The sequence below is a fragment of the Sciurus vulgaris genome (genome assembly GCF_902686455.1).
Source record: "Sciurus vulgaris genome assembly, chromosome: 1".
In the NCBI taxonomy this organism is placed as follows: domain Eukaryota; kingdom Metazoa; phylum Chordata; class Mammalia; order Rodentia; family Sciuridae; genus Sciurus; species Sciurus vulgaris.
This window is the reverse complement of record NC_136461.1, coordinates 61,617,783-61,761,961: the sequence shown is the minus strand read 5'-3', so window position 1 is coordinate 61,761,961 and position 144,179 is coordinate 61,617,783. Positions and strand designations below refer to the sequence as shown.

At 34.1% G+C, this 144,179-nt stretch overlaps 2 long non-coding RNA genes across 4 annotated transcripts; both read left to right on the top strand.

The window, feature by feature from the left end:
- Positions 1 to 57,606: 57,606 nt before the first annotated feature.
- On the top strand, positions 57,607 to 107,716 carry LOC306655136. Of its 2 annotated transcripts, XR_013762209.1 has the most exons (5): positions 57,607 to 57,735; positions 93,534 to 93,656; positions 96,423 to 96,568; positions 104,154 to 104,216; positions 106,174 to 107,716. It is a non-coding gene; the product is annotated as an uncharacterized lncRNA (long non-coding RNA). The 2 variants fall into 2 exon arrangements; XR_013762208.1 differs by lacking the exon at positions 96,423 to 96,568.
- A 182-nt stretch (positions 107,717 to 107,898) lies between these two features.
- LOC306655130 lies at positions 107,899 to 131,466 on the top strand. Of its 2 annotated transcripts, XR_013762206.1 has the most exons (5): positions 107,899 to 108,617; positions 111,955 to 112,022; positions 117,884 to 118,003; positions 124,415 to 124,526; positions 131,009 to 131,466. It is a non-coding gene; the product is annotated as an uncharacterized lncRNA (long non-coding RNA). The 2 variants fall into 2 exon arrangements; XR_013762205.1 differs by lacking the exon at positions 124,415 to 124,526.
- Positions 131,467 to 144,179: the final 12,713 nt, after the last annotated feature.

Here is a 144,179-nt window from a genome sequence, read left to right as displayed (position 1 = left end):
TTCATTACCATTTGTCAACTCTGTCTTTACTTATGAACCTTAAGACTTATGCAGCCCCAGTAGAAACCCTTGGCCACCATAGTTGACCTATCATGCTTGTTGCAGTTATAATGGCTCTGAATGTGGTATTTAGTCTATAATTTCATATGAGAAAATAAAACTAGATAATGTAAACCACAGAACAAAAACTTGATGAATGAGTATATTTATACATTGGTGAGTTTAATATATTTTAAAATTTGAATACTTTCACAAAGAACATGCCACTTTCCCATTCATAACAGTGCCCACTGTTGTGAATTCTATATTTATATTTTCTGTCTAGCACCTGGAATTATTTGAATTTGCTACCTATGCATTAGACAAATAGAAAACAAAGTTCATATGTGATGTTTGTAATTTTCATCAATTAAAATAAGAAATGCACACCTTTTGGGGTATCTCCACTCTAGTATAACAAAGCGTTTATTTAGGGAGCATGTCTGCATTTACAGAAGGTCTGACAGATGTCAAAGAAAGTGACATGTTGATTTTCTGTTTGTCCCTTTTCTTCTTGATTTCAATTTTGTTTTTATACATAGTTATTTATTTGGACTACAGAAAGAAGTTCTATCAATGTAAACTAAATTTAAATTACTGTCCCAAATGTTATTTCCTTGTCTTCACTACTTCATTTACCAGTAAGTTCTAAGACAGATTGGATGTGGTAAATTTCTTTGTAAGCAGTCGTGTTTACTGTAATTATCCATTAACTTTCAGCTTCTATCACTGGGATTGTAAGTATTGGGTATTTTCAATTATATATTTATTTGTGAACTTACTAGAGTTAGAGAGACATTGAGGTCAGCTTCAATCTCAGCTATTTTAGTAATGGTAAATTATCTGGAATTGAAAAATTAAATACTAACCATAAATAATATAATTTTATCTAAAGCAGACTTCTTTGATTATCTATATATAGCAGTATTGTAACATTATCTAAAAATCTACGCTTGCATTTTGTCAACATTTATTCTGAATAAATTCTTTCCTTAAATATGAACTTGTTGAGCACCAGCACAGGTTCCATTCTTTTGCTGTCACATTGAGATGAAGCCTACTGTGATGAATTATTAAGACAATGAAAATTAAGTAAGAGTGAAGGCTGTAATTTGAGAAAGAAATAAATCTGTAACTTGCAGAAAGAAGTAGTTTGGAAGATTTATTCTCTCTTCTAAAGTCGCCTGTCACAATATGGTAACACTAGACATCAGGGTTTGAAAGATGGTTTCCAAATCTCCTTCTTGTCAACATTTCTAAGTGGCCAACTTTTCAAGTGTCACTGAGGGGTGGCTTTGTGTGCATCTTTTATCTTTTCCATGATTCGAAGGACCTACTCATGGTAATTATGTGCTGAGAAGGTAGGAATAGGCTACTTTGCCAACTATCTGCTTATATGGTTTGGTAAGAAAATTGACATAATAGACACACACTGTTGTGAGTTGTTAATGGAATATAGAACAATGATGAATGATGAAGTTCCAGTTTCTGTATAATGGGGTATTGGGTCCACCAATTCTTACCTATCTTATCCTATCAAAATAAATTAATTTAAAGAACAAAGAAGTTTGAATGTTTTTACCATAAAGAAATGATAAACTTTGAGGAGAAAGATATATTTAACATACTTTTTAAATTATATAATGTCTACAAGTAAAAAAATGTTACCCCATAAACATGTATAATTTTTATGTTTTTCTGTATCAGTTAAAAAATTAATTTACAGTTTATAATTATGTCTCAGGTTGGGATTAAGAGGGTAATAAATTTTAAAATGAAATGAAATAAAATAAATATGTATGTTTTAATAAATATTTGTTTGTTTGTTTTTCTGATTATTAGTTCATACTCATAGAATTTCTACCATATGTTTTTCCTCCATGGAAAATGCAAAGCAGTGTGAGACTCAGTTTCTGTATAAATGGAGGATGAAGACTCTAAGGATTTTAGGCAACTACTAAATGATCAATAAGTCTCATCATTATGTGTAAACAAGTTTTGTTATGACTCCATTCTACTGATGAGCAAATATCGGCCTTGAGAATGTAGATAATATGACAAAGGTCAGGCAACTAGTAAAAGATGGTGTCATGCTTTGAACCCATGCCCATATAACTGCTTGTTTTTCTAATGTTATGAGTCATTTTGCCACCCATGCTAATAAATATCTCTTTTGAGAATTTATAAGCATCAGAATGACTGAATTCAAAAGCTAAATCTGCACACAGACAAGTTCCCAAGACTTTCTGTACCCACTTTCCTTGTACTATAGGCTATAGACAGGTACACAGAAGGCATTTCCAGGGTAATGGAGGCATGCAAAGGGTATGGTTAAAGATGGAAACTATTTGGTAAATTTGGCAAGGAGCAAATATCAGTGAAATATGAAGACAGATATGTGTTAGGAAAGAACAGAGCATGGTTGTTCAGTTTGGCACCATAGCTCTACTAGTGATTCATGGTTATAGGTTTAAAATAAAAGAGCTCAGCACAGAGGGAGTGTTTCTGTAGCCACTTTGACCTATGCAGGCAGGGGTAGAACAAGAGAAGATTTGGGTAGGGTTTTACCTGGCTTATAACATGGAATGAACTGAAGGTGTTTTTAAGGGAGAAATAGAATGAAGACTCATAGAATCCAAGCTGAGAGAGGAGGAAAGTGAGAGTAGATGAGGCTTTCAGGGAAGAAGGGTAGTATGAGATTAAGTTTCTGTATAAATGAATGAAAAGGACAGTGAACAAGTGACAATGTTGGTTAATTCCAGTTTTCAAGGAAGTCCAAGAAATGTTGAAGAAGAACACCAGCAGAATGATCTAGAAAAAGAGCAATGAGTTGTGCATTTTTCAAAGTTCTAGAGACACAAAGTAAACAGAATAGTGAGGTACAGATTCCTGATATTCTTGATGTTGGAAGGAGATCCTTATCTGCCACTGAAGCCAATAACCACTGGCTTATACATGGTTAAAAAAAGTACTATGTCTTTACGTCTGGACTTCAGGAAAGAAAAACAAATTTGTTTTCAGAGCTTTTGTGTCTCTTATAGGCAATTTCTAAGAAAAGGAAAACTAATCAGAAAACATTAAGCACTCATGTTCATGAAAAATACCTTGGAGTTCATTTACCACTGAGAAAAATGGTAAAGTTGGAGAAGAATATAATTTAATGAATATTTTCATTTTTTCTATCTATTTAATGCACAACATTTAGAATTAAATTAATATTCAGCTAATATTTTCTAAGGCGATATCCCTGACCTAAATGATTTTACAATCTAGCAGGGGAATAAAAATGTGTTCCAAAATTATCATAACAAAATGCATAAAATGATAGGTATCAAAAGGCAAGTATAAACACAATGCTGGGGAGCATCAAGAAAGATATGAAATACTATTTAGTTATGTTTAGAACAATGAGTAACATGTATAAAGGCCAGAAAGAGGAGGATTTGGAAAAAATTCCAGGCTGAGGAAAGGTAAGGACATAGACCAACATTCAGACTCACAAACTCAATAACTGCAAGTAGTTGTTGCAGTTATTGTTGGAAGAGCAGTGAGACTGTAAAGCAGGGCCCCCATTGTAGATTATTGTTGGTATATATTGCCGGGACAGTAGAGAATAGCTAACAAAATAAATAAATAAATAAATAAATACACAAATAAATAAATAAATAAATACAAGCTTTTTTGAACCATTGAAAGAATGTGATAGGGCTTTTTTTTCCAATGAATGGATATTCTGGATATTTTGAGACCAGTAGAACCCCTGATGTAAACAAAAGTGTAACTCAGTAACAATATTCCTGTGTTTTGGGTATAAACTTCTCAATTCATCTATTTTTTTTATGTAAACAAATGGGGTACAATTTGTTTCTCTGGTTGTACTTGAAGTAGAGGCATACCATTTGTGTAATCATACATGTACATAGGTAATGGTGTTTGATTCATTCTGTTATGTTTTTTCTTCCCCCCCACCCCTTCCACCCCTCTTTTCCATCTGTACAGTCCCTCCTTCCTCCATTGTTGCCTCCCTCCCACCCCCATTATGTATCATCATCCATAGAGATAATTTGACCTTTGCTCTTTTGGGATTGGCTTATCTCACTTAGCATGATATTTTCCAATTTCATCCATTTCCCTGCAAATGCCATAATTTTATTATTCTTTTTGGCTGAGTAATATTCCATGGTATATATATACCACAGTTTCTTTATCCATTCATTAATTGAAGGGCATCTATGTTGGTTTCACAATCTGGCTATTGTGAATTGAGCAGGTGTGAACATTGATGTGACTGTATCTCTGTAGTATGCCGATTTTAAGTCTTTTGGGTATAGACTAAGGAGTGGGATAGCTGGGTCAAATGGCGGTTCCATTCCAAGTTTTCTAAGGAATCTCCACACTTCTTCCAGGGTGCCTGCACTAATTTGCCGCCCCATCGGCAATGTATGAGTGGGCCTTTTTCCCCACATCCTCGCCAACTCCTATTGTTTCTTGTATTCTTGATTATCGCCATTCTAATTGGGGTGAGATGGAATCTTAGGGTAGTTTGGATTCACATTTCTCTTATTAATAGAGATGTTGAACATGTTTTCATATATCTGTTGATTGCTTGTAGATTTTCTTCGGTAAAGTGTCTGTACATTTCCTTAGCCCATTTGTTGATTGGATTATTTGTATTCTTGGTGTAAAGTTTTTTGAGTTCTTTATAGATTCTGGAGATTACTGCTCTATCTGAAGTATGATTGGCAAAGATTTTCTTCCACTCTGTAGGCTCTCTCTTCATGTTTCTGATAGTTTCCTTTGCTGAGAGAAAGCTTTTTAGTTTGAGTCTATCCCAGTTATTGATTTCTGCTTTTATTTCTTGTGCTATGAGAGTCATGTTAAGGAATTCTGATCCTAAGCCAACATGTTGAAGATTTGGATCAATTTTTTCTTCTATAAGATGCACCATCTTGGGTCTGATTTCAAGGTCTTTGATCCACTTCGAGTTGAGTTTTGTGCAGGGTGAGAGATAGGGGTTTAGTTTCATTCTGTTGCATATGGATTTCCAGTTTTTCCAGCACCATTTGTTGAACAGGCTGTCTTTTCTCCATTGCATGTTTTTGGCACTTTGTCTAGTGTGGGAAAATTGTATATATTAGGGTTTGTATCTGAGTCCTCTATTCTGTACCATTGATCTACCTGTCTATTTTGGTACCAATACCATGCCATTTTTGTTACTATTGCTTTGTAGTATACTGAAAGTTCTGGTATTGGAATACCCCCTGCTTCACTCTTACTGCTAAGGATTTTTTTTAGCTATGCTGGGTTTCTTATCCTTTCAAATGAATTTCATGATTGCTTGCTCTATTTCTATGAGTTACATCATTGGGATTTTAACTGGAATTGCATTGAATCTGTATAACACTTTTGGTTATATGGCCATTTTGACAATATTAATTGTGAATATCCAAGAACATGGGAGATCTTTCCATCTTCTAAGATTTTCTTTAATTTCTTTGTTTAGTGTTCTGTAGTTCTCAGTGTAGATGTCTTTCACCTCTTTTGTTAGACTGATTCCCAAGTATTTTATTTTTTTCGAGGATATAGTGAATGGGATAGTTTTCACAACTTCTCTTTCTGAGGATTCATCACTTATGTATAAAAATGCATTAGATTTATGAATATTGATCTTATATCCTGTTACTTTACTGAATTCACTTATGAGTTCTAAAAGTTTTCTGGTAGAATTTCCTGGTTCCTGTAAATATATAATTATGTCATCAGCAAATAGGAATAGTTTGAGTTCTTCTTTTCCAATTCGTATCCCTTTAATTTCTTTGGTCTCTCTAATTGCTCTGGCTTGAGTTTCAAGAACAATGTTGAATAGAAGTGGTGAAAGAGGGCATCCCTGTCTGGTTCCAGTTTTAGGGGGAATGCTTTCAGTTTTTCACCAATTAGAATGATATTAGCCATGGGCTTAGCATAGATAGGAATTGAAGAGGTGCTGTACTTTATCAAATTCTTTTTCTGCATCTATCAAAATAATCATGTGATTCTTGACTTTAAGTCTCTTGATATGGTGAATTACATTTACTGATTTCCAGATTTTGAACCAACATTGTATCCCTGGGATAAAATCCACTTGATCATGGTGCACTATCTTTGTAATATATTTTCATAAGTGATTTGCTAAAATTTTGTTGAGAATTTTTGCATCAATGTTCATTAAGGATATTGGTCTGAAATTTTCTTCCCTTGATGAGTCTCTGTCTGGTTTAGGTATCAGGGTGATATTGGCTCTTCCTTAAAGGTTTTGTAGAACTCAGCTGAGAACCCATCAGGTCCCAGACTTTTCTTTGTTGGTAGGCTTTTGATGACTTCTTCTATTTCATTACTTGAAATTGATTTATTTAAATTGTGTATGTCCTCCTGATTCAGTTTAGGTAATTCATATGTCTCTAGAAACCTGTTGATGTCTTCAAGATTTTCTATTTGTTGGAGTATAGATTTTCAAAATAGCTTCTAATTATGTTTTGTATTTCATGTGTGTCTAATGTGATATTTCCTTGTTCATTCCAAATTTTAGTAATTTGAGTTTTCTCTCTACTTCCCTTTGTTAGTGAGGCTAAGGGTTTATCAATTTTGTTTATTTTTTCAAAGAACCAACTTTTTATTTTGTCTATTTTTTTAATTGTTTCTTTTGTTTCAATTTCCTTGATTTCAACTCTGATTTTAACTATTTCCTGTCTTCTACTACTTTTGGTTTTGCTCTGTTCTTCTTTTTCTAGGGCTTTGAGCTGTAGTGTTAGGTCATTTATTTCTTGATTTTCTTTTCTTTTATTGAATGCACTGCATGAAATAAATTTTCTTCTAAGTACTGCTTTCAATGTGTCCCAGAGATTTTGATATGGTATATCTTTGTTCTCATTTGCATCTAAGAATTTTTTTATTTCCTCCCTGATGTCTTCTGTTCTCCATGTATCATTCAATAGCGTATTATTTAATCTCCAGTGTTGGAGTAGATTCTGTTTTTTATTCTGTCATTAATTTTTAATTTCAATCCATTATGATCTGACAGAATACAAAGTAGTATCTCTATCTTATTATATTTGGTAAGAGTAGCTTTGTGGCGTAATATATGGTCTGGTTTAGAGAAGGATCCATGTGCTTCTGAAAAGAAAGTGTATTTGCTCTTTTTTGGATGGTATACTCTATATATGTACATTAAGTCTAAATTATTGATTGTGTTATTGAGTTCTATGGTTTCTTTGTTCAGTATTTGTTTGGAAGATCTATCCAGTGGTGAGAGAGGTATGTTAAAGTCACCTAGTATTATTGTGTTGTGGTCTATTTGGTTCCTGGAATTGAGAAGGATTTGTTTGATATACATGCGTGAACCATTGTTTGTGGTATAGATATTTATGATTGTTATGTCTTGCTGATTTATGCTTCCCTTAAGCAGTATGAAATGTCCTTCTTTATCCCTTCTGATTAACTTTGGCTTGAAGTCCACATTATCTGATATGAAAATGGATACTGTGGTTTTTTGCTGAGTCCACGTGCATGACATTTTTTTTCGCATCCTTTCACCTTTAGTCTGTGGGTATCTCTTTCTATGAGATGAGTCTCTTGCAGGAAGCAAATGGTTGGACCTTTCTTTTTAATCCAATCTGCCAGTCTATGCCTTTTGATTGATGAGTTCAGGCCATTAACATTCAGGGATATTATTGAGATATGATTTGTATTCCTGGTCATTTGGCTCATTTTTGTTGTTTGACATGACTTGGTTTCTCCTTTGTTTGGCTATTCCTTTAGGCTAGTTCCTCCCTTTGCTGATTTACATCATTATTTTTCATCTCTTCCTCATGGAATATTTTGCTGAGATTGTTCTATAGTGCCAGCTTTCTTTTTGTAAATTCTTTTAGCTTTTGTTTATCATGGAAGGATTTTATTTCATTGTCAAATCTGAAGGTAAGTTTTGCCCTTCTAGCTTTTAGGGTCTTGGTTGAGAAATCTGTTGATATCGATATTGGTTTCTCCCTGAATATAATTTGATTTTTTTCTCTTGCAGCCTTTAAAATTCTGTCTTTATTTTGTATGTTAGGTATTTTCATTATAATGTGCCTTGGTGTGGGTCTGTTGTAATTTTGTATATTTGGAGTCCTATATGCCTCTTGTACTGGTTTTCCATTTTATTCTTCAGATTTGGGAAATTTCCTGATATTATTTCATTGAATATATCGTTCATTCCTTTGGTTTGTTTCTCTGTGATTTCCTCAATCCCAATAAATCTTAAATTTGGCCTTTTCATGATATCCCATAATTCTTGTAGATTCTGTTCATGATTTCCTACTATCTTCTCTGTTTGGTCAACTTTGTTTTCAAGATTAAATATTTGTCTTCAGTGTATAAGGTTCTGTCTTCCAGATGTTCTATTCTATTGGTTATGCTTTTTAAGGATTTTTTAATTTGGCTTATTGTTTCCTTCATTTCAAGGATTTCTGTTTTTTTTTTTTTTCCAGTATCTCTAACTCTTTATTGAAATGATTTTTGCTTCCCATATTTTCTCTTTTAATTGTTGATTGGTGCAATCATTCAAGCCTGCATTTGTTCTTTCATCTCATAGTTTGCTTCCCTGATTATTTTTATTATGTACATTCTGAACTCTCTTTCTGACATTTCTTCTGCCATGCTGTTATTGGATTTTATAGATGTAGCATATATGTTTGTTTGGGACATTTTCTTCCCTTGTTTTCTCATATTGGTCAGGTATCAGTGAAACTCTGAGATATTGCAGATATCCTCTAGTGACTTATAGTGTCCCTGTAGATTTCCAATATCTCACCTCCTAGGCTTCAGTAGCCTGAAGTTTTGGAGGAACTTGATAATGTAGTGCTCCACAAGAAAGCTGCCCCTCTAGGGGTGGTGGCCTTTGGGTGGGGTATATTCCCTCCTAGTGGGCAGAGGTGCCTCCACTTGTTGACCAAGGTCAGCCAAAGGGGAACTACACTGCAGGTTGGGGCATGGCTTGTCTAGGCCTTGGTCTCTGGTTCTACTACCTGGGTGGGAAAGCCTTGCCCAGAGGAGAAGATTCACCTGGTGGGGAAGTCATGCTGGGCAGCTCTCCTCTAAGAAGTTCCCTTTGGTCCGGACCTACTGCCTGGGCTGGGGAGACTCACCCTGCAAGTGAAACTCTCTCTGGTCAGCCCTCCTCTGCAACATTCCCAGCTGTTGGGGTTCACAGCTGCAGCAGGGGAGTCTTGCTGGGTTACTCTTCTCCGCGAAGTTTCCTGCATTCCGGGACTACTGCCGCGGCCCGGGTCCTGGTGGCTCTGAGTCGGTCCCGAGTCTCTCAATAACTCCTCTTTTTGAATCCTGAGTTCTAGAGCAACATGAAATGCAGTCACCCTCTAGTCCTCTATCTTGAAAAACTCGCATCTATTTTTTATTGATAATTTTGGAAAGTGATCTGAGACATATTCAAAAGAAATTCAAGCTCTCTACTAAAAATAAGTATCACTCTCAAAAGCATTATCAATTGTTTTCCAATATTTGCTGAATTTATTATGATGAATTTTCTATGATGAATCAAAATGGACTTTGAATCTTCTTGGTAAACATGTACTGTGTAAATTAACTTATTTTTACATGCATTTTTATTAATTTCAGATCATTTATTTTTAGTATTGATTATAAGTGGTTAATATTTTTCTAAGCTTTGAAAGAAAAATTATATTCTCAGTTTTATTCTAAAGATCCTCATATAGATAGTGATATCTATTGTGCTTATAAAATCTATTCTTAACAAGTTTTGTTCTATGGGTTTTAGAGTTTTAATTACAAAGTACATAGAAATGTGTAGCTTTGTCATTTATGATTATGAAACAGAGCCAGAAATGAGAACTTCAAGTTGATTCACTAACATGAATGTACCATTGATGCCATTGACATATTTTGAATTCCTCACTCACTAATCTTATTATCTTTCAGAAAAGATACAAAATAACACTTGGTTGATAGTTTTTCATTGCAAATATGCAAAATTTTGACCCTCAGTAAATCTCACAAAGAAGAACAACTAAGAATATTTTCATTGCTTTTTTTAGGGACTGAGGACCTAAAGATTTGGAATGTTAATATTTGCACTGGGAGTTAATTCATGAGCAGTTGGCAAAACCCAGCAATGTTTTTTCTTTCTGATATAAAATTAAGCATATGGATATTGTATTCTTTCTGGCTGTGTAGCTTTCAGAATTACTAAGGGTGCGCAAAGGAAACAATGGATAGAGCTCATAACTTCTCCACCCTCAGAGACTACTTCCCTTGGTAGAAGTGTTCAGAATGTATTTAGAGCGGAAAACGAGTGAGATAAAAGTGGAAGGTTCTGTCCTACAATAATGTGATGTGGTGTGTTATTGCACATTATCAATCCTAACCAGTAAGAACAAATATATACATTAGCTGAAATTGCAGTATATTAAACTCTTATTTCCAATTCTCCTACGTAGCTATTAAAAAAGGATTTTTACCACCCTAAGTCAGAACTTCGATATTTGCAACACCCTGCCCTCTGTACTGTGCAATTTCAGCTGGTGAAGAGTTGTGATTTTATTAGTCCCACATAGAGAAATTTTCTCCAGGGAAAAGCCTTTTTTTTATGACATTCATTACTGTAGAGTAATCCTCTTTTGACTCACACTGATAATGAGTGCTCACTCCAGTGGTTAAAACCCAGCCATACTTGAACTAAAGCAAATGGAAACAGATATGAAAAACTGAAAAAAAAAAAAAAAAGATACAAACAGTAAAATCAAAGTATTTGTACAGCTTCACTCTCCTTTGATTAAAGTTCCCCAGAAACCTACTTATATGAGAGAGAGCTAAATTACTATAATTAGTGCTGAGATCTGCTAAGCGATTTTACCTGACTAAACTAAGAACATTAAGCCTTTAAGTAATTGCAATTTTATTCTTACTCGTGGAAAAAGATATTTACTGCGTACATGATTTCCTTTTTATTTCCTTTGTGACCAGTTGTTTTTTGAGTTATAGATAGATGCTATTGAATCTCTGCAGCTTACTTAGAGTTGCTCTGTTTAGTGGCACAAATCTAATCTTGACTCCAACTGCCTCCTACCCATGTAATCAGTGAAATCCTTGTCCTAAGTGTTAGAATACCACAGACAATCCATCCCAGTGGTCACCACCAGGTCGAAAGGACAGTATTTTCTTTAAAGTAAAGCTGTGAAGAATGTTCTGGATCTCATGGTACAAAGTAACAGGTCAAGTATAAACTATTTAATTAGGTGCTACTTACTGAATGCCTATTGTGTACCATGCATTTTGCTTATTATTTCTAATTCCAGGGTTGTCTGGTCCACCATAGGTGCCCAAAATCAGAGTGGAGAACAGTTATTAGGATATTTTTCCAAACATTCACACCTCTCTTTTTTTTTAATTTTAAAGACAATTCATTGTTTTTGTTTTATTTGAATGTTCTTAAAGATCTGGCTGCTTTTACAAGACATTTAAAAAAGATATCTTTATCTCAATATTTTGAATGATTTATTTTCAAAGAATATGTTATTCAAGTTAATTTTTATATGGACGTTTGTGCAAAATACTGAGGAAAAATAGTTTTTCAGCACAAAATCATTCAAGAATGCCCATATAAAAGCCAAAGAGGAACAGAATATTTTGAATGTTCTGACCATGCAAGTTTCAGCTGTTTTCTCTTTGTCTTAGACAGACATAATGGAAAAAGGCCAGGATTCCCTTCATTTCCCTTCCCTTTCTTTTGTCCTCCCACAATCCCATCCTGTCCCTCTCTTCCTCTGTTGCAATGATGCCACAAAGAATTTCATACAATGTATTAATGTTGGATTGATGCCCATTGCTCCCTATCTTTCAGTATCGATTTCTTTCCTTCATATATATCACAACCCCTCTGACAAAATGTCATATTTACTGCATGTTAAGTTGTTGTATGACTTGTTTCATTTTGTTTTGAGAAATAGTTGTTCTGATCTGAAGCCAGAAGATACACTATTTGCATCATTATGATATATAATATTACACTTTTATGATATGTTATCTATTTGGCACATGTACAGTCTTACAGCTTTTGACTTTTGTAAAAATATTGTATGATTTAACTCTAGATCATTTCATAGATTTGGGGGAGGAGACTTGTCTTATTCTGTTTGTGCTACTATGTCACAGACTTGGAAATTTATAATTAATGGAAATTCTTGGTTCACAGTTCTTGACACAGTGCTGTGTCAAGGTGACAGCAACAGGTGAGGGCCTTTTTTCTGTGTCATCATATGGTGGAAGGTAGCAGGGCAGGAGTGCAAGAAACAAAACACTAGGGATCAAGTTTCCAACATAGCAGAACCTCAAACCATAGCAAAAATTTTACCTGAATTTGCTCCCAAATGCTGAAGATACACATGCATTAACCTATTCTTTTCTCATTTTGAAGAGAACATGATTCATTTTCTGGATTATAGTAGGCCGACTTGGTGATCTTACTCAGTAGACAAGTTCAGAAAAGCCCACTTTACAATATTTTGGTGTGTATTCCCTCTTTGTTTGTATTACTATAACATTTTTGTCTTGGTTATAGAGTAGGTAATTTAGGTGAGGTCAAGGGTTAGTATTTTTGTTTACTTTTAATATTTCACTGTTATAATCACAAAATGCTGTTTAAATGGTATTTTATATTTTAAAAGAGTTTTGCATATATTTTCTCATTTGACCCCAATAGTTTTCTAGCAGTGAAAACACAGACTATTATTTGTGATTTGCAAAGCAAATAATTACTCTCGAGACAGGTGTAGCAACTTGTAATAGCCACTATTTTGTGAATGCTTAATATATTTCAGATACTACTAAATATTCTTAAGCATGAAATAGTTTGTTATGCACACACATGCACTCACACATACACTCCTGTTTTTCCCATTTTATAGATGAGGAAACTGAGGCTTAGTGAACTTAGATGATATGCTTGGAGTCAAAGAAAAAATGAGTGGCAGAACCTGGCTATAAGTCCATCCATCTGCCCTTAAAGATCAAGTTCTTGTCCAACACTGTAGTTCCTGGTATTGTCAAGAGGGATAAGTGGTTCAGAACTAAGAGGACTCTACTAGGAGTAGATTGTTGGTCTGTGGGAATGGGAATAACCATGGTGTTGTTCAGTGTACTGGAAAAAATCTTGAGTTTTAACTATAAGAGGGAAAACAGCATGTTTTGTAGGGAACTAAAATTAGCCTTACACTTAAAATGTAACTTAATATGATCAACCTATCTTTCTAACAATATTATTTAAGACATAATGTCTTCTCAGAAGGTGTCACAAACTGTGTGATTCACATATAGTTAACAGAATAGTGCTGTTGAATTCAAAGAGCAAAAATGGGGGCTGTGCTGTTGCTCTGCTTTGAGTTTCTGACTCTTACCAAGAATGTCCTCTAGTTTCTCCTGTGGTTTGCCAGCGGACATTACCAATGGACTTCCTTCATTGGCACTTGTTCTGTGGTCCTGTGAATTTCTTCTAAGTATTAGAAGGACCTTTTTCCTTTAGTGGAACAATTGGACTTGGAAACAGAAAACGTAAGGGTTCGTGCCCTGGTTCTGCTGATACTAGTTGAGTAATGCGAGAGCTCTTTCATCTTCCTTGAGGTCATGGCGCTGCTGCGATCACAATTGAACAAATCACAGGTAGCCAAAACAGGCAGAAAAAGTCAGGACACAGCAAGATGTTGTAAGCGTTCTTGCTTACCTGGTTCATCTGCGTTGAGCAGCAGCCTTTTCACTGTAATCGCCAGTGGTACATGCCCAGACCAGAATATAAAACAAAATGCCCAAAGAAAATCTTATACAATCTGACTTTATGAAGTTAATCAGAATTGTTTGAAAATGAATTTCTAATTTATTCTCACTAAGTAGCTGATGGAATTATTTTCCCCTTTCATTTTCTTCCTGAGAGAATAATTCTGCTCCAGTTTAGACCAGACTTTTAAATTACCCATGTTTTGCTTATTTTTTCTGCCTGCCTCATTCTATATTGAAGTAAGTTATGAACATTTAATGCTTTGTACCTATCCCTCTTCCTACTGATAAGAGTGAGGTGATTTTGCTTTGAACAACCTATTTTATTGGAAAGGATCCAAAGCACCTATTAATCAAGGGTCCTACCTTAATGAAGAAAAAGGGACCATGATCCAACTGAAGGCACTTTACTTTCTCTTACCCTGGAATTTGTTTCCTAAGCTGAGAATCCAAAATAAACATTGGGGAAGCCAATGTCTACTCATCAGATCTTTATTCCAGATTTCTGTGGCTGCTTTTCCTAAATGACTTGAGCTGGTATTTATAAAGTGTCTCCTTTAAGCAAATAAACACTCCTTTATGTTCTACTTCATATATATCCAGTAAATGCCTTTAAGTAGCCATGGTTTCAGTGCCTGTTAAAGATTTTAACTGATATTAAAACACAGTTTAATTTTTTACCCATATTTTGCCTGCAATTGTGTAGACCCTAAAAGTAGCTACCAAAGTGCCATTTCCATGATTATGTTTGTCCTTTTCTGAGTTTTATATCTTTTCTTTGGTTTCTACTACTATTTTGGAAAGAAGAGTGTATCGAATTATTATTGGCCTCGTGTTTAAAATGAATTCTTACACTGGATGGAAATCATAGATATCATTTATTTTCTGTTAAATCATCTTGCCTTATACCTTAGCCAGTTGATTATCTTTTTGTTTCTGTCCTGTAGACATGTAGCCTGCAAAGTACTTACCACAGTACTAGTCGAACTGTCTTCAATGATCATTAACTTTCAGTCACTTTGAGAATTCTAATGAATTATTAAGTACTTAAGTCCAATCTAAAGGAAAACGAAGAGCTCACTAAAGAGGTGACAACTTGACAGTGTGGCCTTAAACTGATAAAGCTTTGAGCACCATTTGAAGTCATTTTATCTGTGTTGCTTTTGGACAAATAATATTTAGAAGGTGAGATGGGCGTGGCCCCGCACCGACTTCAAACATATCCAAAATGAAGCAATCTACTCAGAAAAAGTAAGGTATCAATTTGCTGAGAAATAAATTTAATGTGAAAAATAGCAGTACAAGGCAGATCTTTTAGAAAATTATGTCAGAGTTTATCATCACAACAGGGATCAAAAGAGAGGGATCAATTTTAAATGCTGGAGTGAAAGTGGAGCAGGCTTGGAAATGACCACAACAGGACACTTTGTTTTAGCTAAGGTTACTTCCTCAGAAAGTACTTTCAGAAGTCTTAGACACACACTTGGACATGAATAACATGAACTTAAGTACTCACATATAGGCAATGACTTCCAAAAGTATGCCTGAATGGTTATCATTTAAATAGTCTAATGGTGATAAGTTCAACTTCAGGGATAGCCATACCTTCTTCACTAACTCCAACATGCACCTTAGGATTAGCATTTTGTGTAATAAAGTTAATGACATTATTTGCCAAGGACAAACTACTTTTATTAGTTTCTTGGCAATCTACAGATCAGGAAGATTAAAACAGAAAATCAGGCTTTAGGAATAAACATTTCTTTAGTAGTGAAGGATTTTTGTTCTTACATGAGATGCTTGAACATTCTTTGTGTTTTCACATTTTAAATCATTTCTGTATTCTCTTGAAAGGTGAATATTAGAAAATATTTTCTTGGTTGAATATTTCTGATTCCTTTAGAATCTCTTGTGTTCATTGAAATATAACTCACTATCATGAAGGTAAAAACAGGGCTATAATAAGAATTTTTCACATGGCATATTATAATGTACATATGCATATGTACACATAAGGTCCTTATTATACAAGAAATCTAGCATAAAATATAGACAATAGTGAGTTTTTTAAAAAATAAGGACAAAATTTCATAGTAAAGGCTTCAAAGGAAAGGTTTTATTTTTTATCTTCAAAAATAAACTAATTATAAAAGTAATTTTATCTTACATTTCAAAAACCCGTTACAATTTATACTAATTCTTGAGTAGAATGCATTAAGCATTATATACAAATAGGTATGTGTATATGTATATATATGTAGTAAGTACTATGATACATGTATATGTATATATACAAAAGTATCATATGTGTATATATCATATGTGATATATGTAGTATGATATATGTACGTACATATACTAGTATGATAGCACCACCACATGGTATTCTAAATTCACCTTAGACTTTTGTAACAACATCATGAAAAGGGTCAATTTTATAAATTATACTATAATTTCATCAGTTTTTCCCAGAGGTATTTCATATGCTTTAACATTCAGAGCATTATCATCTGGAATGCTTTGTTGATTTTCTTATTTTCAATTGTTAAAGGTTTAAATCAGGCTGATGTTCATACTTTGATGTTTTTTCCTATGATTTTAATAGTTGTTTCAAGACCATTTACACCAACTCCATGATTTTTTTTCTTTTGGCAATATTTAAAATTTGCATTTTTGTCATATGTTTATATATTTTCTGGGTTTTACAAGGAAAGATATGACAATATTTGCATGAAGAACAGAGTTTGCATTAGTATTAAAAGGGAAGAATGTGTGAATGCTTTTTTTTCCTAAGGGAACTAGAAACTGCAAAGACCCAACATTGTTCAGTGCTCCACTTAACACACTGAATGCCACTCAGGACTTAATTTTGAATTACTTTGAATTGTTGATTGATATTTGAAAATTGGTCAAAGGAAATAAGAGATTTGAAACTGAAACTTTCAGTCATTCTTTGTCATCCCTGATAAATCTCAATATTAATAAAAATACAAATATCCAGAACATTCTTATCAGACCACAGAACTGAAAATTGAAATAGTTAAATCCTTCCTAATTTCTGCTCCCAACTCCCAGTAGTATATCTTATTTAATGTATTTTTTTCTCCTTTTGGGTGCCTCAGCTGCCACGGAAGACCTCTGACTATGGAACTTTATGATCTGACTTTTACCCTGGGGACTTCTATGGCAAGGATTGATTTTTAACCACTGTCTTGAGTAGGATGAAAGAACAAAATAAGTGAGCAAGCTTTCAAAATGTGTGACATGGCTCACAAACAATAGCTTTCCATTATATTGATTGTTGGCAAATCCTATGTCTAGTCATCACCATTAAATAGTTTCCTTGACTGCTAGAGGAAGGGAATGATTTATCTCATACTTTGAATGTCAGTGGTCAGTTACACAGTAAATTGTGTTCTACGTTTAGTTCAATAACTATTGGAATTTTGGCTTAATTAGAGCATTGTATTTAAAGTGCAAGGTTGTGATAATTTGCCTATATAAATTCCAACAGAGAAGACTAGAGAATACAATGAGTGTGATATATCATTGTTATAGCCATCACTATTCTCTTTCCTAGAAAGAACATTATCTTTAATCTCTCTTTTCTTTATTTCACCCACTTAACACCCTCTTCTTCCTTTTCCTTTCTTCTTTCTGAATTACTATCTCTTTTCCCTTATCTTCCTCTCCTTCACATTTGAATTCTCATTCTTCACTTGTAATAATCGTCAATACTCTCCCAGAGTAAAGCCATGTAGAGCTGAGCACTTGTAGTGAGGTCTAACATTGTCAAGTTCTCTGCTAAATGAGTTTACATTTTCTCCTTCCAATAAATCACTGTTCTCCAGGTGACCTGGGACCATTCCAGTCCTCACCCTTTTCTTGCTTGTATTTTTCAAGAAAAACTGTGGAATATGCTGGAAATGCAACATCCTGACATACAGAGGGACTTGCTGGAATAGCCCTGGCTTTGTTCTAGGCACCCCCACTAGAGAAAAGATGTGGCTCAGTGCTTCAGCCCAATTCATGTGACACCTGGGGTCTAAAACCCAGGGTTTCTGTGTTGTTCAGTTGTGGTTCATGCAGGGCATGAGCCAGTGCAGCTCCATCCACTCTGAGCAGCTTTCTTGAGCTTTGGGAGATCAACTCACAATCAACCCTTGACTTCTGCTATCCCTTGCTACTTATCTGTAAGTACCAGACCTGCTATATGTAATTTGTTTTATGTGTGGGTGTTGTTACCAGACTCAGAAAAGTTTGTAACCAGTACATAGTGTATCCACTTTACTCAATCATAGAATGTGAGTTTGATGATTAGCCCCACTTCATAAATGATAAAATGAAGCACAGAGAACTAGGTCATACAGCTAGAAAGTGATAGAATCAGATTTCCAATTTTGGCAATGTGGCTGCAAAGTCTATGATACTAATGGTTATGTTGAATTTTTTCACCAACTAAGGAATACTACAGTTGCTCTTTCCATAGATCTTGCAATTTAGTGATCATAAGGGTCAGATGTGAGCACAACCTTGGAAAATTTTATTTCCTGTGAACTTTAGATCATTAGAAAAGATTGTCAGTTGGCTTCCTTGGCTTACTTTGTTCATCGAGAATAGCAGCAAAGCAGTTTATCTTCACTTATTTTTTTAATACTATCTATATAAACTCTTTGTGGAAATCTTCAAACCAGTCATTTCATTTATGCAGACAAAAATGCAGCTGAGAAATCTAAATCTGTATCTAAATGTACTGAAAATTATTATTTTTTCCCTAAGTAAGCCTTCCATTATTCCTCTGGAATTTCTCTTTTCCATGTAATGGCTCTTTTGTTGGTGAGATTTTCCTGCGTTATTCACTGACAGCTGTGAAACTGCTTTGCCAAGTTAAAAATGAAATCTGTATTTTGCAAGATACTTATTTGTTAAACATGAGATGATTTATTTAGTTGCCTGTTTATAATAAGTTCCCAAGAAAATATAATGTTAGGAATATATTTTTAACTGAAATAACTATTAAGAGTTTATTATATTCTTCCCTGTTTAGGATTCTATTCTGCCATTTCTATAATATCCTCTGCAATTAAACATTGACAAAATGGACTTCCTACTTTTCTGTTCTCCTCATCTCCTTTATCAATGTCTTCACATGATTTTCCACTCTGCAGGAAATATACTCAAATGAAAATTATCTATTGAAGACCAATTAAAAGCTCATCATAGTGGCTGTACCCTCAGTCTGGCATTTGCCATGCTTTCCATCCCTGTTCTACCCTTCCTCACCCATTTCTTTTTCTATCATTTTTCAGAATAAGTCTTCATACTTCCTGTTCCATCATTATCTTCTCAGTGCAAACTTAACATGAAGAAAGCAAAAGGAAATTTATTAAGTGATTATTTAACACAGAACAATATGTTTATATGTATATTAATTAATAAATACAAAACCAAATTATTGGCCTTACTGTTTTGGGAAAGGGTATTATCCCTTAGAAACACTTTTTCCTTTTTGCTCATTGAAGTTACTTTCATAATAGAAGCTTCTTATTCTTTTCCCATCTCCTTCTTCCTATCTCTCCCTTCAGATTATAGTTTGAACAATCTTTGTGCAGTACAATACATGTGAATTGATCATAGTTAATAGTTACCACCAATATATTAGTACATTTTGTTCATTTTCTGTATTTAAAAAAATTCAAAGACAACATTGAATCAATGTAATGATAATGTTCTTGAGAGAGCAGCATATATTTGACATAGATAAAGACAGGTTAGAAAGTTTCTAAGAAGATTTAGTCCAATATCTTCCTCTGAGATAGATCCAGAAGGGTGCACAATCCTCAGTATTCAATAGAATCTCAGAAATAATTACTACCTTCTTATCTCACTCTTTGTTGAGATTTAGAATGGTACTAACAAGATGTATTTTGTTGCAGCCTGAGAAATTTAGAGGAAAACCATTCTAAGCTAAAAGCTAGGGAAAATATGTTGTTAAACTAAAATCTCTGAGTAATCTGTTTTCCCTGCCTTTAATTTACAGGCATAGGCAACCAGACAGCAGGAGCAGATGATTTCTTGGGTGCCAGAGGACAGGTTGGAGAAAGGAATAGGGTCAGTGGGTCAAAAATGGTGATATAATGTGGTTTACCAATCTGCCTCAAGCCCTGATCTTAGGTAGTTATGGAGTCTGAGGTGATCAATGACAAAGAACTGCCTTACATGTGAGCAGTAAGATTTATTGAGTTGGTCAATATTGTGGAAGAGACTAAATATCTAGACCATCACTATAACCACAATGCCTGGTCTTTAGGGTCTTCAATACATCTAGACACATCATCGTGTCTTTTCTAGGCTATGTGTGTAGACCCACACACATAGTATGTGTGAATTTACTGACTATATCTGTAAATGTTTTTATTCTGGCCAGTCTTATTGGATTAGTTGGAGTACTGATTATACAAAAGTTTCTTTTACATTCTTCTTGATAGCTGGCTGAAATACTGCCCTTCTTGTCAAAATGAAATTGTAAAATCATTTGGACTTGGGAAGAGATAGAGTTGTTTATGTATGAGAGGAGACTCAGGCAGGCTTCCAGCTTGAAATGATTTCTTCTGGATCTTCTGACCTATCCATCCTACAAAACCACTTGACCCTTTCAGTTAGTCATTCCAGCAATGCAAGAGGAATAAATCTGACCTTTGTTCATCTGACCCTGTGACCTAAGGTTTGGGGCAGGAAATAAGTCCATACAAATGTAAATCACAGCATGCTTCAGATTATTGGCATGGGTGATCCTTCCTTCAACCTTCTTAAAATCCCCTTTTCTATCTTTGACCCTCTGCAACCAAATATATGGAGGTGACACACTTACTCCAGCAATTCTAACATCTACCCTTTCCCAACAACTAGCCCTTGGTACTAAAGCTGATGTGAGTCATTGAAATCAGTTAGACACAGTTTAGAAGCTAGAGGGAAACAACCTTGGTTCTAACTCTTACATTGTAATTTACTGTCTAAGTAAAGTACTTCTTTGCACTTTGACTTAATGTAAAGAAAAATATGCTGTTTTTTCTTCTGTTAAGTGGGGAGAATAGAATTTATGGTTAAATCATAATTTGATGTTTCCTAGGTCTCCTGTATTCCTGGATGTCTTGATGTTGCTGAGTATTTGCCAGCAAGAAGGTAATGAAAGTAGGAATAGTCTCTGTCTCTTTCTTGATCTTCAAGGAGTAAAGACCTTGGAGGATAGCATTCAAGAATGCAGGGAGTGAACAATCAAATATGGAAGATTCTATAGATAGCCTGGCCTATAAAGATCTAAATTATCTGGAATAGTGATGGGAGTTTGACATTAATGTCTTTGTGTTTTTCATCCTTATTGTATATGAAGAACTAAAGAGAAGCTGAAAATATGTGCTAAGTTAGTGGATATTGGGGGGAACTAAGTTTTCTGTGGCGATAATTGGAGAATGACATTTTGATGGCTTACACTTGCCAACTCACAGGGTTAAAGACGTTTGTACATACACAGACTACTTGAGGCTCCCTACAAACTGATCAGGAGCGCCCCCCAAAAGTGGAAAAAAGAAAATGAAAATCCACTTAACAGAGATTCAGTAGCTAGTGAGAAACAATGAATAGAACACCTCAGGGAGGTGGCCTATATTGACTCTGACCCTGCTGTGGGAGAAATATGAATACTTGAACCAAATAAAAATTTGATACTTATGAAGGTACTCAGGAGATGGGAGCAGAACTCACTATATATTCAGGTACTCCATTATTTAACCCATTCTAGGCAGTGGATTATAAATGAGTGATCTTTATCAGTTCTAGGCTCAGGCAATGAGAAGGTAATAAGCCATTTCCATCTTCTTTTCCCTCACAGTGACTTTAAATGATGCCACTTATTCCTGACAATTAAGCTACAATGTATAGGAAGATCACCTGACCTATACTGACTTGTAACACATGCAAGAATAAAAGAGAAATCAAAATTTGAAAATTTCTAATGTGATAAGTCATCAAGATTCTTGAGTTTGTCTATTATCATAATGTAATGTACCTAGAGCTAGTAGGCAGATGTTGAAAGTTTAGTATCAGTGTTACTAGGGAGTCTATTCTTTTACTTCAAGTCACTTGAATACCAGGTAACAACCTACATAAATGGTCAAGCAACTTTAGAATATATTACAAATTTCCTACTCTAGAAGGCAGGTTTCAGGGCACTGCTTCTCAAACCTTAAAGTACATATGAATTATCTAGGGATTTTATTAAAACTCAGATTCTGCTTCAATAAATCTTGGTAAGCTTAGAGATTATTCATTTCTAGCAATCTCCCAGCAATGCTAATGTTACTGGTCAATGGGTAACACTTGGAAAAACGTTTTTAGAAGATATATAGAAAGATGTTCTTGGGTGGTCCCTCAAAAGCTTGACAAGCAGTAAAGATTTTGAACAGAACTATTATGAGACATCAGGTGGCAAAGCTTGGGCTGATACCACTGAAATTAATCTATCTGTGGATGATTGCTCTCGTTGTGGAGGCAATCAATCACTTCCTCTTCTCTTTCTCTCTCATTAAAAAAAAAAAAAACTGCTTTGGTGGTGTAAAGAATTCAGGAGAAACATATATTGTCTGGTGTCTGAGTGAACTTGGAGCACAGCATGCCTCTCAACTGGCCCCATCTGCATCCTGTTTGTAATCCACTAATAGCACAGGTCCTGAGAAGTTCTCCAGGGCAGCACACACTGAGTCATATATTTGACCTCAAGTATTACTTGCTTCTAGAAATCCTTGGATTCTATTCCAATATACTCAGCTGTTCAGCCACTGACAAAGAAATGCTGTTAAGTCTGCATGAATGTCCCCCAAGTATGGGAAATCAGATACTCTATTAATTGTCAGCATATCCCAGTCCAAAGAATCACCACTGCTGCACCAATGCCATTGTATGTGCTACTTGATCCTTTAATTTACTCTTCTGCTTGGGAAGTCATTTTATTTCTAAAACTTATCCTTATTTGATGGTAATTAGTCTTTTATTTTTTAATAGATGAAACAACTTATACTACCCTTATGCAAAATTTGTAGGTTAATTCAAACTTACAAAAAATTAACACTTTTTAGACTAGAATGAATCAAGACTTAGTATTGTGTGCGATTAGGAGAGGGTTTGAATCATTTAGATCTGTAGTCTGAACTTGGAGGATAAAGATCACTTTTAAGTTCTTTGCTTTATAGGAACTGCACAGAAATTAATCTTCCAAAAACACTGTAACAAAGAAACATTAAAACTCTTTTCCTTTTCAAAAATTCTTTTCCCTTGTCATCCCATGTCTTCTCGAGGGTTTTAAAACATTTTGACATATTCTTGCAAACCCAGACTCATTACGGTCTACTGGTATTCACCAAGTTACCAGTGACTTTTGAGGGTTCACACTCATTTTTATGTATTAGATCTCTCTCAGGTCATGGCTATTTTTTAAAAAATTAGTTAGCTCCAATTATAGGGTTCTTAATCTGTCTGAGTTGTCATTATCTGATGCATGAAAATTTTAATAATCCTGGAAATTGTCCCATATATATGCCAGGTTTGAATTTTCAGTCATCATATCTGAGTTCAGAAATGTCACATTGGTTTATTTTTTTCCCCAAATCAAATTAAATCTGACTGTGAAATTACACTTATCAGTATGGTAAGAATTTCAAACTTGAACTTGGAGTGGTCTCTCCTTCCTAGGTTTATATAGAAATTCAAAAGACTAACAAGGTGACAAAAAATTATTAATTTTTAGCTCCTCATAAATGAGATGCTTATTTTTTAAGACCATGCAATACATTTTACAGAGAAAGCTTCAAAATGTCCATGCCAATCTTGGGCATGGATATTCTCGATTAAGTTTGAAGGCTTGGTACAGTCAACTAACAGAAATTTCTCCCTGGCTAAGTGATCCTGGTTCTCAAGGAATGAAGGTGGTATGCTTTATTAGAAATTCTAACCCTCAAAAAACATATTTCCTTTCTGGTTTGAAGAAATCTTTAAGATGAAGAGGATCCTCTGTAGCCTCAGCATCCTCTGCCCTTATCTGTTCAAGGTCTTCCCTGCGTCCTCTGCCCTTATCTGTTCAAGGTCTTCCCTGCGTCCTCTGCCCTTATCTGTTCAAGGTCTTCCCTGCATCCTCTGCCCTTATCTGTTCAAGGTCTTCCCTTTATCTTCTCTCTCCCTAATGTGAGAGAGAGGTCAAAAGAGTTAACAGGTGCTGGGATATGGCACAGAAAGGAGGGATTTGCTTTTTTTAGGTGTCTGGTCTTATATGTGATCTCAGGTGCAAAGGCAGCATATAGGGGGTGAGAATGGTGGTAGAAGGGTGGTGTGACATTGTGTGCGTTAAGTGCTTCAGTGAAGTTTCTCAGTGGAATTGAAAGCAAAAGCTATTGCTGAGATTTGGATGAAAGAAGACACATTCTGATGTGGTGATAGAAAAGAAGGTTATAAACACTCACCTAGAAGAAGCTAAAGTACCTGAACAATCAGTACAGAAGGTTTTCCTGGCATCACTAAGGTGTGTGCTATGGATTCAAAGTGAGTCCAGTTATTGTAATTGTAACTTTTTACCATCAACATTCAGTTTCAAAGAAGAGGTACTGAGAATGTGGAGAGAGATACAGGGCTCAGAGCATGATGAAGAGAGAAGCAAGGGACTCAAAAATGTGATTACAGTAATTATAATGCTAGGAGTCTCCAGAGAAATAGAACCAATAGTGTGTGTGTATGCGTGTGTGTGTGTGTGTGTGTGCGTGTGTGTGTGTAGAGAGGGGTCGAGAGAGAGAGAGAGAGAGAGAGAGAGAGAGAGACAAGAAAGAGATGAATGAAGGAACTAAGAAAGGAAAGAAGAGAGAAAGAGACTTGTAAAATGTTGGCTTATATGATTATCAGAGACTGGAAAATCCCAAGATCTGCAGGATGATTCATCAAGAAGGAGATCCAGGAAAGCTAATTTTTCATTTTGAGTCTGAAGACAGTGAAAAGACTGATGTCCCAATTTCGGAACAGGAAGGCTTTTGGACAGGAAGAATTCTTTCTATTCAGGCTTTGACTAAATTGGGTTGAGACCCACCCACATCAGGGAGGGCAGCTGGCTTTACCAGTGCATCATCCTCAAGGACAAGGGGGGAAAAAAAACACTATGTCCCTGAATGCCCCCTTTCTGTTCTCAAAAATCTAGCCAAGTTCAGGGAACAATGAGAGCAAGTCTGGGTCAAAATGTGCAGACACATCATTTGAGGGACATTGGATTCCTCTCATGCATGCTGGGAATTAGGGCAAGTTAGTGTTATCTGTAAAAGTTTCTTTCTCCAGTGTGCACTAGGACAGCTGCTCCTTGGGATGCTGATCATTCAAGGAACAAAGAAAGTAAGCAAGTTAACCATGTCGCTCCTTCTGTAGCCTAATTTATAAGACCTCTCTCCTTTCAGCTCAGAGCACAATGAAGAGAGAAGTGTTCATCTAGACAGATACCCCTGGATAAAACATCATGAGGAATAGGAGTTACCACTCACTGGCAAGACACTTGAAGGCACCGCGTAGAGCACACCAGTCCAGCCGATTGCCACTGGGCCTTCCCTGCAAGCATTTTCCAATGAACCTTGTGTTGTGTATCCCATCATACTCAGTTTACTAGTTTAAATGTTAATCTTATCCAAAAACACCCTCATAGAACTTGGGCACCCTGTGTAGGGCTCAATCAGATTGTCATGCAAAACTAGTCATCATACTGACCATGAAATGTAGAATACAGACTGTGAAAAAAGTTGTAGGAGTAATCAATTCAAAGGCAGAAGTAATAGCAAAAATGATGGTCAAACTGGGTGCATAACATTGATATATGGAAGATTGCAGTGGTTGATAATGATGGGACTCAGTAATGACAACTGGATTCAACTAAGGAAAACTATCAAAATAATTATTTATGTATCACTACATTGTTTAATATGATAGCCACTAGTCACATGTGATTATGTCAAGTTAAATTTGAAATAAGAAAGCAAAATGGATATTTTATGAAGTCAATCCACCAGATCCACCAGTTTCCTACTTCATTGATTTTTGCCCCATATTGATTGTGTTTTGGGGGATCATTTTTACCTAATGTGATACACATTTGAAATGCCAGTACTTAGAAAGCACATATCTCTTAGTATATAAAACAAACAAGAACTTTATTCCATTTTTTAACACCCTACATGTAGTTTTTAAAGATTGCATGTTGAGTTAATTTAGAATCATCTTATAATGAAAGAATCCATTTATTTTTTCTAAACAAAAAGGTTTTTCTTTGGTTACTTCTCAGAAAGAACTTTTCATACCAAAATAGTAGTAATAGGCTCTCAGAAATTTCCATGACCTGCAAGAGGCTGCCACAAGAATGGAGCTAAAAAAATAATAAGTGTACGATTGTTGTAAATAACCAACTTTTTCTTATCATAGACCATTCAGAAAAATATCAGCTACTTCTTATTTTCTAAGTAAAAAATCATATTCATTTTTATTTCTATATTCTCAGATTATACCAGAATGGCTCATATTATGACTTTGTCAGAATAATTTTTTTTTTTATTTTGTGGCTTTCTGAAAAATTAAAGCAAAATGTTAATCAACCCAACTTTGTCTTTTTATTCATTCTAATTTACTAAATTGTCTATAAATTCTAAGCTGTATTTTAACTATAAATGATCAGTTTGAAAATTATTGAAGATAAGTATCTCAAACCTCTTTTAATTCCATATTTAATGATGACAGAATAAATGCTTTGAAGATGGAAAGCACCTGCCCTAGAAACGGATGTGGAATGCTCAAAGAGGCTGGAGAATTGATTGTACTGTAACGTCAGAGAGAGGATGTTCAATATATAGGAAGATAATAGATGATTTTTAAAGAAATGATTAAATCACATTCTGCTCAGATAACTAGTATATATGTTATATCCTTACAAAATATACACCTAAAATATGGTTTCTTTTATCATCAAAGTTCATCTTTTTATTTATCTGGTTTTAGTTCTAGAAAAGATTGCTCTGTTCAAACATAAATATCATTTGCCTATAAGGTCATTTATTTATTTATATTCATCTTGGTCTCTCTAATAGGTAATGCAAGTTTAAATATTCACATACATGATGTAAAGTATAAATAAGTTTGGTACTGTTTAAAAATTGATTTCTATTTAATAGTGACCACATTATTTGCTATAGATCTACCATTTAACATTTCTTAGGTTTGCTTTCCCTCATTTTTGGGGTTCAATCTATCTGAGTTCCATTAACTTTATGAGTACAGACTTCACTTTCAAAGTCTCCCACATATGAATGACTCTGTCTCAGAGAACAAGGTATGGAAATATTACTGCTATGGTCAGTCATTCTAAATAAATTATATTTGACTTTCTATTTAGATTATGCAGTGTTGTTTTCTCAAATTAGCCTTGGAAAACAGTCTGAATGGATGGAAAAGTATTCTCCAATTTGGAAAACAAGTATACTGTCTAGTTCTAAGGACTCAGTGCTGGGTATATACTTGGTATACTTGGTTTTAATAAGGATGTATGCTAGCCCCAATGTCCCAATCTCTGTTTTGGTAACTATCCAAGGTGGCATGTGTGGCCATCCCCAAGTGTGGATTTGATAAAATTCAAAACCAGACTGACTAGAGGTCAGGGTTTATAATGGCCTTTCCATTTGAACCATCTCTGGTCAGAAGAGGAGCATTCACTTAACCTAAGGAAATGTTTAACTTGTTCAAGTCTAGGAGGACAGAAGAGGAAAAGGCAGGACACTTACTTAATTCTGTTCCCTCTAGAATACTTCCTCATGCATAAAGTTTTCCCTGTGTGGTTTAGTTAACTAGTTGTATTTTTGGTGCCATCCCACATTTCTTAGGCCAAGGCTCTGGCTCTTTTGATACTCTAGCAGGTATAAATTTCTTGGTCAAGGATTTCCCAGTCTTCCATGTGCCTTTTCTACAGCATAGAACTATTCTGCCAACTCATGAATCTCTTACAAAGTCAGGGCAGGTTAGAGACTCCTTTAATACTGGCGGGGGCAAATGAAGCTGTTCATGGACTTGGACAGTGATTTGGTTATTATAACTGACTTTCCACTTTATCCTTTTCAGGCAAGCCAAGCGCTGGTTCTGTCGACCCCTTTTCTCTGCAAGGTGGTTGGATTCCTGTCCTCAGCATGAGTACGACAGCTTGACCTCTGGAGTCTGCGTCCCTTGTGCTGACCATATGTTTTTCTATACAATTTCCCTGTCCTGACTTTTATAACCTCACACTCTGTGGTCCTACAGGGAAATCTGTTAATTTCTGTCCTTGGAAATAACTAATTTCCCATGTCACCGCTTGGCATATGTCAACATTTCCTCTTGATGAACTATCTGCTTTCACACTGAACTTTCCCAGCTGTTGGCTTGCTCTCTTCCCCAGGATCTGTCTCCTGGGGGCATTCTCATTCATCCTACTAAGGGAAAAAGTTTTCTAACCTTTTCTGATTCTGTACTAAAATAACGCTGTTTCTAGAAGAATGCAGTGGTTTGAAGATAGTGTCATGACATTACTTCCTAAGTCAAAACCCTGCAAAAGTGAATACAACACAATGACTTAGTCTCCAAGGTACTCTGCTAAATTCAGGACATTTGCCTTTCTCTCTTTGTTTTCCACTATAATGTTTATTTTCTCTAAACTTTTATATGCTATTGACTTTATGTAACATATTCTTTCTTTATGTCCTTTTCCTAGTCAACACATTCCCTGAAACAAGTGATCATTCAAAGCCAATTCAAATGACACTTCATTTCCAAAATTTTTCTTGATCCAGTATTTGAGGAGATATTTTCTTTCTTATAAATCCTAGTATCATTCTAAAATTCTCTTGCAGGAAACATAACTGTTGAATCATAATTCTGTATTTATGTATTTGAATCTCTTACTAGAAATTGATCTATACCTAATTCATTAATTTATCCTGAATTCACTGTACAAATTGGTATTTAATAAACATTTACTGACTGTATACATTTGCCCAGTTTACTTTTAAACTGAATTTACTATTCAGCGTGCTTTCAAAATTAACTTTATTGAGCCTATGTCAGGTTCAACCTAGTCTTTTGTCTTGATCCACTTCAAGTAAAAAAGGTGTTTGCATCAAATAATTTGTCATTTTAAATGAAGAACTTTTAATTCTGCTTTAAGTTGCTAATATTGCATGTAGAATTGTTGTATATTTTTTTCACCCTATTTCAGTTTATGTTACTGTATTTATCAAAACTAAGAACCCAAAGTTCTTTTATTATTGCAAATTAATCTTCAGGTTTATTTAGAATTCACCAACTTTTCTATTACTGCTCCCCACCTGAAGGTTGGGTGCAGAATGACTTTTGGATTTCTATTTAAGTAGAAGGCAACATAGCAAGCCCATTAGGGATATTATGACTTCGGAATTACTGAGTACTGGAAAATATGTAGAAGAGAGATTGGTTACCAGTACATTATAGTTACATTTCTTAGTTTCTTTGGTAAGGTTCCTTGTAGAATAAAGTGTTGAAACTTAAATAGTAAAGAAATTTGAACTTATTCACTTGAATATGAATTTTCTATGTTCTCTAATATGTATGAATCTGAGTTCCTGTCAGAGTACCATAGTTTCTTGTATTTTCATTTTAATTTAAACCAAAAATAACAATAATAGTGAATCTTTATTGTGCACTTACTAAGTCCTTAGCACTATGTAGGCACTTAGGACAAGTTTGAACTTCTGACATAATATCAGGTATGCAAGAAGCATGTCTTTAGCTCCCACAATTATGTTGCTCCTCAGTCTCCATTAAATTGACCTGGCATGGAATTCTAAGACTATAATTTACATTTCCTTATTCTTCAAAAATTGTGTAAAAATTCTGGAATCTTGCACATTGGGGAAAAGGAAGGCCTTTGGTCATCAGTCCTATGTCTTGCAGATTCCCTGTTGAGATAGCCATTGTTTCTGATCACATGACCCTTTCTTACTTAGAAACTTTCTGCCACTTTTCTGCAACAATTAAGACAGAATTTTTTTGGACAGTTGGTACCCCTATATGAAGGGTTTTCCCCACTGAAGTATACCACAGGGTATTGCAAACTCTTGAGGTTCATCTAGTATTCACAGATCTCACTCTCCACTTGCTGCCTAGGGAGAGCATGTTATTGTTAGTTGGGAGAAAGCTTTTCTCTGGTTAATCCTTTGTCAACTTTTCTTTTCTCCCCTTTCTACTCTCTAAGTTCCTAAAAATCTGAAGAACTGCAACCTTTCCCCACACCCTATATCACGTATCTTCCTGAAATAATGAATCAACCATCCTGTTGTTGCTGGCATGAATGGGGACAACATTCAACAAAATGGGTCATTTTTCTCATATTAAAAAACAAAACAACAACCAAAAACCCTGATGAAAAACCTAATAAAGTTATCTATTAAACAAATGATATAGTAAAAATAAATGGTCCTAGCAAGTTGATTCACTCCATCATTAATAAGTTGAATTAGGCTATATTTGATTAATAGTTGACATCACATGTAGCATATACACTTTAGCACAATTACAAAATAGATCTAGGGAAATATTAGCTTCCAAAGCAAGGGGTCAAAAAACTGCACTTGATTTTGGAGTTCTTTGTAGAACACATGCATTCACTTGAACAGAATATGGTAACAGATGCCTTTACTTACTTCTAGTGGGAATTGATAACTTTAATTCATAAATAGAAGGCTACTTGCCGGTAGACCTCATGATACTTTGTGTTCCCACTTGGATTCTTAAAGTGATCAGATTCTGCCATTTGTTTTATTACCTTGCACATCATGTACTATGCTGCCCAATAAGCTAGAAGAAAAGCTGATGTATGTGTGTGTGTGTGTATGTGTGTGTGTGTATATAAACTACATACATTTACGTACCTATTCCTATATGTGTACATATATATGTTTATGTATATATTTGCTACATATATTTATTGATAAATTAAATATATAATACAGATGAAGTTAAGGACTAAGAAATGTGACAGAAAGGTAAATCAGTTTGTAAGTTCAATTATTAATATTTATTAATATTTCACTTATTAATATTTGCAGGTGTCTTAATTATTTCCTCTGATGACATTTTATATCCTGTCTTCTGCTTCTATTTCAATTGTAAATATTTCTGAAATAATTGCAATTCTTTTACTTTTCTTCAAATGCATTATACTATATACTGATTATCTCCATTTTTGAGTTTAATCAAAATGATCAAAATAATCATTTAATCAGATACTGGGCATTTACATTTGTAAAGCAAAAAGCTGTGAGTTAAACAAAAGACAATGTTAGAAGATATATTTTGCCATGGACAATGACACATTGGTTTTATACTCCAGAGATTTTCATGTTTTCATAGTAGCCAGTATCTGCAAACAAATGATTGAATTAAAAATTATATAGATGTATAATAATATATGATAGAATATTATTTGACCATGAAAGGAAACCTGCCATTTGTGACAGTATGGATGAACCTGGAAAAATTATGCCAAGTGAAATAAAGCAGATACAGAAAGAGAAATACATTGTGATTTCACTTATATGGGAATCCAAATGTGTCAGACTCACAGAAAGAGGTCATAATGGTGTCTGCCAGGGTCTGGGGTGTTGGAAAAATGGGAGATATTTATCAAAGTATACAAATTTTCAATTGTGTAATGACTAAGTTCTAGGGATTGAATGTATAGTGTGGTGACCATAGTTAATAATATTATATTGTATACTTGAAATGTGCTAAGATGGAATATAGTGACTGCTCTTATCAATCACACAAAGATAACTATGTGAGTTAATGCATGTATATATGTATATATGTGTATGTATATATATATGTGTATATATATGTGTGTATATGTGTGTGTGTGTGTGTGTGTGTATATATATATATATACATATACACACTCTGCATACCTTAATATATGTTTTTGTCAATAGTGACCCAATAAAACTGAAAAAAATACATATACCACTTCTTATTCTGGGATCACAAAATAATTTTTTAAAGAAAAAAATTATGTAATCAAAAAATAAGCTTTCAAGTTTTGTATTTTCAAAGTTACTCTTATCTAATTCTTTTCAATGTATTTGTTATGAGGTAAATATTAGGTGTCCTACAGAAGTTCATCTGTAAGACAATGCAAAAGGATTTAGAGGTGAAAAGATTGGGTTATGAGAATCTTTACCTAAGCAGTGTGTTAATCTCTTTTTAGAGATTAATTAAGTGGTGACTGTAAGCAGGTTGTGACTGGAGGAGGTGGATCACTAGGGGTGGCCTTTGGGGATTATATTTTGTGAGCTGAGTTTAGTCGCTCTGTTTTCTGCAGCTGTGTCTTGAGCTACTTTCCTCCACCACTCTCTTACACCATGAAGTTCTGTCTTACCTAAAGCCCCAAATAAAGTCAGCTGTGTATGAACTAAGACCTCTGGAACCATGAGCACCAAAATAAACTATTCCTCCTCTGATTGTTCTTGTCAGGTCTTTTGATCACAGTAGCAAAAAAGCTGAATAAAACAGAAATTGGTACCAAGAGTGGGGACATAGCTGTGACAAAATTGATCATGTGGGTCAGGAACATTGGGAGCTTTTTGGAATTTGTGAGATTAATTTTGGAAAGTTTAATGATGCAAACTGGAAAAGCTTTAGTATTTTGTAAATATATCTTAATGAGCTTTTGCATCAGACCTGCATTGGTAACCGTTGGAGGTGTGGGCCTGGTGGAAATAAAAACTATGAAAGTAAAATTAAGATAATAAAGAGAAAAGCGGAGAATTATATGTAATATGTGATCTGATCCTAACAAAGAGAAAAGCCCTCAAATGCTTTATTTATAGCAGTATACTCCACAGTGGGTCAGTATGTCGCTTCTTTAGGAAAAACAGAATATTTGATATTTGGCAGGTTATACCCATCTCCCGGTGGCTATATTTGATCCTAGGGCTGTAAGCTAAGGCAGGGCACCAGCATGATCTGGGCGTTCTCAAACCAGAGAATTTACCAGAAGTTCCCAGAAAAGCAGCTTCCCTGCCTTGTGGTGGCTCAAACAAACCCATAATTTATACATGGCTTCCAACAATGAGCAATTCAGGTGAGAGGTCAGAAGACCAGAATGCTGTGGATAGTAAAGACAGGGCCCATAAGGTTTCAGAAGAGAAAGAGTGTTATATTGGAAATTGGACCAGAGGCCATTCGCATTACTTTCTGGCTAAGAAGTTGTCTGCATTCTGCCTGTGTTCTGAGACTTTCTGCGAGGTCAATTTAAAAGTGATGGACTTCTTAATCTGGCAGAAGAAATTGCTAGGCAACAAAGTATTCAGGCAGTGGCATAGATATTGCTGGAAGATTTGAGCCAAGTTTATTGTGATAATTGGGAGCAGAAAGTAAGCAGAAAAATTTGAAAATATTGCAGTTTGACCAGAACACTATGAGTAAAACTGGGGCTAAGCAATGTGCAATTGTTAAAAATGTTGTAGCCATTAAATAAACACTAAAGACTTTTCCCAGAAAACAAGAGGAAAGAAGACTTGAGGGCATATCAGGAGCTGGTAAGACCATACCCATCTCAGGCTTAAGGGTACAAAAAAAAACAAAAAAAAAAAAAAAAACCTTTCTTTGAGCAGAGACCAGGGGACACCCTGCTTGCATCAGAGTGTCTAGGAAGTTTTGCAACATGCTCAGCCACCCAGGAACTAAGAAGCTGCTGTAGTCATGTCCCTGGAGGCTAGGCTATCGCTCAAGATGGCCACAGACCTTGGCGTCTACCACATGGTACTGGTTTTGCAGGAATGCAGAATGCTAGAGTTAAGGGGTCATGGAGGCATACACTGAGATTTCAACGTAAGGCCTAGGAGACCAGGAAAAGTGCAGCAGTGACTGCGTGTTCCTGCAGGCAGCCCCAGAAAGGTCAAGGCGTGGAGATGTGAGAAGGAAGCCAAAACTGTAGTGGAGCTCCCCAAGTTTAGGAAATGCCAGCAACGTGGGATTTCTGTCAAGGAATACTGCAGGAATTGAGGACAGACAAGCTAACAGAGGGACCAAGTGTGCTGCAATCAGCAAAGTCACATAGGCAGCGCTACTGAAAGTCCTTGAAAGATAATATCATTATGCCATGTGCTCCAGATGCTGTACATGGAACTACATGACTTGTTTGCCCAGTTGAATTTTGGTTGGTTTGGTCCCATACCTTCTTTCTATTACCTATTTCTTCAAACAGAAGTGTTTACTCTGTGCCTTTATATAATTAATATATGTACCTTGCTTTTGATATTTATAGGGGTTCACATTGAGAGTTTGCCTTAAGACTCAGAGGAGACATTGAACTTGGACTTCTGATAATCCTGAAACTATTGAGATTTTGGGTACTCTTTAAATTGACTAAATATATTTTGGACTGTAATATACGAATGAGATCTTGGAAGCCCGAAGTGGGATGTTATGGTTTAGATATCAGCTGTCCTCCAAAAGCTCAGGTCTGAAGTAAAGAGAGTTTATAGGTGATTGGGTTATGAGAGTCTTAACCTAAGCAGTATGTTAATGCAGTGTCTTGAGCTGTTTTCCTCTACCACACTCCTCCACCATGATGTCCTGCCTCACCTCATGCCACAAAGAATGTAGTTGACTGCCTATAAATTAAGTCCTCTGAAACTGCAAACTCTCAAACAAACTTTTCCCACTCTAATTGTTCTTGCTGGGACTTTTGGTCACAGTGGTGAAAAAACTGACCAAAACAACATTTCTTTGAAAAAAAAAAGACTCTTGGCCTAATGTCAGCTATTCTACATATATGAAATTCATAATATAAATCATTTTCAAATCAACCAAGTTACATAGATTCATAACTTTTTGAAAAACAATTTCATTAATTTTGTGGATATTAACCTTGAGGGAATTTACACTAGATTATCTATAATCAGTTTTGAATATTTTCTTTGTTCATTATTTATTTTAGCTATTTCTTAGAAAAGATATGAAATTTCTGAAATAAAATGTTATAGTAAGAATGTCAATACAGAAATTTTAATTTTAAATTTATTTGTAGAATGAAGCACATTTGAGTTAGGCTTAGGGATTAGGCTGGGAATAAGGTTAGCTAAATATACTTCTAGTCTCAGAAAGTTCCAGGTAGATAGTTATTTCTTTGTTTCTGTGGGGTTTGGTTACCTAACTTACTTAACTTTCATATTTATATTAAAAAGAAATTGTATTTGAAGTTGAAATATTCTGAGATATGATCTTTTTCTAATCTCATCAATATATCCAATATGTAATGACAAATATGGCAACTTCATATGATTTAAATGAATAATTGAGCCCATAACATTGACAGAAAGTTAATGGTAATACATATGCACATAATGGAGATAGAAACTGGATGAGGTATCCTATATATTGTGAAGCATTATTGTGTATATTGATAAAATTACAGAAATATTCTATCTTAGAATATTTTAATTTCAATTAATAAGTGTTTCTTTTTAGGTATTAATGTGAAAGTTAGTTAGATTGGGTAGTCAAGCACCATAGAAACAAAAACAAACAAACAAACAAAAAAACTGTATATCTGGAATTTTCTGCAACTAGAAGTGGATTTACCTGTGGACATGCTGCTGTAGATTCTAAGCAACTCTAGCAATTGGGTGATCTGAAATATTCCACAGGGGACCATAGTGTAATAATTTCTATTGACCTTTCTTTGAGATTTATCTGCTTGCTCCATCACAGAGGAGATATGATTAGTTTCATTAATTGTACTATTAGAAATCATCCCATAGGCCTCTATAGAAGACATCATTTGACCTGTCTTCTCACCTCAACTCCTGTGGTCCAAAGATCATGTGGCTCAGACCAGTATGGTGACGTGCACTAAAAGAGCCTCTCTAGAAAGGTTTGTGGGCTTGGCAAAATCTGTGGTCTAACAATACAAAGTGAATAATGGAAGGACAAACTTTAAAAGCTTTGGTGATTGCCTTAAGATTTAGAGTTTATTAGCTCTTAATATTTCATATTTTGACTATTTGTTGTGTGCATTCGAATGTTAATTTTTCTGATATTCAGAATGTACATAAACAATCTTCTGTTTATTATGTGAACGGCCATACATCTTTTTCAAAAACAATAAATACTGTATTGTACAGTATTTGATATATACTCATAGCTATAGGAATTTGATATATCCATATAACTATAAGAATGAGTAGGATCATTTATGCATATATAAACATATAACATTATATGAGTTATAAAATAAAATAGATATGTTTGTAACTTTCTACTTAAGAAATAGGTCAAACTGATATTATTTAAGCTCCCTAGTCTTTCTTTAATGCATCTATCTCCATCACAGAATTATTCTGAATTTTTAGTTTGTCATATCCTTGCTTACTTACATATTTTAATCTCATTTGTAGATATAGCTAAGTGATATATATTTTGCATCAACTGTATATATTTTTATTTCAGCAACATTGAAATGATATATTTGTCATTATTGCCTTGAACTTCATCAAAATGATATCACAAGTATAGTCTTTTGTGACTTGCTTTTGATTAACTCAACAAGATCACCTGCCAAAATTTATTCATGTTGATGCATAAAACTATATAGTTCATTAATTTTTCATTTCTATGGATTATTTTATTGTATGCCACTATCCCAACTTAACTATCCAATTTCTTTTTGATGAATATGTGTGTTGATTCTAAGATTTTTCTGTTTTGAATAATGCTGTTGAAAACATTCTAGTGATTGCCTATTAATTCAAAATTCAAAAATTTCTCCAGATTATATATCTAGAAGTATAGTTACTGGTTCTAACTATGTCATAGTAATAAATTGTGCCACTGTTTTCAAAAGTTATCTAAACAAACTATATTCTTACCTATAATATTCTTCCTCCAGTCTTAATAATATTTGATTTTTTTTCAAAATTGTTTTTCAATCTAGAAGGTGTGAAAGTTATCTATCTCACTGTAGTCCTAACTTTTGTGTTTCTGTTTCTTGGAGGGTAGAGCCTCTTTTAAATTTTTTTGTTTATTAATATTTCCTTTTATACTAGATATCACTGAGGTCTTTTATTTACTTTTATTGTGTATGCTTTTTTCTTTTCCTTAGTCCTTTGTGTACCTTGGATACCAATACTTTTTCAAATTTTACATACTGCAAATATTTCTTCCCAATCTTTGGCTTATTTTTTTATAAACAAATATTAATAGTTGTCTTTAAAAAAATAAGTACTGTTCCTGTAGAACATATCATCTTTTCTAAAGTTTCAGTAGACATCTTTATTTGATATAAACTATTATGCTTTATCTTTTTATTTTTAATTATTGGCTACCTATATTTGGAGTAAATTGTTTATGAAAACACATGAGCAATATAATTAAATATTAGATTTAATATAAATAACAAAAACAGACAATCATCAAAGTGGATCTAGGGTTTTTTATTTTTTCTTTGGAATTATGGATAAATATTTTTGGTTATAGCAGTTTGGAAGAAATATGTTTTTGTTCATAGATCCATTAAAATAAATAGAAAATAAATGCTTATCATTAGCTTGTTTAGATAATTTGCCACATCTATCAAACCATTTCCAGATATTCTTAGAATAAAAACAGTACCTCTTTTCTGCAGAAGTAGATATGCCTGTAGTTGATATTCAGAGGGTAAAAACAGCAACAATAAGTTACTTTATCACCTTGTGTGATACAGCAAAAATAGTTACTCTGAGAAATACTCCACAAATGGACTAACGTCCTGTATATTTCACAAAAAGTATAAAAAATCATTGTTATTGAATAAAACAGGGCAAGAAATATTTTTTTAGAAGATACTCTAAACGATTATGGCAAAAGTAAATAAGCCTCTTTCTCTCTTTTTTGTTGTGTTCCCATTACATCAGAGGTCAGATATTGGTTGGTGGATGAATAAAACCTTAGATGTCAGAGATATGTGTATCTCTTTAAGAGAAATACTTTCAAGTGTTGTGGAAAAGACTAGAAATTGCTGCAAAAATCAGCTTATAAAACTGTCCCTGAATTGAAGGGCTGGGAAAAGTAAAGAGCACAGGACCATTGAAAGATGATGAATATGCTCTTTAAGAGCTGTGTTCATTACCTCCTCTGATGACAAATAGCACCCTCCTGGCTAGAACTGGAAGAGATGTCCTACAATGCCATTGCTTTTTTCAGCCTACAGCAAGATGGCAGATAGACATAATCTCCTCTGAGCAATTACATTGACCAGAAGTGACCATGGCAAACAAAAACTCAGGACTTCAGTGTAACAATAAAACCTAAGACTTACAAGAACATGTCAGTAAATGGCAGACCTACTTCCCAATAAGTTGAACAATCCCACACCAAAAGACTATACAAATGTTTGTGCACACAGTTGCTCTACTTCTATAATTCAGCACACCCAGGTATTCTGCAAGTATCTCACAAAATGTTCATAGAAATAAGTCAGGCTGAACCTAAGCCTCATCTACTGCTGTGAGGTAATTGAGGGCCAGGAATCCTTTCATTGGATGAGTGAAATTAGCAGCAAGTCAGCAGAGATGTGTAGTGGCACTGCACAAAGCTGTGTGTCAACGCAGTCCCTACTAATTTTTCAGAGTAATCTGTTCTAATTCTAGTTCCTTTGAGGTCAGCACATGCTCTTGTGAGTGCTGTCCTTTATGAACTTGGTTTGCTTTGTATTTTCCCAGATGCTGAGTCCTATGGTTTAAATATTAGGTCTCCCCCAAAAGCTCAAGTGTGAGACAATGCAATAAAATTTAGAGGGGAAGTGGTTGGGTAGTGAGAGCCTTAATCTTTTCAGTGCATTATCCCCGGATAGGGAATAACTGGGTGGTAACGCTGGGGTGTGGCTGGAGGAGGTGAGCCACTGGGGGGTATGCCTTTGAGGTATGCATTCTGTCCCAGGGGGAGTGGAGCTCTGTCTACTCACTGTGACCATGTCCTGAGCACTTTCCTCACCATATTCTTCCACCTTGATGTTCTACCTCTCTGAGACCTTGAGGAATGGAATCAGCCAACTACAGACTGAGATCTCTGAACCATGATCCCCAAAATAAACTTTTCCTCCTCTAATTGTTCTTTTCAGGTCTTTTGGTTACAGCAATGAAAAAGCTGACTAAAATACTAAATAAAGTCCTTATTGAAACTCAACTCATCATTTATAATCATGGAGATTTGTGACAAGTACTCTTCATACCCAGGCATACAGTAACTGGTGAATTCTCACACCTCAGACACTGATGCCTTCTAGAATCCATATGAACTTTTCCTACCCTTTTGAGAAAAAATATCTTTATTTTCTTACCTCAGCTTAAGAACTTTAAAAATCTGTTTCCCAATCCACTTTGCCATAATGTCTACTTTCTTTCTGAATAAATCATAATTATGGGAAACTAATAGAGCACTTTTAAGTTTCTAAATAATATTCTCACATGTTACATATATTAACTCATTTAATTCTACCCAAAGGAATTATGATATAATTTTCATTGGTAGCAAGTTTAAAATAATCAATGTTCGCACTTTCCTATTTCTTTATTTCCTTTTTTCCTATCTTTTCTGAATTCATTAATTTAAAAAGTATTTACTGTCATATTTTTATATGCCAGTCATGTGTGGGCAGCTACTTCATCAAGTGATTTATGATGGGATGGTATTTATTTACCTACATTAGTTATAAATGGCAAACAAATTGTGTGCATCTAAATCTGGGGAAAACACTGGACCAAACACAACTCAAACAGTTTTCAAAGTATAAGCTTTTCTACAGTCCTTAGTATAAGGGTACTGAATGGACCTATACTATTTTGAGTACTAATCCCACATTAATAACAGCCTCAGTATGTCAACATACTTGGTTAAACTAAGCCAAAAGGAAACTAAATCTAATTTATTTAAATATCTTTCTCTTTTAAGAACTTATTCCTAACTAAGTCTAGTGGTGCACTAAAATAATTCTATTCACTCAGAAGGCTGAGGTAGGAAGCTCTCAAGAACAAAACCAGTCTTGTCAACTCCCACAGATGCTGTCTCAAAATGAAAAAATAAAAAAAAGTATTGGGGATGTAGTTCAGTGGTACAGTGTCCCTGGGTTCAATTCCAAGAAATGCAAATGAAAATAAGTAAACAAAAACATTCCCATGGCATTCCCTGACTTTTTCAGCTCCTATTCTATTACTATTATCTTCACTGCATTTGGGGTTTTTTCATTTTTTTTTCCCTATCCAGCCTAATCAGAATTTTTGTCTGGTATGCCAGTTTAGGATTTTTTTCCCATTCCTATTGTTCTACTTAAAGTAAGTGTCAAATGGTTTTTGTGGTTTTAGTTAAAATCCCTACCTTTGGGGAAACTACTAGACCTGACAGTCATGCCCTCTATTATTCTCTTTTATTTATAAACTCATTCTGAAATCATTAACATTTCAACTTGATTATAATTTTTCAATTTTGAGTTCAATGGCCATGGATAAACTTTCAATCAGAAGTTTACAATGTAACTGAAAATTTATCATGTCAGCATAATGTATTCATGCAAAATATAAATTAAAATATCTTAAGAAAGCTTAGAGTCCATGTACAGACATCAAGGAAATGGGGAAAAAATAGGAAGACATGCAAAGATTTGGACATTTCTTATATAAAACAATAATTACCATGCTTTTTATCTTTCTAGATAAGAGCTAATAAAGAGTAAATATAAACAGTATTTGAGCAAAAGTAGTTTGCCTTTGCTTTTATCATCTTTAAATGCTCTTTTTATAAAATCGTGTGCATTGCTGCCATTTGGTGTTTTCATAAACTTTCCCCCAGTGCAAAATATTGTAGATTAAATCATAACATAGTAAATTGCAGTTAATCCACATGAGAATTCCTTGCTTCTCAGTGCGGTGTCTCTTAGACAAAATGTGCCCTCTGCCATGATGAGAATATGCCCAGCATTGCAGCTGTGCAGATCAGCATTGCAAAGCTCTCTTTGTGTATGAGACCTTTTGTAGTATGGCTCATGTGTTCCTTCCAGGTCTCACCAGCCTTTATGCATGATCTTATGCGAATTTAAATCTATGTGAACTGGTAATCTATGTATTTAATTCCTCTTTAAAAAAATGAACAAATCAAAAGAGCAAAATTGAGGAATTGAAGCTTACACACAAAAAGTAAAGTCAAAGTACATGACAAAATGAGCTGTGGTGTTTTTGCAGCAATTCACAGTAATTACAATACCTTAAACTCATAGAATGCTTTTTTTCTGGTGAACTCAGAGTGCCCTACATCTATTCCATCATTTCTGTACAAACATTTATTTGGTGATATTATCCTAGCAATAGGAAAGGTAATAAAAGGGTAAAAACTATGAAGAACTGGTTACAAAGTGAGATTATAAAACAAAGAAAATTTGACCTGTTTATGGCTCACAACATCTCAAAAAGTGTCTAGCATATAGTAAATGCTTAAGAGTACATAAGTTGTTAAATAAGCCACTTTGGAAAATAGCTATTAGAAAACTTAATGTAGTCCGATATTAAAGAACAGGCATTTTGATGCTAGTCAGAACTGGGTTTGAACCTTAATCTGACTGCTTACTGTGTCTTGTTTGTCTCATCTAAACTTTTTCATATATATTTTACCTCTTTGTAAAATGAGGCAGTTCTCTATTGGGATATTTATTAAGATTTTATTAAATAATATATAGAAAGACCCCTGGCTCATTTCCTAACACATCAGTTACTATTAAATATTATTATAAAATTACACCTCTGATTTAGAAAGTAAATAGTTTATTTTACTGAAAAATACTTAACTCAATTCTACTTCATTTTGAGGTAGTTTTCTCTCTTTTTCAACAAGGCTGGGTTGTTTGAATGGATGTAATAACTTTCATTTTCTCTTGGAGACTACTGAACCAATTGAGAATTAAAATGAAATATGATCCTGATGAAGGGCAACTTATTACTCTTACTACTGATATAGAGTGAACTGAGGTACACAGCCTACTGTGAGAAATCAGGGAATCACACCTGTCACAGATCTTTATTATGTGGTGGGAATATGTGTGTGTCTTGCACAGAATAAAAGGCTAGAAGAAATTATTGTATAATATCATTGCTTCATGAGAAGACTACTTCTAAAATCAGAAAATTATAAATCTGTTCTCATTTTTTAAAAACGAACCTTTATTTTCAATCAAAACATTAAATGCTTTGGGCTCCATCCAGTACTCAGCACTGTGCCAAAAGCAGTGGGGGTAAGCAAGGTCTGACATGCTTTCTGTCAGTGAAGAGGAGCAACTCTAGTCAAGAGAGAAGGATCAATATATTTAAAACTAAACCAACACAAACCACTGTCAAAAGCATGAGGAAAAATACAAATGATATTGTGTTCCTTGAACTCATAGGCAAGATGACTGTTGATTTTTCAAGTAGGGTTCTCAACATTAATTATTTTACTGAAAATTGCTTAGTTTCCAGTCTCTATTAATTGTTACTAGAAGAATGAAATGTAAAAATGGCATCCCATTTTTACATCTCAAGAACCTCAAAAGGAAGATGGAGGGGTATACAAAGGACAATAAATCAAAATGCAGATGATGATACAAGTAAGCTCCAGAGTAATTTATCTGATCAGATGAACTATACAGAGTGAATGCTCAGCTTAGCCCACTCTGAACTTCTTAGGAGTATATTGCTCTGCTCCTACTTTTAGGAGCCTCCACACACACACATAAACACACACACACACACACACACACACACACACACCTCACACACACGACTGGCATCTTTCTATATCAATATATAGTAAATTATTTTTAGTAGCTTAAGAATATTATAGTGTGAGTATTAGAAAATTTTAATTATGAAGTTGGGAGCTAAAACATTCTGTTGATATTCAAAATGTAATTTTCATACTTACTAGATATATATAATTTTTTGACATTTTTTACTTGTTATTTTCACCTTTTTAAAATGGATGCGTAAGAACTTCTGATATACTGAGTTTACTATGCCTGTCTTTTACATTTATTCCAAATACTTCCCCAGGCCTCATTTGTCTTTATAAAATATCGATGTGAGTATGTTGATCCTCTCCAGAAGAAGTTTTTAATAGATTCTCATTCCTGTGGCATGCACTTTCATTCTCAGCTCACAGCCATCTTGGTGGCTGTCGATCCCATGGCAGGTATTAAGCTTGAGCTTTGGTTTAGCCTAACCAGTCACACCCCATCATAAGATTTCTTTTTGATTTTGCCTTCTCTGTTGTTGTAGACCTATATTTATTATTCTCTTATTGTCAGAGTAAGAATTGTCATGAATAGTAGAGGAGATCATTTTCTTCTTTAGAGTTGGGATCCTATAATATATTTTGAGAAGTGTTCTAATACAGACATGATAAGATAATTGTGACTTTTGGCTGTGTTATTTTGGAATATCTTCCTCTATTTCTTTTCTTCTTATAGAATGGGATCAAGTCATTTGTACTACCCATGGTCTTTGAATATTTACAATTTGAAAAGGGACTTAAAAATAGGAAATTTATAATTCTTGTCTTTAAAAGTTCAATATCAAAGATGAAGTAAGTTGTCTCCATTTTGGTAAAACAGGGGAAGGCTCATGTAGGAGACAGTGTTTAGTTTATATTTAATATGATTTGAATATGATTTGAGTGGTGGTAACAGAAGAGAGGAGCTTCCAAAATAAAGCAGTGCCAATAACTGCACAAATGCTTCTGCTGCCATTGACAAAGAGATGCTATCTATCAATCATCCATCAATCATTCATCTATCCTGATTTTGTTTATTCCTTAAGTGGATTTGGATTGAGTTATCGATATGGCACATATTTGAATTCCTTACATGAATAATCATAGACTTCATGGCTTCAAGTGAATATGGCTATAGGGATGCACACTTTCTCCAGTGCAGAGAATAGTCTGCTGGTTCCTGTGTGGTCAATTAGGAGTGCCATAGCAGTGACTTCAGTTCCATTAACTCCATCAACTTACCACTTCAACTAGTTATGATAAGAATTTTGCATTACTTACAAAGTTCTTAAAGTGAAGATATTTTATAAACACTGGTTTTGTTATTTATTATATTTAGGAAGTATTTGCTACTTAAACCTTCAAATACTTTAAAATTACTTCTATTTGGGTATTGTTAGAAGAAAGAAGAATTGAATAATATTATCCCCTACAGACCCTAATACAGTTTTATAGGGAATTTGTTAACTCATTTCTCCAAACCTGTGAAATCTCCCTATTAGTTACTTTATTTCTCTAATATAGTTGCTTGGCAGAACAAAGACAAATTAATGCTACCAGGCCCTCCAAGGAATCAAGGAATTCATTTTGAAGTGTTTTTATGCACTACTAAATAAAAAAAAAAAAAAAAAAAAAAAAAAAAAGGAGCAGATGCCTCTATCAATGAAGTCCTGGTAATGTATTGTTCTGTCTCTGAGCATACAGTGGAAGTTCTTGTCAGTTATGAAAAGACTTGGACTTCAAGGAGATGGTGATAAGCTGCTTTGAAACTACAGAACCAAATAGTACAGCTGGAGAACAAGTATTTGACGCTTAAAAATATTGTGCCTCTAGGACTAATTACGCTTTTGCAAACTTAGTAAAACATTGCTGTTTATTTAAACTTCGGCTGTACAAGATCTCCCTCAAATGAATGGTAGCTATTCTGAAGCCTGCACATAAACATCTATTTTGTAGAGAAACTAGCAATTAAGGACTTGTAATGAATTCTAGTCTTTTTCAATCTCTTTAAAAGAACACCATGGAATCAGAGAAAATAAGATATGAGGATTCTTTAAAAATGTGCCCTATCTTATTCTGATGACTTAAAATAACGAGAAAATAACTTATTTCCTATGCATCACACATTTATGTATTCGTTTCCTGTTGCAAATCCAATATAAGTTACCATTCAAGATTCTCCAAAAGGATTCCATATATAATTACATGTTTTTAAATCTCTATAAGACTATTCTGGGTAGGTGCAATTCTAGAGATCTTTCTCTGTTGATACTCTGTGTGATAGAGATTTGTTTTACAGGTTCATTGGTTTTAAGTTTACTTAAATTCCTTAAAATATTCACAGCATATCAAAAGATTATATGAAGATATTCTATAAATAATGGATAATTTTTATACACACATATATTTTCAAAATATAAACTTCTATCCATTTAATGTTCTTTGCAAGTATAACAGATGTCAAACATCTCTTGAGATTATAGGTATTCTATGCTATACCCCATGAGTGACTGGGGCAAAGTCCAAGAATATATGACAACTTCAATTATAAGGTTCATATTTTATAAGTAACAAAAATCACAGTCAGATACAATTGAAAAGATAAATATTATAGATGGATATGTGATAACTGCATTAAAAGCTTTACCTAGAGAGGGCCAAATATTTCAGAGATGAGGTGCTTTATGATGATACTGAAACCACTTCTATAAAATCCTTACGTCCTATGTGAAGTGAATGCACTGGGAAGGTCACACGGCCCTTTTGGTCTCCAGTGGTGTTGTCCTGGTGGATTGCACATGGTGGAGGGTCTTTTATCTACTGCAACTGTTGATACATTTTTGATATTCTGAGTCATAAAGAATTCATAGGGCAAAGAAAAGCAAACAATTACAAAACCAGAGAGGGCTAAAACCTTAGTATTGCTGCTTGCTCAATTCTACTGCTTTGAATTTCATGAGCGTTTAAGGGTAAAATGGGATGCCATGAAAGTTTCAAGGCAATTATTTGACTTCACCTGCATCAACCTGTGGCACACTGCTTCTCTAAAAACAAATCAACAAATGAATGAAAATAACAATAAAGGAAAATATTATTCTCTTTCTTGGAAAGTCACACTAACAACAACAAATATGTGCTGTTCATGTAGAATCAACTATGAAATAATTCTGTATAAACAATGTATTATTATTAACAAATTTGCATGACCATGTATATTTGACTGAGGTAGCAATGAATTAGTGGCATCATGTTCTGTGTTCTCTAATATGGAAAGGACACTGGTGTTTGTGTTATTTTTTTCAGTTTTCATGGTCAGGTTCTTAGGAGGTATGGGATTAATTTTTAGGATAACTTTGTTCTCTCACCCATAAAATAGGAGGTTGTAGCAAGGATTAAATGTCATTTTGAAAATCTCTGGTCTAGTACCTGTCACATAGTAAATGCTCCATAAATGTTTGTTGAATCCAAACATAATTCCCTTTGGGATATTTTCAATCTAGGAAGGATCTCTTACCTCATCTCTGATTTGAGCACTTGGCAGTAATGCTACTGATACATTAATGAGAGAAATGAAGTGGGTAAAAATAACACTTCTGGTGGTAGAATAAAATTTTGGTTGTACTTTATCTGATAGTAAGTTTATTCTGAATAGAAATAAACTAGATATATATATGTGGATTATGATATTTAAAAATCAGCAAAAAACAAACAAACAAATTTATTCACTTTCCTTTAAAAATAGTTTCTTCCACTTTGTCAATAGTCTTTGTCTTCTCAAAATGTATTGTCTAGGTCAAGCAGTATTTTCCAGTTATATTTATCTCTGTATTGCTAGCACAGACAAATCATTCCACAAATATCTCTGGAAAGGGATTAATATTGTTGATTAATGCAGGACTGAGCAAAATGTTGTGAGAGAACAAAGACATAATCTATTGATATTAACTAAGGTGGTAGGGAAAGGAGAACATTTCGTGGAACTTGTTCATTCAATCTGAGTCTTGAGGACCTAGTTGATGGGGAGGATAGTGTAGGGTTAGGAAATTAAATGGGAAAGGGGAAAGGGCACACCTAAGAATACTTTAGGGGAGGGTAATGAAAAGGTGATAAGGTTGTCAAAACCAGATTTCACTTCCATTACAGCTTTGCGGGTGGTGAGCCCTGGTGAGGAGGCTGTTCTTCAGGGAGCTTCCAGTGTGCTGGTACCTGTCTGAGATACAGGTGTCCTGTGATCTTTCTTTAGTCAGTGTCCTCCCAAAGGGTACCCTGTGAGCGGTGGCAACTGAAGGAAGGAACAGTGGTGGAAATACTACAAACCAAGCAGGAAGAGCAGGAAAAACTGAGCAGAGAGCCAGTTCCGAGAGAGAGGTAGTAGACAGTGTCAAAACTGAGGGGGAAAACTGAGGCCAACTATGGAAGTGGAGGCCATCTCATGAGTTGAGATGGAGTTAGTTATGGCTGTGTTTATACCCGAGAATTACAGTGACAATAGGTGCTAGGTCTTCAGCAGTAAGTCATCAGGGAGATCACAGGCAGAGAGAAATATGCCAAAGTAGTGTTGACTTAAAGTTAAGCAGGCAGTGTTAACTAGAAACTCTTTCTTTGAACTTCTAAAGTAGCTTTGTAGTCATATTTCTTTGAATCACCCCCTTAAGTAGCTCTGTTACATCAAAATATTACAGCCCTTCACAACAGTATGATCGAATAAGTAACTATCATACCCATAAGCTGCAGATTAGATCACGAGTGCTGATTTTTAAAAAAAATTCAGAAATTTTGCAAGTCGGTTATGAAAAACAGCCAGCCATCATTAAAAGTTAAATTTATAAACTTAAAATTCAGTAATTAAAAGCAATCATAATTGTTTTTTAAGTTTTGTGATACATATATTCTATTTTGGTTATATTTATAATACATACAAAATATACACATCTATATATGGTTTTATTTTTTAGAGATTTGGTTGTTAACTGTTAAATATTTACTAGTGTGCTACTGAGCTAACCACTCTAAACTTTAGGTTTCTCATTTGGTAACTGTAAAAAATAATACTGCCTATGCATACTTCTTAGATTGAAAATTTATACAATTATACATCATTTAGTAAAGGGTAGGTGCTATCATCCCTTTTATTTGTAAAACAAAAATTTAGTTTTTTGATAAATACATTTAATGAACTCTTAAATGTACAGCAAAATATTTTAAGTGCTTTAGCTACACAATTAGTTTTCTAATCAGAAATGCTGTTTTGCATATTTATTAGGAAGAGCTATTGGCTCCATTATAAAGTCTGTCTGAAGTCTCGCTCCAGAAAAAGCAAGTTTTGAGAGTTGCAGCCTATTAAATAGTTGCTAAGGCAACCATTGCTTGATAATAATGTAGTGATAGAAAAGAAAAGGCAATTTGAGGAACAATGCTTTTCAAAATTCAGAGGAGAAATGTAGCTGAACAAACCCCCACTTGGGGGGAAAGAATCCTGGTCATGGGCAGCTTCTTTCTTGAATTAGCAGAAGGAATGATGACATTCATCAGGATGCAGATCAATGGAGACCAGAACACTCTTTAATCTCTTTCAATACCATTGCCTTGATTTCTCACCATTAGTTTGTGATTTTAAAATTGAAGGAATTAGAAACTCACCACAATAATCTTAAAGTTAGATACTGGCATTTTGACGGTAACATTAAAGTGCCATTGTCATATGGTTGCAGTGTATCCCAATGATCAGATTATTCTTTTTTAAGAAGTCAATAAATATCTTAGGGGTTGGATTTGAAAGCCTAAACTGCTTCCATTACAATAGTAAAGACCACATGTTCACATGATAGGGTACTCTTAGAGGCTTAGCAGTTTATTCAGTTTATTGCATTTTGAATTTTATCAATATAACAAGGATCGATGAATTAATTTAAATACTCAAAGCCTTTAGGAAAAGAAAGGTATTAACTACACTAAATTTTTTTTCAAGTACAGTTATACTTTAAATCCTTCATTAATCTAGCATGTTAGGTAAAACTACCACTTTTCTAATGAAAGAACTAAAGTTTCTAATCATTAAGTAGTACAAATCAGTAAATGTCAGTAAATGTATATTCTACACCAATTATAATCTTAGACTACAATTTTTTCACATAGTGCTGATCAAAATTATTCATTATATATTAAAATATATTTACATATATATAAACACACACAAACATATACCTAAAACTATTTGTTCTTTTTGTTTTAGGACAGGTTTTACATTGTTTTGCTATATTGGATTCCTTAGCTTTTTAGATATTTCTCTCTAAATATTGTTTCCTGATGGAAAATATCTCATTATTCCTGTTGGATCTGGTTAAAAGAGCCGTAAGTTTTCTGGAAACACAATTATTTTAATTCTGACTGTTGACCTGCCATAAGTCACCTTGCAAATAAATAGAAAACATGAAATCATATGTGGGCACTCAGATTTACATCAAGCTGATATGCTCCATATGAATTCCTTAATTGTCAGGGTTGCATCTGGAAATCTTGGACATAAAAATGAGCAAGAGAAAAGGCTTCTATTTATGAATTTGACAGTATCCTATTATTATTTGACATGGACACAGATTGAGGTTGCAAACAGCACCGAAGTAGCAGCAGCAAACAATGCTTGAAACATCTTTAAATCAAATCTAGAAAATGATCATCCAAGAGAAAGAATTTTTAAATATTTAAATAAAAGACTAGTCATTTAAGGTTTTATTTTGTACAGTATTTTTCTTTTCTGTCTTCTTTGCTCTTTATATTATATTTAATCTTCTCTGAATCATAATCTTCACATATTATATTCACAAGTTTGCAATTGCCATGATGCAATTTTTTTTACAATAATAAACATATTTTAAATGAGTCCACACATAAATGGTCAATGTGAAAAATTCATGCTTCTTACCATTTCATCAAAAACAAGTAGGAATTAATGGGTACAATAATATCAGTGTTTTAGGGACTGTTTAAATTGGAAAGATGCTTAAAGGGCAAAGGAAAAAATTGATTAAAAAATCCTAATTCCCAGAGACTTCACTGAATAATGAGCTCTAACTAGGCATGGAAATTTGCTCACATATTATGCAGCTAATTTAGGAGAGAATGAAGAATGGACTGTTGTAAAAGACACACATTATTTCCTCTGGAAAAGCTTTAAACAGTTTGCAAAGTCAAATTTAAGATGTTTTTAATTGCAGTCCTTTATTGTTGCCGTGTAAAAACATGGTTGAAGTCTGTTGAGCAGATTATATCTTAGAGGAGATGAATGCTAGTTAATGTAAAAAAGGGGGAAGTGAACTTACATTTTTAATGCATATTTTTCTTAAATAAATCCTTTTTTGTGGTTTAAGACAACTTATGGTTTAAGTGGATTTGTGCTTCCTCTGTGCCTATCTTATTACATATCAAACAGACATGGATAAATAGTCCCAAAGGGAAGTCATCTATTGTGGCATTGCTACCTACTCTTTTGATTTCTGAATATTTTTACTATCTCTCAAAATTATCATCTTGTTCACTCATGTAAAACATTAATAGTCACATTTTCTCTGGAAGTTTCATATGATAATAATTAAATTTCATGTTTCTTCAGAAAACATGCTTTTTAAAACATTTTTACTAAGTCAGCATTTTTTAAAAATCCAATTTATTTGAAAAGAGAAAGAAGGATGGATCTGTTATTTAACCAGGCTCCACGGTTTACATAGTGCAATTTAAAAGCTCTGAACTCTTTCATTTGTAGTGTACGGGGCTCTCCATCTATGTCAAATCCTTGCAAACTGTCTCTACATTTCTTAGGAATAATTTCCCTTTGAGAAGTAAAACATACAAACCTAATCTATATCACTCAAAAATGTATGTATAGCGAACCATAAGGTAGAAGATAGCTTTCTATCACCTAAATTTGCTAATTTTGGAACTGCAATTTCAAAGTTATGTGACATTTTATTAGCTTTTGCAATTTACATTTGGAGATTTAAACTATTTTGGCAAAGTTAGGACATCAAATCTGACACTAAGAATTAGTTTTTCCTGCTTATGTAAATTTACCAAGGTGATGCTTAGCATATTTGTTTATTTAGCCATACGACTTGTGTGATACTGTAAAATATATATTTAGTCTTTGACTCAGTTTTCAGACGTACAACTCCTAAGACCCCTGGAATCCCTTGAATGATAAGAGTGTTTTTGTATGGTATTGAGATGGTTGGTGACTGGGACCTCTATATAATGTCAAGATGGCAGAGGCTGCTCACTGAAAAGACCAGGATATGAGTTCAGAATTGGGGCTTCAACCCCATCCTCAACCCTTAGAAAGACAGGGATTGAAGACTGAGTTGATCACCAATAAAAATGATTTAATCAAACATGCCTATGAATGAAGCTTCTGTGCAAATGCAAAATGACCTGGTTCGGAGAGTGTTCACATAGCTGAACATGTGGAAATCTCTGGCGGGTGGTGTTCCTCATACCCTTCTCCTATACCTGGTCCTATGCATCTCTTCCATCTGGCTGTTCATCTGTATCCTTTGCAATTTACTTTATAATAAATGAATCAATGTAAGTAAAGTGTTTCCCTAAGCTCTCTGAGCTGCTCTAGTAAATTAATCAAACCCAAGAAGGGTGTTGTGGAAGTCCCTGATTTATAACCAGGGGGTTGGAAGTATAGGTGACAAGCTATGACTTCAGCTGTCATCTGAAGTGGGAGGCAGTCTTATGGGACAGAGTTCTCAAGCCTGTGAGATCTGATACTGAACCCAGGTAGATAGTATCAGTATTGAATTGAATTAGAGGACACCAGCTGGGATCTGCTGGATAATTATTTAGATGGTGTGTGGGGACAAACCTGAACAAAATTAATGTCAGAAGTGTTGTTTTAAAGTGGAGCATATGGAGTAGGAAAAAGCATTTTGGATTTTTCCTTACATCTCTATAGAACCTGTTTAAACAAACATAACACAGTTATATCTATAACCTCACCCTCTCATAGAAAACTTGCAAGCATAGGCCTTTATTATCAAATCCTAGTATCTTTTGCTAGAATTTCCTCCACTCAAATATCAAATCTAAATTTTGTTATGTCATGGCTAGTTTTCTTTGTGTCACATCAGTTTTAATGTCATGGAAATAAGAATCTAGATTTTTGAATCAAAGTACAATGCAATGGAGAGGTAGGCATATGTTCAGTCAAACAACACTAGGACTTACACATGTCCTTTTTGTTGGAGGTCCTACTTATTTTCAAAACCCTAGTTCCATCTTAATTATCTAATTGGAAATTTAGACCAGAATAATCCTCAGGAATTTACAAGGCAGTAGATGTACCTGAATCCACACTTAAAATATTCAGTGCCAACAAGGCTTTTGTTCCAACTTCCCTAGTTGGATGAATCCTATCACCAACTATCCAATTAAATCATATCATTTACTAATCTTTTAGAGTATTCTTTGTCCATAGGTTCACATGCAATGACTTTTTAAATCTGTACAGTATTCACTAAAGGGATGGAACTACTAACTCACCTGCCCCTCTCCCTTTTCCTATTGTCATAATTCAAGCAATAGTTCATCTTTCACCTGGACATCCATCATCATTCTCCTCTCTCCTCATAAGTTTAACCTCAATACTTCTGTCAGAGTTTCCTTTATTTTAAAGAAAAAGACTAGCTCATTCTTCATAACATCTAGAATAAAGTTCCAACTCTTAGAGTATTCAAGATGTTATCAGATGCTGTTAGTCTTCTCTTGTATCTATCAGAAATCAATTATGTTAGGATGCTTTGTCTGTTAATATTGGTTTCTCTACAGTTAATAAAATTCCTCCTGGTACAGTGAAAGGTAACCTTCCTGAATACACAGAAAATTAGTACTTCTGGAGAATTAGCACTCTCCAGAAACGGTCCTCAAATAATACCTCTTGAGAACTGACAAAACCAAACTGCAAATCTCACTCACACTCTCACACATAGGGTGAGGTAATTGGAAAGTGAGTGCTTTATGCCATTTCCCACAGTTTCCCCATGAGATTAAGCTCCAGTCACCCTGTGGCTCTCTGTGGTAGCTAGCTTAAAAATGAAAACCCACTGACCACTTTTCTTTCCCTAGATAACCTCCACACAACTCTTCTGATGCTTCTCTCTCCCCACAAGTAAATTACTTCAATTACATCTGTGTATCAGGATCTGCTTCTGGGAAAACAAATTTAGAAAAAAATGTTCCTTTATGGTGAGCATTCCCACATCGTTGAGGCCACTTTCATCCGTATCCCTATAATCTAGTTGAATTAAAACTATGTCTCAAAAACAAAAATAAAAACAAATTATGGCTCTTTCTCAAAGTGAACAAACTGCCAATCTGCACATCTATTTATACTTCCAATCATTCACTCGTCAGTCTCAAAGAGCATATATCATGTTCCAATGCCTATTAATAAGGTATCAGTTTCTTAGAAATCTTTTCTAAATCCCCACGCGAAACCATTTATCTCCTTCATTCGTACTAAATCATTATAACTTCCTTAGTAATCACATTATGACATAGGTAAATTGTGATAAATTGAAATTACACACTTATTTTACCACAAAGCATTATTACAAAAAATTATTAAATTTTGAAGCAAAATTTTGAAAACAATGGGATATGCTTTATTGTGATTTGGATGTGAGGTGTCCCCCAAAAGCTCACATGTGAGACAATGCAAGAAGATTCAGAGGAGAAATGTTTTTGAGAGTCTTAACCTAATCATGAACTAATCCCTCATGGGATTAACTAATCCTTGAGGAATGGAGCCAGCCTTCTGTGGACTAAAACCTCTGAAACCACGAACCCTCAAATAAACTTTTCCTCCTTTAAAATTGTTCTGGTCAGGTCTTTTAGTCACAGGAGTGAAAGAGCTGACTGAAACATGCTTGTTACCACCTTCTACTTTTTAAAGCCCATGGGTATTAGACAGCTGAGGTTGCCATAACAAAATACCATAGATTGAGTTGCTTAAAAGAAAACAATAAACATTTTTTTTTTTTTTTTAACAGTTCTGGAGGTAGATATCCAAGATTACTATGACAGCATGGTCAGATTTTGGTGCGGGCTCTCTTCCTTGCTTTTAGAAAAGAGAGGATCTGTTGACATGTCCTCATGAGGCAGAGAGAGCAAGTTCTCTGTTGTCTCTTATAAGGGCATTAAACACATCTGGAATGTGCCATGCTCTTGATCCAATTACCTCCTAAAGGCCACATGTCTATACATTGTCACTTTGGGGAGCAGGATTTGAGCATGTGAATTTTAGGAGGACAGTATCATTCAGTGTATAGTATCATGGCAGACTGTTGGATGTTCTAGGAATTTTTCTGGTTAAACCAAGGGGGATTGTTTTACTACACAGAACTTAAGTCAGTGCATAGTCTCCAGGTTAAGACTGTACAAGCTGCTCCACTCTCAACTCCAGGGATGCTATTTATATTAATTTTGGATATCAATGGAGATCTCTTGGATGGGATAAGTATTGAGCTTTTTCATCCCTTTTCTTCCCCCTTTTTCTCTCCTTTCACATGTGGTCTATGTACTCTTTACACACACTTTTCAGAATTCATAATAGTGAGTCTATTTGCTGAAATATACATAGTTTTTGAAATTAGATTTTGTTTATGAAATAATAATGCTATTGTCTACCTTCTTAAAATTACATTTCTCCTCAAAACTAATGGAAATAAGGCAGTCATCTTCTATACCTCTAAGCCAATTTTAAATAGCTTCATAGTGGTTTATGGTGTGTGTTCTGTCCACAGCCCATTCGTGCTAAGGTATTGAGATGCATTGCTGAGAGACCAAAACAGCTGCAAATGGGATTTGAGACACAGGCTGGACAAGTAGCACCTCTGTTACTTGGGATGTCTCTGACATTTTGCAGAGAAAGTAGTGTCTCTGTCCCTAATGGGTCTTTATCCAGTGGCAGCTGGCTGGGCAGGTACTTAGCCTTTCTGAAGTGCTCTATCCTCTACCAGTTACCACAGAAAGGATGAGTTATAGGTCACGAGGTTACAGAAGCAGTGACATCATTGGCTTAGCTTGCTATGTCCTACTGTATAAACAGTAGCCCAAGACTCTTGATGTGCATACAAGAAAGCAGATCTATACTAGCTTTCCCTAATTCCTAACACACAGGAGAGAAACCAAGTGTCCTTAGCAGTGATATTAGCTGGGTATTCTGACGCACACTTGCTCTCATTGTTCTCTTAATTCGCCTAACTTCTGGGAACAGAGGGGGTATTTCAGACACATGGTGTTTTATTATTCTCCTTTTCTCCAAGGATGACACAATGTAACTGTGTTGTAATCTCTTCAGAAGTTGATGATTGTTTACTTAATTTCTAGATTTTACCCCCACAAATTTTCCACATATGTATTACTATGCATATTCTTACATGACTTCTTATTTCTATGAGATATAGTCCCAGAAATAGAATTGGTAATTGAATGGTATATCTAGTTATAACTTATTGGAAATGGAAAGACTGCTTCCCTAAAAGACTAAACAATTCATTTCCCCCCTTGATTTATGGAAAAATCTATTTTTGTTCATATATCTGCCTGCAGTATATCTTAAAACTCTTTTCAAATTCTTTTTGTGAGCCTACTTGGAGTGAAATAGTCTCACATGTTTAATTAAAATTTAATTTCCGTGACTACTAGTGAATTTGAACATCTATTTGTATTTCCCTTGGCCATGTGAATTTACTTTGCTATAAAATTTTACTCATATGTTTTTCTCTTTGTTTTCTCTTAGATGATTTTTCAACTTGTTTCCATTTAATGAAGTCATACCATAAGACTTATCTATGATCATTTATTTTTTATCCTTTTTTTATCATTTGACATTTATAAGAAAAGATGCTGCCTAAAAAAATAAGCTGCTTTTCATTGTACTAGAATGGTGTTTTTAAATTTTTTCCTAACTTTGGTGTTTTCTCTATTGCTGATTAGTACCAATGTCTTAAAAGTTTAAAGAACTGATAGAAATTCCAAGAATATTTATGAATTTTGGCAGGATGGATAGGAGACAATATCATATTATGATCATTAATAAATTCGTGTAACTAGTCCATCCTTAATATTTAAGTAGGAAAATAGGGTCACAAAAGTAGTGTGATCCTGAACCACACTACTGACTCAATGAGTTGCAAAAATTTTTTGCTTTAAAAAGTGTTAATATTAAGGTAAGTAGTTAAATTATGTAATGTATCCTTTATTTAAATAGTTGATTTTTTTTAATCATGTAAGTACCTCATTAAATAACTAGAAAATAGTACCTTAGGGCTCAACAAATGTTTTTTAAAACATATTAAAAGAAATTTATTCTAATAAATAATCACATTTTTAGAAAAAGATTCTCCTATATGTTTAGATTCCAAGTTATATTTCCTGTAACTACAGAGAAGAAAAATAACCTGACACTAATTTATGAAAACTTTACTCTTTAAAGTATGTTTTGTTGTGTTCTGCATCATTCAACTATAAAAAACACTAAATAAAACGCAGTTAAAGAATAAGTATTGTTAAAATTCAAAACAAAAATAAAAACAAAAATCAACAATAGTAAAAAAAAAAAACCTTTGACAATGGTGGAATTATCAACATATCTAGAATGATAAAATTGTAAATTCTTGTAAAATGTAATATAATATTCTACCTCACTATTGCTTTTCATTTTGACCTCTACATACTGAATACAGATCCAGAGAAGACCATAGACCTTTTTAAAGTTATTATTCCTTTATAATCTCTCTTGGACAACTCCAGGAATCTTATTTTACCTAGGTGTGCTTTGTACCAACATAGCTACTCTATCACGATGACAATGCTAAACACTACAATAAGTCGCCACATGCAAACTGTGTTCTAGATCTCATTTGGTTTTTACAACATTGTTAAGACATGATGTTCTTATGCCCATTTTATAAATAAATAAATTGGGTTTAGAAAGTTTCAAGGTGTTCAGCTAGTGCAGGACATGATGGGAATTTTTACTGAAACCCCTTTCGTCACAGCTGATGTTCATGAATTAATGAGTATACTTCAATTCTCCAGCATGGCCAGTGCCACAAGTGGTAAATGGATACGATGCAGTGAATAGTGAAGAGGGAATACCCAAGGAAAATTCTCATTCTTAGCAACTTAATAGAACATAAAGAGAGCAAAGCTATTACGGAGTATTCTAAACTGAAAGGTCATGAAGATCAAAGTGCAGAGAGTAAGAAGGAAGACTGAACCAATGGAAAAAAACAAGAGGAGGCCTAATTTAAGGAATCAAAAAAAAAAAAAAAAGAATTAGAGTATAAAATACAAATATAGCATGATGGGCACAAAATGGAAAAATCATGAAAAAGGTAACTTAAAGTTCAAAGAGACAATTTATTAAATAATTTTATTTTCAAAGCAATAGAGAAGTCCCATGTTATTTCTAATGGATGTGAAAGAATGATTTTAAGAAATACTGGCTTCATGGCAAGCTTAGACAATTTTAATTGTATTATCTGACAAATGTAGCCACACTTTGTGCAATGTCAAATGGGATTCTCAGGGAGCTTATAGGGCCATATAACCTGGAATCTTTCTGTAATGGTTTGAATATGAAATGTCCCTCAAAGGCACATGTGTTGAAACTGTGGTCCCCAATACGGTAAGTTTCAGTGGTGGAAACTTTAGGTTATGATTGTGTCATGAAGGTAATGACATCAGTGTATTAGTCCACTGATAACTGAATGGACTAATTGGGAGTTAGGACTTAGTTGGTAGAAGTAGGTTACTGGCAGTGTTCCTGGAAAGGGCTTTATCTTATCCCCAGATGCCATGAGTCAAGCAGCTTTCCTCCACCACACCCTTCTGCATTGATGTTTAGAGTCAGCCAATCTGGACTGAATCCTCTGCAAACATGAGTGAAAATAAATATTTTCTTCTCTAAGTTGTTCTTGCGAGGTATGTTAATGATGAAAAGCTGACTAATACACTTAAAACCTCAGGAATAACAAGTGGATAAAATTGGGCTACTTTTTAAGAAAAAAACATTATTGTCTTATTGCTTTTTCTGTCTTACATAACAACCATATCAATGGTTGTATTTTCTTATTTCTTGTTGGCTTATTTTGTTGATTTTTTTACAAGATGCAGTATTTGATCTTTGTCCTTTTTCTCTTTATTTTATGCTTTATCCTTATTATATCTTTTGTGTATTTACTTTGGCTTTATATTGGTCTTTATTTGCAAGTTTCTTGACTGAGTAATTTGAGATTTTATTTATTGTTGTTTAGTTTTTATTAGTTCAGATGTTAAGGGCCATAAACTTTCCCCTAATCATTTTTAATGCATTTGTATGATTCTAATACATAATGATTCACTTATTATCATTTTTAGATATTGTATAATTTCCTTACATATCACTTTTCACCAGAGTAGTTTAATGGAATGTCTTTAAATACATAGATGGAAGCATTTTTTTCTCTTTGTGGACAAAGAGTATTTTTAATGCATTATTTATACATAATATTTAGGTTCATTTTGACATAATTATAAACAGTGGATTTTAATTTCCTCCATTTACATACCTGTTATTTCTCTTTCCCTCCCCCACCCCCATTTTTTGTCCTTCCTTGGTTCTGCTCATCTTCCTTCTATTAATTTATTAATTTTTAATAAGTGCTTTATAGATGTACATAAAGGTATAATTCACTGTGGTGTATTTATACATGCACATAGTATGATTTTGCCAAATTCATCCTGTGTTTCCTCCTGTTTCCTTTCTCTCCTCCCTCCTGTTCAATCCTTTTCTACTCCACTTATATTCCCTCTATTATATCTGCCCCCTTTTTCTCCTTACTTTGTTCTAGCTTTCACATATAAGAAAAAAAAATTCCCCCTTGATTTTCTTATTCTGACTTATTTCACTTAACATGATGCTGTCTAGTTCCAGTCATATACTGGTAAATATCATATTATTATTCTTTTTATGGCTGAGTAAAATTCCAATGTTTGCACATACCACATTTTCTTAATCCATTTATCTGTTGATTGGCACCTGGGCTTGTTGTATAACTTGGCTATTGTGAGTTGTGCTGTTATAAATATTGATGTACTTATATGACTATAATATGCTAAAATTAGTTATTTTGAATAAATACCGAGGAGTGGATTATCCAGGTCATACTGTGGTTCCATTCCTAGTTTCATGTGGAATCTCCATACTGTTTTCCAGAATACTTGTGCTAATTTGTAGTCTCACCACACATCCTCTTTATAAATTCTTTGTGTATTCTGGGTAATAATCCCCTATTAGAAGTGTAGCTGGCAAAGAGTTTCTCCTATTCTGTAGGCCCTTTGTTCACGTTCTTAATTCTTTTCTTTGCTATGCAGAAGTTTTAAATTTGATGTCATCCACCTACTGATTCTTGGTTTTCTTTTTTGAGCTTTAGGGTGTCTTATTTTTCCAAATGAATTTCATGATTGCTTGCTCTATTTCTATGAGGTATGTCATTGGGATTTTAATTGGAATTGCATTGAATCTGTGTAACACTTTTGGTGGTATGGCCATTTTGACAATATTAATTCTGCCTATCCAAGAACATGGGAGATCTTTCCATCTTCTAAGGTTTTCTTTAATTTCTTTCTCTAGTGTTCTGTAGTTCTCAGTGTAGAGGTCTTTCACCTCTTTTGTTAGATTGATTCCCAAATATATTTTTTTTTCCTGAGGTTATTGTGAATGGGATCATTTTCCTAACTCTCTTTCTGAGGATTCATCACTTATGTATAAAAATGCATTAGATTTATGAGAATTGATCTTATATCCTGCTACTTTATTGAATTCATTTATGAGTTCTAGAAGTTTTCTGGTGGAATTTTTCGGCTCCTCTAAATATAGAATCATGTCATTGGCAAACAAGGATTTGAGTTCTTCTTTTCCTATTCATACCCCTTTAATTTCTTTGGTCTGCCTAATTGCTCTGGCTAGAATTTCAAGAACAATGTTGAATAGAAGTGATGAAAGAGGGCATCCCTGCCTGGTTCCAGTTTTTAGGGGGATGCTTTCAGTTTTTCTCCATCTAGAATGATATTGGCCATAGGCTAACCATAGATTGTTTTTACAATGTTGAGGAATATTCCTACTATTCCTACTTTTTCTCTAGATTTTTGAGCATGAAAGAGTGCTGTATTTTATCAAGTGCTTTTTCTGCACCTTTTGAAATAATCATGTGATTCTTAACTTTGAGTCTGTTGATATGGTGAATTACATTTATTGATTTCCGGATGTTGAACCAACCTTGCTTCCTTGGGATAAAACCCACTTGATCATGGTGCACTATCTTTTTAATATGTTTTTGTATGTGATTTGCTAAAATTTGGTAAGAATTATTACATCTATGTTCATTAGGGATATTGGTCTGAAATTTTCTTTCCTACATGTGTCTGTCTGGTTTTGGTATCAGGGTGATATTAGCTTCATATAATGAGTTTGGAAGGGGTCCCCCCTCTTCTATTTCATGGAATACTTTGAGGGGTATTGGATTGAGCTCTTCTTTAAAGGTCCTGTAGAACTCAGCTGAGAATTCATCTGTCCGGACTTTTCTTTGTTGGTAGGCTTTTGATGACTTCTTCTATTTCATTACTTGAAATTGATCTATTTAAATTGTGTATGTCCTCCTGGTTCAGTTTAGGCAATTCATATGTCCCTAGAAACCTGTTGATGTCTTCGAGATTTTTATTGTTGGATTATAGATTTTCAAAATAGCTTCTAAATATGTTTTGTATTTCAATGGTGTCTGTCATATTTCCTTTTTCATCCTCAATTTAAGTAACTTGAGTTTTCTTTCCTCTTCTGTTTGTTAGAGTGGCTAAGGGTTCATGAATCTTGTTTATTTTTTCAAAGAAACAACTTTTTATTTTGTCTATATTTTCAATTGTTTCTTTTGTTTCAATTTCATTGATTTCAGTTCTGATTTTAACTATTTCCTATATTCTACTCCTTTTGGTGTTGTTCTGTTGTTCTTTTTCTAGGGCTTTTGAGCTATAGTGTTAGGGCATTTATTTGTTTACTTATTCTTCTTTTATTAATGCACTCCATGAAATGCATTTTCCTCTTAGTACTGCTTTCATAGTGTCCCAGAGATTTTGATATGCTGTATCTTTGTTCTCCTATACTGCTAAGAATTTTTTTTTAATTTCTGCCCTAATGTCTTCTGTTATCCCTGTATCATTCAATATTGTATTATTTAATCTCCAGTGTTGGAGTAGCTTCTATTTTTTTATTCTGTCGTTTATTTCTAATTTCAATCCATTGTCATCTGATAGAATACAAGGAGTATCTGTATCTTTCTGTATTTGCTAAGAGTAGCTTTGTGGCATAATGTATGGTCTATTTTAAGAAGTATTCCTGGGCTTCTGAGAAGAAAATGTATTTGCTCATTGATGGATGGAATATTCTATATATGTCTGTTAAGTCTAAATTATTGATTGCATTATTGAGATCTATGGTTTCTTTGTTCAATTTTTGTTTAGAACATCTGTCCAGTGGTGAGAGAGGTATGTTAAAGTCACCTAGTATTATTGTGTCGAGGTGTATTTGGTTTCTGGAATTGAGAAGGATTTGTTTGACATACATGCATGAGTCATTATCTGGGGCATAAATATTTGTGATTGTTATGTGTTGCTGATTTATGCTTCCCTTAAGCAGTATGAAATGTCCTTCTTTATCCCTTCTGACTAACTTTGACTTGAAGTCCACGTTATCTGATATGAGGACGGATAGTTTGGCTTTTTTGCTGAGTCCATGTTCATGGTATGTTTTTCCCCATCCTTTCACTGTTAGTCTTTGGGTAACTTTTTCTATGAGATGAGTCCCTTGAAGGCAGCATATTGTTGGATCCATCTTTTTAATCCATTCTTCCAGTCTGTGTCTTTTGATTGATGAGTTCAGGCCATTAATATTCAGGGTTATTATTGAGATATGATTTGTATTCCATCATTTTGGCTTATTTTTGGTGTTTAACTTGACTTGGTTTCTCCATTGTTTGGCTATTCCTTTGGGGTAGTTTCTCCCTTTGCTGACTTACATCATTGTTTTTCATTTCTTCCTCATGGAATATTGTCCTGAGAATGTTCTGTAGTGCTGGCTTTCTATTTGTAAATTCTTTTAGCTTTTGTTTATCATGTAAGGATTTTATTTCATCATCAAATCTGAAGGTAAGTTTTACTGGGTATAAGATTGTTGGTTGGCATCCATTTTCTTTTAGAACTTGAAAAATGCTGTTCCAGGCCCTTCTAGCTTCTAGGGTCTGGGTTGAGAAATCTGCTGATATCTGTATTGGTTTCCCCCTGAATGTAATTAGACTTTTTTCTCTTGCAGCCTTTAAAATTCTGTCTTTATTTTGTATGTTAGGTATTTTCATTAGAATGTGACTTTTTGTGGGTCTGTTGTAATTTTGTACATTTGTTGTCCTATATGCCTCTTATACTTGATTTTCCATTTCATTCTTCAGACCTGGGAAATTTTCTGATATTATTTCACTGAATAGATTGTTCATTCCTTTGGTTTGTTTCCCTGTGCCTTCCTCAGTCCCAATAATTCTTAAATTTGTTTTTTTTTCATGATATCCCATAATTCTTGTAGATTCTGTTCATGACTTCTTTCCATCTTCTCTGTTTGATCAACTTGTTTCCAAGATTAAATATTTTGTCTTCAATGGCTGAGGTTCTGCCTTCTAGGTGTTCTATCCTATTGTTATGCTTTCTATGGACTTTTTAATTTGGTTTATTGTTTCATTCATTTCCAGAATTTCTGTTTTTTTTTTTTTTCAGAATCTCTATCTCTTAATTGAAATGATCCTTTGTTTCCTGCATTTACTTTTTTAACTGTTGATTGGTGTGCTCATTCAATGCCTGTATTTGCTCTCTTATCTCTTTATTTGTTTCTCTGATCATTTTAACTGTGTAAATTCTGAATTACCTTTTAGACATTTCTTCTGTCATGCTGTCATTGGATTTTATTGAAGTAGCATCTAGGTTTGTTTGGGACATTTTCTTCCCTTGTTTTCTCATATTGCTCATATATCACTATTGATAGTGCAGTGACCCAAAAAGTATGCTCTCCCTCTAGGAATGGTGGACCCCAGGTGGGCTATATTCCCTGCTAGTGGGCAGAGGCACCTCCAAGTGTTGACAGATGGTCAGCCACAGTGCACTAGACTCTGGGCTGGGGCTTGGCTGGTCTGGTCCCAGCTCTCTGGGTTACTTCCCTGGCAGGGATGGTCTCACCTGGTGGCTCTGTGCTGGTCAGGCCTGCCTCCCCTGCAGGGAAGTCTCTTCCTAAGTCTTTGATCCACTTTGGTTTGAGTTTTGTGTGGGGTGAGAGGGATCTAGTTCTATTCTTCTACATATGAATATCCAGTTTACCCAGCACCATTTGTTAAAAAGGCTATCTTTTCTCCAACGTGTATTTTTTGCACCTGACTGGTATCATATTACTATGAGAACACAGCTTTGTCTCTGTGTCTTCTATTCTTTCCATTGATCTTTATGTCCAATTTGATGCCAATACCATTATGTTTTTGTTACTATAGCTCTGCAGTATAATTTGAGATCAGGTGTTGTAATATCTGTAGCATTATTCTTTTGCTCAAGATTTCTTTGGCTATTATAGGTCTTTGTTTCTTCCAATAAATTTTAGGACATTTTTCTAGTTTTTTGAAGAATGCCATTGGTATTTTAACAGATATGACACTGAATCTGTACGATACTTTTTGTAATATGGCCATATTGACAATATTGATTTTGCCTATCTAAGATTATGGGAGGTATTTCCATCTTCTAAGGTTTTCTTCAATTTATTTGTTCAGTGTTCTAAGGAATTAAATCAGTGATCAAAATTCTTCCAACAAAGAAATGTACTAGACTAGATGAATTCTCAGCTGAGATCTGTCAGACCTTTAAGGAAGAATTAATACCAGTCTTCGTTAAATTAAAGGAAGGGAAGACCCCAAAATATATTCTATGAGATCAGTATAACCCTGATACCAAAACCAGATAAAGACATATGAAAGAAAGAAAACTATGGAGCAATATTCCTGATGAACATAATGCAGAAACCCTTAATAAAGTTGAGTGCAGTGGTGCACACCTGTAATACCAGCTGCTTTGTAGGCTGACATAAGAGAATCATGAGTTCAAATTCAGCCTCAGCAATTTAGTGAGACCCTAAGCAACTTAAAAAGACTCTGTCTCAAAATGAAAAAAAAAAGGGGGGGGGGGCTAAGGATGTGGCTCAGTAGTTAAGTATCCCTGTGTCCACTCCCTAGTACTCCCCCCCAAAAAAATTCACTGTACAAATAGAATTAAGGACAATTAACATACGGTAATCTCAGTAGATGCGGAAAAAAGCCTTTGATAAAATGAAGCACCCATTCATGTTAAAAACTCTGGAGAAACTAGGGATAGAAGGAACTTACCTTAATATAGTAAAGGCTATATATGACAAACCCAAAGTCCACATCATACTAAACAAAGAAAAACTGAAAATATTTCCTCTAAATTCTGGAGCATGACAAAGATGTCCATCTTCAGTATCCTATTTAATATAGTTCTTGAAACACTAGTAAGAACAATCAGGCAACAGAAGGAAATTAAAGGAATAACAATAGGAAAAGAAGTCAAATGATCTCTGTTTGCTGTTTGTATATCCAGAAGACCCAAAAAGAATTCCACCTGAAGATTTATAAAGTTGATAAATGTGTTCAGCAAAGTAGCATGCTATCAGATCAAGATTCATAAATCAATAACTTTCCTGTATTTCAACAGTGATTATGCAAACAATCAGGAAAACTATCTCATTCATGACAATCTAAAAAAAAAAAAAAAAAAAACAGTTTGGGAATGAACCTATTTATCTAACCAAGAAGAGTAAGTAGTTTTCATTTTCAATTTTATTCATTATAATCACAAATGTTGTAATATTTTTATAGTTCTTCACTTATTTGTGAATGTCTTTTTATGAACTTAAAAAAGTTACATGATATCTGGGATAGTGCATATGTTTTTCTATTTATTCCTTGTCTATTAATTATCTCATTCTGATAGTGTTGTGTTAAACTCTGTTAGTAGTTTATTCTATTTATTTTTCCTATTTTTCTTAAGTTTTCTTTAATATATATTATTGTTGTGTTATTTAGTGAACAAATTTTCCTAAATACTATATTTTCATATTGAACCATGGTTTTTATTCTTATAAAATAGCCTTCTTCTGATTATTTAATGCTTTAGGCTGGATTTTGTCCCGTTAGGTATCAGAATTTTAACCTCTGCATTCATATTGTTTCCATTTGCCTGGTAAATCTTTGGCCCCACTTTATTTTTAAACATTTTGAATAAGTACACTTTAAATTGGTCTCATATAGAACATAAAATGCTATTTAGAAAATTTAAATCATTTTTTGTCCAAAGTCTATCATATAATCTTACTGAGTATACGCTATGTGTGTTATATTTATGTGTATATGTCTACATTTGTCTGTCTACATTTTTTTTCTAAATTAGTTTTTAGAATTTAGTAAGATTAGTGTTTTTATTCTAGCAGTACAAAAAGTAACTCTGGAACATGAATCCCCTCTCTCTTTATATAGCCTCAACTATGTATCACTAGTAAATTGCATTTTTTGATTCCCATCCATTTCCTAAACAAGAATTTTTAATTTTATTTTACTTTTCCCTTTTATATCCTTCTTCCTTTTAAAATATTTGAAATCTTTCTCCTTTGTCAAAACATATTGGAATTACAAGTTATATTTTATTCCATGACCTAAGATTGTTTTAGTCTGAGTTCTCTAATCCACTAAGTGAAGTATTCTCCATTAGTACTTTTGAAAAACGTTTTCCTAAGCACCATTTCATTGGATAAACCTTGAAGTTCATCCTCTAATACATGGGAACAAACTAAGTGTCACAGACCAAGTTTTGTCTGCTTCCTATTTTTATAAATAAAATTTTCTTATAATATATTAATATTGATTTCATTTTGCATTTTTTGTTTTGTCTATGGATAGTTTTGTGTTGCAATGATAGAATTTTGTAGTTTTGATAGAGAGCAAATAAACCTCAAAGTTTAAAATACTTAAGCATTTCATGAAGAAATCTAATTTATGCTGTAGTAGACTCTTTAGTAAAGACACATATCTACAGTATTCACTGAGTTATGGCACCCTGTTTTTCTTATCACCTTAACTCACGAGGACTAGCATTAATGTTCAGCATTGGTTTAGTTAACTTTTTAAAATCCATTGTTCTTCTCCATTGTTGTCTTGTACATTGCTTTTGAGCAATCTAATTTCAATATTATTATTTTGCCTTTATAAATCTCATCTCTTTCTGGGAGAATTTTGTTTTAATCAATAAATTCTAATCATTTTACTAGGATATATAATAGAGTTCAATTTTTCTGGGTCAGTTTTTACCAATAACCACTGGAATCTTTTGATGTTTAAGTTCAGGTCTTATATTTCTTGGAAGTTTTCTTAAAAAGTAGTTTTAAAAATTATATATATATAATTTATATATGTATATATAACTATTATATACATATATAATTGTTATATAGTTAATAGTTCATACATATATATGTAATTATTACAGTGTTTCTTTTTTCTTTAGTGATGCTAGTTGTATATATGATTTGCCTCTTTTGCCTATCTTTCCCTGTTGTTTTTATTCTAATATGTATTTTAAAATTTCTTCCATCTCTTAATTCTCTTGACCCCTTTGTTTTCTTCTTTGGCCTTAACCTTTAAATCTATTTTATCTTTGATGCTTTATAATTTATTTTCCAATTTCTAATATGTTTTTATGTTTCTCTTCTACTTCTTTGTTGGATTTATTTCTTGTTTCATTTCTTACAGCTTTTCTAGTTTATTTTTGTTCTGTGAGTTTTGATTTTCAGTGTTTCTTCAAACATAAATGCATATTTGAGGACACTTGAATCAGTTTGGGATATTTTTTGCAGTTTTCTTCAACCTTGTGGTTTTTGGAAAGCAACTATTAATAGGAAAGCTTTTAGATGTATTTTCTATTTTTTTCATTAGTTCTGTATGGATGTATCCTACTTTTCTTTTCCAATTAATTTCCTATAATGAACACTTAGTTTTAGGGCCCACAAAGTGCACTTTATTTCATGGACAATAATGATACCAGGGTGGTTGTTGAAGTCAAATGAAGATGGGCCTTTTTACATTTCATTTCTCTATAGTCTCCTTATTCCTGTTTTTCCTTCATTGTCAGTATCTTTTTTTCTATACATCTATACTCTTTTCACCTGAGAAGTATCTCTTCCTTAAAATACCATATCTTTTTTCACATACTTTGAATTCCTTTCCCCATAGCCCAAACTTCACCACATCCAATATTTTTTTATCATACTTTCATATTTGAACATGAAAACACTTAAACATATAAAATAAACCATTACTATAAGAGGATAATTTCTTTCACTTGACTTTCACAAATATTTTTTTCTAAAAATCATGAATTCGTATACATAAAAAGAACCCACAGATCTCCATTACACTATTATATAGATAACTCTTTAATTTAACCACAATCTCTCATTTAAACCCAAATCAACATTCCCAAACATTGGCTAAAAATATCCACTGAAGGATGATGACCTGTTAAAGAACTTAGTTCCCTTCTGCTTGATTTTAGAATATCTAAAAACCAGTAAACTTGGAAAAATTGTGATCCCAAAATAGTTAGGTTTTCTGCCAAATTCCTTCTATCCAAATCAAATCTCTTGAGGTTTCTATGCTAACATGAAAGCACTTTGGTGTCTCTTTACTAACATACGAAACTAAGTTCTTAGGGCTTTCTCTACTTTTGAGACTCTAAATTATCAAAAGGCAAATCAAAATTTTTTCCTGTGACACATTGCACAGGAAAACTGGCCTAACAAGCAATCTCACAGGAGAAGAAAAAAAGTGAAGAGACTGTTCTAGATTAAATGCTGTATTTTCACCTGATTGAATCCTGATTTTTTTTTTTTTTTTACTAAGGATTGAACCCAGGGGTGTTCATTCCCAACTCTTTTTATTTATTTATTTTTTAAATTTATTTTAATTAAAAATCATAAATTTACATAGGGCAATGTTGTTTGATTAATTGTTATTTTTCCCCTTCCCCCCCAAACCTCCCACCCCTCTTTTCCCTCTATACAGTCCGTCCTTTCTCCATTCTTACCATCCTCCTTATCCCTAACCCTAAACCTAACCCTAACCCTAACACTAACCCCTCCTACACTCCCTGATATGTCCTCATCTGCTTATCAGCGAGATCATTCATCCTGTAGTTTTTTGAGATTGGCTTATCTCACTTACCATGATATCCTCCAATTTCATCCATTTGCCTGCAAATGCCATAATTTTATCATTCTTCATGGTGGAGTAATATTCCATTGTATATATACGCCACAGTTTCTTTATCCATTCATCAACTGAAGGGCATCTAGGTTGGTTCCACAATCTGGCTATAGTGAATTGAGCAGCTATGAACATTGATGTGGCTGTATCTCTGTAGTATGCTGATTTTAAGTCCTTTGGGTATAGGCCAAGGAGTATCATAGCTGGGTCAAATGGTGGTTCCATTCCAAGCTTTCTGAGGAATCTCCATACTGATTTCCAGAGTGGCTGCACTAATTTGCAACCCCACCAGCAATGTATGAGTGTACCTTTTTCCCCACATCCTCTCCAACACCTATTGTTGCTTGTATTCTTGATAATCGCCATTCTAATTGGGGTGAGATGGAATCTTAGGGTAGTTTTGATTTGCATTTCTCTTATTACTAGAGATGTTGAACATTTTTTCATATATCAGTTGATTCCTTGTAGATCTTCTTCTGTGAAATATTTGTTCATTTCCTTAGCCCATTTGTTGATGGGGTTATTTGTATTCTTGGTGTAGAGTTTTTTGTGTTCTTTATAGATTCTGGAAATTAGAGTTCTATCTGAAGTATGAGTGGCAAAGATATTCTCCCACTCTGTAGGCTCTCTCTTCGATTTACTGAGAGTTTCCTTTGCTCAGAGAAACCGTTTTAGTTTGAATATATCCCAGTGGTTGATTCTAGCTTTTATTGCCTGTGCTATGGGAGTCCTGTTAAGGAAGTCTGATCCTAAGCCAACATGTTGAAGATTTGGACCTGCTTTTTCTTCTTTATGATGCAGGGTCTCTGGTCTGATTCCGAGGTCCTTGATCCATTTTGAGTTGAGTTTTGTGCAGGGTGAGAGATAGGGATTTAGTTTCATTCTGTTGCATATGGATTTCCAGTTTTCCCAGCACCATTTGTTGAAGAGGCTATCTTTTCTCCATTGCATATTTTTGGCCCCTTTGTCTGATATGAGAAAATTGTATATATTTGGGTTTGTGTCCATGTCCTCTATTCTGTACCATTGATCTACCTGTCTATTTTGGTGCCAATACCATGCCATTTTTGTTACTATTGCTTTGTAATAGAGTTGAAGATCTGGTATTGCGATACCCCCTGCTTCGCTCTTTCTACTGAGGATTGCTTTAGCTATTCTGGGTTTCTTATTCTTCCAGGTGAATTTCATAATTGCTTGCTCTATTTCTGTAAGGTACATCATTGGGATTTTAATTGGAATTGCATTGAATCTGCATAGCACTTTTGGTAGTATGGCCATTTTGACAATATTAATTCTGCCTATCCAAGAACATGGGAGATCTTTCCATCTTCTAAGGTTTTCTTTAATTTCCTTCTTTAGTGTTCTGTAGTTCTCATTGTAGAGGTCTTTCACCTCTTTTGTGAGATTGATTCCCAAGTATTTTTATTTTTTTTTATGCTATTGTGAATGGGGTAGTTTTCCTAATTTCTCTTTCTGAAGATTCATCATTTATGTATAAAAATGCATTGGATTTATGAGCATTGATCTCGTAACCTGCTACTTTACTGAATTCACTTATAGTTCTAAGAGTTTTCTGGTGGAATTTCCGGGTTCCTCTAAATATATAATCATGTCATCAGTGAACAGGGATAGTGTGAGTTCCTCTTTTCCAATTCGTATCCCTTTAATTATTTGGTTTGTCCAATTGCTCTGGCTAGAGTCTCAAGAACGATATTGAATAGAAGTGGTGAAAGAGGGCATCCCTGCCTTATTCTCGTTTTTAGGGGGAATGCTTTCAGTTTTTCACCATTTAGAATGATATTTGCCATGGGCTTAGTGTAGATGGCCTTTACAATGTTAAGGAATGTTCCCACTCCCCCAATTTTCTCTAGTGTTTTGAGCATGAAGGGATGCTGTATTTTATCAAATGCTTTTTCTGCATCTATTGAAATAATCATGTGATTCTTAACTTTTAGTCTGTTGATATGGTGAATGACATTTATTGATTTCCGGATGTTGAACCAACCTTGCATCCCGGGATAAAACCCACTTGATTGTGGTGCACTATCTTTTTAATATATTTTTGTATGTGATTTGCTGAAATTTTGTTGAGAATTTTTGTGTCAATATTCATTAAGGATATTGATCTGAAATTTCCTTCCTTGATGTGTCTTTCTCTGGTTTAGGTATCAGGTGTGATATTGGCTTCATAGAATGAGTTTGGGAGGGTTCCCTCCTCTTCTATTTTATGGAATACTTTGAGAAGTATTGGAATGAGCTCTTCTTTAAAGGTTTTGTAGAACTCGGCTGAGAACCCATCTGGTCCCAGACTTTTCTTTGTTGGTAGGCTTTTGATGACCTCTTCTATTTCATTGCTTGAAATTGATTTATTTAAGTTGTGTATGTCCTCCTCGTTCTGTTTAGGTAATTCATATGTCTCTAGAAACCTGTTGTTGTCTTCGAGGTTTTCTGTTTTGTTGGAGTATAGATTTTCAAAATAGCTTCTAATTATGTTTTGTATTTCACTCGTGTCTGTTGTGATATTTCCTTGTTCATTCCGAATTTTAGTAATTTGAGTTTTCTCCCACTTTCTCTTTGTTAGTGTGGCTACGGGTTTATCAATTTTGTTTATTTTTTCAAAGAACCAACTATTTATTTTGTTAATTTTTCTGATTGTTTCTTTTGTTTCAATTTCCTTGATTTCGGCTCTGATTTTAACTAGTTCCTGTCTTCTACTATTTTTGGTGTTGGTCTGCTCTTCTTTTTCTAGGGCTTTGAGCTGCAGTGGTAAGTCATTTATTTGTTGATTTCTACTTCTTTTGTTGAATGCACCCCATGAAATAAATCTTCCTCTAAGTACTGCTTTCATAGTGTCCCAGAGATTCTGATATGATGTGTCTTTGTTCTCCTTTACTTCTAAGAATTTTTTAATTTCCCTTCTGATATCTTCCGTTAGCCATTCATCATATAGTAGTGTATTACTAATCTCCAGGTATTAGAGAAGTTTCTGTTTTTTATTCTGTCATTTATTTCTAATTTCAATCCATTATGATCTGATAGAGTACAAGGTAGTATCTCTATCTTCTTGTATTTGCTAACAGTAGCTTTGTGGCATATAAGACATGGTCTATTTTAGAGAAGGATCCATGTGCTGCTGAGAAGAAGGTGTATTCGTTCTTTGTTGGATGGTATATTCTATATAAGTCGGTTACGTCTAAATTGTTGATTGTGTTATTGAGATCTATGGTTTCTTTATTCAATTTTTGTTTGGACGATCTATCCATTGGTGAGAGAGGTATGTTAAAATTGCCTAGTATTATTTGTTGTGGTCTATTTGATTTCTGGAATTGAGAAGGATTTGTTTGATGTACATGGATGAGCCAATGTTCAGGGCATAGATGTTTATGATTGTTATGTCTTGCTGATTTATGCTTCCCTTAAGCAGAATGTAATGTCCTTCTTTATCCCTTCTGACTAGTTTTGGCTTGAAGTCCACATTATCTGAAATGAGGATGGATACTCCAGCTTTTTTGCTGTGTCTATGTGCATGGTATATTTTTTCCCATCCTTTCACCTTTAGTCTATGGGTATCTCTTTCTATGAGATGAGTCTCTTGAAGGGAGGAAATTGTTGGTTTTTTCTTTTTAATCCATTCTGCCAGTCTATGTCTTTTGATTGATGAGTTCAGGCCATTAACATTCAGGGTTATTATTGTGATATGATTTGTATTCCCAGTCATTTGACTCATTTTTGTTTTTTGACATGATTTTGTTTCCCCTTTATTTGGCTATTCCTTTAGGCTAGTTCCTCCCGTTGCTGATTTGCATCATTGTTTTTCATCTCTTCTTCATGGAATATTTTGCTGAGAATGTTCTGCAATGCCGGCTTTCTTTTTGTAAATTCCCTTAGCTTTTGTTTATCATGGAAGGATCTTATTTCATCCTCAAATCTGAAAGTAAGTTTTGCTCAGTATAAGATTCTTGGTTGGCATCCATTTTCTTTCAGGGCTTGGTAAATGTTGTTCCAGGCCCTTCTAGCTTTTAGTGTCTGGATTGAAAAATCTGGTGATATTCTTGTTGGTTTCCCCCTGAATGTAATTTGATTCTTTTCTCTCGTGGCCTTTAAAATTCTGTCTTTATTTTGTATGTTAGGTATTTTCATAATAATGTGCCTTGGTGTGGGTCTGTTGTAATTTTGTATATTTGGAGTCCTATAAGCCTCTTGTACTTGGTTTTCCATTTCATTCTTCAGATTTGGGAAATTTTCTGATATTATTTCATTGAATAGATTGTTCATTTCTTTGGTTTGTTTCTCTAAGCCTTCCTCAATCCCAATAATTCTTAAATTTGGCCTTTTCATGATATCCCATAATTCTTGTAGATTCTGTTCATGATTTCTTACCATCTTTTCTGTTCGGTCAACTTTGTTTTCAAGATTAAATATTTTGTCCTCAATATTTGAGGTTCTGTCTTCCTGGTGTTCTATCCTATTGGTTATGCTTTCTATGGAGTTTTTATCTTGGTTTATTGTTTCCTTCATTTCAAGGATTTCTGTTTGGTTTTTCTTCAATATCTCTAACTCTTTATTGAAATGATCTCTTGCTTCCCGTGTTTGCTCCTTTAACTGTTGATTGGTGCGATCATTTAATGCCTGCATTTGCTCTTTCATCTCCTCATTTGCTTCCCTGATTGTTTTAATTATGTACATTCTGAACTCCCTTTCTGACATTTCTTCTGCTGTGCTGTCATTGGGTTTTATTGATATAGTATCTAGGTTTATTTGGGACATTTTCTTCCCTTGTTTTCTCATATTGGTCAGATGTCAGTGGGACTTCGTGATATTTCAGAATTCTTCTATTGGCTTATATTGTCCCTGCAGATTTCCAGTGTATCACCTTCCTGCCTTCAGTAGCCTGAAATCTTGAAGTAACTTGATAATGCAGTGCTTCCAAGGAAAGCTGCCCCTAGTCCTGTCCTGGTTCCAGGACTTGGAGCTGGCTCTGTATGGAAAGGCTCTCACTGGGGTCTGCTCCGAGAAGCTAGCCTGGAAAGGCGCTTCCCACCGGAGGGGGCCGGGCTGAGGGCTGCTTGGGGAAGTCCCTGGATGCCCTGTCCTGGTCCCTAAAGCAACCTGTGGGCAGGAACTCGCCACCCTGGTTCAGGGACTTGAAGCTTGGTTTTGTGCAGAAAGGCTCTCACAGGGGGGCCTGCTCCAAGATGCTGGAGAATCTGGCCCTGTTGGAGGAGCCCACCGCTGGAGTGGGCAGGGCCGCCTGGGGAGGACTCTTGCTGCTCTGCCTTACTCTAATAAGCCACCTGAATCCGGGCCTGCCGCCCAGGCAGTGCTTCACTGCTTCACCGGGTCGGGGAGACTCACCCTGAGGGTCTATTTTAGTCTGAGTCTCTCAATGCCTCCCCTTCTTGAATCCTGGGTTCTGGAGCAACTGGAGATGCAGTCACCCTCTAGTCCACCATCTTGGATCACATCCAATATTTTGACATTCATTTTAATTTCTCTTTCAGGGGATAATTTACTCTATAAGTCATTTAATTTTTAATTCCTTTCTGGTATTTTACATGGAATCTCTTAAGTAAGCCCACCCACCCTGGTCCACACAAAAACATATCCTCCATTTCTAGAGATAGTGGAAATTGTATATATAGGCTATATGAAAGTCATGCTATACTGTACTTTTTTAAAAGTGTCATCTCTCTGGTTCCATTTGCTCTCATTGTTCCCATTCCTCAGGATATACCTGATTGTTTAATAGACAGGTGTACTGAATCCAATAGGACCCATGATTTTGAATTTTAGTAAACTCCCAAGCAATTTTACTGAAGTTTGACCTTTTTTGTGTGTATGTAGTATTGGGAATTGAACTCAGGTGTGCTCTACCACTGAGCTATATCACCAGTTCTTTTTATGTTTTATTTTCAGACAGAATCTAACTAAATTGCTGTGGCCAGCCTGAAACTAGTGATCCTCCTGACTTAGGTTCCCAAATCACTAGAATTAGAGGCATGGACCACCATGCCCAACTATTTAGAAATTTTTATGTCAAGATACTTACTATGGTATACTCTGTGCAGCAATGAATTGACATTCTATATAGAGGATTACATATTAATAATATATTTTAGATAATAGAATTTTTAAATTTGACTTTAAACATTGCCTGCCATCTATTTGTGATCTAAAACCTTCACATGCACTTTCATTCAAAAGCACAGATTATTGACACTTTATTCACTACTTGAACCAAGGCAATTGAAGGAATCTAAAAAAAGGAATAAATGACCAATACCTTCAGGATACTGTCCTTGGTGTTAATATTTTCCCTCCCTATATTATGTGTTTAATATTTAAATACACCCAAAATTTAAAAAAAACTTAATTGGTTAATCTTGATTTTTGCACCTGTCCATGAAATAGAAGCAGTGGGGAATACCTGAACAAAATTTAGCAATCACAAAGTCAAAGAAGAGTTCTCCAGTGAAGCAGCAGGATATTATTACTGGAATCGAAAGAAATGTTGATCAGACTTAACAAATAGCATACACTGTGGTGATTTACTATTAAGTAAAATCAATACTTCAGTAATGTATAACTTAGCATTGAGTAAACCTGCTAATTTAAGCATATACTGTGGGTTGCATCCCTTCTTGAACTAATCCAAAGATTGTCTTCTGAAGTCACATTCACAATGATTAGTGAGTGGTCTACTAAGTAGCACTCTGTGGTAATATTTTCAAGTATATGATAAATCAAGATGCTCGAAGAAGCATGGAATGATCTTAGAGCTTGAGGCCTACTCCCAAGTCTTCCCTTTGTCCATAATGTCCACACTTTGGCTCAGAGTAATTATGACCCCAAGTAACGAACTCACATAGCAGCAAGTGTTCAGTCTTTCATAACATAACTTAGATAGCATTGTCCAAGGATGCACACTTTATAAATAGATGATTCTGAATTCACTTCTTATAAGCAAAGCAAAACTGGGGGATTTACTATTAAGAACATTTTTTATATAAATACCTTCTTCCTAGTACATATGATTAGCCTATCTACCTAGAGGTCCAGTCATCATATTAACAAAAAAAAAAAAAAAAAAAAATCAAATAATCTGCTTTCTTTTCTTAGTGTCGAGGGTATTTCACTGCTAAAGGGAATAGGAAGTCTAAATGTTAGATCCTTTGAAATTAGTTTCCTATTTCTCAAATAGTTTGTACTTATGGATATTGTGATCTAAATTTCCAACATATGCTGAAAACCCTTAGAAGACTCTGTGCCTAGACTGTCCTTCCTCCATAAGGCATCTTCATTAATTTATTCAAGAATTACCTCCTTAATAAGGTCTTCAGAAACTTCTTTATAAAGAAGACCTAAGACCTATTTTTCTCACTTTTCTGTTTTATTTTTATCCAAAGTATTTATCCTTATTTAAGTTACTGTAAACTTCACTAATTTACTTAGGTTTTCTTCTTTTTAAGAACTAACTCCACCAATACACTATAAATTACATAAGAATAGTTGTTTTTTAAGGTTGCAAATTTAGTTTCAGGGCCATAGTTGGAATATAATGAACTGAGCACATTTCTCTAAAAAGTATTTGCTCATATTTTCCTTTGAAAGTAGGTGAAAGATGAGCCACCCATTATATTTTAATTTTTAATGTTTAGCTGCTCTTTTAAGGAAGTTATTTCCAGCTACTATTTTATAATAGGCAGAACATATCCCATTCTAAAACCATCATTCTCTATTACAAAGGAAAGTAAACTTTGAAGACTTAGTTTAAATATTTGATATATGTATTATTACCACATGTACATATATGACTGCTTGACCGATGTGCTCCTACAATTTATGCAATCAGAAAAATGAGAGATTATACTTTAATTATGTATGATCTATCAAAATGTATAAATGCATTCTACTGTCATGTACATCTAATTAAAACAAAACAAAAAATTTAAAAATTAAAAAAATATGTAGATCTACATCAGTCAAGACATTTTTGACGGATTAAAACGTCATTTGATTTTGCACAAAATTTTGATTTAACTCATTATTTTAAAATAATTACAAATTTTAAAAAACTTCATGTAATAATAGAAAAGCAAGATTTTGTAATTCTCCATTTCCTATTGTTTCCTAAGATGATACATTGTATTTTATTAAAATTTATAATACCAGATTTTACCTAATTATAATGCCTGAAAATAACAGGAACAAAGGATTGATTCATTTACTTTACTTGACAATAATTATGAATAATTTCATAATCAGTCAGGATTGCCTAAATCACAGAAATCATTGAGGTTATTATATATTAAGCCCTCTGCTTTTCTAATCACATTAAAGTCAGATCAATAAATTCTTGTAGAATGTGAATTCTATTTACTAAGAAGGAAGGAAACTAATACAAAAATGACATGTGCTAGAGTGATAGAGAAAAGTGAATTAAGATTGACTAAGGATTTGTGAAATATTTGAGAGAGGTATGTGTGTTTGTGTATGTGTGGTGTGTATGACACAAAGTTGTTACCTAAAATGCAGTCTGTACTGTGAGTTGCAGTTTTAAAAGTTTAAACAATACTGGTTTAGTACTGAAGAATCAAGACACAGAATATTTAATTCTTTCTCCTTTAAGTATGCTTGCTTGTATTGGGAAGTGTTCTTGGGCAATTATACTACTCAGTCCTGCTATACATTCTAAAGTCCAAACAAGCTACCATGGAAGCTTTTCTTGCTTGCTGCAGACCACAGAAATATGGTCTGTATTCTTCATTTAAAATGATTTCCAATACAGTCTCACATTTGTTCTTTGAGAATTGTTTTAGTCAAGTTTTTTTAAGTTGCTGGGACTAAAAGACGTGAGAAGAATAATTTCAGAGGAGGAAAAGTTTTTTTGGGGCCTCATGGTTTTAGAGATCTCAGTCCACAGACAACTTGCTTCATTCCTGGGGCTCAGGTGTGACAGAACATCATAGCAGAAGAACGTATCAGAGAGAAATGGCTCAAGAATCACACCAGGAAGCAGAGAGAAAGAGCATTTCTCACCAAACAAAATATAAAACCCAAAGACACATCCCCAGGGACCCACCTCCTCCAACCACACCCTAACTACCTACATTTACTACCAAGTTCATTCCTGGGGGTGGTTTCAAGATGGCAGAATAGAGAAGGTCACTTCCCTGGCTATTCCATGGCATGAAATCAAGAAAGCAGATAGGCAGCTTCTCAGCAAAGTGAACCAAAACAACAAAGAAAAGGTGCATGGGGAGGACTTTACTGAAATTAAATACTGGACATTCAAAGCAGATCTGGGACACAAGAGGTTGGATATAATAAAATAAGGAAGAAATCCCCAGCACCACAGCTGCCTTGACTGGATACACCAGCCAGAACAGCCCCTCCACAAGCACAGTGGAGGGATAAGGTAATTAAAAAACCCACATGTAAAGGAGACCTGAGGCCTGCCAACTAAACTGAAAGGCATGCTGCACAATATCCTTGGGCAGGAAATAAACTCTCTCTCTCTCTCTCCTGGCTGCCTGTGGAAGACAGAGGAAGGAACCATTTTGCAGTTACATGAGGGCTGGCAGCTGAAGGAGCTGATTTCTGGCAAACTCAAATTTGGCCCAAAATACAGGCCGGGGAAACCACACTAAATGACGTAGAGTGTGCCTAAGCAACCAGGAGAAACTCAACTGTGGAGAGAGGTTTGCAAAGAGCACTACTGGTTGTGAAAACTGACCCCCTTTCCCCCACCCCCTCCTATCTGGATAGTTCAGAGAGAGACTCTTGGCTGGGAATTTGAAAGAGCTGGGGTGGAAGAGATTAAGTTTGGAAACTGAAATATGGGGTCTGCAGGAGAGGTAGTAGACCAAGAATTGGCTCCTCCACCACATGAGTGCAACCCAGAGGAAATTTGGAGGTACACCGATTTAAAATCTCCTCAGAAAACATGGAATGGAACCACTATTTGACCCAGTTATCCTACTGCTTGGCATATGCCCAAAGTAATTAAAATCAGTGTACTCAAGTGATGTAGCCACATCAATGATTATAGCAACTCAATTCACAATAGCTAAGCTATGAAACCAGCTTAAGTGTCCTTCAACAGATAAATGGATAAGGAAAATGTGGTATATATACACAATGGAATATTAATCAGTTTTAAAGAAGAATGAAATTATGGCATTTGCCTGTATGGATGGAATTGGAGATTACCATGCAAAGTGAAATAAGTCAATCCCAAAAACCAAAGTCCAAATATTCTTTCTGATATGTGGATGCTAACATGCTATAAGGGTGGAGCGGGGAGAATAGAAGTTCATTGGATTAGACGAAAAGTAATGAAGGTAAGGAAGGGGGGATGGTAATAAAAAAGATAGTATAATGAATTGGCCATAACTATCCTATGTTCATATATAAACACACAGTCAGTATAACTCCACATAATGTGCAACCACAAAAATGAGAAGTTATACTTCATGTATGTATAATATGTCAAAATACATTCTACTTTCATGCATATCTTTTTTAAAAAGCAAATTTTTAAAAAGTTTTTTTATTGTAAACAAATGGGATACATGTTGTTTCTCTGTTTGTACATGGAGTGAAGGCATACCATTTGTGTAATCATAAATTTACATAGGGTAATATTGATTCATTCTGTTATTTTTTCCCTTCCCCTCTACCCCTCTCACCCCTCTTTGCCCTCTATACAGTCCTTCCTTCCTTCATTCTTGCCACCCTCCTTAACCCTAACCCTAAACCTAACCCTAACCCTAACACTAACTCCTCCCACCCCCCATTATGTGTCATAATCCACTTATCAGTGAGATCATTCGTCCTTTGGTTTTTTGAGATTGGCTTACCTCACTTAGCATGATATTCTCCAACTTCATCTATTTGCCTGCAAATGCCATAATTTTATTATTCTTTATAGCAGAGTAATATTCCACTGTATATATATATATATATACAGTGGAATATATATATATATACATATATATATATATACATATATATATATATATATACAGTGGAAACTGTGGCTCATATATATATATATATATATATATATATGAGCCACAGTTTCTTTATCCATTCATCAATTGAGGGGCATCTAGGTTGGTTTCACAATCTGGCTATTGTGAACTGAGCAGCTATGAACATTGATGTGGCTGTATCTCTGTAGTATGCTGATTTTAAGTCCTTTGGGTATAGGCCAAGGAGTATCATAGCTGGGTCAAATGGTGGTTCCATTCCAAGCTTTCTGAGGAATCTCCATACTGATTTCCAGAGTGGCTGCACTAATTTGCAACCCCACCAGCAATGTATGAGTGTACCTTTTTCCCCACATCCTCTCCAACACCTATTGTTGCTTGTGTTCTTGATAATCGCCATTCTAATTGGAGTGAGATGGAATCTTAGGGTAGTTTTGATTTGCATTTCTCTTATTACTAGAGATGTTGAACATTTTTTCATATATCTGTTGATTGCTTGTACATCTTCTGTGAAGTGTCTGTTCATTTCCTTAGTCCATTCATTGATTGGATTATTTGTGTTCTTGGTGTAGAGATTTTTGAGTTCTTTATAGATTCTGGAAATTAGTGCTATCTGAAGTATGAGTGGCAAAGATTTTCTCCCACTCTGTAGGCTCTCTTTTCACATTACTGATAGTTTCCTTTGCTGAGAGAAAGCTTTTTAGTTTGAACTATCCCAGTTGTTGATTCTTGCTTTTATTTCTTGTGCTATGGGAGTCCTGTTAAGGAAGTCTGATCCTAAGCCAACATGTTGCAGATTTGGACCTACTTTTTCTTCTATAAGATGCAGGGTTTGTAGTCTGATTCCAAGGTCCTTGATCCATTTTGAGTTGAGTTTTGTGCAGGGTGAGAGATAGGGATTTAGTTTTATTCTGTTGCATATGGATTTCCAGTTTTCCCAGCACCATTTGTTGAAGAGGCTATCTTTTCTCCATTGCATATTTTTGGCCCCTTTGTCTGATATGAGAAAATTGTATTTATTTGGGTTTGTGTCCATGTCCTCTATTCTGTACCATTGATCTACCTGTCTATTTTGGTGCCAATACCATGCCATTTTTGTTAATATTGCTTTGTAGTATAGTTGAAAGTCTGCTATTTCGATACCCCCTGCTTCGCTCTTCCTGCTAAGGATTGCTTTAGCTATTCTGGGTTTCTTATTCTTCCAGATGAATTTCATAATTGCTTGCTCTATTTCTGTAAGGTACGTCATTGGGATTTTAATTGGAATTGCATTGAATCTGTATAGCACTTTTGGTAGTATGACCATTTTGACAATATTAATTGTGCCTATCCAAGAACATGGGAGATCTTTCCATCTTCTAAGGTTTTCTTTAATTTCTTTCTTTAGTGTTCTGTAGTTCTCATTGTAGGGGTCTTTCACCTCTTTTGTGAGATTGATTCCCAAGTAGTTTATATTTTTTGAGGCTATTGTGAATGGTGTAGTTTTTCTAGCTTCTCTTTCTGAAGAGTCATCACTTATGTATAAAAATGCATTGGATTTATGAGCATTGATCTTGTAACCTGCTACTTTACTGAATTCACTTATGAGTTCTGAAAGTTTTCTGGTGGAGTTTCCGGGTTCCTCTAAATATATAATCATGTCATCAGTGAACAGGGATAGTTTGAGTTCTTCTTTTCCTATTCGTATCCCTTTAATTTCTTTGGTTTGTCCAATTGCTCTGGCTAGAGTTTCAAGGACGATGTTGAATAGAAGTGGTGAAAGAGGGCATCCCTCCCTTATTCCAGTTTTTAGGGGGAATGCTTTCAGTTTTTCACCATTTAGAATGATATTGGCTATGGGCTTAGGGTAGATGGCCTTTACAATGTTAAGGAATGTTCCCACTATCCCTACTTTTTCTAGTGTTTTGAGCATGAAGGGATGCTGTATTTTATCAAATGCTTTTTCTTCATCTATCGAAATAATCATGTGATTCTTAACTCTAAGTCTGTTGATATGGTGAATTACATTTATTGATTTCCGGATGTTGAACCAACGTTGCATCCCTGGGATAAAACCCACTTGATTGTGGTGCACTATCTTTTTAATATATTTTTGTATGCGATTTGCTGAAATTTTGTTGAGAATTTTTGTGTCAATGTTCATTAAGGATATTGATCTGAAATTTTCTTTCCTTGATGTGTCTCTGTCTGGTTTAGGTATCAGGGTGATATTGGCTTCATAGAATGAGTTTGGGAGGGTCCCCTCATCTTCTATTTCATGGAATACTTTGAGAAGTATTGGAATGAGCTCTTCTTTAAAGGTTTTGTAGAACTTGGCTGAGAACCCATCTGGTCCCAGACTTTTCTTTGTTGGTATGCTTTTGATGACCTCTTCTATTTCATTGCTTGAAATTGATTTATTTAAATTGTGTATGTCCTCCTCGTTCGGTTTAGGCAATTCATATGTCTCTAGAAACCTGTTGATGTCTTCGAGGTTTTCTGTTTTGTTGGAATATAGATTTTCAAAATAGCTTCTAATTATGTTTTGTATTTCACTCGTGTCTGTTGTGATATTTCCTTGTTCATTCCGAATTTTAAAGTAATTTGAGTTTTCTCCCACTTTCTCTTTGTTAGTGTGGCTACGGGTTTATCAATTTTGTTTATTTTTTCAAAGAACCAACTATTTATTTTGTTAATTTTTCTGATTGTTTCTTTTGTTTCAATTTCCTTGATTTCGGCTCTGATTTTAACTAGTTCCTGTCTTCTACTATTTTTGGTGTTGGTCTGCTCTTCTTTTTCTAGGGTTTTGAGCTGCAGAGTTAAGTCGTTAATTTGTTGAGTTTTACTTCTTTTGTTAAATGCACCCCATGAAATAAATCTTCCTCTAAGTACTGCTTTCATAGTGTCCCAGAGATTCTGATATGATGTGTCTTTGTTCTCGTTTACTTCTAAGGATTTTTTTATTTCCCTCCTGATATCTTCTGTTATCTGTTCATCATATAATAGAGAATTATTTAATCTTAGGTATTGGAGAAGTTTCTGTTTTTTATTCTGTCATTTATTTCTAATTTCAATCCATTATGATCTGATAGAGTACAAGGTAGTATCTCTGCCTTCTTGTATTTGCTAACAGTAGCTTTGTGGCATAAAATATGGTCTATTTTAGAGCATGTGCTGCTGAGAAGAAAGTGTATTCATTCTTTGTTGGATGTTACATTATATATATGACTATTAAGTCTAAATTGTTGATTGTGTTATTGAGATCTATGGTTTCTTTGTTCAATATTTGTTTGGAAGATCTATCCAGTGATGAGAGAGGTATAGTAAAGTCACCTAGTATTATTTGTTGTGGTCTATTTGATTTCTGGAATTGAGAAGGATTTGTTTGACGTACATGGATGAGCCAATGTTCAGGGCATGGATATTTATGATTGTTATGTCTTGCTGATTTATGCTTCCCTTAAGCAGTATGTAATGTCCTTTTTTATCCCTTCTGGCTAGTTTTGGCTTGAAGGTTAATTTTGTCAGGGTATTAATGCACTAATTAGGTTAACCCTCTTGTAACCCAATCATTTCACCTCTAAATTTTCTTGTCTTTTCTCAGAAATGAGCCTTTGGGGGACACCTAATATCTAAATCATAACAAGCATTACTATCTGCTCACAAAACTGCCAATTCTCTTCTTTGCCTTAAATCAGTCATAAGTGTTCCTATAATGGTTATTATGAACAATAAACAAAATTATCAAACCTATGGTAAAATACATGCAATGCTTTTTCAAAGCCATGATTTCTATTTCTGTTTCTTTGTAACAATAAAGACAGTTGTTTCAGAATCTGCCCTAAGATTCCATATTTTCCACCCTTCCACATATCTGAAGCCCTGTTGATAGAAACAGAATAGAATATATAGTAACTATACTGTCTTCTGAAAGCATTGGAATGGATTATATTCAATTTCATGAATTTTTATCTATGTTCCTTTGGACATTTCCTTATAGTTATATCTGAAACAAACTAGACCCTTAATGTTTTCTACTAACAATTACTTTCAAAACAGGCTTGCACAACGACAGAAAATTATTCTATTTGTGTAGGCTTAAATATCAGAAAACATATAGACCATCCATTTTCTTGGAAGTCTTGAGATTTCTGTCAAAAATATATTGTCAGTAGTTCTTTTGATCTCAAGCTCATCCTTTGTAAAGACATCTGATGCCTTATATTCCATAGTACTTAAAGTAATTCCTAGTAAATACCTATATATTAAGTTGATAGTGTACTGTGGGAACAGAGCTATTGGCATATTTAGATAAATGGACCACCAAAAGATTATTCTGATGTCCAAACTGGTCTAGGATATGATCAGTGTTGGAAACTATTTGACTTTAAATTTTCTTATAAAACTTTTGTTAAGCTAATTTTATATACAATAAAGTGTATTATTTTAATGGTACCATTTGTTCAGTCTAATTAAATGCACACACCCTTGAAAGTAGCATCATAGTCAAGATATAGCACATTTCCAACACTCTTAAAAGTTTTTTCGAATTTTTTATAGTTAATCACTCTCCCACCACTGGCTCAAAGCTTCCATTTCTACCCTGCTTCACATAGATTAATTTTTATGTATTTTTAATCCATACAATTGTAATCATACAGTAGGATGCTTTTCCATTGGACTTTTTTGTGCCATATATTTTTGAGAATCATCCATGTTCTTGAACGTAGCAGTAGTTTCATTCTCTTTATTAATCTTGAGTGCTGTTCAATCATATTTATAGACCACAGTTAATTTATCCATTCACTTTTTGAAAGGCACTTTTATTGATTCCAGTTTGAAGGCTTCAAAAACATTTACTTAAAAGTTTTTTTGTGGGCATGTACTTTTATCTCTCAGGTTAAATCTTAGAGGTCAAATTTCTTGCTTATATAAAGTATATGCTTATATTTACAAGAAATTTTCAGCACATCTTCTGATATCATACAAAATTTTCCAAAGTGCTTTTACTATTTTACGTTTCCTTCACTCACTACTATATATTCAATCCATATACTCACGAAGTACTTTTTATGACAAATTTTTAAAATTTTAGTCACTTAGTTGATAGGTGTTACTATCTCATTGTGTATTTAATTTGCATTTCCCTGAATACTGGTGATGTTAATAATGTATTCATATCTTCAATCATCAGATACTTTCATTCGTTTAGTGTTCATATACTGTTCTATTTTTAATTATTTCATCCTTTTAATGATAGTTCTTTACACATCCTATATACAAACCCTTTGTTATATTGCAAATATTTTCTCCCAGTATATGACTCAATTTTTAATTTATAAGGAGTTTTTGAAAAATCAGAAGTTTCAATTTTTATAAAGTTCAATTTATCATTTTTAAAATTTATTATGGTGATTTAACAAACAAAAAGTTTTGCCTAGCAGTTCTAAAGATTATTTTCTGTAACCTGCTAGAAGTTTTACAGTTTTATCTTTTATATTATGATTTATAATTCTCTTTGAATTATTTTGGTGATGGCACAAGAGTACAATATAGATTAATTTTATTTTGTTTTTTCAAGCATAGCCTAATTTTTCCAGGACTATTTGAATTATCTGTGCTTCTTGATGGAAAATCTATGGACCATGAATACGTACATCTAATTTTGGGTTTTGGTCTTTCCACTACTTTATGTATATCCTGAGGCCAACACATCACTGCCTTGATTTTGGTGAACTTAAATTGTGAAATTAAATGACGATTTTATTTCACTTTTCTTTGGCTTCAAAATGTGTTCAACTCTTTTACACTTTATTCACATATAAATTGCAAAATTAATCAACTTCCATAAAAGCATCTACTGAGATCTTGATGGGAATTGTGTTTGACCTATATATCTGTTTAGGAAAGAGTGAAGAATTGTCTTCCTAATCATAAACATGATCTCACTCTTCATTTATTAAGATTATCTTTAATTTATCTCATCTATATTTTGTGGCTTTCATTGTGTGTATTTTACTAATTTATAATTAATATTTCATTTTGGTGTTAACTTTGAGTGACATTTTTAAAACTTTCATTTCCAAGTCATTTATTGCTGGTGCATACATATACAGTTGATGTACAGTTATATACTAATGAATAGTTTTGTATTAGCAAATTTGTTTTGTAGATCCTGAAATGTTTTCTATGTACATAAACATGTCATTTGAAGTGAGAGAAAGTTTTACCTCTTATTGGCAAGCAAGGTTTTTCTATTCCTCTTTCATGTCTTGTTACACTGCCTAGTTTCTAGTACAATATTGAATAGACATAATAAGAGTGAAAATCTTTGCCTTGTTACTGACCTCAGAAATAATTGAACACTGCTACCAACATATTTGAAATAATTGATATTGAAGTAAAACACCCAATAATGACTGAATTCACATTATTTTCAATTGTAGTTGAAAAATTTGGGGACAAAACCACTCATGAAGAATATGTTTTCTTACCAAAATCAAACTAGAAATAACATTTGAAAAATAAGGAAATCAATATATGTGTATTTTCATAGATGCAGAAAAACTGACAAAAATCCAAAACATTTATAATAAATCTCTAAGAAACATAAAAAATCTGAAGAGCTTATTAAGAAAGTTAAAACAATGTCACATTGGGAAGAAATATATGAAATACATATTTAAAAATGTAGTATCAAAATATAACAATAATCTTCACAAATCAATAATTAAGATCAAACACCCCAGTAAAACAAGGGAGAAAAGCATGCCAATGATGCAAATGGCAAAGAAGATAACTAAAAGCTCACTCTTTGTAAATATATTTGACATTACTAGTCATTAAGTAAGTGAATGATTAAAATTGAGGTCAACAAAAAGTGTGCTGGGAAGGGTGCAGAACAACTAGAACTTTCATACAGAGTTGGCAGTAGTTTAAAATGGTAAAACAGTTGAATAATATCCTGTATAGTTTAATCTACACCCACACTATGACCAAGTAATTCTACTTCTAAGTGTACACCTAAGAGAAAGATATGCAAGTAGTGATTTGTGAACCAGAATGCGGATAGCCCCAAATGTTTATAATTCCACAATAATCAAACTATGGATATTTATATAATTGAATCCTATTCAGCAATAAAAGGAAATGGGCTACTGATATAATCCTTCATATGCCTTGCATTTTATGTTAAGTTCAAGAAACCAGACAGCAGAAAGTACATGCTGGATGAAAAACATCTACATAATGTTCAAGACTACACATGACGACTCCATGGTAATAGAAATTGAGTTCTTGAATACCTGGTTGAGGGCACTGAGTGGGAAAGGAGGCACAAAAACCTTTCCGGAGTGATGGGCAAGTTGCTTTATCTTGATTCAGCCTATGGTTGCACTGGACCATGTATTTGTCAATATTCATTGAGCGGCAAACTTAAGATTTGTGTTCTTTATTGAATGTAAAAAATCCAAAGTTATTGTAAAGACTTACATGTCTGTATACAATCTAGCCTCACATTAATTCCTTAAGCCTCATCTCTTAATACCTTTATTGTAATCCAAACATATATACCTCTACACTGGAACACTTGTTTTGAATGTTCAAGCATTGTCTGACCTCAATGTTTTTTTCTTTGTATAGGAATAGGAGAGATTTCTACCCCATCATATGCTAGTATCTAAGGTTTGCCTACAGGTACAGATGGCAATTTAAACAACTCCCACTTTTTTTTTTTAAGATATCCATTGGGACAGCTGTCACATCCTCAGATTTTTGTACAGATATTGCTTTTCAGTGAGGACTCCTTTGGCAACACCCTTAAAGATTGCTGTGTCTCTCCTTTGTCACTTCCCCTGATTTTACTCTTTATTTTCCTCTGCTTATAATATTCTGCCACTTTCCCAAATGTTCAAATTTGTCTCTCACCAGGCTTTGTGAGAGCACAATTTTTGACTGCTTTTGTTCACTGCTTTTTCTCTAGTGCCTAGAATATTGCCAGGCAGGTTATTAAGATTTAAGTATTATTTTTGAATGAAAAGTTTATGTTTCAGGATATATTAAAATACCTGGCTCAACTTCCATAGCTCAGAAGAAAGCATTCAAATACTTCTATTGTTGCACATGTCTGTACATAGTTATGAACCTGAAGGTTTGGCCTTGTGGGTGGGCAGGACAACTGTCCACCATACCCTGTGGACTTGAGGAACCAGTGTCTTCTGGGCTTTGCTCTGGTATGCTAAGACTTGCTCTTCCCAGTGTCTAGACAAAGTTTTCTTTAGAGAAGAAACTTCCTTTTCATTTGCTGACAGATAAATGCCTCTGACTCTATTAGGTAGACAGAAGTTGACAGAATTTGGAAGGGAAAACTCTTCCATCTACTTGGATCAATCCTGAGAGCCCTGTTCTCCTTCCTTTTCTCTGAAATACTTGAAATGCTTGTTTCTGAGTCTCTTTAGGGTGCTAGAGGGCAAATAGATGCCTTTCTTGGCAGCTTCCTTGCATATATCCTTGGGTACATTGTTTTTCCTCTGTTTCTTAAGTCAGAAATTCTTTTTGTTCTATTTTCTAACAATTGTTTGAATCAGTACCACCCTCCTTTTCTTTGTGTTGTTATTACTTTTTTTCCCTACATCATTCCACTGGAGTCTTGAAACAGATGATAACCATGTGTGGTTAATCCATCATCTGAGCTGGAAGTCTTTGTTGTATTTTTTAGTGAGTCAGAAACGAGTCTCAGGCAAATCCTTCATAACGTGAAGTCCAGCCTACAGCTGACTTCACCTCCGTTTCCCTTCCTGTCCTTTCTTAGAGGACTGGTTGTGTCATATGCTCAAACTGAAAAAGGTAAAGCTGAAATTTCCATTTTGAAGATATAGCTCCACATTTTAAAAGAACTAGGCAAATTTATTCTAAAATAATATATTCAGAGTACTAAATTCCTTGTGTTTTCAGGCCAGCAGAGTTATGGTTCCTGATTTCTTACCTGGGACTCCAAAGAAGGAATGATATGAACTTGAGATAAATGTACAATTCTTTTTTGTTTTTCCCCTCTGAGGTGCTGGGTATTATGCATGCTAGGCGAGCACTCTCCAAAATGAGCCATTTCTTCAGTTCCAAATGTACAATTCTTGATGATTAAAGAATTCCTGGGGATACTAAGGACACCAATCAGAAACCCTGGCTACGAATTTCAAAAGCTATCCTCACTTTGATCACACCCTGTTCTAATAAATCAAAATACGTGTTGTTTTATTTAAAAGCAAAAATGATTTACTTTTGTTTTAAATAAACACACAAGAAAAGGGGAAAGCAACTCATAAAATCTGAGAGGGGAGATCATCTTAAAACAGTCATCTTTCAAATGGTCCATAGAACGGCATACAAGTTTGTCGGGCAATGGATCAGAAAATGTTGACACAATTTTCTTCCTAGGAATAGAAATTTCTATTCCATCACAAGCTATACTTGCAAGTATGGAAGGCAATTTAAAACAACATTGTTTATAGAGAGTTATCTGTGTTAATTATTTTATATATTGCTTTTAGATAAAATAGTATTAATATGGCCATATTTGACTTTCAGTTCAAATCTTGATTTTATACATTTTGACTATAGGAAAGTTGCATAAATATATGAAGCCTTAAGTATCTGATGCATAAAATCATAGGTCATTACTTCAAGATTATGTGGTAAATTTTTAAATGCTATAAAACTTGCAAAACACTTATTTGTCATATGATAAATGTTCTATAAATTAGAATATTATTATTGTCATAGTTCAACAAATTGCATTCCACTACATAGAGATAGTTATATTCCTTTTGTTATGTGTCTACTCTCAAAAAGAAGAGGAGTTATTTATCTCCACATTTTTCTTTGAGGCCTGTAGCTAAAGAAAATTTTCATTTAATTCCTTCAAAAGGAACACACCAGTTTCAAGGTTATGACTCTGGGGATTTATCTATTTTTCTATACATTGTGATTTCTTTTCCTTTACTTTTCAGATATCTTTAGGAAGCACACACAAAAAAAGAAAAAAAAAGAAAAAAAAAAAACATTGCTTGTATTTGTAGTATGAGTGAATCAACAGGAACAAAACATTTAGCAAAAAGCACAAAAAGCACTTTAGTGAAAGCCCAGTAGGAGAAAGAGATCAAGGCCCCAATGTGTCCTATAATATTTTCTGAGTGATTGACAAAGTATTCTCTCTCTACCTTCCCCCAAGAAACCATAGAGTCCTCTTGTAAAAGTAATGGCACATGAGTAGAAATTGCCTGCCACATTTGTACTCTGGCCTGTTCTCATTCATGCAACTTCAAGTAGCCATCTCATGAGATTGTCTTTTCAGAACAACAGGGGATATACATAGACAGACCATCCACAGGTCATAATACCAGATCCTGGAAGTAAAAGTAATCCTCTTTTTCATAGAGTAAAGCAGTGGACTAATTTAAAGAAAGCCAGAGTACCTAATTCACCAATATGAACCCTTACATGTACAAAATAGAACTCTCTGAAGGCTTGTCTCCAACACTGACCTCAGAATTAAATAACAAGAAGAAAACATTATCAACATGTGCAAAATAGGGCAAACTGTACATTTATTCAGTTATACTAAAGGTGACAGGCATTTTATAACTTAGAAAATCCATCGCAGAAACTCATATGTCTGAGATACTTAAAAACAAATTCTTTATTGTGAATTAATGGATGTTATTTTTTCTCTTTCCACATATTCATTGGTGCATTATAGTTGTATATAATAATAGGATTTGTTGTTACATAGTCACACATGCACACAATATAACAGTATAATTTGGACAAATCACTCCCCAGAACTTCCTCCCTCCCTCCCCTCCTTCCTCCCCTTGGTCCCTTTCCTCTTTTGTTCTCCCTTTGATTTCATGAGATTCCTCTCCTGCCCCAACCCCAACTGTTTTTGTCCTTTTTTTCCTCTCTAGTTTCATCATAGAAGGGAAAGCCTATTACCCTTGACCTTCTGAGTCTGGTTTATTTTGCTTCACACAATGACTCAAAGTAATAGACATTATTGTCTTGGGGCAGTTTTTGGTTTTTAGAAAAATTAAGCAGAATATACAGAGAGTTCTCAAGGAGTCCCTCACCATCCACCTCCCCTTTTACCTTATTATTAACATTTTTCATGAGTGTGGTTTATTTGATACAATTAATAAGCCAATATTGGTACATTGTTAGCTAAGTCCCTAGGGTTAACATTAGGTTTCACTCATTGGTGTTCATTCTATTAATTTTGTATGGTGAGTAGGCACCATTACAGTGTCACCCAAAACAGTTTCACTCACAAAAAAATCTGTTCTCTATCTACTCTATTTTCCCTACTTCCCACCACCTCCCAGCCCTGAACCCTAGGGCCATAACTGAATTTTACCCACTCAGTAGTTTGCCTTTGCCAGGATGTCTTGTATTTCAAATCATACTGTATGTAGCAATTTTAGTTCCACCTCTTGCACTTAGCAATGAGCTTTTAAGAATTTTCTATGTCTTTAAGAGGCTTAGTGCCCTAATTCATTGTATTTCTGAATATTATCATAAGAATATGTTACAGTTTATCTTTCAGCTATTGAAAGCAGTGTGAATTGCTTTTAAGTTTTGATAATTATAAAGTTTCTATGAATATTCATGTATAGGCTTTCATGTAGAAATGTATTTTCTGATTTATTTGGGTAAATATCACAGAGCATGATTTCTCGATCATATGATAAGTGAGTATTAAGTTATAGAAGAAACAGTCAAATGATTTTTCAAAGTGAGATCACCATTTTGCATTTCTACCAACAGTGAATAAGAGTTCTCATGACTCTACATCTTAAATAGTATTTGGTTTGCTCAGTGTTTGGGGTGTTGATCATTCTAATAGTTGTACATGTGGTATTCTAATGTTTTCATGTGGTATTCTCTAATGCCATATGATATTAAATGTTTTCATATTTCCCCCCTTTTTGGTGAAGCATTTTCAGATTTTTTTTGCCAATTTCTTAATCCAACTGTGAAGTTGCTTATTGTTGAACATTAATAGATCTCTGTATATTTCAAGTATGAGATTGTTAAAAATCAGGTGTGTATTTTCCAAATTTACATTTTCATTTTCTTAACAGTAACTTTCACAGAAAAGGAGTTTCAGTTTTAATGATGTCTAATCTTTCATTTTTATTTTAGTGGGTTTTATTTGTAGTATGGTTTCTAAAATAGTCAACATACCCGGAGTCACCTAGATTTTCTCTTTTGTTATTTTATCATTATCTGTTTATCAGTACACATATGCACAGCATATAATATATAGTATGTCATGCATCCTGTATTATACATCAAAATATAACCTAATATATAAAATTTAAATATGTGAAGATAGTTTCATTTTTTTCTTTGGCAATCTCTATAGGCTTTATTTCTTTATCTTATTGCACCTGTTGAATAAGAGGAGTGACAGCCTATATCTTTGCCTTCTTGATCATAATGAGAGAATATCTGCTTTCTCACTGTTAAGTGTGATGTTAGATGTAAGGTTTTTAGTAGACATTTTTTATCAAGTTGTAGAAACTTCCCCATTCCTATTTTACTTAGAGTTTCTATCAGGATGGTTGTTGAATGTATCAAATGTTTGTCTTCATATATTTATAAAATTTCATAATTTTTCTCCTTTTCTGTTGGCATGATGGAGCACATTAATTAATTTTTGAGTGTTCAACCAGCCTTGTATACCTGGTATGAAATCCCACTTCATTGTGGTATCTAATTCTTTTTATAAATTATTGAATTTGATTTGCTAATATTTTGTTGACAATTGTTATATCTAGTTCAAAGAAGACACAGACCTGTAATTTTTCTTCTTATAATGTCTTTGTCTCATTTGGGTATTAGGATAATATTAGTCACATAGGCTAAATTAGGAAGTATTCTCTGGCTTAAATTTTCTGGAAAATATTATTGAAAAGTCTATGTTTTTTTTCCATAAATGTTTTGTATAACTTACCAGAATTAGAATTAATCTAAGCCTGGTAGTTTCTGTTTTAGAAATTTATTCCTAATAGATACAAACTTTAATTGATACACACACACACACACACACACACACACACACACATTCATCCAGACTATTTCTCCTAGTGTGTATTTTTTGTAGTGTGGGTCTTTGAAAGAATTTGTATATTTCCCTTATGTTATGAAATTTATGGACACAAAGATTTATAACATGTCCTTTTAATGTTTTTTAAATACAGACATCATGAATCTTAGTTAAAGTAGAATTTCAAAGCACTTATTTCTCTGAGTAACTGAACAACTTGGCTTTTCTTTTAATTTGTGTGTTGTGAGGCACACAGAATCTAGGTTATGGTTTAAACTGATGTCACAGGGAAAGGAACTTGATACAGAAATGGACATTGATTTTTGAAACATATCTATGTATTATATAGTCACAAATAAAATTAAAGGTAATGAAAGTAAACACTAAAATTAAATGCAAAGGCAAAAAAGAAATATAAATCTTCATGAAATTGATGAATATATCCAAATACTACATAAATTTATTCAAGAAAATTTTGAACACATTCTTTATAATCCTAGACCAAGAAAATTTTCATTTTATGGAAGATCTTTTTCCTCCCTACCCATTTCTACTTCTTTCTAGAAACTTAGGACTCAATTTGTGTGCTCTAGGCATAGCGAACTGTTGCCAGATACCCAAATATGCCATTTTTCTCATTTCTGAAGCACACTTTCTATATTTTCTACTTTTCCCTTGAAAACCCTCTGCACATGTCAGTCGTAATAGGAAGCATCCCTAGCAAACATGGCTTAGAGAGCCTAGAGATGCAAGTAACATGCATAAGTACAGATACAGGGATCCACGGGTGTCAAGTGTGCTGGAATCGTAAAGCTCATAAAGGGAAGGTTCATGATCAGATTAGATCTTCTGATTAAAAGTCTTACTTTCATTCTAGAATAGAAAAATGGAAGCTGTCATATAAATTCTTTGGTTATTTGAAATTGATCTTTGTAACTGTGCAAATATTTCTAAATTAACCTGAGTCTTAGTTTCCTATCCTATGAAAATGAAATTCATATAATATAAAGTTACTGTAAATATAAGATAATTACTATTCTTAAACTTTTGCCTCAACTCTGAAACACATAAAGATAGCCAAATATGTTTCATACAAATCTTTATAAATTTCAAAAATTTTCAAAACCCCTCCTTGAATTTTAGAAGGAAAATTTTGACTACCATTTACAGAGCTCTGGCTGTATATGTAGAACTAACTTCATTAAGTTTAACCATTACAGCAGTGGTTCAGGAAAACTCTCATTTCCATTGTTGTAGAAGCTGTAATAACAGCACCCAGAGTCTCCCCATCTTCTGGGAGAGTGTCCAGCAATTAATCCAGCAGCTGCCAGCCTCCTCAGAGCACCACCACCCAAGGTCCCGACCTCTTCATTATTCACAGTAAGTGACTAGATTGGAGTTAAAAGTTCACCTCTCAAGCCAACTCTGTAACTCAAAGTTATCACCTTATATTCAAAACCCTCCGCAGGGAAAGTGGAAGCTCTGCTAATATCGTATTACACTTTAACTTCCATCCTACCCATTCCTGTATCTTTTCTTCCCCTTTTGTAGATTATGATACCAAGAGCATTCATTAATAAGCTTCCCACATGTTTTTTTCTGTCTTGATATCTGCTTTTCTTTGACTTTCATGACTGAGGTGAGAAAGAATATTTCCTAGGGAGTACAGTAATGTTCACATAACCTCAAAAACCATGATATCCTTTCCTTTCCAATGGTAGCACCATGGGGGTTACCAGTGACTACCACAAAGTAAGTACAAAAATTTTGAATATATCATATGATTCATCTCTGAAAATCATATCTCTCCAAATTTTAATATACTTTGTAATTTCTGGAACATATTCAGTATTGTTCTGAGAATCCTTATTCACCAGTCATAGGATTAGAAACTGTTTGCATTTGAAATTAGGTCACAGTCCATCCAAGAACAGTGTTTTTCCTCCTATTTTCTTAGGAATAGGACATAGTCCATAGAGACACTACTAGAAGACAATCTCAGCAATATCTGTTCTGGTCCTAGACATCACTTTGCTCTCCCCCTTCCTTTGTTACTTTTTCGTTTCTTGGGTCCTCCCTTTGTTCCAGAGACATAGAAGTTTGGTTGACTCTTACTGTATCTAGCTCATATTTTATTATAAAACTCTTTTGTCATTTTCTGCATGTTTCCATTTCCACTAATATTTAGCAATGCATCTTCAATGCATTGTCCATAAATACATATTTGATGTGTCTTTAAAGAAGTTCTGTGGTGATAGGTCATTACTCAAAAAAATATTTGAAGGATCAGACTAAGTCAAATGCAGATAAGAGTGTATCATTAGGGGCACAAAGCCATTTGCTCTGCTAGTATAATATAATAAATGATAGAAAAATCATCCAGCCAGAGGTCCTCTTTATTCCCCATAAAAACATTCCTAAATTGTCCTTCAACCAGAACTAATGTATATAATAAAAAATGCAGTGGCAATGAAGTTGGCAACTGTGTCTTAATGAATATGTGCTGGGGAAAAATATGCTTAATTGACAGCCCTGGAAACACAAGCACCATTGCTCCAGGAACAGATACAGCATAAAATGTTCCTGTACAAGCTTCTCTTCTTGTGTCCCTCTGGACAGGCTGGTTTTGACATATGAAAAGGCAATTAATTCTGTTTAGCTTTTGCAGGACTGAGAACAAGGCATGTGCTGAGTCCTCATAGAGACAGGCATTACATTTGTTTTGTTTTATTTTTTAAAGCTTTTTCTTTCTTTCTTTCTTTCTTTCTGTCTTGGCAATGAAATCTCTGAACTGAGATATTGGTTTTCTTAAAGGTGTCACTCAACCAGAGAGTGTTTTTCAGTCCTGCAAGAAAATTTAAAGTGCTCTTGTTGATGGAATAAGTAAGAATACAGGGCAAGTCATCTCACCCATTTAAATTGGCATGATAGTCTTAGCTTCAAAATTCACAAGCACTCCCTTCCTCCCCAAAGACTCTTGTGACAAGTCATCTGGTTTATAATCCAGATGGCTGCTAGAGTTCAACACGAATCTTCATTTCGCCAGGAGATGGAATTTAAGCCAAGGGAGTAGGTGCTAAATGAAAGAATTATTCAGTACATTGACAGTAAGAAGCTTCCAGAAGTTATTATGAAGGAAACAATGAAACTATCAATTCAGTGCACAGCAGAAGGCAAAGAAGGTAAAGAAGATAAAAGGTGAAGTGAGCAGCAAGAGAGAGAAGAATGATCAGCTATCATTTCTTTGTACTTCAGTTTTCTATTCTTTTCACAGTCATCTTAAAGATTTGTGGTTTCTGTATTATAGAAAAACTTATCACCATTGTGTGTACCAATAATATGATGTTCACCACAAAATAGTTTTGACTTATAAGGTTCTGATAGGAAATAAATTTTTCTGAAAGAGGGAGGTCAATTAGAAAAAAAATAGTAATAACAATAATAATAGCTAAAACTATCGTATCTAGGCACAAGAAATTTTACATGGAATAGTAAAATACACTGATAAGTTTAGCTAGCCATAAACCTAAAAGAAAAATAAATATCATGTTCTATTTTAAAAATGGTATAACCAGTTCAGAGATTAAATATCTTTCGAGGTCTCAGAGCTAGTAAATGGAGAAACTGAATCCAAATCCATAGTGTATGCTTTGCTTTGAAGTTATATACTCCAGTGATGATTTTCTCACTGTATCATCAGTATATCTTTTTGATTATTTTCAATTAAAATTTACATAAATACTTATGACATAGATACATATAAAAATAAATCATAGGCATTTTTACAGATGGAGAAAAGTAAATAAATACTTTAATAAGGAATAGTAGGATTAGAATATCAGAGTTTTTTAGCCCCTAGTTGATTATGGGATCTAGACATCAAACATCAACAACTCCTAGCACTCCATAGAGACAAGCAGCATCGTGTACCTTGTATTGGAAGAAAAAATAAACTTGTGAATTCATCTGAACTATTCTGTATTATTCAGTTCTCCAGAAGAACCAATAGGGGTGTGTGTGTGTGTGTGTGTGTGTGTGTGTGGTGTGTGTGTGTGTGTGTGTGTGTGTGTGTGTGTGTGTTATAGGAACTGGAATCACATGATTATGGAGGCCAAGAAATTCCACTCTCTGCTCTGCTCTTTGCAGGCTGGAGAACCAAGAAAGTCAGCAGTCAAATTCAGTCAAAGGCTAAAGTTTTGAGAACCAGTAGCACTGATGTATAAGAGCAGCAGACATTGTATACCCTAACTCAAACAGAAGCAAATCTTTCTTCCTCCACCTTTTTGTTCCATGTAAGTCTCCAGTGGATTGGATGATGCCTATTCACGCTGGTGAGGATGATCTTCTTTATTTGGTCTGGGGATTCAAAAGCTGATCTGTTTTGGAAGCACCACAGACACTTCCAAAAATAATGTTTTACCAGTTATCTGGGCATTGCTTAGCTTAGTCGAGTTTACAAGTAAAATTTATCATCACAAATCTACCCTTTATCAATTTAATACTTATGTAGATGTCTTTAAACCATATTTTATCTCCAAATAAAGACAAAGTTTTGCAATTCTGCCTAACATGACATAAATATCCTGCATATAACCAAAATCCAATAATCCATTCTTTACAAGAGGAGGTAAAGTCTTTGAGAAATATTTACTCTTCTCTTGATATACTGTAATTTAAACACTGCAATGAAAATTAACACTACTTAAATATATAAACTCAATATACATTTATATGATAAGGGAAGAACAAAAGAAAAAACAAAGGTATTTTCTTAATATATGTATATATACACACAAACATTTATGAAAATGTAAAGAGAAACTATTAATGACAATTGCAGGTCTCATTTCTGTAACTCCTGATGTACTGGTAGGTTCTATTTATAACTATCTTCTTCTACTACCAATCCTGTATTCTTTTTGTGTCAGCAAGCACCTCAGCTGACTGTGGTTCTTTATTGGGCAGAATGATATGAGACTTCATTCATAAGTGGTCTGATCAATCAGTAGTCCTTCCTGGAATGAGTTGTAGTTTTTTACAGCCCTTATTCAGGGCCATATTAGTAGACATTTTAAGGGATCTCCTATATCACAGACATGTTCTTTATTATGTCCATTGTGAAGGATATGCCCAATTCCCTGCTGGTTTCTCAAATCAGTCATTCCAGACAACACTGTAACTCCCTTCTTTGCCTGTTGAATCAGAGACATGAAGGACTCGAAGTAGCTGTGTGGAAGTCTTAACTTACAGTTTAATACAATGATTTTATCTTCTGGTGGAAGCATTTGTCCCTTTGGAACAATGACCCTGAGGCCAGCAGATCATGTAGTCGTGGGAATAGGAAACCAAAATTGACCGGTATTCACCAGTCAATGGTTAAAGTTCATGAGTTGGATTATAATCATATATCCAACCTTACCTCTTTTTTTAAGCAGAGTGCACAAGTAGTTGCACTTAAAGTTCTGCCTACTGGAAGAGTTTCTGTTTATCACTGTCTTTCAGGGATATTCCAGAGATGGACTTTTGTACCCCAGCTGACCATTTTTTGGTGGTATCTACATAATATGCAGAACTATCTTTAAGCCAGGCCTGAGTCTTCTCTTCCTCTGTTGACGAATTACAGAATACTCCCCAATGAAGACATCAGTGCAGGATAGGAGAGAGAAGGCAGGTGAGTGATAGTACAGACCATGGACATTTGGGCTGCCTCATGTAAATTACTTGTGTCTGAAGAGCTATATCAGGACTAATAACATGAATACCACTTGTATTTATGAATTAGTGTTGCTATGAATGCCCAAATTTATGTCTTTGTTGGTCAGAAATCACGAACTTCAAAATTTTTGGAATCGTTACTTGGCAGCCCATATTCAAATATTCAATTTCTACTACAGTTTGAAGCTGGCTGAGAGCTGTTTCTCAAAGGGAAAGTTGTTATCTACATATGATGATTAGTCCTTGCTCTAAAATTAAAGACATGCACTGCAATTAACCAATAGTAGTCTGCAAAATATTCCAAACAGCATCACTATCTTCCACTAACTCTTCATGTCCTCATGGTTCTACTAGATTATATGGCTCAAGTGTAAGAACAGTTTGCACAGAAACCCAACCTGTTTCAGAGCCTTTCCCATCTAGGTCAAATGAAAAACTAGCAGCTCTCTGGGCCACTTAGTAAATGGACCAGTTTGACATCCTTACATGGGCAATACGTTGTCTCTAGGAAGGCCTACTAAGTGGAACATTCCTTTATAAGTTACAGGAGCAACCAGTGGTTAACTACTTATTCTTTACCTTAGAATGCCCTGTATTAATGAACCCATAGAAATTTCAGAAAATTCAGGTAGAATATACCTGAATTTTTTTTGGATTTATGTCTTACTCTGACATGAAAATATCTTACCAATGAATATGAAGTGATTTCTTCTTCCTCACTAAGTTAAACAGCATGTTATTCAATTTTTTGAATCAGTGTGTGGTATCTTGTGAAAAGGAAAGGTGAACCCTATGAACCAAATTATGGCATGAGGCTAGGGAGGTAATTTTTTTCTTGAGATAGAACAAGGTATTATTTCTGAACTTGCTAGCTCAAAACAAACTGCTTCTGTTGGTCAAAGAGAGCAATTGCTATTGTGAATTGAGCTGCTATGAAAACTGATGTGGCTGTGTTACTGTAGTATGCTAATTTTAAGTCCTTTAGGTATAAACTGAGGAGTGGGATAACTGGGTCAAAAGGTGGGTCCATACCAAGTTTTCTGAGGATTCTCCACACTGCTTTCCTGAGTGGCTGCACCAATTTGCAACTCCACCAGCAATGTAAAAAATGTGACTTTTTCCCCACATCTACACCAACATCTGCTGTTCGTGTTCTTGATAATAGCCATTGGAGTAAGATGAAATCTTAGAGTTGTTTTAATTTGCATTTCTCTAATTACTAGAGATGTTGAATACTTTTTCATATATTTATTAATTGCCCATATGTCTTCTTCTGTAAAGTGTCTGTCCAGTTCCTTGGCCCATTTTTGATTGGATTCTTTGTATTTTTGGTGTAAAGTTTTGTAAGTTCTTTATAAATTTTGGAGATAAGTGTTCTATCTGAAGTGTGTGTGAAATTGTGGTATGTATATACAATGGAATATTATTCAGCCACGAAGAATAATAATATTAGGGCATTTGCAGATAAATGGATGGAATTGGAGAATATCATTCTAAGTGAAATAAGTCAATCCCAAAAACCAAAGGCCAAATGTTCTTCCTGATAAGTGGATGATTTATATATAATGCAGGTGGGGGGGGTTGGGGGGTGAGAGAAGAATGGAGGAATTTTAGATTATGTATAGGGAAATGAGAGGGAGGTTATGAAAAATGGTGGAATGAGTCAGACATCATTACCCTATGTACATGTATGATTACACAAATGGCATGAATCTACATCATGTACAACCATACAAACAAAGTGATGTACCCCATTTGGGTACAATGAATGAAAATGCAGTCTGTAAAAAAATTTAAAATATTAAATAAATAAATAAAATTTTAAAAAGTTTTAAAAAGAGCAATTGCAAGAATAATAGTTGTATTAGTTGTATTGTGCCTTAGTTTTTCACCATTGTGATGAAAATATCTGATAAGAAAAATTTAGAAGAGTAAGATTCATTTTGATTCCTGGTTTAAGAGGGTTTAGTTCATAGTAGACTGATTCAATTACTCTGGGCCTGACATGAGACAGAACATCATAGCAGAAGAGTATGGTGAAGGAAAGTTGTTAGCAACTGGGAAGTAGAGAGAAATCAAGGGACCAGGGACAGAATATAGTCTCCATGGATGGGGGCTCTCAATTATCTACTTTCTCCAAACATACTCCAGCTGCCTACTACTTAAATGAAGTAGTTCATTTAAAGTTTTAATTTGTCAAATGATTTATTCCACTAAAGAGACTACAACTCTCTGCAGCCTAAAAACTCCACCTCTGAACCTTGCTGCATTAGGGATCATACTCTGAAAACATAAGCTTTTGAGGGGACATTTCTAGATCCAAATCATAATGCTGGATACCAGGCAATATGTTAATTTTCTCAAGCAATGAGACCAGGTGGTGCAATTGGAAGCACCACCTGGTAAGCTTACAGTAAACCATCGTAATTCTCCAAGTCCCATCCACCTTCTTCAGGGACCAAATAGAAGAGTTGAATGGAGATGTGGTGGGAATCGCCATCCCTATATCTTTTAAGTCCTTGATGGTGGCACTAATGTCTGCAATCTATCCGAGTTAGAAAGATTGCATTGGCTTATTATTTTCCCAGGTGGAGACATTCTAGCGGCTTGTCTTGACTTTTTCCATCACAACCACCTTCATTCCACAAGTCAGAGAACAAATACAGAGATTTTATTAGTCGCTAAGTACACTTTTTCTGATGATGCACTCTGGAACTGGGGAAGTGATCACAAGATGAGCTCAGAGATCTGTAGGGCACACTGTGAGATAAGTTTGAAGTAAAATTCTATGGATTACCTGAGCTCTGTTAGCTTCGATTCTGACTGGAAGGCCAAAATGACCTTTTGGATCTCCAGGTCGGTTCAGAGCCATCTCTAGTAGACCTCGAAGGGTCTGATTGGTTCCGTTTTCCAAAGTACAAGTCCCCTGATAAAATGCTAGATGTCCTTTGGGAGAGGCTGAGAGAAACAACAGTCATGTAAATTTTTGATAGTGTACAAGGTCTTTCCTCAAGGAGAAGACTTGTCCTATTTATTCTAGTGCTTCTAGGTCTACAAACCAACCTGTCTTGGAATTTGTTGAGGGAATGTGACTCTCCTTTTATGATTCAAGTTAAACTTTTGCTTACAGGTTTCTGCTTACATAGGCTTAATAAGATTAGTAGGCTTCCTATCTATGTCACTTCAAGAAACACTATGATCAGTTAGTCTGTGTGAGCAAAAGTATACTTATTCTTTCTTTGACTTTATTGCTCATGATGGTAACCACTTCCACCTTGCTTTTGGCAGTTCTGTGCTGCCATCGAGCTGCTGTCTTCTGGGGATTCAATGATTCTATTCCATGTAGGGTTCCCAACGGAGTGCCTGCAATTCCCACAGTAACATTTGGTCTAGAGAGGAAGAGATAATAGGCCAGTTCAAGAATGCTGGGGCTCCTCTCACAAATTTATTTCTGAAATACAGTGGACCTTCCATATCTATAGGTTTTGCAGTCCTAGTTTCAATCAACCCCAGATTGAAAATATTCAATAAAACAAATTATGTTGATACTGAGCAGGTGGAGATTCTTTTGTTATTCTTTCCCGAAAGTACACTAAAATGATTTACATAGTATTTCCATTGTATGAGGTATTATAAGTAATCTAGAAATTAGGTAATATGTAAATACTATACCATTTTATATAAGAGAGTTGAGCTTCCACAGATTTATGCATCCACACAGGTCTTGGAACTAGTCCCCTATGGATATCAAGAGATAATCATATTAATGAGAAATATGTCTCCTGGACCATTCTAGTGTTTGTAAGTACATCTCAAATGATTCTAAAATCCAATTTTCTGAATCTTTGAACACTTAAAAAAAAAACAAAAACATTAAATTAATGTAGCTCAGGCATTTCCAATTTGCTCATGGGCTTTCATCTTTTGTCTCTTGTTTCAGTCAACAAGCCAAACTATTAAAGCAGTTTCTAACAACCCAAGATGCATCCTTAAGTACAGACTCACTGCTAAGTGAGCCCATATAGATAAATTTGATCTGATCTGACTTCATAGTCCTACCATCCTTATTTCATAGTCTTTGTACATGTGATCCCTGGATTTCTGTCTTTATAAATTAGGAAACTCAAGTAGTTTTTCTTGAGTGTGCACACCTTCTCAAGAACCTCACTTCACACCTCATCTTTAGGATGGTATTGGAACTTGAGCTTAACTGCAGGTCCAAAGCAAAGAGATGTGGTGGAGGTTCCTTTGAGGAGACTCAGTATTTTCTTGCATGGGAATGCAGGCTGAAATCCCTCAAGTGGAGGCAAAAAAGACCCTCAAATTTTAGGTTCAACTACCAGGAAATACAGAGGACAATAGGATCACCTACATTACAGAGGGACAATGAACAAATCCAGACTTCGGAAACATTTCTGTGGAAAAAATGAGGCAATTTATTCAATGTATAACTTACTAGGAAAAACAAAGAATAATTAAGATTAAATTCAAATAGATTTAAAAATACTTAAAACTAACTGTGTTTACCTTATTTGTAATTTAATTCAAACTATCTGCACATACTTACTTATACCCACACTCATATGTATATATGTGTTTATTCTTTCCTGTTTGTGTACTCATCCCTCCAGAGGTAAGTATGTGTACAGATATCTCTGTGTCTGTCTTCTTTCTATTTCTCTATCATCTCATATACATATATATACAGACAGACTCTTTTTTTAGTACAGACTGATGTACAAAGAGAAATATAACATTTTTGAGACAATTGGAGTTTGGAGAAGGTGCTGGCTATTTAATGATATTAAGGAATTATTGTTCTCTACTTGTCCATGTGTTTATGATGCTGCAATTATAAGTTCATAGAAATACACATAGGCAGAATAGAGAATTTATGGGTTAAACAATATTATACTTGGGAAGTAAGATTTATAATAGTTCTTAAATAATGTTGGTTTTGTCTACCAGAGGGCAAATGGTAAAATGGCAATATTTGTCCCAATAGGGAGTCAGGTTATATTAGCATTTAGGAGTAGAGGCTAGAGATACTGCTAAGTATCACAAAATGCACAGGACAAACATGCATTTGAGCACAAACATACACATCCACACATAAATAATTATTTATACATAACAATGGGTTATGTATAAACACTATTTTATTAAATTTTTATATGGTAAACTATTCCATAATAAAGTGTAAAACTAAATAAAAAATTTAAAAAAGGCAAATTTTGAGTTTAATTACACCAGGTAATGATGGTTGGGAAGATTTTTGAATATGACCAGTTGGATTACTCCTTAAGAGGATTTAGCCATAGACATCTGTCAATTATAAAACCAAAATAAGATGATATTCAAATCAAACTCTTTATTCCTAAGAGAAAAATCAAGCAAATATATTTTAAGCTAGAGAAGTTTGGAGATACAGCAGGTGGGGTGAGGGAGTGAGGGTCTATGATAAATAAACCTAATAAATGAAAATTTAGAATGTAAAATAAGATGTTTTAGGGAGTGATGATTCACTTACTACTTGATTTTAGAAAGGATTCACTGCACAATTTCTTCAAATGATTCTCTCTACTGCATTGATTTGAATTGATTTACACATATTTGACTAAAATGCAAATTTTCTGGAACTCGCACAGAGTGTGAATAAAGTGTGACCAAAACACTAGGTTCAAAATGTGTTTAGTTATGTGCTTAAAATGTTCAGTAAGAAAACAGTTGGACACCTTTAAGTAAATTTCTATTTGGAAGCTGCTTTAGAATTGATCCTATAGTCATGTAATGTTTTTAAAATTCAAATTCCTTCCATGTTAATTAAAAATTATAGTAAAGGAGGGATGACCTAGAAATTTTAGGAGGACATGGGCAGTAGAAGAAAAACAACAACATGTACTCATTGCCGAGTCTTAGGAGAGATGCAGGTGGCATGATTCTTGTTCCTCTATTCTGTTCTGAAAAGGAGTGATGTGCATGAGGAAAAAGTTGGAGTGAAAAAAATTTTTTTGAAGTTTTTATATGTGGGTTAAAAATAGGAGCTTGAGGTAGTAGTTCATGGAAGATAGGATGGTGCCATGGACCAAGAAAGTGGTAACATCAAGAAATGATAACTGATTACATATTTTTGAAGACTAATACATTAATATTTACTTACAGATTAGGAAGTTTGATGCTGGACGTGGGGGCGCACTCGACTCTGGAGGCCGAGGCAGGAGAATCGTGAGTTCAAAGTCAGCCTCAGCAACTTAGTGAAGTCCTAAAGCAACTCATGGAAACCCTGTCTCTAAATAAAAAAATAAAAAAAAGAACTGGGGATGTGGCTCAGTGATTAAGCACCCCTGGGTTCAATTCCTGGTACCAAAATAAAAGTTTGAAAGAAAAGGAGGTGTCAAGGAATAGTCTTGGAGACATTTTGCTTGACTACTTTGAAGAATGGTCAACTTATTCAGGAAACTGAGGGAGGAAATATTTACATGGAGGGAAATAATTCTATTCTGGCTAGACAAACTCTCAGATGCCTTTTAGGATATGAAAGAGGTTAAAAGGTGATTGGGTATATAAGTATGCAATTTAGGATAAAGATCTAGACTGGCCAATGACGTTTAAGAATCTTCAGATTATGAATAGTATTTTACAAGTGGAATGGAAAGTTTTTACCTAGGTGTACGAATGCAAATAGAGTAGAGAAGAACTTAGCAAACTGAAACACTTCTTAGAAGGTTGTAAGAGGAACAGAAAATTTCAATGACTCTTGAAGTAAAAACCGTTGCAGTGTGTAGTATCTTAGAAGTCAAGTAAAGAAAATATTTTCAGAAGGGAAGAATGAGCGATTCCATCACCTTTGTCTGGTTTTCAAGGTTAAGATGTCAGTCCTTCCATGGAGTATTGTGAACGACCTGGGAATTGCTGCAACAATATTTTAATGGAATCAGACCCATTTGGCTTGAATTTGGTTTGTTTCAAGAAAGAACACAAGGCAGAGAATGAATGGGGCACTTCTATTTCTAGTGATTTGTTGTAGTAAATTACATGTGCTGAAAAAATAGAATCACTATATTAATGCAAAAGATAAAAAAGAGAAATTTATAAATAAAACATATTGAGGTGTTTATACCCAGAAATTCTTTAAAAACTGTGTATGCAATCAAGAATATTCCTATTTCTCAGTAAATAGCCATTGTCAAAACTACTTTTTGTTTCCTTAATGATGCTATTATTCAGAAAGTTACGTGTTCATAAATATGCTAGTATAATTGTGATTGATCTATGAGTGGGGTTTTCCTGTAATTATAGAAGAATTCGGTAGGGAAACTAACAAAGACTGCTTCAGTCAGTGCTTTTCCTGTTGAGAATATTTTGAATTGGAGAGTGTGTCAGAGATGTGTTACATTTGTTATTTTACTCTGGGCAGGACAAGAATATATACTTTAAAATAAGTGTTAAGTCTTTAGAGCTTACTTTTGAAAACAAAACTGATTTTGTTCGTTACTCTTTCTCTAGTTCTCAATAGACCAAAAAAGGGCATAGATTTTAGGTGAACATTTCTAGAAGGGCTGCCTGACTTGGAAAAGTGCAGAGTGGTATAAATTTATGACTCCAAATGGCTTTAAGGTGTTGGTATACTCCTCCAGTATCTTGAAAGTTTGGACTTTCCCTCTTGTTTCAAGGAGGAAGTGATGACACATGATTTTTAGTTTTTCATGATATCACCAAACCAATCATGGAAGTATGTACGTGAATATGAATGACTCATTTTCTATTCCCATGGTTCACTTTGTTCCACAGTTGATAGATAATCTCCCTACTCTTAGCCATTTATCATGTTACCCTCTCTAATACTGATACCTGTCTTTGCCACGCTTAAGACCGAAGTGAAGTCAAAGTCTGACTCTGGCTTTACCGTTGACCCCAACATAATGAGAGCTTCAGCTATTTAGTTGTCCAGGCCAGACATAAATCTCTAAAGAGGCTTGACTTCTTCTGCTATCTGGAATTTAGATAAAGTCTCACCCTTTAGGGCATTCGATATGACTTCTGGAAGAGCTAACTCCTGTGTCTGGTGCAAAAAGCTTAAAAGTCTAAGGGAGCAAATGCTGTGTCCAATTGTTGGCTGGTAAGAAAAGAGAATACAAAATCAAGAAGCCTGCACATAAATGATTTTCCTGTCTTTCTTCAGGTAGCTGTTGCAAGACCACCTGACTCTGAACATCATGTCCAAGTGCCTCTCTCATGTGACTGAGTTATGACTATGTTTTTTTTTTTTTTTTTTTTGTGGAGTTTTGCATAGGTTGGAAATGTACCTCCTGCATTTTGCTTTATTTTTATTATACAGCCTATATTTTATGTACTTCCTTTCCCCACTTGCTTTTGCTGTTTGATAATGCATTTCCCAAGAAGTCTCAAGTTCTATATGAATTCCTTGTTTTGACCTATACTTCATAAGAAAAATATATTAAGACAAAGACTTTGATAAAGAGGTGAAAATGGTTTGGTCACCCTTTGAAAAGTTCAAAAACTACATTAGAATAAATTTTTCTAATTATCAAAATGGAGGAAAAAAATAGTTTAATTAAAGATTTATTACTGAGTGTGCTGGCACATGCCTGTAATCCCAGTGACTCAGGAGACTGAGGCAAGAGGATTTTGAGTTCAAAGCCAATCTCAGAACATAAAGGTGCTAAGCAATTCAGTGAGACCCTGTCTCTAAATAAAAATTAAATAATAAAAAAAAAAGGTTGGGAATGTAGTTTAGTGGTTTATTGCCCCTGAGGTCAATCCCCAGTTTAAAAAAAAAAAAAAGAGTTATTGATCTCTTACTGAGCTAGGAGGTTAAATATGCAAAAATATATCCAAAAATATATTCTTTGTTTATGGAAATTTCAATCTAGTAACCAGAGGTTAAAGCTAGGGTCTATTTGAAGATAATCCCTTGCCCCAGAGAAACCACATATTGAAGGGACAATATAACAGGATGAGGAGTTATGACAGCAATGACATAAACTTTCTAGATGATAGGAAAAGGAAATGAGACAACATGACTTCTCCAACTATAAAAGTCTGTGTTAAAAGTAAAAAGTAATGAAGTAGTGGCAGTGTGAAGCCTTTGAAAATACACATATGAAAGCTGTCAACCAAGAACTTGTAGAGTGAGTTCTTTTAGCACAGAGGCAGAGTCCTTGTCTTATCCATAGTCCAGTTGTACGAGGCAGTGGGGTAGATTGCAGATAGGCAAGAAAAGTGCCGAGAAGCAGCATGGGAGACATATGGTTTATTGGGGAAAACTTACAAGGGGTCAGGGACTGATCCAAGAATTGTTCAGTAGCAAGAAGCTGAGAGCATCTCCATCCCTCACGGTGTGTTCCCAAGCAGTGCTTCCTCTCCCCTATCATCTTCTGTCCATGGGGGCTGACTGAACAGGTGACACTTCTCCATTCCACAGTGCCCTTAGTTTCATGCTGTCCCCACTCAGAGAGGAGTTTTATATTTTAGGCTGCAGAAGCAGTGACATCATTGGCTTGAAGGATCAGCATCCCAAGAAGAAATGGTTAGAGCATACATGCAAGAAGGTAGCTTTCTATAGGTAACGCTAACTTGCCCTAGTTCCTACTGAGCAGAAGAATAAGCCATTGTCTTTCAAGACACTATGTCTGGACTTCTCAGTCCAAGTTTGCTCTCATTATTCCCTTAACCTGGATAGGTTTTGGAAACAGAAAGGAGGAATCCAGGAACTTGATATTTTACTGTCTCCCTTTTCTTTTTTTTTTTTATTGTAAACAAATGGGGTACAACTTGTTTCTCTGGTTGTACATGAAGTAGAGGCGTACCATTTGTGTAATCATACATTTACATACGGTAATGATGTTTATTCATTCTGTTATTTTTCCTTTCCCCCTCCCCTCCCAGCCCTCTTTTTCCTCTATATAGTCCATCTTTCCTCCATTCTTGCCTCCCTCCCACCACCCTTTATGTATCGTCATCTGCTTATTAGCGAGATCATTCGTCCTTTGATTTAGAGGTGGTACAGTCATTGACTTCAGCAAAAGGGCCTGGAGCTGGGTGCATGAACATGTAGACTAAGGTAATTATAATTGTTTCCAATGAACTTGAAGGTTACTTGACAATAGTAGATTGGGAGGGTCTACTGGAACTAGACTATATACTGGAAAATTCTTGTCTCTCCCTCCAAATCTACTCTCTAACCTTCTCTGACTTGATTTGTGCTCCAGGAGGTGGATCTGTGAGAATTTCCTTGATGACCTATGTTCTCTCTCTGAATTCTAGTAGCAAGTTCCAGTCTAGAAAACAATACAACAATGTCAAAAGCAACAGAGTAACAATCAAGTTTAATTCTGTAATAAGTAAGCAAGTGCTACAAATTTATAGAATAAGTGCATTATAGGAGAAATAAGCATAAGCTGGAAGAGATTATGTAGTTTAAGACATGATAGAAGTGGAGGAATGTTCTTTGGAGCAATAACATGGGGCTTGTCCTGACTCACCATCTTATTTCCCCACTTAATGTTTCTCATGTTCTTCAGAGGGAGCACTAGACTGCATTAAGGATTGCTTTCGGAAGATGACATAACAAGAGCAAGAAGACCCTAAAATATGACAAAACAGGTGAAACAGTAATGAAATATACAAATTATTTGAGCCCCAATTTAAGTGTAATAACATTGTCAAGTGTGGTCAATTATAGGTTAGGTTATATCTACTCTTATAACTATTTCAACTGATATCTCTTCTCAATTACCAGTAGAAAGGTGAAAGGATTAATTTAGTATTCAACACGTTTAAAAAATATATTCACTCTCTGGATCTGGTACTAGGTTAAGTATCAAAAAATAAAGGTTGATATGACATTCAACTTGCTCCCAAAGAATTTGTTATTTAATGCAGGATACATATCAGTAGTCAGTGAATCTAAATACCAAGGGCCAAGTACTATGGAAGTATAGGATACTAGGGAATGCAGAGGAAAAGTTTCTGTTTTTGATTTAGAGGGTTAAGGAATATGTCTCAAAGGAAATAATGTTTAAGTAGAAGTCCAAGGGAAAAAAATAATTAATGAAACAATAGAACTGCAAAAGGACTCGGGGCACAAGCAGAAGTTTAGCAAATGCCCATGTATTCTAAGGTTAATACACCCATTTACCCCAAGTTAATGTAGTTAACCTATTTATCTTACAGGATTAAGAGAATTCAATAATACCTTTTGTTTTATTGACTAGTTAGGTCAGCATCTGAATTAATGGAGAAAAAAGGATTCTCATTCTAGATGGTCATCACAGATCCCTAGAGTTGTTTATAGTACAGAAATATGTAGAAATAATTTTCACCATGTATGACAGATGTTGTATTTCTCAGATACCTAGGTCGTAAGTATTAAAAGAAGATAGGGATCCAAGTGCAAGTCATTTGTTCTTTGTAAGGAAACAAGTTATTCCCAGGTGGATGCTGGTGGCCTTTTCTTTCTACCCCTTACCTCCCTCATTAAGGAAAGTGAACATCTGAAGGGCCTGAGACCTTCCCCTGAAACTCTGACACCTACCTTAGGAAAAGGCAGGTTCTCTCAATAGGCCAACTTACTCGTATAAACATGAATAGCAATAGAGTTAAAAGCTCGTTATTTCATCTCCTGAACAGAGAGAATGGATAATGGGCAGGTGACTGTGGTATGTAACAGGCTGGTCTATGAAGAAGCCACAGTGTTTCTCTCTAGAAATCTGAGAGCTTCACTTTGAGTTCACCCAACTGAGGGGAAAATACCAATAAATTTACACCGCCATTAAAATAACATTTATTGCGATTATCTCTGTTCAGTGAAGACTAGACAAAAAAAGAAAACCAATAATTCCGACAGGTGTAATATCTTTAGTTATCCTGAAAGATGAGATTTATATGATTCAATATCAATAGATACAGCTATGAAGATAAAAATAGATTTCCCTTTACATTTTTGAAGCAGAAACTAAGAACAACTAATGATGAGAAGCTGCCAGCTCTAACTAGCCACAGCACTATGACGCAAGGAGCAGAGCTAGAGAAGCTGTCTGCAGGGTTATACTTGACAGCCTGGTCTTTCTTGCATCTCACTTTTAGCATCTTCTCATTGCCATGTCCACTCTAAGTTTTCTCTCTTGTGAGATCTCTCTTAGTTTTCTTTCATGTAAGTTAGAAAATAGTAAATGAATATTGTCAAGGGAGTTATCCCCTAGTTCTTACAGTTCTCCTTACTGAATAGGAACTCCCTGGATCAAGGAGAAAAATTCTATAGTTCATCAGTTAGTTTCTTCACATGTCAACTTTCCAGTTGTCTTTTTTTCTCAGCCATCCTCCTTCCTTTATATAACTGTGGTTCCCCTGCATCATCTCCCTCTCACTTCTTTCTTCTCTCTCTGCCCCAAAATAGGGACCTGGGACCAATATTTTTGGTGACACTGCAAGCAGTGTGAGGCATATGTCATATTATATACATGTGGACAGACAGAGGCTATTGATCCACACTCTATGAGAGAAAGAGAAGATCAAGATAGTGTTGCAGGATCAAAACAGGATATTAGACATTTAAAACTAAATTCCAAAATGAAATCCTAATTTTGTTCTTCAAAGTTTCTTTTTTCTGTAGTTTTCTGCATCTCAGTAAATGACAACTCTGTGTCTAGATACACAGAACAAAAATATTAGATTTATCCTTGATTACTCTCTTTTTATCTAATACATCAGCAAAGCATGTCAATTCAGCCTTCTGTCCTAAATGGTCTCTGTCTACTTTTTTTGAAATCTCCCCTTGCCCCTGATACATACGGTCTTTCCTACCAAAGCAGACAAAATGAGTGGTTCAAGATTTCACACTAGTCCTCTGCCCTATTTCACTTGAAGGAAAAACAAAATCTTGCAACAGCCTACGTGATACTCCATAACTTTATGCAACTAGAACATCTACCAACGTGAGCCACAGACAGTTCTTTAGACCATAATAATCAGAACTTTTTTTGTTTTTATTACTCCCTAGGTCATTTTGCAGTACAGGTTGGAGCTCAGAAAGTGAATCAGTGTTAGAACTAGGCATTTGGCAAGGGTTGAAATATGGGCTTGTAATTAAAGTTGTGGGAGTATATATATCTATCTTTGTAGAAAATCAAGTCAGAAGATCAGAGGTCTAGTGCAGAATCCTAAGGAACTTAAACTGGTGATGGTCATGTGCAAGGTGTAAGGATTCACTCAGAAGATGAAGGAGAAGGATCAAGAGAGTATAGTGTCATGAAAGCTATAGGTCTTAGGGAAGAATGAACAGCATTCTCTAAACAAAAAGGCTAGTATTTTTTAGATATATATCTGTGAATTATTTCAATGACTGAATTCATATTTGGAGTTTTAAAATATACTTTTTAAAGTTAGAATATTAATACATGTTCTGTAGTTATATAATGTTTATTATAATAATTGTTATTAGTGTCTTATCACATTGGACATCTGTTTCAGAACTTTTTATTTCTCTGCTTTTTCATCACCATTTTTGTGCCAAATGATTTGAACATATGCAGTTATATGACATTGATGCCTATTTTCAAATAATTGTGATTATTTTAGCATTATTACATGGGCTATTCTGGTTGAAAATGATTATGGTATTTGATCTATACAACTTCTGATGTCTTGACATATAATTATAGATTTCTACAGTTTTTCTTTGAAAAAATCTTTGGAAATTTTCTTTATGCTTTTTGATATAAACAATTGAGCACTGAAATTTGAGTTGTATTTTAAAAATTGAATTAATTGTGTATATCTTAGTTGCAATAAAGATTAAAAGAATCTTACTACAATGCTTTTGGCAAATGATAAGACATTATGTAAAAGTAAATTATCTATTTGATAAATAATATTGTGGTGTTTATTACATGCCAAGCAAAGGGGTATCCAAGAATAAATGTGACTAAATCTCTTTCCTCAGAGTTGCTTTCATCTAGACCAGAGTAACTTTAGCTAAATTTGAAAAGAACTACATTCAAAACTCAAATGGTAAGCTCCTCCTCGAAGACACTCTCATCATGGTATGATTTCCCCAATGCCCAGAAATAGCATCATATAGAATGCACTTAGTTAATGCTTGATAAGTATTTTAATGAGTTTCAAATACATAATGGAGGTATAAAAAGAAATAAGGTGAAACAGATTTCAAAGTATAAATCACATTAAAATGTAAATAAAACTATGTTATGAATTTTCAAAGGAAGGAAATCACTTTTGAATAAAAAGAATCAATTAAGTTTCAAGGAGAAGTGGCATTTTACTGGACTTTATAGAATTGATAGAGATTAACAAGTGGATATTAAGATATTTCTTAAGATGGAGAGAGATGAAAGCTGTTTTAGTCAGCTTCTCAGCTGCCACGACTGAAAGACCCAACCAGAACAACTATAGAGGAATGTAATGGTTTATTTGAGTTGTCCATTGGATTAAGAGAGAAGCTGATGATTAAAGGCTTCTGAGTGTGTCAATGAGGGTGAGGGTGTGTCTAGGAACGATTGGCATGTGGGATAGCTAACTGGAGACCCTCCTTCAGCATGGGCAGCACCATCTAATAGAATGGTGGCTTAGATGGAATAAAATTTGGAAGAACAAGGAAGCAGCAGCAGCAAATACAGGTACCATCCTTCTCCAAAAGGTTCTTGGTTGTTGCTGAGATAGCCTGAGGATATCAGACCCTCCCTTCTTCACTCTGTCATAGATTCTCCAAGGAGTTTCCAGAAGCCTTTGTTTGGGAATGAGCGCTGTTGAGCCCTCTTGTTCTGAGGTCTCAGCCTCTTGGACTGCACAGCTACAGATCCCTCCAGCTCTTCAGCCGAGGACAGCCATTATGGACTATCCAGCTTCTGGTCATGTAAACCAATCTAATAAATTCCTATCTATAATTATACTCCCTGTTGATTCTGTTCTTCTATAGAACCCTGACTAATACAAGGAAGAAAGGTTTATTAAGGGCCTCACAGTTGCAGAAGTATCAGTTCATAACTGGCTGGCTCCATTCCTTGGGGCTCCAGTAAGGCAGGACATCATGGTGGAAGAGTGTGGCAGAGGGAACCAGCTTACATGATGATCAGGAATCAGAGAGAGATAGACTCCATTCTCCAGATACAAAATACATGCCCCATAACCATGCCCCCAATGATCTACTTCCTCCAGACACACCCCACCTTCCTCCAGTTACCATTCAGTTAATCCCATCAGGTAATAATTTACTGATTAGGTTAAGGCTAGAACCAGATCATTTTTCCTCCAAGCCTTCTTGCACACATGAGTTTTGGGGGTATATCACATCAAAACCATAACAAAATCAAGAGTCAGAAAGGGTTGGCAAACATGCATATCCTGATGTTCTGCATGGATTAATAGTATAAAGTTGGTAGCTTTGAAAGGAAGGGTTGTTTTAGTGTAGACTAAGACCAGAATCAATAATGTTGGCTAAATTCACAATTTAAAAGAAAAGCAATTTTTGAACAGTTGAGTAGCTGAGAAATATGAAACTATGCATTTGAAAAAGTAGTCATGCTGTGGTGAAAGATAATTTGATTAAAAATTAAGACATTTTAAATTACTCATATTGGATAATTAGAAAAATAACATTAACTAAATGTTGACTAAAAAGGAGATCTCACTCCCACTGGAAAACCTATTAAGAAAAAGGCTATAAACTATGGAGAAATGTTTGCTATTTGTCACTGTTTAAAGAACTACTGCACTGACTGAAATGCTTAAGAACTAAATATTTTTCCACTATTGCAGCCACCTGGTGAGTTGCTAACAGTTAGACAAAAGCAACCTTAAAGAAACATTTATCACAACACCCCACGCAGCTTCAGCCATGGAGTTCAACTCCAAAATGGGTATTTCCCCTGGGCTGTAAAATTTTGTTTCTGAAAAAAACTCCCTAGGGAAATTAGTTTTTTCTTTTAAAATGATTTTTTTTTTTTTAGTTTTATAGTTATTTGGTGATTTTGCTCAATAAATCTTTGTTAAACCTACCTGTGCCTATCAAGCCCAGGCACTGTGGGAATAGGCAAGATGAGTATTCACACTATTATAATGGATACTTAAAATATAGGAGCCACATCTACTTTTGATGGCAAAGAAACTCAGGGAAACACTCTTTAAGGATTTGTATGGAGAGTGTAAACATTAGTTTCATTATTTGTATTTTGATCCTGCTGCCATAAACATACACAGATGACAGTCAAACACAAAATTACGACTTGCATCACAATTTACTTAAAAAGATGAATGGATAAAATTTAAAAAAAAAATCCCATAGTTAGAGCTAGCAATCATCTTCACTGCCTTTCCAAGTTTTGCAAAGAAAGCTTCTGAGATAACTTTTATTTAATAAGTAAACTTATTGAAGGAAAAGTGAAAAAGTAAAAGCATGTAAGTAATAAAATGAGTATCTTTAACTCAACGTCACAAAAAGTTGTTAATGTTTTCTATGTTGTTTCCTCTTAAATTGTTACTTATATTATTTTTAAAATAAGAATAAGAAAATAGAAGATACTATTCTGTTTCCAAAACTTTTTATTTTTTGGTGGAGACAGGGAGGTAAGATATGAAGAAATAAACAAAGACATTCTCATCAACTTCAGTTCATTTCCAGAATTAACTCTTTTCTAGAGTGGAAACAGACTTCTCTCTTTTTGCTGGATTTTGTTAATCTTTATCTTTTCTCTCTCTTTTTTTTCTGTCATCTCTTTACATATCTGCATTTAGTCACTTTATTTCTAAAAAAAGGAGCAATGGGATCATGTTCTATATAATAATCTATAATTTTATATTTTATTAACTATATGTTGGATATGTTATCTTGATGTATGCATTTTTACTTTGCCAGAGTTGCATGGTATTCTAAGACATGAATGCCTCACATTTATTCAATAGTTTTCCCACTTATAAACATTTAGTTGCCCTTTTTGTTATTATAAAGAGTAGTTTAATAAGTACACAAATGCATATAAAATTCAAAGGGCTTTTTTTCTGAGTTTTGCAGTCAGACTGCTGAGACATAGCTTGTCCCCTTTAAGAGTTTTTATAAAAATTTGAAATTGTCCTATAATTATTTTATTTTCTTCACTTGTTAAGAACATATATATTCATATATACAATATTTATTTTATATATATTTTTTATTATAACTAGTTATATGTTGGGTCCTGTGTTAAATACTACAAATAGACTATTGAATAGAGTGTAATCTAAAGAAGTAGAGACTAGAGTAGAGAATTAGGGGGTCTAAGAAGGCAATTGTACACTTTATGGAAATAGTTTGTGGAAGAAAATAGAAAACAACTTAATTTAGAGGGATGAAAGAATTTCTAATGGAGATATTTATAATTAGAATTAGTGGGTGTTATCCAAGTGAGGTTGGGTTGGAAGAAAATAATCTAAAAAAGAGTAAAATGCATATATGGAAGTGATGAAAATTCAGAGTATCCATATCATTTCTAGGCAAGATGTGTCTAAGAACCCTAGGCCAGCATAGTTGGTGAACCCTCCAGGTAGCAGCACAGCCAAAGGGGAAAGAAGGGACCCGAATTTAATCCTGGTTGTTTTATGGAAGTGCTGTTACCTCTTTTGCACTTGATTTTTCTGGACAAAAGTCCTTGGTGTAAATAAGGAATTATTGGAAAAACACTGGAGGTATAGCTACTTTAAGGGAACACATTGATTCCTAAAGAGGAATGCCTTAGATACTGGTAGGTATGACAGAGAAGGAACATTCATGATCATTTTTATTTCCATTCCTTTACCCTAAACCTTTTTATGAAAAGGAAAATGCCCTGTTTGTCTCTCCTTAAATTCAACTGACTGCTGGTTTCACCATACATCTCTCCCAGATGTCTTTGACATAATCATGATTTGATTGACATTCCCATTAATTTTACTGGAAGCAGCAGAATTGAATCCTGGATTCTGCACCTCCTAAGAAGTTCCACTTCCACCACAGTGTATTCAGTTTTCTCCTTAGGTCAAATACATACCATCCAGCCGATGACAAAGACAAGCTGAACCTAGATGTACTTGTAGATGATTATGGAGATCTCTCTAAAATGTAGCTGTTCTTGTTTAGAGAGCTTTCTGAAGGAATAAGTAGCTAATTATTTCCATACATGATATACACTCTGTTACCCACACATTGGGAATGCTCCCACCACTTCAGCTGTGGTGCTCAATTTGCTGCCCTATGTGAAACTCAAATCAGCATCAAATCACTGGCCAGGTTTACTATGGTTAATAGACTTGCACTAGGTATCTCCCTGGCTAGTCAACACAGCATCTGTGCAATTGTTCATACATTCTGCTGTACTTGAATTTAAGTTTAGGCCAAAGAGAAGAGGTAAATACAAAAGGTCACTACACAAACAGAGTAAAACTCACCTGCATTTCTAAGTTACACACTGATGATTTGCAGAATTTGTTAATATAATGAGATCTGGGGATTTGGGAGGTAAGCATGAGATCAGTACCACAGGATGGTCTCATTCTGATGCTTGGATCTTTATTTAGAGTGACCTTTATTAAATTCTCAGTGAGAAAAATATAATAGTGTGAGTTCCAGTCTCTGTTATCCAGATTCATCCAAGTGACCACAGTGTAGTGTATTTATGAGAAAATTCACCTCAAATCAAGACTATAGCCAGCCCAACCTAAATTGCATGATCACGAAGGGGTGCTGTATTTTGTCAAATGCTTTTTCTGCATCTATTGAGATAATCATATGATTCTTGTCTTTAAGTCTATTGATGTGATGAATTACATTTATTGATTTCTGTATGTTGAACCAACCTTGCATTCCTGGGATGAATCCCACTTGATTGTGGTGCATTTATCTTTTAAATATGTTTTTATATGCAATTTACCAGAATTTTATGTGTCTTTGTCTGGTTTTAGTATCAGGGTTATACTAGCCTCATGGAATGAGTATGGAAGGGCTTCTTCCTTTTCTATTTCATGGAAATAATTTGAGGAGTATTGCTGTTGATTCTTCTTTGAAGGTCTTATAGACCTCAGTTGAGAATCTGTCCAGTCCTGGTCTTTTCTTGATTGGTAGGCTTTTGATGGTGTCTTCTATTTCATTGCTTTAAATTGATCTGTTTAAATTATGTATGTCCTCCTGATTCAGTTTGGGTAGGTCATATGTCTCCAGAAATATGTCGATGACTTTATTTTGGAATTATTCAATATTTGCACTGTCCAATATGGTAGACACATGTATCTACTGAACACTTAAAAAGTGGTCAGTGCAATGGAGGAACTTTAATTGCTTTAAAATATAAGTTAAAAAAAACATGTTTAGTGGCTACCATATTGAACAATATAGTGGTAAAATATGGGAGTCATATGATTTTCCATATATGGATATTTAAAACCACTATTTCTGTAAAAGTATTGGTAACCTTTGTATTGTAATATATCAATAAAAAGGTAATAGCAAAGAGAGAGAGAGAGAAAGAGAGAGAGAGAGAGAGAGAGAGAGAGAGAGAGAATATGAGAGAAATCTTAAAAGAAATGAGGATATTTTCCTAGAAGATGTATATAACAGCTTATGTGAACAACATGCTGTGCATGGTGTTCCACTGATAAATAAAGAAGTGATATATCAGGAGCAAGTCGAGTAACATAAGACCTTCGGAACTGAGAATGATATATAAGAGAGAGCTGACCTTTCAAAAAGAAGATAAAGAGATCTATTTCTTCTTATTGGTGTCTTGGTTTATAATTAAAGTTTACTGAAAAAGAATACTTCCATCTGTGAACTCAATTTAGAGAAAATAAAATTAAATGAGATTTTAAAAAGCCTTTAGCTAAACTAATACCTTCATCTCTATCCACAGTTCAATTGAAAAAATATAAACATTTTGAACACTGAGATGATGAACTTGTAATCTAGTATTGGTAATTTGAATTATGCACTTCATTTATTCCAATTCACCTAATAAATGTAATTTTTGAAGGTAAGTAGCACCCAAAAAATTTTTGTGGAAAGATTTCAAATATATATTTGCCCTTGGATTTTTCTCATCTCCTTTATCTCTCAGACATTAATTCTGTCACATATTTTTAATATCCTAGAATCTTATAGTCTTCTTGAAGTTCTCATGTTTTTTTCTCTTGTCCTTTGGTTGAGGAAATGAAATTTGCAACTCATTCTAAGTCAAATTTAAGTTACGAACATGTAGAACCTACATGTAAATCATGCCCTTAAACAAAGAATGACAAACCTGCTTATTCCATATCAGAAGTGTATGAATTAAATGTATTACAATCATAGCATATTGTACATGGATTAGAAGTTTAAGATTTTATTTACATTTTAATAAACACTAAATTGGTTGATTGTGGTTCTTTGTAATATAATTTGAGAGATAGGTTATGTTTAAACAAATGGAATAATTTTATATATAAACTGGCTGAATTAATTTGTTGGTGCTGTGGATCTTTAAATAATAAAGGACCTAAGTTATATAATGATTATGAACCATGCTATTAATTTAAAACAAATTATGGCCATAACTGGAAAGAATAGTTAACAAAATAAACAAATGTATTCTAAAATATTTATTAATTTATTTAAAAAAATCAGGCATATTCATGTATATATTTTTTAAATTATTTTTATGAACCTCATTGTGAAAAAAATGCTTTGCTGACATAAATTCTTCAATTCTCACTTCCCAGAAAAAAAAAACCTTTGCCACTATTCTTTATTAAGATGCTTTTTGCGGTGTTTGAATCTCTTAACTTTTCAGTTAGATTTGTACCATGGTTTGACATCTTATAAGGAATAGAAAGATTTAGTTCTTATTATATGAATACCCACATGCACACTATTCTTTCACCCTTTTTCCTTTGAGTTTATATAAAACTTTACATTTCTAATGCTATATAAATATTTTCAAAGTTGAGTCAGGTAGTGAACTATGGTTTCATTTTAGTTCTTTTACAAATTTTAATTTTCCTTAAAATTGATTAATAAAATATTTTTCATTTGCTTAATATCATGTGAATTTACTAAAAATATCCTCAAAATTTGGCACAAATATAAATCTCCAATAAAGATTCACTGAGTGCCTTTAAATTGCTTGGAGAATCTGGGACACAACAGAATCCTATAGAAAGTTTTCTGACCACTTGGAGCTCACAGTCTAGCTAGTGAGGCAGATAATACAAAATATTATAATAAATAAATACACTATTTGTAATATTAGAAAGATTAAAAACTGGGGCCAAGAAGGTAGGGTAGTTATAGGTATAATGCAGAACTTATTATTAAATGGGGAATAGAGGTAGGTCTCTTAAAAGGCAATTTTTGAGAAGAGATGGAAAGAAGGAAAAATCTTTGGAAGAAGTTGAAGGACCCAAAATGGAAACATGTCTGGCATGTTGGAGAAGTGTGTGTGTAAAGAACTGATGGAGCCAGGAGGTGACGGGTAGAGGATGGTGTTGGGAAATAGCATCTACATAATATGGAGCTTTGGAGGTTACTGTTCTGGCTTTGACTTTTATTAGAGCTTGAGCAGAGGGAAATGATAGGATCTGACCTATGTTTTAAGAGGTGCTGCTTGGCTTCTGTCCTGAAAATTGCAGGTGGAGAAATGCTAAGGGCAGAACAGAAAGAAGAGGAGGCAATTATAGGAAATCAAGTGAAATATTTGGTGACTGTATTTTCACACCCTTTAGGAGCTTGAGTTTTTGTATTTTCCTTCTAATTGTTGTTCTTCAGGTGTCACATTCTCATTCAGCAGTCTCACAGATTGACTAAAAATGTGCTCATGGGGCTGGGGAGATAGCTCAGTCGGTAGGGTGCTTGCCTTGCATGCACAAGTCCCTGGGTTCAATCCCCAGCACTGCAAAAAAATAAAATAAAATAAATAAAAATGTGCTCATGCTGGAATCTTTCTTTACCATCATCTGCAAGATGCCCTTTGCTTGCGATGTATATCTTGTTTACTATTCAAAGTCTTTCGCTTTCCTCACAATTGTCCTTATGATGGAGCAAATATTTAGTAGATTCTTGAGAAAGGGCATAAAAAATATTTTTCAAGGACTTGCAAGTCTGAAAATGTATTTTTGGCATCCTTATAGTTGAGAGATATGTTGGCTTAGCAAATAATTCTACATTGAGAAGTAAATCCACGTAGAAGTTTAAAGACATTGTTTCTTTGACATCTGGCTTCTAGTATTGAATTTTCATATCATCTCAATGGGGCCTTGGTCTTATTATTTTCACTCTTTTTTTCTGGAAGCAAATGTTCACATCTCTTTTTCAAAATTGACATTCAAAATTATTTCAATAATATTTTTGTATCCTTAATTCTTTAATAAATCCTTTCTCTATTTTTATTATTTTTTTACAGAACTATTATTACTTAAATATTAGATCTCATCTACACTTGCAGTTTTCTTCTAATTTTATAGCTACTTATCTTTCCGCCTCATTTTCTAGGTAATTTCCTCAAGTTTCTGTCCAGTTTTCCATTGAATTTTTCTTTTTTGGTATCATGTACTAATTCCTATGAATTCCCTTTTGTTTTCTAAATATTCTGTTTCTTATGTGTTCTACCTATTATCAGGCCCTCAGTGCAGCTATGGAATCACACTAATCTGTTCTCTTTTTCTTGTAGATGGTGAGTTTCTTCTTTAATCCCTGCACACAGATTTATGTCTTTCCATACTCATATTCAGCTGAAGATATTGCTTTCTATTTTATTGAGGAAAATATCATATGTGCAAAAAGTGTTTCTACAAGTTCTGAGCACCGTTTCTACATAACACCATCTAGACCCACCTGTGCAGTCTCTCACATGTTGTCATGGTGAATTATACATGCTTCTATCAAAGACTTTGATCCTCTCCCTTACTTAAGGACATCAGTCCAGCAATTTTCAAATCTTTTACCTGTATCAATTGTTAATTCTCAAGGAGATTATTCTTATCAGCATATCATCACACTGTAATTTATCTCATCATAAATACTCTATGCCCTATTTACCTGTAGGTAATCACTCATTTTCTGTCTTCACAATTTATTTTGAAAAATATTTATTTATACTGAATTTTTCAATTTTTTTTTCTTATTTTATTCTCTCTGAAACTAACATAAAACATATCTTTGCTCCTAGGAGATCACATTTGTGTTTTTGTTGGGACCATGTTTGTTAAGCAATCCGTGGCCTGATTTTTGTTGATTCTGATGATCAGTGGTCAGTTCTCAAGTTAATTGATATGTTATTAGTATTTGACAAAAGCTTATTCTGTTCTCTTGGATTAACTTTCTTTACTTGGCTTTTAGTTTTTCTAGTGTTTGCTGCTAAGTCACTGGCAGATTTTCCTCAGTCTTCTTTAATAAGTTTGCCTCATCTTCCTATGACTCTTACTAAAGCGCTGTCTCAGGGCTCAACCCTTAGCTTTTTCCTCTGTTTGTACTCTGTCACAGGTCATCCCATTCAGCTGTGTCACTTTCAACACTCTGTACTTTGTTGCTTTTGGATCACGGATCTCTAACCTGGACCTATCATTTGATCACTTGAACTCCAACCTTCCTATGTACCTTTGCCTTCTTTATATTTCCACCAGAATTCCTATGAAATATTTCAAACATAATGTAAATTTCTGTTTACTCAACTCTGAAACAAGTTCTACCTGAGCCTTTCCCATTTTAAGTATTGATAATGTTTTTCTTCCAGAGATCAAATCAAAATCTTGGAAGTCAATTTTCATTCTTTTCTTTTTCACACAAATCACAATATAATCACACAGTATGTTTCACTTTACCCTCAAAGCATCTAAGACTCACCGCTTATAAATCACATGCTATGGGCTTGTGGTCTCAATCACTACCTTCCTTTCCTAGATTATTTTATCGGTCCCTGACCTGGCCCCTTTCTCCTAACCCTGATCTTCTACAGTGTGTTTCAATATATCAACAGAAATAATCTTTTTTGAAAAAGTCAGATAATATTTCTCTGTTGAAATCTCAATAATGAGTTCCTGCCTTTTTAAAGGTAAAATCCAACCTCCATAATAAGGACTTCAAGTCAGTTTAGGATTTGTCCTCCCATTACTTACTTGACTTCCTCCCCTACTGCACTTCCACCTTCATTCTGCTCCAGGCAAACAGGCAGATGGATCTCACTGAAGACAACAGGAAGTTTCCTACTCAATGGCAGTTTCACTTTTTGTTCATTCTGCTTGTAGATCTCACATGTCTCATTGCTCATCTTCAAGTCTTTGCTCAAATATCGTTTTTAGTAATGTCTTCTCTAATGACCCTGTTTAGTGTTGCACAATTATTTTAGCTTCTTGCTAAAATAATTTTTCTCTGTAGTAATCATTATTTTTTACGGCATAACATAATTTACTTAACTAGTATATTATCAGCCTTCTCCCATTATAACATAGAATTCACGAGGGAAGAATATTGGTTTGTTTTGTTCATTGAGTTAGAATAGTATCCCCAAACAGAAGGTAATCAGTAGAAACCAAACCCTAGGTGCAAAATTCAAAAGAAAAAACACTTTAAGACCGCTATTATAGCTCTTTTCAATGATATAAAGGAAAATATACTTGAAATAAAGGAACAAATGGGAAATCCTAGCAGAACAGAAACTATAAAGAAATCAAGTAGAAATTATACAATTAAAAAGTAAAATGTAATAAATAAATGTACCTGGAAAGACTAAGCAAAAAAGCACAAATGATATATAAAAGGTTTAGTAGACTTGAAGATAAACAATATTAATTGTCTAATCTGAAATAGTCACAGAAAAAATAGATTCCAAATTGAAGAACAGTCTAAAGTATTTGAGATATGAAAGTTCTAATACACAAGCAATTGAAGATCCTGAAGCAGAGGGGGAAAAGAAGGATTAATAAAATAATTTGAAAAGAATAATTGCAAAAATTACCCCCAATCATTAATTTATAAATTTAAAGGTCATTAAGCCAAAAGACAGAATAAATATCAAGTAAATTACATCACAGTTATACTGAGATGAATAAAGATAAACACAGAAGTCTTAAAAATGATGAGAAAAATATACAATTGAACAGAGGAACAATGTCAAATACTGTGTATTTTTCATCAGAAACAAGGGAATTTTTAATATAGTAAAATTATGTCTTTACAAATAACTAGATATCTGTGGAAAATATTCTTTAAATGTAAAAGTGAATAACATACTTAGATAAACCAAAACTAAGAAAATTCTTTGCAGCAGACACACACTAAAATTAGATTCTTCGATCTGAATAGGTATGATATCACAAGGAAACATTTTCAGGAAATAATGAAGACTATCAGGAATTGTACTTATGCAGATAAATATAAAATAAACTTTATTTTAATTTCTTTAAAATGCATTTATTATTTTTTTAAAAATGCTAATATTATGAGGTTAATATCAAACATGTATTATATATGAAACTATAGCATAAGTGATGGTGGTGGTTGTAAATGAACCTATAAGTTTGTGCATTTGTTGCCATTTACATTAAATAGAGTAATATCAACACAGTGTGAAGTATGGAAATCTGTATTGCAGTCCTACAGGAAAAGGTAAAGAAAAATTCCTGCAAATTGGAAACAACTGGAAATAATTAGCCTAAATCTAATCGTATCAGTAATTTCATTACACATGAACAGTATAAAAAGATTGTTAGAATGAATAAAAATTTAGTAAGTGTCTCAGTGTATACGGGTTGTACTTGTCAATCCATGGGATTCATTACAGGGCGGAATGAAAGTAATATTTTACTCTTGGGTATTCATTTTCCTAGATAGGAACCATAGTTCTCCTTTATTAAAAATAGAAGACTGGCTTGCTGTATGTTGTGTGAGGCTAATAAAGGCCTGAAGTCTCTTCATTCAATATGTAGTTTTTCCTTAATTCTGATGTTTTCAGTGTTGTATCTCTACCTCTGCTGAGTCTAGTGCCCTTGATTTAAAGTTCTGTCTTGATTGATTCTCTTCAAATAGTCAACCTTTTATATTCTACAAAAACAGGTGCAGAAATAATGTTTAGTCTGCCTGTTTTTAAAAAAAATGATACATTACCTTAAAAAGGCTTTTATTTTTTCTAGATGTGCACATAGGACACATTTGAGCAATACAATAGTGGTCTTAATAATGTGGTAGAATGAGGAAGTGGACCTTTTAGGAAAAGGTGAAAGAAAAAAATTTCTCTTGCTTTATAATGCTGTGTAAAGAGACTTCAAATACAGGAATAATTCCAGTACTTCTATAAACTTTCTCTGCTCTTTACTCTCTCTACTTATCAGGAATTATCTAACTTAATATTGGAAGACTCAAAGGCCACCTTTAGTTTATTTCTTCAGCTTTTTTTTTTCTGTTCTTTTTCTTTTAGAACCTGTTTAATATGCAATAGAAATGTATTTATTTGTTTTGCCCATAAGTGAGCAAACCCTGACTCTTAGAGTGATCTGTGATCTGCCAGTGGGTACAACTGACTAATTAAGGTGGGTGCAAGTGACTTCAAACTTAGAGTGGTAGTATCCAAACAACAAGCCTTTTAATGAAGATAATTTCTTCATTTGTCTGTATCTTGAATTTCACTTCTCAGCAGTTTGAATTAATAAGTCAAAAGGAGGTACTGTATACTTTCCTCTTAATATATCAACAGAAATGCTTTAATTGTATTCAAAATGTAAATATCTAGAGTTTGTGATTTTTTTGTTTTTTCTCATTGAGATTTTTAAAAAAAGAATTATCATGTCATCAAAACACAAATTGTCATTTTTCTGGAGTTTATCTCAATTGAGTGTACTACCTGTATAAAAATCATTTCAATGCTAATCATACACTTAGCAGAGTTACTAAAATTATAAAGACTAAATGACAAAAGAATGGAATAAGTGGAAGTTTTACATATTGGTGGTGGGAGTATAAATTGGCAAAAATACTTTAGAAATATCACTTTATGTTACCTAATAAAATTAATCACAAGTTTATTATTTGTCCAAGAAACTATATTGCGAAGTGTATTTTCATGAGAAAAAAGTATATATGTCCATCCAAAACATGTGGGAGAATGGGCCATGGTGGTGCATACCTGTAATCCCAGTGGCTAAGTAGGCTGAGACAGGAGGATCCCAAGTTCAAAGCCAGCCTCAGCAACTTACTGAGGCCCTAAGCAACTTAACCAGAAACTGTCTCACAATGAAAAGGACTGGGAATATAGCTCAGTGGCAAATTGTGACTGGGTTAAATCCCCTGTACCAAAACAAACAAACAAAAAAAACAAAAAAACACATGCAAGACTAGTTTTTTCATAAGTAACCAGAAAAAAAAATTGCAAATAACGAATGCCCAATATCAGTCAACTGACAAATAAATGTGTGCGATGTTAATAAAATACAACACTACAGAGCACCACAATGAATAAAATTGAATACTATAGCTATAAAATGAGTAAATTACCACCATATGAGAGAAGGGAAATCTCATAGACTTTGTGTTGTACAAAGAAACCAGATAGAAAAGAGTGCATATCACAAAACTCCAATTGCATATAGTTCAGGAATAAGCAAAACTGATCTATTTATAAAATAAATCAGCATATTAGCTACCTTTGCAGGTAGGTAACTAATTCAGTGGACACAGAAGATAACAGGAAATATTTTGAGGTGTCCTGGAAATGTTCTAAATCTTGACTTAAACAATGATTATATGAGTATATGTTAAATCTCTAAAAATGATTTTAAAATTGCTAGTTGCTTTTTTCTTTGCTTTTCTACATTAACTTTGTTCTTAAAAACTTGATTTATACCTCTTTTGAGAAATGTCTGTTTTGACTATTTTCCTATTATTGATTGGGTTGTTTTTCTAGTGATAAGTTTTTGGAGTTCTCTATATATTCTGGTTATTAATCCTCCACTGCAAAGGTAACTGGCAAAGATTTTCTCCCATTCTGTAGGCTCTCTCTTCACACTTTTAATTGTTCCCTTTGATGTATAGAAGCTTTTAAATTTGATGCCATCCAATTTTTTTTTTTTTTTTTTTTTTTTTTCTTGGTATTATTTTCTGAGCTATAGGGATCCTAGTAAGGAAGTCATTTCCTGTGCCTCTATGTTGGAGTGTTTTCCCTATGTTTTCTTTTAGGAGTTGTGAAGTGTAATAATAATATGAAAAATATTTACCATATTTAACCATAAGGCAAATACGAATCATCTTCATCTCACTTCAGTTAGAATGGCAATTAACAAAAATACAAATTGCAATAAATCTGGCAAGTATGCAGGGGAAAAGGAAATCTTAATAAGCTATTGGTAAGAATGTAAATTACTACATCCACTAAGAAAATCAATATGAAGATTCTTCAAAAGACTAGGAATATAACCACAGTATGATCCAGCTATACTACTCCTTGGATTTATCCAAAATGAATTAAAGACAGCATGCTTTAGAGTTACATACATTTCCATGTTTACAGTAGCACAGTTCACAGTAGCCAAGTTAGGAGATCAGTCTTGGTGTCTGTTAACAGAAGAATGGATAGAGAAAATGTGGTATGTATACACAATGGAATTTTATTCAGTCAGAAAAAAACAAAATTATGTCATTTGCATGAAGAAGATGAAACTGGAGAGTATTATGTTAACCAAAATAAGCCAGATACAGAAAGTTAAGGGTCATGTGTTTTATTTCACATTTGGAAGGTAGAGAGAAAAATGTGGGAAAAAGAATAATGAAAATAGAAAGAAGACCCATAAGGTAGAATAGGGAGGAAGGAAGGGCCTGGGATGGTACCGAGAAGTGAAGTTGATTCAAATTGTCATGTCCGTAACAATATCGCACAATGAAACACACTTCTCTACATAAGTGTTATGTACCACTAAACTTTTTTTAAAAAATCTTCATTTCTATAAGGCAATTATATATAGTGAACCTCACCATATTTTAATATTTTGGCAGATTTTTTTTCGTTTTTGTTTTTATTTTGTTGTTGAATTTTTTAAATTATTTATTTTAATTAAAAATCATAAATTTACATAGGGCAATATTGTTTGATTCATTCTGTTATTTTTTTCCCTTCCCCCATCCCTCCCACCCCTCTTTTCCCTCTATACAGTCCTTTCTTCCTCCATTCTTACCACCCTCCTTATCCCTAACCCTAAACCTAACCCTAACCCTAAGGCTAACCCCTCCTACCCCCCCTTATATGTCCTCATCGGCTTATCAGCGAGATCATTCGTCCTTTAGTTTTTTGAGATTGGCTTATCTCACTTAGCATGATATCCTCCAATCTCATCCATTTGCCTACAAATGCCATAATTTTATCATTCTTCATGGCGGAGTAATATTCCATTGTATATATATATGCCACAGTTTCTTTATCCATTCATCAACTGAAGGGCATCTAGGTTGGTTTCACAATCTGGCTATAGTGAATTGAGCAGCTATGAACATGGATGTGGCTGTGTCTCTGTAATATGCTGATTTTAAGTCCTTTGGGCATAGGCCAAGGAGATTTCCTAACACATATAGTAGATACTAAGTAAATATTAATTTAATAAAAGTGAATAAAGCTGACTTTCAAAATGATGTAGCCTATCAATATTAATAATAATTTATCAAGCCTAAAACCTGAGAATCAACATTTAGTTAGGAAGTTACATTGTAATTGTTGTTTTAGGAACAGCAATGAATCTTCCTACATAATTGCTTAACTATGGAAGTTAATGAAAAACAAGAGTAGAGTAACAAAATGTCATTCATTTTTAAAATTATTAAGTTAAAAGATACTTGCACTTGATGGTAATATATCACAGGAACTAACATAATCCTTATATTTGAGAAAAAATAAGTTTTTTCTGTTTGATGACTACCTAGGGATACCTATTACTACATACTCAGATGGAATTATAATCTCATGGATTAGGGTTTGCCAAATTACAGTTTAAGTCAAAATGTTCTTAGAAAGGAGGCAGAGGCGGTGGAAATATGTGTGTGCCTGTTTTCACTTAAAACAGCATCCATTCCTTAATATTGTACGCTATTATCATACAACTTCATTCTGATCTACTTACTATTTTGTCTTTGTATCAAATTCTCATATAAAACTTTTAGCCAGGTCTTATACATGAATAATAAGAGAGTTGGACACTGTATTTTTCATTTGCTTTTTGCTTGCTTTAGTTTGATGGGCAGTGCAATGAAATCAAGGGAACTGTGACTGGATGAGACAAAATTATCAACTCTAAAAAGACATGATTAGATTCAAACGTATTTCTCTTGTTAATGACGTTATTAACATCTTTCAATTTAGAAGCTCATGAAATAAAAGAAAATTCAGTCTTTAATACATTGACTAATGATAAAAATTTCATGTCTTAGTGTTTCAAAAGAAGTATACACTTCATCAGCATCATTCTAACATCTAGAAAAAAATAAATCCATCATTTCTGGTGTCAAGAAAACGTGCTCAATTGAATTATCTGGTTGACTTTTCGTTCCCCTGTACTTTAGAAAAAATGCAGCAGGTGTTCTATTTCATGGTGATTATTTCATAAACATGCCTAAATTTTCATCCACTGTGAAGAAAATGACAATACATTCATAGATGGATGAACAAGGTGTTTAAAAGAGGCTATTTGTGTCCTTTCCATGTTTCAATAAAATTAATTGAAATGTTTCTATTTTTCCATTATATAGTGACACAGTAACTTGAAATAAGTATAAATGAGCTTCTTTAATTTTTAATCATATATTTTATGTACCAGTAATTGTAGAGTATCAACTTTCATCATTCATCTGCAAAGTAGGTAATAACAAGCAAAGTACATACCTTGCCTTCAAAGGACTTCAAGTTTCATGGTGAACACAAATGGTCATGCTGCAGTGTGATAATGTGTTGGCATAACCACTGTGATAAAGTGACTTTTTTTTTTTTTTATCTTCCACCTGTTACACAAAACAATAAATGTAATGGAGAATCATGCACCCAACTTATCTTTAATTAACTTGTCCCAGTTCCAACATTGATCAAGCCTGGCATTTGATGCAATATGCCATGCAGTTATTCTGAAAATTATACTGTTATGGTTTAGATATGTAGTGTTCCCCAAAAGTTCATGGGTGAGACAATGCAAGAATTTTCAGAGATTAAATGCAATGATTATGAGAAGAGTGACCTAATCAATGGATTAATACACTGATATGAATTAACTGGGTAGTATCTATAGGTAGGTAGGTTAGGTATGAAGGAGGCAGGTCACTGGGGATGTGCCTTTGGTGCTTACATTTTGTCTTTGGTGAGCAGAGCTCTCTTTGCTTCCTGGTTGCCATGTCCCGATCTGCATTCCTGTGCCATGACCCTCTGCATGTTCTGCCTCACTTGGGCATAGAGCTATGGAGTTGACCAGACATGGTCTGAGCCTCTGAAACCATGAATCAAAATGAACTTTTCCTTCTCTACGTTGTTGCCAGGTCTTTTGATCACAGTGACACAAAACTGACTAATAGACACATTCCTTGAAAATTAAGAAATGCCGCTAGCATAGATTCATTATTATTAAATCAAACTTAATCTCACTCTATACTTTCCTTTAGCTTCTCATATTTTCCACTAGATCCTCTGAAATTCTGTTTATAAAATTTTCTCTTATATACCACACTTTTACTATAACATTTCATCTACTCTGTGATCTTAATTTGACCCCTCTTCACTTTTAACTTTCTTAAATAGAAGTTGACCACCTTTTTCTTCCTTTAAATCTAGACTCTCTTTTTCTGACATTACTTGGTTCATTTTTCAAAAAAATTACTTTTCTTCTGGCAATCAATTGACATTTTGAGGTCATTTCTAATTTTTATAAAATAACTAGTTCACAGTAATGTATTTCATGGGACGGGTCTCCCTCCCACTTTCTATCCTCCTAGCTCATGTGCACAGGTTCTAAACGTCTCCACCTCCTTCTGTTGAGGACTTCAGCACAGATTTCATCTATTTTCTCTCTACTCCAACCCTTCCAATCATCTTGAATAAATGCAAAATTCAATTTTTTGATGCATTACATCAATTTTTAAACAAATATGCATCAAACATATTTTCAATGGACTGAGCATTCTGTTTGTCATTATAGATAAAAGTGTGGTTACTTCAGACAATAGCATGAAGAAGCTCACATTATAAGACAGATAATTGGACCAAATAGTCACAGAATAATCTTTTACAAATATAAAAGAAACTTGTTTAAAGAGCTGTGGTGAGAAATTCTATAGTAAGACATGTAGTTTCAGTCTTGAGTCCAGTCTAGTCCCCATCTCTACTTTCTACCCCTCAATAACTCTCAATTTTCTTATTACCCATCATATCTTCCAAACTTGTACTTATGGAACTTCTCTCCATACCACGTCTTTTGAAATTTGGTGCTATTTTTCATATGAATCCATCTGTCTGAAGTATCTAGCCCTCCTCTTGGCCATCTGTCAAACTCTTGTTCATACTTTTCAGCTTAAAAATTAACTATCAGATGAAAATGTCTCTGATACTGCAAAGGTTGAAATACCAACTCTTCTGTTCTTCTATGCCCTTTGTGTGTACTTCTTCGATCTGTCATCATATACTATAATAATTTTAAAGTGTCATCTCTTTAACATGCCTCTGAACTCCTAGAAGATAGAGACTGAATGTACATACCTAATGACTAGGACATAATAAGAGCTCAAAAGTTTTATGAAATGAAGTTTGACATACAAAAGAGGAAAGATGCTAGAGAAATTGAAATCAAAGAACAGGTCTTTTTATTCCTTTGATGTTCCTTAGAATAACTTCCTTGTTAATAATTGACTAATTTTGAAGCATAATGAAAATTACCTCTGTGTCTTCTGAATGGTCTAGACATCTTTATTAGTGAGGTACACTAATTTCTTTATTAAGTAAGCTTCAAACTAGAGTACTAACCACAATGATTTTTATTTTTGTTTTTGCAAATTCCAGTGCTGATGTTCCTGTCAAGTATCTCTACAGGGTGGCTCCTTTCCATGTGGTGACTCTCAAAGATGCAGGCTTGATCCAGCTTATGAATCTGCCATCTGTAAAACAAGGTTTCCTAACTTGTTGAAATGAGAGAAGAGCATTTATGTCAGCCTGGAATTGATGCTTTCCACTTCTGATTATATTTCATTGGCCAAAATTAGTCAAATAGCATCACTTGTATACAAAGGGCAAGCCAATGTTCTCAAGTGCAGTTTTACACTATAAAGGACCATGAATATCAGTGACCTATTAGTCCCTAATGTCATGCAAGTGAACTGACTCAGGTAACTACAAATAGGACATGGTGGTACATGACTATTATCCCCACAACTCTGGAGACTGAAGTAGGAGCATTGCAAGTTTGAGGCAGCTTGCATAACTTAGAAAGATCTTGTCTTGAAGTAAAAAGAAAAAAGTAAAAAGAAAAAAAAAAAAAAAAGGAATGCTGGAGGGCTTGGGATGTAACTTATGCAGCTTAGTGGCAGAGTGGTAGAGTGACCTAGATGATTAAAGAATAAATAAATAAATACATAAACACTGCAAATAGTAGCCGTTCTCTAGAAGCTAGGATCTGATAATTAAATCTTCTAAAATATACATCTGTAGGTGACTGGAGCATAGGCTTACCTGTGAAGGAATAAAATATTCTTTCTGAAATGTTGTTTAATTTGGAGCAGCTTTTAAAGTACTAGTTTCATAATTCTAGAACATATACAGCTATGTTTGGTTGCCTATGTTTTATTGTTGATTTGGAGAAAATATACTTGGAAGAAATATATATGAGTAAGCATAAAATATATAGATTTTATTTAAAATTTAGATGATTGGTACCATGGAATTGAACTTTTGTTATACCATTTATCTAAGAGATGTGCTGAGTTCATGTGCAGTTAATCCTCCTATCTCATTATGTCTTATCAGTGACAAAAGAGCTCACAAGTCTAGTTCAATTATAATTTGAAACATTGACTATGAGTGTTTTGCTATTGAATTCATAGTGCATCTAGATAGTGTTTAAAGCCTAAGACAATTAGCTCATGCTATTTTCTGGCCAAATTGTATATCAGTTGTTGTATATATGCCAAGAATATTATAAAGCTCTGGTCATTTAAAAAAATCTCTGATTAAATTAAATAGTATTATTTCCTTTACAAAATAAAAAAAAAAAAAAAACTCATACCTATCATCGATCTTTCATTACTCTTATCACTAAGTGTAAGTTTGAATAACATTTTTTTTCTGTTCCCTTGACAAATGTTTATTGTGTGTTTGTCCATGTGCTAATTTCAGTCCTTGATATGAAAAATGCTAAGGTTAATAAAGCTCACTGTAAATCTCAAAATGCAGTGTTTATCCAAATGTACTGAAGTAGATCCCCTTTTGTAAAAAAACGTGTTCTAATTTACTGTCACTCCAAGGAACTCCAGTATTCCTTGAAACATAGTTTAGGAAACATTATGTTTTTATATAACACAACAGATATCATTAAAGGAAAAAATACTTAACAGGATAAGAATGGAACAGGATAAGAATGGGTTTCAGAATGTTTTGCAACTGAGTATAGAGTCTTTCTTGCCAGTTTATATCTAATTTAAAGTAAATTTCCTATTTGGTGAACTTCATATTCCTTACCTGTGAATTAAAATTATCTTATGATTAGAGAATATATGGTAAAATTTTTTGCAAAACATGAAGCACAGTTATTTCTTCTGTGACTGTTATTTTTGACTATTCTTAATTTAACTTCCTTGTTTTCAAATCAAACTGAGAAAGTTTTAAAGTTCCTAGTCTATGGTGTCAACCTCTTCTTCTATCAAGATACTAAAAACTGAGTAGAAATAAGAGATTACATGGAAAATATCAATGTATACACTTCAAATATCATAAAATGAACTGTAAGAAGGGAAATTTCCAAATTTGCTAGCGTATTTTCATTATACTCACTCATTATTCCAAATGCTTATTGAGGGAAATATCCATTGAAATTACTTTTGGAAAAAATTGCTCCTTTCTTGCAATGGTGGAATAATTCTGCTCCAAGACCACACGGAATATTCTATCCATTTAGCAGCAACAACAGAGTAATTTTCTGGGAATAAAATTTTTCATTGCATATTCAATTTTCATTTTTAAAATGGAGAAGGTGCTGAATTGATGTTCAGTTATTTTCCTTTTATCCATCTATCCAATTTTCTGTCCTCTTTTTTATGCATTTATTTGCTTATTTAGCAAATATTTGTTAAATTTTTATTGTTTCCTGAATACTGCACTAGATATTAGAGGTCAATAATGAACAAAAATATACATAAGTCTACACTTTGTGGAATTTAGGTTGATTCCATCAGAATTAACTAATAATATCTACCATCACTGATCTTTCTTATCTTTACAGTAATTATATGAAAGAAGTACTTTTATTATCTCAATTTTATGAGTCTGTTAAAATGCAAAATAGTAAAGCCAAGGTCACAGAATTACCAAATGCTAGAACTCAGGCATTTCAACTCTCAAGCTTGCATGCTTGACCACCATGACACACTACTATCACTACCCATCAGTACTGCAGCAGTTTATGTGTGGCTACAACGAGGCCTCACCAAGGGCTTAATGAAAGCAGCTGAAGACTTTCAGTTGATTTGGTGAATGTGTACATAGTACTTATTGAAGGTGACATTTATTTAAGGGAACACATTTGTGAATCTAAGTAATTAAGACAAAACTACTATTTGGGAAGGATCACTCAATAGACAAGAAAAGTAAAGTTTTGGAGGGTACTGAATTTTAGGCTTTATGGGATTTGATTCACAGTTGAGTGTGTGAATTTCAATAAATCAATTCATATAACATAGTTTTAGTTGTACTCCATTAGATATGTTGAGTTGCTCTGTTCCACTTGGCTCAAACTGCAAAACTGTATTTTCAGAACGATTTTTTTGCCATCACTTTTTACTATCCCCTCCTAGAGTTGCTAGTAAGTTGATCTGTGTCCAATCTGACAGATGCAGCAAAATGGCTATTTTAAGAGAAATCTATTATAAATGTATAGAAAGATGAGTATTTCGTTTTGTATTTTGCTTGCTGCTTCATACAGGTTGCAGTACTGTATATAGTACAACTGGTTATCAAAGTATGAGAAAATATTCTGTTTAATAGGTATGATTTTTTCACTTCTTTCAATTTCATTATTTTAGTAAACACCAATAGTACATCTTTAAAAATACATTCGGAATGGACCCTCCATTTGACCCAGCTATCCCACTCCTTGGCCTATACCCAAAGGACTTAAAATCAGCATACTACAGAGATACAGCCACATCAATGTTCATAGCTGCTCAATTCACAATAGCCAGACTGTGGAACCAACCTAGATGCCCTTCAATTGATGAGTGGATAAAGAAACTGTGGCATATATATATACAATGGAATATTACTCAGCCACAAAGAATGATAAAATTATGGCATTTGCAGGCAAATGGATGAAATTGGAGAATATCATGCTAAGTGAGATAAGCCAATCTCAAAAAGCCAAAGGACGAATGATATCGCTAATAAGTGGAGGATGACACATAATGCGGGGGAGGGAAGGGTTAGTGTTAGGGTTAGAGTTAGGGTTAGGGAGGGGGGCAAGTATGGAGGAAGGAAGCACTGTATAGAGGGTAAAGAGGGGTGGGAGTGGTGGGGGGAAGGGAAAAAATAACAGAATGAATCAAACAACATTACTCTATATAAATTTATGATTACACAAATGGTATGCCTTTGCGCCATGTACAAGCAGAGAAACAGCATGTGTCCCATTTGTTTACAATAAAAAAAAAAGAAAAAAAAACAATATATTTAATTTGTAATTCTTGCATTAACAAAATGAATTTAAAAGTGCAAGAATTAAAATGAAGAATCAACAAATAGAGTTCCTGAGGTTGTGACTCAGTGATACAGCACTAACCTAGCATGTGTGAGGTACTGGGTTCGATTGTCAGCACTGTATATAAAAATGAATAAAAATAAAGGACCATCAACAATTAAATATAAATGTATATATGAATATATACATATATATTAAAAAAGAATCAATGAATGGGATGGATTCAAACTAACAAAAAAGCTTCTTCTCAGCATATGAAATTATCAACAATGTGGAGAGAGAGCCTACAGAATGGGAGGAAATCTTTACCACACAGACCTCAGATAGAGCACTAATTTCCAGGATATATAAAGAAACTAAAAAACTTAACACCAAAAAACAAATAACCCAATCATTAAATGGGTTAAGGAACTGAACACACTCATTACAGAAAAAGAAATATAATCTATAAACAAACATGATAATGTGTTCATCATCTTTATCTATTAGAGAAATGCAAATCAAAACTCTAAGATTTCATCTCACTCTAGTCAGAATGGCAATTATCAAGAATACAAGTAATAATTAGTCTTGTCAAGAATGGGGGGAAAAAGGTACACTCATACATTTTTGGTGGGACAACAAATTGGTGCAACCACTGTGGAAAGCAGAATGAGATTCCTCAGAAAACTTGGAATGGAACCACCATTTGACCCAGTCTTCCCACTCCTTGGTTTACACCCAAGGGACTTGCACGCAGAATATTATAGAAATGCAGCCACATCTATGTTTATAGCAGCTCAATTCACAATAGTTAAACTGTGGAACCAACCTAGATGCCCTTCAACAGATGAATGGATAAAGAAAATGTGGTATGTATACACAATGGAATATTACTCAACTTTAAAGGAAAATAAAATTATGTCATTTGCAGGTAAATTGATGGGATTGGAGACTATCATGCTAAGTGAAATAAGCCAATCCCAAAAATCCACAGGTCAAATGTTTTCTCTGATAAGGGAATGCTAATCCATAGTGGGCGAGGGGGGGGGGGGAAGATGTTGGTAAGGTAGAATGAAGGAACTTTGGATTGTGCAGAGGGGAGTGAGGGGAGGGGTGGGGTGGTGGGGATAGGAAAGATGGTAGAATGAGACAGACATCATTACTCTCTATATATGTATTATCACATTATTGGTGTGACTCAGCACCATGTACAGTCAGAGGAATGAGAAGTTATGCTCTATTTGTGTACAATGTGTGAAAATGCATTCCACTGTCATGTCTAATCAATTAGAACAAATAAAAGTAATACAGAAGAAAATAAATTTATTATTTACATTAAGACTCAAATAATATTAATACATCACTATGGTATTAATAGCATGGGAAACCAAAGTTTGATTTATGTTTTTTTTTTTTTTTTCTTTTAGAGCTCTCCGTTTTTCACAGTTAACTACTTGTGAAATTCAAAGCAATAATTGAAGGAATCAAAAATAGGGTTGAAATAGTGCTTCGTATAGCACCTCCTGCACACAAAATTTGCAACTCTGAAATCGATATTTTAACTTTTCCTATTCAGAGTTCTGTTTTTGCCAAAAAGTTGACTAAGCTATTTTCATTTACATTGAGTAGAATGTCAATGTAATAAATTTTCTCATCTTCATCGTTTATATCAAAAAGCAAGAATAACAGCAATAATAACAACAGAAGGTATGCTTACTTAGTGTACACCATTTACCAAATTTTCTTCTTTCTCTTGACTCAATATACCAGCCTACAAAGATAAGAGAAGATTCGACATTTCTAGCCAATATTTAATTTCCCCTTGTAGAGAAATTCTGAATACTAAACTGACTAAATTTTAAATATCCATACTGTTGATATCATTTTAATAATTTTGAACCTTTCAATTTATTTTGCACCTCATGTTTATATTCTGCAGAGTTTATATAAAGACTTGGCAAGTCTCTTGTCCTCTTTTTGTCTTAGTTTTCTAAGTATGGAAAGGTAAGATAATGCTTAACTTAATATATGTTAAAACTATAAATAATTTGAAAACCGTGTCTGGAATACAGTAGGTGCTCAATAAAAGGTAGCTAAATTGAAAATGATAAAATGTCTTTATGTGAGACATATTTTAGTGAGTGTTCATATGGATTTTTAGAATGTATATTGTCCTACCTATATACACCTTCAATGGTTGCATCAATTCTGCTTTCTCAAGCATTTTTTCAGTTGTCTATTTTGAACAGTTTTATATACAATCACTTTGTCACTACCACTAGATGGTGTTCTTTGATGTTGGTAGCTTTTAACTAGGTCTTTTACCAAAAAGAGACTTCTTTCTTCCTTCCTGCTTTGCCTTCTTCATTAACTTGTTCATTCAGTCAGCAATGCATTCCCTCGTACCATCACTTAATAAAACTTATTTCAATACAAGTATGTTCTGAGCAATAGCAATTAAAGCAAAACAAAATAAAACTTTAAAATAAAAAAAAAGAAACCGAATTTTACATGTCCCTGTCCTTAAAGAACTTATAGATTACTTGTGCTTTTAACTTTTATTCAGCAAACATTTACCAGTAACATACCCTATGCCGTCCTCTGTTCTCAGTGTTGTAAATACAGGCTTGGAAGAAGAAAAGCAACTGAACTTCTTGGAGTTTTTAGTGACATGGAAAACAAACAGTTATATGGAATGAATACAAGTGAATTTTATTCAGGCAACAGAAGGTAGCACAGAGAACAGTTACCCTAACTGAACAAAACCTTTCCTCATGCTCAGAGATACATAATTACAGAGTCGATTTTTGTAGGTAGAAATTTTTCAATGTCTGTTTTGGTTACACTGTTTGCTACTATCCTGCTGTGCTTTTGTTTTGTCCTGAAGCTAAATTGTCCATGAATTATAATTGATTTTTATTTTCAGCTAATTAATACTTCCCTAAAGTAGTTTATTTTCCCAGTTTGGGAAATGAGAGCAAATATCTCACTGTTTTCTTGTCTTCTTCATATTATTAGATTAAAATGGAAATCAGGGCCAATTTTTTTTTTCTTCCTCTTTGTCCACTTGTGTATGTATCTGGTGAAGAAAACTTCCCAGCCAGAATCAGATAGTGTACAGGAGAAGAGCTACTGAATGCCTAAGGCATGTCTGAGCAAGCTTTACTGCCCTATTCATAAGACAACAGGGTGCTGTGCTTAGAAAGCCCAGTTTCTTCTGGGAGCCCACAGGCTGATCTGTTACCAGGCAACAACTGATTTCATATGAAAACCACATTTAAAAGCCTACATTATTAATTAAACAGATAAGGATGTAGTCTTCCCACAGTTATTAACCTACAAGCTATAAAGTTTGCACCTAATAAGTGACCATCACCATGTTGGTTTTACAATGTTGTTCCTGTTTTCAGTTGTGTAAATGGGCAGCTGCTGTGATGGAAGGAGGACGTGGTCTGTATTTAAAGTTGACTGAAGCTTAAATCAGGTAAGTAATTTTTATCTATCAGAAATGAGACAGCTAGGAGGTGGTCTACCTGTAAGCTCAGGCCAGGTGTTATCAGTGTAGCATACAATGTGTCATTTCCACCTTAAGTGGTAGGAAAATGATGGAGAACAAGCATGTCATAATAGACCCTAACGGAGTCAAAGCAGAAGAAAATAAATCACAGATCCTTGTAAAAAGGCCATGATCAGCACTTACATCCCCACAATAATGTAGCAAAGCAATGTCCTAAAACTGATCATTTTTTTAACAGACTCTCAATGTAGTTTTCACCATTAACATAGGATAAAGAGTCATTTGCACGATATTTTGCTTTTATACTTTACAAAGCCATGATAAATAAGTGAGGCAGAAAGGACAAAGATCCTGGATCTAATATTTTTTCTACCAAGTGGTGAGTGATTGGTAGGTACTGCTAGGAGGGGAGACTCTAACATCACTCCTATTGAGGAGATGAGAATAACCAATGCATAAATATTGTTAAGCCAATATTTATAATAATATAAATAGCAATATTTATAACAATTATTGGTTTAAATATTGTTAAGCCAATTGGTTCAACCAATAATTGATTTAAGTATTTATGTCCAGTGCAGATTTCAGTCCTTTGATGATTAAGCAGGTGTTTTACAAGTATACAAGTGTTGATTTGGAAAGATGGATTTATAATTTTGAGCTAATTTTAGTAATATTCTTCTTTCCAGTGAATATAAGACTATCACTATAAGACTATGCTATACCTAAAGTTCAGAATATAGTTGACCACACCTTGTGGTTCTCCTTGTAAGTTCACATAATGGATTGTGAACTGCTAATGCATTTGAGTTACCTTACACTGAGTTTTCTTTTGCAAGATGTGAATGTGCTGTACACACATTAATAAACTTGTTTTCCACTCATGAGTCTGTCTTTTGTTACTGGAGTATACACCAATTGGGAATGTATGAAAATTGAGGGGAAAAATTATACTTTCTTCTTTTTACCAGTTGTAATCTGCATCCAATAAGATGCAAATGCTTGACTGTGTGGGACAGTGAAAAGTCAGATTCTCCTCTGGGAAATGTCTTTGTGGGTAGGAGTGAAAAGTAAGATGACAAGAGTTGAAAGATAAATGGAGTAATTTTTTAGACTTGAGTTATTCTTCATTAGAAATGCTATAAAAGTTTTGCTGTTTTCTTCTTCTTTCTTTCTTTCTTTCTTTCTTTCTTTCTTTCTTTCTTTCTTTCTTTCTTTCTTTCTTTCTGGGCACCATTTATGGAGGTCCATGGTTAGGAATTTTACTTGTGGACATCAGGTGAAAAAGTTGGCTCGATGGCTTGACTGCTTCCCAATATAATCAAGGTTCCCTACAGATTTAGTGTACACTGATGAATCTCACCCAAACCAACTTTTAGTATATTAGTTGCAAAAAGTTGTTTTTTTGACTTCACAATTTTTTCATTCTTTTTTTCCTCATAATTAATTTACTAAATTAGTTTTACTAAATTAATTAGTCATGTATTTATCTATCTGTTATCACATGGTTTCACGGGTACTTAAATAACCAATATATAAATATTGCTAAAACAATATTTATAACAGTGTAAGTAGCAATAATTATAACAAAATAATATAACAATATTTAAATCAATCATTGGTTTAAGTATTTATACCCAGTACAGTTTTCAGTCTTTTGATGGCTAGGCAGGTGTTCAATAAGTATACAAGTGACATATATATTTAATTGATATTGATATAAGAAAATCATTGATAAATTTGGAATTTAAGTTGCAGATAAGATAAATTTGTGAACATTAGATTTTTAAATTTTGATATGCGAAAAAGATCTTCTTTGCCAGATGCAGTGGCACATGCCTGTAACCCCAGTGGCTCAGAGGCTAAGGCAGGAAGATTGTGAGTTCAAAGCCAGCCTCAGCAAAAGCAAGGTGCTAAGCAACTCAGTGAGACTTTGTCTCTAAATAAAATACAAAATAGGGCTGGAAATGTGGTTCAGTGGTCAAGTGCTCCTGAGTTCAAATCCCAGTACCAAAACAACAACAACAACAACTTTCTTCCTTGAAAATGTGGAATATGAATAGTCAATATTGCATAGGGTGTGTAGTCTACCCTCAAGTGGTTAAGAAAAAAATAATTAAAATTAAATATACATAAGTCCAATTACATGAAATTGTTATACACAGATGTGTATGTGTGTGTATGTGAGTTATATGTATGTATTCGTAAATTATAAAGCAAATGTGGTACAAAAAAATTGGTGAATCTGGACCCATGATGTAGAGAAATTCTCTGTACTATGTTTACAGTTTTTCAAACAATTCAACATAATTTCAAACTTTGAAAAAGAGCAAGAAAACCATGATTATGACTGGCATTTTGGACATAATACATAACAAATTCTAATGTTATTTGTAGGTTTATTATAAAATCATAAAAATATTCTTTTGAGGTTATTAAAGTTATAATAAAATCATAAAAATATCCTTTTGAGGTTGTTAAAGAACTGAGGTGATTTTTGGTGCATCTTTTTGTTTCAGTTTGTTTTGCTTTTGCTTGGCATGTCCATATTTGTCTTAAAACCATGCAATTATTCTTGTTATGTTAATAGATTGTTAATAGAAAATATGGATATTCAGTATCCATGGCTACATTATTGACAAGTTAATTCTGAACTATGTTTTTATAATGTTTTGTTTTAATTTGAAGGATAATGGAGGAGACATTTAAAGAGTACTTATTAGGTCCAGATTTTTTTCTCTTTTCAACTGTGTCATCTACTTTAATTTTTCTAACAACCTATTTAATTGTGTAATGTTATTATAACAATTTTCGTGAAGAAAATGACTTTTAGTACTTATTTTTCAGGGTTACATAATTCTGATGAAAGAATCAGCACCAGAATTCAGAACTATCTGAATTCAAGCTTATGATCTTTTCAATATTTCATTTTCCTCTCATTATTAAATTCACTTGCAATTATAATTATGAATGTTCTATGACCAATTAATATGGTAAAGGAGCATTTTTAAAAAACGGGTTATTTTATTTTATTTTTAAACATACATTTCTCAAGGGTCCAGGATTAGTATTTGTCTTATATCTCAAAGCAATATATTTGTAATAGTAATATATTTGTAGTCTTCAAATCCATGATCTTTTCAATATTCACTTTATGTTTTTAATTGAGAAGTTAACTAGATCATTAAAACACACGTTCAAGTCTGCACTTGGCATGATGAATACATATCCTTCGTGTTTTGTTTACTATGACTATAACTCAATGATTCCCAACTGCGAAAAGGAGAAAAATACAGGTAAATTTCACCATTCATTCTTTCTCATTCCTGGACCCCTGAGGGTATAACAGAATCTGTGCATGACTTCGCATATGTACTTTTTGAAAGTACATCATGCGGTTTTTTTACAAATTTCTATCAACATATTCTCACAATCTCATTTTGTAGTTAGGAATAAATTTATATTCTGAGAACTAGTATATGAATTGAAAAAAGTATCAGAAGAAGAATTTATGCTTTTCTGACATTGCTATTTACTTCTGGCTTTGATCTAGTCTTAAAAAAAAAAAAAAAAAAACACTAACATTTGGGAGGTTTTAAGCCTCAAAAAAAAATTGTGTTGTGTTGTGAAAATACTTGATTTAAATGCTTTTTCAATAGCAACAAATTCTGGTCTGACAAATTAAGATCCCCAAAGTGGTCTCATTTTGCCTTACCTTATCATCCACAGCCATTCTGTCACCAAATATTTTTACTTCTACTTTGAAGATTTTAAAAATATATCCTCTGATTCGATTTATTAGGGCTGGTGCGTCGGTTCAGGTACAGGGTACTGCATACCTGCCTTGTTGCAACACAGTAAGTTGCAAGTGCTCAAATCCACATTTGACTGTATGCACACGTGTGCAAAGTTGCACTTTCTCTGTTTCATTTAAGATTTAATTTGAATCCCTAACCCTCTGCTTTTCATGGGCGCCTATATATTTTCTCTATTACATTTGAATTTCCTGTTTTTTGACATGGGTCAGATAAAAACTTCCTTCCAAAATTTTTTATTTTTATTTTTGTTTTTAAATTATTATTATTATTATTTTATTTCCCAGGCAAAGACACTTTTTCATACTTCTAGATCTAATTTTCTTTTGAAGATTCAATTATGAACTGTTTGGCACAGCATCTGAAATTTTATGAGTTTAAAAACTTCCATATTTTTTAATTTTTAATGAATAATTATCTACGTTGAATGATTATTTCCAAATCACTATTCTCATATTCTAAAAAAAACATTCTGACCTTCTGTTTGAGTAAGAAGAATGGGAGAAATTTTCTAAATAATAAAATATATCAAAGCATTACACATATAATAACAGTGTGGAAAAAGAAAATATTTTCTCTACTTTTTATTCTGAGTTAAAGTTTAATTCATGACTTCTCTTTCCATGAGTAAAACTTAAAAATTTATCATTTCATATTAATTTCAGAGAAAGCTTGCATTGTCAATTCTCGAATCGACACAGTAGTCAACAATCCTCATTTTTTTGGCTTTTTTTTTTATCTCTGTCTCATAGTGTTCATGCCACTAAATAAAATGACACCTAATATAAACAACATATGACTTCAAATAATGATTAAATAATACAATAAGATAAAGGCAAGGTGCAAAATCCATTATTTTTATACATGTAATTCTTAATATCTTACATCAAAAAACTGTACAAAGCCTATTAAAAACATATAAAAACCATTTTAAAAAATTCCTCAAGAGGTTCAAAGTTAAATTCTCTAGAGCAGGATAGCTTATTTCAAAATGTTGCTGAAACCTATTATGTACATTTTGGTTTCTTCAAGAATTTAGTGTTCTGAACTACGGTAGAAACAGAAAACCATCAGTGTTTTAAGATATCTTCTCTCACCATCCCTCATATACATGGAAGAGTTGTGGACATGTGGCATCGGAGTTTATTGTTGATGGAGGAGGTAAATTATCCCATCAGGGAAGCAGTGCTACTTAAAAACAAAGAGGTCTGAGGATTCCCACTATGCTGACAGTCCGATGAGAATTTACTGCTTCTGTACAGTATTCCATACCTGAGGAGCAATCACACATGCATTACCTATTACAAAACCATAAAACTCATAGGAGATACAGTAGAAGGAAGACTGGGTGACTTGTGCATATTGATGACTTTTTAGATGCAACACCAAAAGCAGAATCCATGAGACAAATAACTGAAAATCTGAACTTCACTAAAATTAAAAATTCCTGCTCCATGAAAGTAACTATCAGAAGAACGGGAAGATGGAGTCATAAGAATGTCAGGTATGTAAAAGATGTACCTGACAAAGAACTGTTATTCAAAATATACAAAGGACACTTAAAACAACAACAAAAACATGCTGAATAAAAATAAGGCAATAGATGTGATAGGCAGATCACCAAGAAACATGAACAGATAGCAAGTAAACATGAAAAAATGCTCAATATCATGTTATTAGGAAAGTGCAAATTAAAATGAGATAAACCAGCATCCATTAAAAGGGCCAAAATTCAAAATACTAACAATACTAAATGCTGGTGAGGATGTGGAACAATAGGAACTACTTCCTGCTGTTAGTGGAGATTGAAATAGTCACTCTGGAAGGCAGTTTTACAATTTTTTTACAAAATAAAATATATTCTTTCCATATGATCCAGCAATCACACTCCTTGATATTTACCAAAAAGAGTTGAAAATTCACAACTTCACCAACACTGGCACATCAATGTTTATA